The sequence below is a fragment of the Mauremys mutica genome, chromosome 9 (assembly GCF_020497125.1).
Source record: "Mauremys mutica isolate MM-2020 ecotype Southern chromosome 9, ASM2049712v1, whole genome shotgun sequence".
In the NCBI taxonomy this organism is placed as follows: Eukaryota; Metazoa; Chordata; order Testudines; family Geoemydidae; genus Mauremys; species Mauremys mutica.
Genome location: NC_059080.1, coordinates 44,530,041 through 44,672,681, shown reverse-complemented (window position 1 = coordinate 44,672,681; position 142,641 = coordinate 44,530,041). Strand labels below are relative to the sequence as shown.

Below are 142,641 nucleotides of genomic sequence, written 5' to 3'. Positions count from 1 at the left end.
ACTAGCAGCGAGGTTCCCCCACTGAGAGCTCAGCTGAAATCACTGAAATCTGTGTGGAACCTCAAGAGACCAACTCACAGAGGTCACAATCGCAGGTGACAGCAGAAGGTGATGGTAAAGAGCCATTGGCAGCAGAGCAATGTTGTGAATGGTGGCACAACGAACAGCAGTGAGCAGAGCAAACAGTGAGCAGCTGGAGGAATGAGCAAGGTGCCTTCTTGCCCCCCACCTGGGAGGTGTACTCACATGAAAGCACCTCTGAACTCTGAGTCTCCACTGACCAAGGACAACACCGGTGAGTGGGAGGGAAAAGTGAGGGGCACGTTAAATAAACATGTGTTTGTTGGACTATATTTTAGTGACTTTGCTCTAGAATGCTAGATTTATGACTAGGAATGGAAACTTATATAAATATGTTTCCTAGTAGGCCAAGATTTTTAAAATGCATTTGCCAAGGTTGCTATCTCACATCGTTGCTATCTTGAGAGGTCATTATGTTGGGGAGTTTCTGTACTAAACATTTGTATTATTATAATTAATTTTTACATAAGAATGGTCATACTGGGTCAGACCAATGGTCCATATAGCCCAGAATCCTGTCTTCCAACAGTGGTCAAGGCCAGGTGCTTCAGAGGAAATGAACAGAACAGATAATCATCAAGTGATCCATCCCCTGTTGCCCATTCCCAGCTTCTGGCAAACAGGCTAGGGACACTCAGAGCATGGTGTTGCATCCCTCCCCATCCTGGCTAATAGTCACTGATGGACCTATTCTCCAGGAATGTATCTAGTTCTTTTTTTAATCCTGTTATAGTTTTGGTCTTCACAGCATCCCCTGGCAAAGAGTTCCACGGGGGTTGACTTTATGTTGCGTGAAGAAGTACTTCCTTTTGTTTTTTTAAATGCTGCTGCCTATTAATTTCATTGGGTGACTGCTAGTTCTTGTGTTATGTGAAGGACTGAATAACATTTCCTTATTCACTTTCTTCACACCAGTCAAGATTTTATAGACCTCTATCATATCCCCCCCTTAGTCGTCTCTTTTCTAAGCTGAAAATTCCCAGTCATTTTAATCTCTCCTCCTGTTTCATACCCCTAATCATTTTAGTTGCCCATCTCTGTACCTTTTCCAATTCCAATATATCTTTTTTGGGATGGGGTGACCAGATCTGCACACAGTATTCAAGGTGTGCACGTACCATAGATTTATATAGAGGCAATATGATATTTTCTGTCTTATTATCTATCCCTTTCTTAATGAGTCCCAACATTCTGTTTGCTTTTTTGACTGCCGCTGCACATTGTGTGGATGTTTTCAGAGAACTGTCCACAATGACTCCAAGATCTCTTGCTTGAGTGTTAACAGCTAATTCAGACACCATCATTTTGTATGTATAGTTGAGATTGTTTTCCAGTGTGCATTACTTTGCATTTATCAACATTGAATTTCATCTGCCATTTTGTTGCCCAGTCACCCAGTTTTGAGAGATCCCTTTGTAACTTTTCACAGTCTGCCTGGGACTTAACTATCTTGAATAGTTTTGTATCATCTGCAAATTTTGCTACCTCACTGTTTATCCATTTTTCCAGATCATTTATGAATATGTTGAACAGAAATGGTCCCAGTACCGACCCCTCAGGGATACCACTATTCATCTTTCTCCATTCTGAAAACTGATAATTTATTCCTACCATTTGTTTCCCATGTTTTAAGGGTTACTGATCCATGAGAGGACTTCCCTCTTATCCCATGATGGCTTACTTTTCAAAAGTCAATATAAATTAAATACATTTTTTTTAAATTATATTTTTTTAGAAATCTAGACCTGTTATGTGTTTTGGTGTAACTAGCACTATCCGTATGTTAAATTTGCATTATCCTAACAAAACATTTACTTTATTCATATCTCTTTTATATGTTGCAGGTCAAAGTGAAAATGAAAAGACAAAAAACAATACAACAATTTTTCTGCTCAAAGGCCTCAAAAACTAACTACGGTGAAGAACACATCAAGAACCAAGAATATATCAACATGTCATCTGAAGGTTCAAGTGGTATATCTACATCCGACCAGACTGAAGCACAAATACAGCTATCTACTGAAGAAACAGTGTCTCCACAACCTAAAGGCATTTCCCGATGTTTGTCGGTCAAAGTGTTCCCATTTACTGAAGTTACAAAAGATGGCTACTGGTGCACCTCTTGCAAAAAAGCTTACGAAGAAGGAAAGCTTCCCAATGCTATAATTGGTAAAAGTGGAGCTTGGTTTGTCAAACCGATCAGCAAAGCCAATGCTGACAAACTACGTGAAAAGGCTGCAAAACACCAGGCCTCTGGAGTGCATCAACATGCAGAAAGCCTTATAAGCCCACTTTCAAAGCCAATTTTAGAAGTACTTAATGAGGCTGTTAAGAATGCTGGAGACACAACACAGTTTATGCGAACAAACATGGCTGTGGCATCCTACTTTCTATTTAACACACTACAAACTGGAGGCCAATGTTAAGTGCATTGTCACTTGTTCATCCTGAAGTTGAACACTGGTGCCGAACAAGACCAGCAAATGCTCACTGTCTTTCTGCAAGAAACTCAAATGAGTGGCTAGAAGCATGCGGTGCAACAGTGAAAGACTCAACAGTTGAAAAAATGAAGAAATCTCTCACCACATTCAAAAAATTGCATACATGGCTGATGAATGCATCGATGCAAATGGGCATCAAGTATTAAGTCATTGTGTGTGTTATCTTGATGTCAGGGGTAGGCCAGTAGATGCATTTCTAGATGTTCAAGTTATAGAAAACACATTGGCTGTATCTGTGACAACCCACATCTTAGAAGAGTTAAATGCTTGTCAATTGGACCCCAAACAGATGGCTGCTTGTGCATTTAATGGAACTGCAAACTTCTCTGGAAGACATGGTGGAGTACAAGCTTTGCTCAGAGAAAAGTGTAACCCTAATCTCTCCTATACACACTGCAGAGGCCATCTACTCCAACTAGCACTAGTACAAGCTGCAGAATCTTCAAAAGACATTTAAAAAGCTATACATTTAATATATACATGTCTTCATTATATTTTTTTCAGCGAGAGTCCAAAAAGACTGAATATCTTGGAAAATATAGAAGATACACTGGGACTGAAGTTCAAATTAGTCCAACCTGGGAAAACCCGCTGGCTTTCTCAGGAGCGATCCTTGGATGTTGTCTTAAAATTACTCCAGCCGTTATTACTGGCTTTGGAAAGTATCTACCAAGATGGGATGGATCTAAGTAGTGAGGCTGGTGGATTACTTTTGCTACTATATTCAGAGAAGACTATTGCCATTCCCTCTCTCATAAATCTACTGTTGAAACCACTTCAATCTACTGTTGAAACAATGCCATCCAGGCATCTGCTACAACATTAGTAGATCTTTGTCCAGCAATAGAAGCTACATTTGGATCAATCAGAGAGCTATCCATTGAAAAAGTACTGGAAGAAGCAAAGACTTCAGTCCAGAAGTTGACTAATGAAGGCATTTATATTGAATTCTTAAGTGAAGACAAGAAGTGTTTGTTAAGATAACTGAAAAAGTACACAGACTTGATTCTTAAAAATCTACAGCAGCGACTTCTAGATTCTACTCAACCTCTACGTAGCTTTTACAGATGCCTGTCCTATAAAACACCAACAGTTGAGTGGAGTGAGGCACTACCAGCAATGGGGCTGCCATGTGCTCAGGATAAAATAGAGAATTTGAACACAGAGTGGACGAATGAATGAAGATTTGACTTCAACTTCTTTTTTATCATCGCTAGTGGCTCGACCCGATCTTTGTGTTCTGTTTCCTGGGATGAAAGAAGTAGGAATTCATCTCTTGCTACTCCCAGTCACAACAGCTACAGATGAGCATTCTTGTTCATCATTGAATAGAATTTTGTGTTCTGAAAGAAGTCACCTTCTTCCTGATCATGTGAATGAACTAATGAGCATATCATCTCATAGATTCATAGACTCATAGACTTTAAGGTCAGAAGGGACCATTATGATCATCTAGTCTGACCTCCTGCACAATGCAGGCCATACAATCTCACCCATCCACTTCTATAACAAACCCCTAACCTATGTCTGAGTTATTGAAGTCCTCAAATTGTGGTTTGAAGACCTCAAGCTGCAGAGAATCCTCCAGCAAGTGACCTGTGCTCCATGCTGCAGAGGAAGGTGAAAAACCTCCAGGGCCTCTGCCAATCTGCCCTGGAGGAAAATTCCTTCCCGACCCCAAATATGGCGATCAGTTAAACCCTGAGCACGTGGGCAAGACTCACCAGCCAGCACCCAGGAAAGAATTCTCTGTAGTAACTCAGATCCCACCCCATCTAACATCCCATCCCAGACTGAAGGAATGGAAGTACCGGACACACAAGAAGCCACCAAAGATGAACGTGTTGCTTTCAAGAAGTTCATTAACACAGTTGTACAAAATTATAACAAGAAACCAAGAAGGATGTAGACATAGTGCTTCATAGAAGGCTTGAGTACCCATCTTTAATTTGTGTGATGATTTAAAAACATGAGTTAATCTAATAAAATGGTCATGAAACATTTTTCAGTTTTTACTATGGTGCCATATAGCCCACCTTCACCCTCACAGTCTCACCTCTCATTGGCCCTGACACACACACACACTAATTTCAATTCCTGGGGAAACCACTGATGGCTGCTATGACTCTACAAGGACATGTGGCCAGGCCACATAACTCTGGACTACATTTTGGATGCCTGTATTTTTCCACAAACTGGGCTGGGAACTGGTTTTGGAACAAAGGGTTCCTGCTATATGGAAAAGCTATATAAAGCAGGGAGTGACGTCATATATTGTTCTTCACTCCCCCACAACTCAACACCTGAGAGAAGCTCAGAAAGAAAAGAATATAGAACAGGGGTGGGGATCCCAAGCTGCAAAGCAAGCCCAAGCCTTAAGAATCTGCAAGCCTGCCTGTATCATCAGTCAGGGTGAGAAATTGCTGATTCAACTACCTTTTTGTAGTTAATAAACTTGGCTGTTGCCTCTCTATTGTTGGTTCATGCAGTGGTTGGTCAGCTGGCATGTATCTGCAGCTGGGTGTGTCCCTGCCTGTGTGAATGCTGGTGGTAGGACCGGGAGTGGGTCTGCAGCTTGTCACAGCAGCACAGTGCTGAGAAGGAGCCCAGGCTGGTGGGTCAGAGGGCTCAGTGATACCCCAGTTCCAGGTGGCTCTCTGAGGGGAACCCGTCATAGGCTACTTCTGTGGAGATGGGATGGGGGATGAGGGGCAGTGCAAAGAGCTAGAAAAGGGGGTGAGGAGCTGAAGTCACCACAGGAGGTGGCTGGGGTCCCAGACCGGGCCCGGGGTCTGATGAAGTGGGCACTTGGGCAGCTCTCTGCATGCAGCCTGGGGCCCTGCCGGCAGTGTTAGCACCGCCTTCCCTCACCCACCCGGTCTCTCGTTCTCTGCTCCAGAGTTTCACAAGTTCCACCTAAAACTGTCCTCTGCAAGCTGTGCCAAGGCGCTGCTCCCCCGCACATCCCCAGTAGCTCCCTGGCAGACCAAGCCCATGCCATGCCATACACTTCCCCAGGCACCATTTCTGCTCTCTTAGGCCTGGTCTACACTAGGGTGGGGGGTTGAACTAAGGTATGCGACTTCAGCTACGCGAATAGCATAGCTGAAGTCGAACTACCTTAGTTCGAAGTACTCACCCGTCCAGACGCCGCGGGATCGAAGTCCGCGGCTCCCCCGTCGACTCCGCCACCGCCGTTCGCAGTGGTGGAGTTCCGGAGTCGACGGGAGCGCATTCGGAGTTCGAACTATCGCGTCTAGATTAGACGCGATAATTCGAACTCCGAGAAGTCGAACGCTACACGTCGACCCGGCAGGTAAGTATAGACCTGCCCTTAGAGCCGGCCTGTCCTTTGTTCTGCCAGTGCCCCCTGGCTGCCCAGCATAACAAGACTGTACTTTGGCAGCTACCCAGGCCTGTGCCTGTGCTTCCAGGCTGCCCTTGTGCCAAGCAGCTCCACACCTAACCATCCTGCTCCTGCCAGTCCCAGTTGGGGGCAGCCCTGGAGCCAGCAGTCTGGGGAGAATCCTGAGGAGAATCCAGTGGGGGGATGGGGTGTTCCCCAGCCTCCTATCATGGGGCAGGAGGGAGTGTTGACACGGTCAGACTGTAACTCCTGGCACTGGCTCTGGTGCTTCCTACTAACCACCTGCAGCCACTCTGAGCAATGGGCTACCTGCCTCCTCAACGCCACCTGGCCAGGGACGCAGCAGGACTAGGCACAGCTTGGCCTGGGGTACCCTGCGGACTACTCTACCCAGTGTTGTGCAAGGACTATGTATCCCCATGTACCATGTGCCATCTCAGTCCAAGTTGCTTGGCAGTCTCCATGGACCGGTCTGCAGACTAACACTGTCTATATGGTTGCCAGTACAGTCCTCAGCTGGGCCAGGGATGGGCCCCGCTACTCTCAAGAGGTTAAAAGGGCTAGATGATGGTGGGTGACATCAGCCCAGCTGGTAGTGGCATGCCATGATTACATGCATAGCTGGCTGTGAAACACCTCCCATGGCTGGGAGCCCAGTCCCATCCAGGAACAGTTAGTGAGCCCCTCACAATAGGCCACCAGACACTCAGCCCCCAGAGCACCAGGCAGATGGGATTAGTTAGCTGACACTGTACTGGGTAGGGGGGCTATGAGACTGCTTAGATCATCTGACACCACGGCCCACTGCTCCTCCAGCAAGTGCCTGTGCAATACAGTAACTCCTCACTTTAAGTCATCCCGGTTAACGTTGTTTCATTGTTATGTTGCTGATCAGTTAGGGAACATGCTTATTTAAAGTTGTGCAATGCTCCACTCTTGCGTCGTTTGGCTGCCTGCTTTCTCCACAGCTGGCAGCCTCCCTATGCTCCCCCTCCCCACAGCGCCTCCCGCCCACCGGCAGACCCCGCGGATCAGCGCCTTCCCCCTCCTCCCCTGCCTCCTGCCCGCAACAATCAGCTGGCTTGCGGCATTTTGGGGCAGAAGGGAGCGGGGAGGAGCAAGGACTCGGCATGCAGGCTCCTCCTCCCTCCCCTGCCTCCCGAACGCAGCAAGCCAGCTGATTGCCCCAGGCAGGAGGGAGGGGAGAGGAACGAGGACTCCGCCTGCAGGATCCCCCTCCCTTCCCTGCCTCCTGCCCAGGGCAATCAGCTGGCTTGTGAGCATTTAGAAGGGGGAGGGGAGCAGCGAGGACGCAGCGTGGGAAGTAAAGGGGGAGGAGGTGGGAGGGAAGAAGAGGCAGGTCAAAGATGGGGGCTTGGGGGAAGGGGGGAGTGGGTGGGCTGAGGGTTGAGCCACCAGCCCCTGGTGCTTGAAGAGTAGGGGAAGCTCCTGCTGCTGTGCAACGTGCTTCTCCTAGCCTACAGCACCTTCAGGCTCCTTGCCTGCATCATCTCCAGTGCCAGTGGGCTGTGCAGGGCCGCCCAGAGGGAGGGACAAGTGGGGCAATTTGCCCCAGGCCCCGGGCCCTCCAGGGGCCCCCACGAGAATAGCTGAGGCTCGCCCCCGCCATCCCCCCTGCGCCTCAGCGCTTCCTGGGCAGCGCTGCAGCCGCATGGCTCCGGCGGGCCTGAGCTCCTCCCCGCTCAGAGCTGCGTGGTAAGGGGGCAGGGCTGCAAGCTCCGGGCCGATCTGCTCCTCCCCTTACCACACGGCTCTGAGCGGGGAGGAGCTCAGGCCCCTCCTCCGGAGCCATGTGGCTGCAGCGCTGCCCAGGGCGGCTCCTGGACGTGCGCGCTGAAGCGCCGGGAGGCAGGGGTAAGCGGCCGGGGAGGTTGGATAAGGGGAAGGGAGTCCCAGGGACAGTCAGGAGACAGGGAAGGGGGCTGTGGTTTTCAATTTGTTGTTACCCCTCTACCCCGCCTCCTTTCTCTCCCTCTTTACCTTTTTCTCTCCCCGCCCCCAGAGGGAAAAGGAGGCGAGGAGAAGGAAAGCCCAAGAGAGGAAAAGCTCAATGAAAACCATTTTTAAAGACTTTAATTTAAGTGGAAAACAAAAGTTGAATGAAACATTTTTCTATACATGTTTTCTTAAATGTTGTTTTGATTGAACAAAAAAATCACCCAGCTTTAGTTGTAACCTCACAGGCTTCTGTATGCTCCTTATGCCTAGCCTGAATGGCCCACTGGCCTGAGTTCAGTCTCATAGGGGGCACCTGCTAAATATAGCTTGCTTACCTTAACCCTCAGCTTCTCACCCAGCCTCTGTCCCAGTGCCTAGATATCTGGCTGAAACTGTTACTTCTGCTGGATGGCATGAGCACATTCCTCCTTCTGACCTATCACTGAGTCGCTCCTTGGGCAAAGAAGAAAAATAGTGTATTTCTGCTCTTCAGATTAACCACAAGATGTTTCTACATTATTTTAGCCAAGTATGTGCTTGGCCTGCCTTCTATGGCTCAGTCATGTGCAGGTGGGTGAAATAGTGGGTGAAAAACTGGTTGAAGGACAGTAATGAAGGAATGGTTATCAATGATACACTTTCAAACTGGGGAAATGTGTCCAGCAGGTCCCACAGGGATCCAGTACTATTCAATATTTTCATAAATCAATTGGATAATGGAGTCAAAAGTTCACTTATGCAATTTGCAGATGACACCAGGCTGGGAGGGGTTGAAAGCACTTTGGAGGACAGGATTAGAATTTGAAATGCCTTTAATAAATTGGAGGATTGGTCTGAAATCAGCAGATGAAATTCAATAAAAACAAGTTCAAAGTACTACACTTAGGAATGAAAAATCAAATGCATAACTACAAAATGGGGAATAGTACTGCTGGAAAGGATCTGGGGATTATAGTGAATCACAAAGCGAATGTGTCAACAATATGATGCAGCTACAAAAGAGACTAATATCATACTAGGTTGTTATGACATATGTTGCGAGATACTTGTGCAGTATCTCTGGGGATACATACTGTATTAAGCTTATGAATGGTTTATGTATCACTATGGGCCAGGGACTGTATGCAACTTGGGGCAGTGGAGGAGAGTGAGGGGGAATGATACCACAGCTCCTCCAGGAACTAAAAGAAGTGGATGGTGATTTAAGGTGAATCACTCAGGTTGTAAAGACCTCCAGAGAGGTCCCTGGGGACGCTTGCATAAACAGGTTCAAACTAGGTTTTCCAGAGACCAACGGATTAAGAAAGGATGTTTGGCATAAAAAGTTTGCATTTAAACTGACTCGGCCTTCTTTTGATTCAGCAAGCAGACAAGTCCTTCTGACCAAAGCGGCAACCCTTCCAGAAGGACTGGAAGGACTTTGGCTTACTAGGGCCCCCATCAGATTGAGCGGTGACATCTGATAAGCTTTTAGAGTGTGTCATAAACATACAGTTAAGGGTTAATTCCTCTTTTACCTGTAAACGGTTAAGAAGCTCAAATAACCTAGCTGACACCTGACCAACAGGACCAATAAGGAGACAAGATACTTTCAAATCTGGGAGGGAGGAAAGTCTTTGTCTGTCTGTTGTTGTGTGTGCTTTTTTTTTGGAGAAGATCAAGGAGGCAAGCCATCTAACTCCATTCAAATGCAAAAGTTTGGGATTATTTTTAAGCAGAATTTTTTTATTGTTTCTTTAAACAATCAAACACAGCAAGCAGCAAATATTTGGCCACACACTTCTGAAACCCCAAATCATGTTCAGGTTTTGGCAGACTTATTTCAGCTTTTCAGTTTAAAAAAACACAACAAATTTTGAAGGAAAGCAGACATTGTCCGTGATTTTTTCTGCTTTTTAAAAACCCCTAGTTTTCGATCCAAAAAAAGTTTTGACAGAAAATATTTGTCCAAACCTTTTAATGAGCTTTAGTGCCTTATAGCAGGGGTCCCCAACCTTTTCAGGACCAGGGACCAGTCGGGAGCGCTCGTCCTGCGGCTCAGCTGGACCACCCGCAGGCGTGCCTGCGGGAGGTCCACCGGTTCTGGTTGAGCTGCCGCAGGCATGACTGCGGATGGTTCGCTGGTCGCGCGGCTCAGCTGGACCGCCCGCAGGCACGCCTGCGGCAGCTCAACCAGAGCCGGTGGACCTCCCGCAGGCGTGCCTGCGGGCGGTCCAGCTGAGCCGCGACCAGCGAACCGTGGCATGCCTGCGGGAGGTCCACCGGAGCCCCGGGAGCAGCGGACCTCCCGCAGGCATGACTGCGGAGGGAGCGCTCGTCCCGCGGCTCGGGTAGACCTCCCGCAGGCACGCCTGCGGGAGGTCCACTGGGTCGGTTCGCGGCCCAGTTTCTAAGAGGCCGCGGCCCGGTACCGGGCCGCGGACCGGGGGTTGGGGACCCCTGCCTTATAGCACTAGCTGATGCTGAGAACCAGTAATACCTTGTAAAGGTGACTTGAAAAGAAATTTTCTCAAAACTGGGTTTGTGCTGAGATGCAGAAGGTTTTTAAATGTTTATTTTTCCCAGGGCCGCCCGGAGGGGGTGGGGGGCAAGTGGGGCAATTTTCCCCAGGCCCCACAGAGGCCCCCACGAGAATACAGTATTCTATAGTGTTGCAACTTTTTTTTATGGAAGGGGCCCCCAAAATTGCTTTGCCCCAGGCCCCCTGAATCCTCTGGGCAGCCCTGCCACCAGCTCCCAGCCGCAGCGCTCCGCTTCCCGTCGCTGGTGAGAGCTGGGGGCAGTCCTTTCCCCAACCTGAGAGATATGGCTGGGCCAGGGCAAGGGAAGCGGAGCGGGCTGGGGCCGCGTCTCTCTGCTTCCCGCCACCAGTGAGTGCCGGGGGCAATCCTTTCCCTGCACTCACCGGCGGCAGGAAGCGGAGTGCCGTGGCTGGGAGCTGGCGGAGTAGAGCAGGCTGCTCCGGGTTGCTCTGCTTCCTGCAGCTGCCGGTGAGTGCGGGATCGCTGGGGGAAGAGGAGAAATGCGGGCAGGGCGGGCCAGGGGTGGAGCAGGGAAGAAGGGGAAGAGGCAGGGCGGAGGATGTCGCCTGGGGCCCCACATCCCCCTAGGGACGGTCTTGCCCCTTGCAGGGGGGGACCGGCCAAGGGATAGGACTGGTTGCTGGGGCTGCCGCGTATGCAGCACGCAGCTGCCTAGGCACCATGAAATTTGGGACAATTTGGTGCCCCAAATTTCATGGTGCCCTACGCAGCTGCGTATGCCTAAGGAGGGCCCTGGCTGGCAAGACTGTAGTACCCGTGGCTGTATCATGCTGCCCAGCCTCAGCAGAGTATGTCCAGCCCAAGGCAGAGTTCGCTCTTTTCTCAGAGGAGGGAAGGTTCAGCAGCTTCAGAGAGAGGTGGAGAAGCTGCCCCAGGCCACCCTTCCCTGGGCTCCCTGGAAGGTGGGGCTAGTTGGGATCCCCTCTGCACTCCCCCCCACCCCATGGCTGGCCCACAAGCCATAGTCAGTGCCCCTTCTCCCAGCTAGGCCAGGCCACCCAGAGCTGCAGCATCAACAGGGCTCCGGTTAGAGGCCGGTCGGGACCCATCCACATGGAGATGCCAGAGTGGGCCCTGCTCTGAGCGAGACCGACACACAGCATGGTGCCCCTAACTCTGCCCCTGGGCGGGGGTGTTGTGGTGTGCCTGGATGACTGTCCGTGCTGGGCATGGTTGTTTTATGGGGCCTGTTCTATGGGTACTGCCTGGTATGCAGTACATGTGTGTGCTGTGTATGGGCTCATCAGCAAGTATTTCAATGTGATGTGTGTGTCTGTAGTGTGTGTGGTACACATTGTGTCTAACACGTGTGTCTGTGGTGTGCATGGTGTGCATTGTGTCTAACTCGTATGTGGATGTGTCTGCGGTTCACATTGTGGCTGGTTGGGGTGTGTGGATGTGTGGATGTGAAGTGTGTGGTATGCATTGTTTCTAACTCGTGTGGACATGTGTCTGTGGTATGTGTGGTGCATGTTGTGGCTGGCTTGGCTGGCATGTGGATGTGTGCATGTGAGGTGTGTAGCAGCTGGTGAATGCACTGTGGGTGTGGGTTTCCTTCCCAGACCTGCAGCCAGGGGGTCCGTTCCCCAGGCCCCATGCAGTGGGGAGGGGTATTTCCCATGACTCCTACAGCCCGGCTGCAGCCACACACATGGGGTTCTAACCCCTGCACCTGCTGCACAGCCCCTGCCACCACTCATAGAGCTTCTGGTCAAAAAGTCCCAGGTATGTGGGGTGGCAGCAGCAGGACCAGTTGAACTGTTTGAGCTTGTTCAGAATGGCTCCACCCTGCCCATGATCCAGATTAGGCAGAGCTGGGTTTTAGTGTTGCTGCTGCGATCTGCTCTGTTCCAAACCTCTGTGCAGCATCCAGGAGCCAGCCTGGGCCCAGGTGGGATGAGGGGCTGAGCATGCCCCCTGAGCTACAGCTCTTGAGTGCAGATAAGGCCCCAGGTGTGTGTGGGCCACTCCTGGTCTGACCTGCTTGTGTCTGGCCCCCATGTGGCCCTCCCTCACCTCCTTTGGCCTCCAGCTCTGTAGGTGGCTGGCTGATCCCAGCTTACAGGGCTCAGGAAAGTGCCTGGATGGGCCTGATAGCATGAGGGGCTTTATTGGATTCCCAGTCCCACTCGACCACAGGGGATGTGCAGCGGGTAGAAGGGGCTGCACATCTCAGTGCCAACCACCCAGCCATTATTCTGCCTCCTCTGCAGCTATTGACTCTTATCTCAAAAGCCAGCATCAATGGGGAGTTTACAAACAACCCCAGGTGAGCAACGGCAGCACCTGACTGCAGCTAATCACTGCTTTACCCTAATTGCCTCAGCTGTGAACACAGCTCCCAGCAAACCTCACAGGTTCTTCCTGCTCTGGACCTGCCCTGACCTCTTTCTCCACGAGCTTAGGTGCCTTCCTGGGGCAAACACCAAACCACCCACAGCACTGTGGCAAGAGCTCTCAGCTCCCTCTGAACTCCCCGGGTGGGGGGTAGAGGGGAAGAGGGAGTGCTCAGCACCTTCCGGGGCACTTCAGATTTCCCAGGATCAGGCACATGTTGGATTCTGTGGCTCATGGACCATTATCAGGCCTCTACACACACTTGCTGTGTCCCTGGCTGGCTAGGCTGGGGAGAGAAATCCCACCCTAGATGGAAAAGCCCTCTAGGCCACTGGTGGAGATGGAATCCAGCCACAACAGCGAGACCCAACCTCATGTCCCAGCTTGGAACCCCCCTAAACTCAGATGCAGGGTTTGGTTCAGCTCCACCCTGGTCACTTCTCATTAACCCACTCTGCCTCCTCTGGCCCAGCTGTAGACATCTGCAGCCACTTTGGAGAGGCTGGAAGGCTCAGAGGGTGGGCTCTGTCCAACAAGTGCACAGTATCAAAGTGGAGGGAAAGAAGAGCCCCTATCAGTCTGTGATGCTCTCGCACAGAGTCCAAATCCCTTCATGCCAGCTCTGGATTGGACTGTGTTTGGCGGCAGCAGCAGCAGGTGTGCTGGGGCAGCTCACAGAGACCCCTTAGGGTCCTGTATTATACTCGGAGCAGCTAGCCCTTCCCAGCAGTCCCATGGCAGCAGCTGCACTTCTGTTTTTGGTGCTCTACCTTGATCCCAACTAACATGGGTGTGTCTCATCAGCTCAAAAGTAGGGACATACCCTAAATGTGCAAAACATCAGCAGCAAGTCTTGATTGCAGGAAGGGAGGGGGTGCATGGCAGGGACCCAGCCACAAGCCTGTGTTCTTGGACAGAATTCCCTCTGAATAGAGCTGGTTGAAAACTGGAGCCTTCAATGGGCTGGAAATGACCATATTTCAACACTTGTTTCCATCACAAATCAGGGAGAAAAGCTGAAATAGCCATTTTTTTTCACCCAACAAAAATATCCTAAAAACGTTAACTCAGGAATGTTGAAATGGTTCATTTGGGTCAGTTTGACATTAACATGTGCCCCTGAGCTGCTGCTCATGGGCATTGCAGTTGTGGTACCTTATGCCCCCACTCTTCTCTGTGGGCTGAATTCCCTCACAGAACTACATCTCCCATGATGCACTGCATAGCCCTATCACTCCCTTCCCCCTAGATGAACCACTGTGGTGCATCATAGGAGAGTCATGATCACTGCATCATGAGAGATGTGGTCCAGCCAGGGATTCTGTCCCATACAGGGGAGAATAGCCATGAGGTTGTGACGAAGTGGGAATGTTCTTGATGTGTTATGTGAATGCTGAGTGGGGAGTATTAACCTGGGAAGGTTGCAGGGGAGTTTGAGACTGCCTGTATTGGGGAAGGGAGCATACCTGAGTATGTAACCTGAGAACCCAGGAGGGGGGTTGGAGGCCAGGTAACACCTCTGCCCGGGAAACTGGAAAAAGGACAAAGGCTGGGGGAGGAACTGGAGGGAGGCTGAGTGAGAGGCTGGAGGGAGTTTCAGTTTGGAGCTGGCTGGGAAATGGAGAGAGGTGCCCTGACGGGGCTTGGGCTTCCCAACGGGGCTGTGGCCTCCCTGGGGGCCCCAGATGGACCTAACTAAAGGAGGTCCTGTTGTCTGTACCAGCAAGTCCTGTTTTGGACTGTGTTCCTGTCGATTAAATAAACCTTCTGTTTTCCTGGTGTCTGAGAGTCATGGTGAATCGCAGGAAGCTGGGGATGCCGGGCCTAGTCTCCCCATACACTCCGTGACAGAGGTAACAGAGCTACCACTCCCATGAAGCACTGCAACAGCTCAGGCAGAGGTCGATTAACATTAGATGGACCCATAATTAAATATTTTATTTGAATTTTCCTGAGGCAAAATGGAAAAAAATTAGCAAAATTGGAATTTTTCCATGGCAAATTTTGAATGAACAGAAACTGCATTTTCTGTCAGAAATAGTTAGATGGGGGAAAATTCCCTCCTAGCTGTTCCCCAGCATCCTCATGCCCTGAGCAGCGGTGGCTCCAGGCACCAGCACTCCAAGCGCGTACCTGGGACAGCAAGCTGCGGGGGGCGCCCTGCCAGTTCCTTTGAGGGTGGCAGTCAGGCAGCCTTCGGCGGCACACCTGCGGGAGGTCCGCCAGTCCCGTGGATTCAGCGGCAATTCAGCGGCGGGTACACTGAAGCCGCGGGACAGGCGGACCTCCCACAGGTACGTCGCCGAAGGCAGCCTGACTGCCGTGCTTGGGGCAGCAAAAAAGCTGGAGCCGCCCCTGGCCCTGAGTCCCAGCTGACTCATGTGGCTGACTTGAAATGTAGGCATCTTCCCTCTCCTTTGCAGACCCCTCCATCTTCCTGGTGTTAATTGTAGAGCTTCCTTCATCAGCATTGGTAAGACCAACAGGAAAGCCCTGGACTGACTGGAAGAGATACTGGGTGCAGCTGTTGGGCTTCCTTGAAGATGAGGGATGCTGACAACCAACATCTTGAAGAAGCCTTGAGCAGGAAGGATGGGGTCACTGGGCCTGGGAGATTTTCACTGTGGTGACTTTCACAAGCAAATGACATGAGGACAACAGAGATCCTGGCACAGGTTGCAGATTTCACCTCGTGTTTTTTTATGGGCATCAGCTAAGCAGTAGCTATTGGCTAAGAGTGGGTATTGGCTAAGCAGTGGCTATTCACTATGAAGCTACATTTAGCTTCTCACAGCCTGTCCTCAGATGCATCCCAGAAGCTTTGCTTCTCTTTTCCTGGATCTTAATGGAAATTGGTGTCATGGTCCCAGGGGCATTCTTGGCTTCAAAGGAGGCCCTGGAGACAGGAGGAATGGGAATGTGGCTGTGATTAGAATGGAATGGGATTTTTTGACCAAAACTTTTTTCATGCTAAATTCGCCAAATCGTTTCAGTTAAAAAAATGCGGTTTGATGTTTTATTTGAAATGACTTGGTTTTGAAATGTCCAGCATTGCATTATTTTTAAAATTTAAAAACCACCTTTAAAAAGCTCAAAATCAAAACAAAATGCTTAATCCATCCTGAAACTGATTTTTTCTGGAACTGCCAGCGACCCAAGAAGCCAGTTTTTGGCCCAGCTCTAAGCCTGTTCCGCCCACCATGGCCCATGACTGCCCAGCTGGCATTGGGTACAGAGCGGGCATCAGGAGCCAAGCTCTGCTCCTGTGCAGAAGCTAGACATGATTAGGCAGCAGGAGATTGGAGAGATGGCTCAGAATAGCCTGGCTGTAATGCTAATTAATCCAGATATCAGCTCCTCGGTCAGCACAGAACATCCCTCAGGACTGGAGGTTCTCAGAGGCAAGCACATCCATGCCTGTGTGATGAGACAGGCTGAGAGGAGTGGGCAAGACAGGGCTGGGGAAAACTGGCTCCAACCTGCTCCGCAGTATCGCCTGACCTCAGCAGTAGTCAATCAGTACACAGGTGTCCAAAGTCTATCATCTATCTATCTATCTATCTAATCTCACATCACTATGGTGTATCAGGACCCCTGGAGGAATGGGCTGTTCTAGTGGGATTATTTTCTCCCCTCCGCCGCCCCCCCCCCTCAATTGTGTGCACATGCCCTGGGAGTGGGGTAAGGTGAGGTGGGGTTACTGCTTATAGCATCTCCTGGGCAATGAGGGTGACATATCCTCCCCTCAGCTTCCCAGGGCACGTCTCTCGCCCTCCTGAGATGGCGCCCTTGTACCTAGCCACGCTCCTCACTTGCCCTGCAGGGAGAAAATAGCCATGCCACCATGCTGCGGTTTTTCACCATTGCTTGTTCGTGTCACCATGTCACACTGCAATAGTGTCTTGTATGATGCAGCAGCCTCACACAGCCACCCCCAGATGCAGCCAGGGTCCTGCAGAGAGGCCTGCAGAGGATACCTGGATGGCCCATGTTCTGCATGGGGGAGGCAGGATGTATGTGGCTGCAGCAGCAGAGCAGCAATGGTGAGGCACTAACCCCCTCCTGGGCAGGACCCCCCCCACCTTTGTGCCATCAGACGCCTATGGCAGTTGCCATGTTGGCAGGGAGGGGGAGACATGAGAACAGCTTAGGACTTGCAGGGAAGGGCTTAGCGAAGCAGGGAGTTGAATACTGCAGGGGTGAGGAGCAGAGGTGCTGGGGAAAGCCAGCAACCTGGTTCACTGGGGAGTAGATGGAGTAGTAATAACAGCCAGGAAGTCAGCAAGGGGCAGGGTGCCCAGCCAGCCTGGACTGGGCTAGGGACTGGCGTGGCCTGGGTCGGTGATCTACTTCTGCCTGGCTCTGAGTCGCTCCAAGAGGGGCAGATCCTTGTTAAACCTGTGGGCATAATCACTGCTGGACAAATTGCTGCTGCAGCACACCCTCCCTTCCCCCTGCTGCCGCAATCCATGCCAGATTGCTGAGCCAGCCGTTTGTGCTTGTGTATGCTCAGTGTGTACAGGGGGAGTCAGGACTCCTGGGCCTCGTTCCCAGCTCTGCCAGTAGCTCAAGCCAGTCGCTTGGCCTCAGCTTACCCCAGTGTGCAATGGAGCTAAGGATAGCTGCCTGCCCCTTGGGTAGAGGCTGCGGAGGTCAACGAATATCAGGATAGTGCTTTGAGATCCTTGGATCTTCTAATCTAACCCTATCAACCCCACTAAGGATGTGCTCATCGCCATGGCATTGTTGTGGGTGCCAGGATGAAAAGCACAGAGCTCTATATAAGTCCAAAGGCTTAGTTTTATAGCTGACGCACCCGCCACAGCAGCAGGCCTGCTCCGTGTCAAGAATGCGTTTCCACTGCCGCCTCCCCAGGGGAGCAGGGTTTAAAATAAAATTATGATCACAATGACAGGGAATCGAGTGAAGTCACCTGAAATATAAGTGCTAGTGTAGGACACTGCCTCGCTGCCATGGGGCTCAGCCCCTCTCTGCTCCCAGTGATCCGTCCCAGGCAGCACATTCCATGGTGAGGATGGGGGCCCTGGCAGGCAGGACTCCTCCATCTGCTGTCCAGAGTGCTGGTGAGCTGTTGGCTGGCCTGTTTCGCCCAGCCCCGATTACAAGCATGCGCTTGCCCCGTCATTCCATCCAGCCCCTGTGGACTGGTCCTTGGCGTCAGCCTTCTCTGGCCCTTCCACCCATGGGCCACACAGAGCTTTGCCAGTGTTACTCAGTGAAGCCTCACAAGCCTGGGAGGAAACTGCTATGCAGAGAGGGAAACTGAGGCACAGGGATTCCTATCAGGGCTGGCGCTCTGATACCACAGTGGTGAGCACGGCATAGGCGACCAGATAGTGTGAGTTCCTCTGTTGGCTCCCTCTCAGCCTCTGTTGGTGCTCCTCAGCCTAATGCTCACCCTCAAATCCCGTCCAGCTCTGCCCCAGCCCATGCTCAAATCCCATTTCACATGACTTCCCTCTCCTCCTCTCCACAACCACAAGGACACCCTGGTGCAGACAGCATCCCCAGCCCAGCCTGCAAAGTGCCCCCCTTCTCACACAGCACCCCTTGCACCCCAAGGTTCAGGGTTCTCTGTTAACAGTGCGAGCGCCCTTGCTGGGTCATAGCCATGACTGAATGGAAGGTTGGCAGGGCAGGAGGCACAGCTCTGGGTTGGTAAGTGTATAGTGCCCAGCCCACTTGACAACAAAGCACAGTAATGGGTGGACAACAGATGGACAGATATATGCCTAAGGGACCAATGATTTTGGGTGCTCAAACTGAGACCTCTTAAAGGGCCCACATTTTCCAGGGGCGAATGCTCAGCCTGGCTGAAAACCAGGACCCTGGCAGGTGTTGCAAGCTGGGAATCACTCGTTACTCTGCAAAACCGTGGGCAGACTGCAGGCTGGCTGGCTGGCTGGTGGACATCCTGGGGTGACTGGCCCCGCTCCCTGCCAGTTGGGGTTAAGTGAAGGCACTGAGGGGGAAAACAGGTGAGAGCTGCCTAGGGGGGAAAGACAAGACCAGAGAGAGACAAGAAGTAGCAGGGAAGAGGGACCCGAGACAAGGGGAGCAACAGAGCTGGCAAGAGAACAGGACGAGAGCTATGCGAGACAGGACAAGAGAGTGAACAATGTGAAGGGCTGGGATGCGGAGCTGCTGGGAAGAAGGGGTGCTGAAGAAGGCTGCTGGGGAGTGCTGGCCAGTGCTAGAGAACTTGGCCCTGCTGCAGGACGACTTGTGCAGAAGCCCCTCGGCAAAGCCCTAGGTCAGGGGAAGCTGATCCTGGAGCCAAGAAGGCAGATGCTGAAGGGTGGGTTCAGGAGCAGGGGGGAGGCTCCCAGGTCTGGGCAGAGGCACTGTGGGAGCAATTTTGGCTGTGGGAGGGGAGAGAAGAGACTCAGGTACCTCTCAGGTGGGTGGCCTGGAGTGCAGGGCCCTGGAATAGGGGCAAGAATGTGGGAGCAGACCGAGGGCTGACTCTCATGAGGGTGACCAGGGAACGATGGCATGGGAAAGTGCCATGATTGTATCTGTGGTGTTCTGGGATTTGGAAGCAAAGTTTTAACATGAGGGCTCCCCAGACGTGTCCCAGAGATGGTCCTTCAAATTGGACACACAGAGATCCCCTGGCCAGACATAGGGGAGCTGAGGCAGGTGCATCTGTCCTACCACAGCCTGTCACAGGAGGGGGCTGGAGGCAGGGGCTGTCCTGCAGGTGGCTGGCTGGCTGGCTGTGTGCGGCTTCATGGATTAGCCAGAAGGGACCATGTGATCATGGAGTCTGACCCTTGCATAGCACAGGCCCAAGAATGTTATCCTAACTAGAGCAGAGCTTCCAGAGAGGTATCCAGGATTCATGTGATGACATCACATGCTGGACAACCCACTGCTTCCCTCAGCTGTTTGTTCCAATGGTGAACAGCCCTCCCTGGGTTTCTCATAGTGCTGGAGGGAGGGTCTGGGAACTGGGTGCAGCCTGATGCAGAGGGAGGCTCCAGATGTGTAGTCTGGGTGTGCTTGGGCCTGGGGAGTTGGGCCAGGCATATCTCTGGCCTGATGTCACCCTGTTGCCCTCCCGTGCTTCCCAATGAATAACGCAAAGGCCAGGGAGACCTGTGACGTTTCTTGGGCAGGGTGGAGGAACCCACGAGGCACATGGGCAGCAGCACTGTCTTAGTGTGACAGCCACTGGCTAATCGTGAGTCTGTACGGCTGGGTTTGCCCAGGTCCTAGCAAGGTGGGGTCCAGGACTGGTGGGTGCTATGGTAACACCACTGAATAATAAAACAGGCCCGATACCCATCCCCGACCACTGCTCTGAAAACAGGCCCCTGACAGCCCCATTGTGTTACCTTGGGGCCAGTGTCTCCAAAGCTGCCAGTTTCCTGCCACAAGTTCCTGGGCCACAGGGCAGCTTGGGCCGTCCAGCAATGGGTGGGATCTCCTGCTGAGCCACCTGGCGCTGGCCTGGCCTGGCCTAGCTTATCCCTTTTCACACCACTGTGAACTGTTGGTGGGAGAGGGAACCTGCCCAGGCCAGTCCTATGGAACCTGGTGCCATTGCCAGCTCCATAGTTTTGTGTAGTCCCAGCAGCAGGAAAGCCCTCCCGTGCCATTTTCCCTCAGTCCCTTCTCCACTTGGAGACCAGGGTGCATGGGGGGCAGGGGGGGAACTCCTCATCTGTGTTGTGTTTGTGGTTGCTAAGTATATGGTGCAGGGCTGCAGTGGGTGGACAAATATGGCACACTGTGTCCTGCTGGCCCTACTGACTCCAGTGCTGCCTGGAAACCAGCCATCAGCTCTCATTAGCGAAACACCTTCCCCTGCCATGGAGGGTCCTTCATCAGTGCCTTAGGTGTGTGTGTATATACACCCCCCCGACAGAACTCTATCGCTGCATGGTCAGTGTAAACAAAAGAGAGTCTAGAAATTAATGACCACGTTTAATGGCCAGAATTAATTCACCAGGTTCATCCTTGTCAAGCAATTAATGCCAGAGGGGAGACGCCGTGGAAACCAGGTGGGAACACTCAGAAAGTCACGGTTGGGTATTAATGGCCCTGCTCCAACAAAGCACATGACAGGCAGTTGTTGGGATTCCCCACATAGGAGTCAGGGGAGGGGTTTCATCGCTGCAGTTGTGTTTATTCTCTCTGTCCATAACCATTCATGAGCCAGTGTGACAGTGCTGCCCGTGGGAGCCAGCTGAGGTCACTCAATCAGGGTGAACTGCAAACCAAACGGGGCAGATAAACCCCAAATGCTGGTGGTTATTTCAATACTTAGATTTACCAACCAGCACAAAACAGCTTCTACAGTACCTCACTGGTCACTTAGAAGTCCAAACCACGCAGTTCCCTTAAAGTGCCCAGCCTCAGGCCTCCGTCCAGACACACCTGTCAGATATGATGATGATTTCTGAGAATCTTACTTCATCATATAAAAGAAAAGGTTCTTCCAATCCCAAAGGATCAGCCACATACCCAGGTTCAATTATAACTTAGATCTTACCCAAAATACACGCTATAGCCAATTCTTATTAACTAAGCTAAAATTTATTAACAAAGAAAAGAGAGAGTGTGTTGGTTAAAAGATTAATCTACAGAGAGACTTGAATTCAATTCTTGAGGTTCAGATACACAGCAGAGAAGAGCTTGTAGTTGCCAAAAGTTCTTTTAGAAATAGTCCATAGGTTATAGTCCAATTTTCATATTCAGGGTGGCTCCAGTCAATGACTGGGGATCTCAATCCTTATGGCTTAAGGTTTCCCCCTCTTGAAACCCAAAGCAGATCTGAGATGAAGAAGGAATCGTGTCCCAGGGTTCTTATACATTTCAAACAATAGGTTTAACTCCTTCTCCCAAATGTCCTGGCCATTAGCACAGAGTAATTTATTCATTAAACAGTTCAGATACAGGTTAGCATAACCTTCAAAGAGACACATAGACAATAATACTATTTTACTTAAGTATCATCATAAATGTTACTATTCCTTTTTTGATCTTTGAATTAAAACTATAGCAATAGACAAGACTTGTTTGCTGACATCACAAGACCTGAGCAAACATCTCCCCTTCTACCTCTAACAATGCAGACTTGCATTTCAAAGCTCTAGTCATTTACATATCTTCCTAACCCGTCCTCAAGGTTCACCCATGGGTCAGGTCAGTCTATGAGTTAATTAACTCTTTCTGGCGCTGTCACCTTTCAATGAGATATTATATCACAGTCATAACGTCACAGCCAGCATTAAAATAATTAGTTCCTGGGCCCAGATCCCCAAAGAGGTTTGGGATCCCAGTTCCCAGCAGGAGTCACATCATTCCCCAAGCAGGGCTAGGCTCCAAAATGCCTCTGAGGATCTGGGCTCTGAGACAGTGGTGGTGCGTGCACTGGCAATGCCGATGGATGGATGTATTAGACCAGGTGCCCATTGACTTCAGCAGGAGTTGGCTGGGGCAGTGATCTCATACTGGGCTCTAATTCACACACAGCAAGGCTTTGTCAGCAGTGACACGGACACAAAAGTGCTTTTCCCAGCATGATGACAAACCTGCGAGAGTCTCTTGCTCTACAAGACAAGGCACGTGAGCTTTACTGCAAGGTGGCTGGGTAAGGGCAGGGCTCTACCTTCTTCTCATTTACGTTGTAGTAAACCAAATCTCATCTCCACTCTCTTTTTACAGCTGGAGAGCTCCTGCAGCCTCGTGATCCCACACCTTCGCTGGCAGACTAAACCAGATCCACTCTCAGGCCCCAGCTTCTCAGCTGTGGGGGTACGTGGAGGGGAGTTGCAATGACTCAGCAGAGTCTGTGAAGTCCCACTGATGCGCCCTCATTTCTGGAGGGGTTTGGGCCCCCCCAGCCCTTTATCCCCCAGTACATCACAAAGCTATTTCCCTGTTCACTTGGCTGGCTGTTGGAGGCCCTGTACAGTAACTCCTCACTTAACGTTGTAGTTATGTTCCTGAAAAATGCAACTTTAAGTGAAACAATGTTAAGCGAATCCAATTTCCCCATAAGAATTAATGTAAATAACAGGGATTAGGTTCCAGGGGAAAAAAAATTTGCCAGACAAAAGGCATTATATACATTTTAAACAAGCAATTTAATACAGGTACTGTACTATAGTTGGGAGGTGCCCCTGCCTCACCCTACACAGGCACAGCACCAGGGCCGCCCAGAGGATTCAGGGGGCCTGGGGCAAAGAAATTTTGGGGGCCCCCTTCCATAAAAAAAAGTTGCAATACTATAGAATACTGTATTCCCGTGGGGGCCCAGGGAAAATTGCCCCCCTTGTCCCCCACCCCCACCGGACAGCCCTGGGAAAAATAAACATTTAAAAACCTTCTGCATCTCAGCACAAACCCAGTTTTGAGAAAATTTCTTTTCAAGTCACCTTTACTGGTTCTCAGCATCAGCTAGTGCTAAAAGGCACTAAAGCTCATTAAAAGGGTTGGACAAATATTTTCCGTCAAACCTTTTTTTGGATCGAAAACTAGGGGTTTTTAAAAAGCAGAAAAAATCACGGACAATGTCTGCTTTCCTTCAAAATTTGTTGTGTTTTTTTTAATTGAAAAGCTGAAATAAGTCTGCCAAAACCTGAGCATGATTTGGGGTTTCAGAAGTGTGTGGCCAAATATTTGCTGCTTGGTGTGTTTGATTGTTTAAAGAAACAATAAAAAAATTCTGCTTAAAAATAATCTCAAACTTTTGCATTTGAATGGAGTTAGATGGCTTGCCTCCTTGATCTTCTCCAAAAAAAAGCACACACAACAACAGACAGACAAAGACTTTCCTCCCTCCCAGATTTGAAAGTATCTTGTCTCCTTATTGGTCCTGTTGGTCAGGTGTCAGCTAGGTTATGTGAGCTTCTTAACCGTTTACAGGTAAAAGAGGAATTAACCCTTAACTGTATGTTTATGACACACTCTAAAAGCTTATCAGATGTCATCGCTCAATCTGATGGGGGCCCTAGTAAGCCAAAGTCCTTCCAGTCCTTCTGGAAGGGTTGCCGCTTTGGTCAGAAGGACTTGTCTGCTTGCTGAATCAAAAGAAGGCCGAGTCAGTTTAAATGCAAACTTTTTATGCCAAACATCCTTTCTTAGTCCGTTGGTCTCTGGAAAACCTAGTTTGAACCTGTTTATGCAAGCGTCCCCAGTACCTCTCTGGAGGTCTTTACAACCTGAGTGATTCACCTTAAATCACCATCCACTTCTTTTAGTTCCTGGAGGAGCTGTGGTATCATTCCCCCTCACTCTCCTCCACTGCCCCAAGTTGCATACAGTCCCTGGCCCATAGTGATACATAAACCATTCATAAGCTTAATACAGTATGTATCCCCAGAGATATTGCACAAGTATCTCGCAACATATGTCATAACAACCTAGTATGATATTAGTCTCTTTTGTAGCTGCATCATATTGTTGAGACATTCGCTTTGTGATTCACTATAATCCCCAGATCCTTTCCAGCAGTACTATTCCCCATTTTGTAGTTATGCATTTGATTTTTCATTCCTAAGTGTAGCACTTTGCACTTGTTATTACTGAATTTCATCTGCTGATTTCAGACCAATCCTTCAATTTATCAAGGGCATTTCAAATTCTAATCCTGTCCTCCAAAGTGCTTTCAACCCCTCCCAGCCTGGTGTCATCTGCAAATTGCATAAGTGAACTTTTGACTCCATTATCCAATTGATTTATGAAAATATTGAATAGTGCTGGACCCCTGTGGGACCTGCTGGACACATTTCCCCATTTTGAAAGTGTATCATTGATAACCATTCCTTCATTACTGTCCTTCAACCAGTTTTTCACCCACTATTTCACCTACCTGCACATGACTGAGCCATAGAAGGCAGGCCAAGCACATACTTGGCTAAAATAATGTAGAAATATCTTGTGGTTAATCTGAAGAGCAGAAATACACCATTTTTCTTCTTTGCCCAAGGAGTGACTCAGTTATAGGTCAGAAGGAGGAATGTCCTCATGCCATCCAGCAGAAGTAACAGTTTCAGCCAGATATCTAGGCACTGGGACAGAGGCTGGGTGAGAAGCTGAGAGTTAAGGTAAGCAAGCTATATTTAGCAGGTGCAGTTGTTGTTGGGTGTCTGTGACCATTGTTAGGGGCAGTTCTTTTCTGCCCCCGGGATGAGGGGATCTCCTAAACACAATCAAAATCAGGAACCATTTCCAAGTTCAAATCTATCCCATTCCCTCCCCAGCAGAGGATCATGGTTGTGATGTCCAAACTACTTGCAGATCCTCTTTGAAATTTTACTGTTTAAAAAAAAAACACAAAAACATGGTGGAAAGATGTATCATGATGATTAGGGTTTATTTTGGGCAAAGCAATTTTGCTAAAGCAACTAAAGATTCACAGGGAAAGCAAATAGCCCCCATAGACAAAACCACAAAGGGATCGGAGGGAAAAACTGAATATTCAGGGAAATTATTGTGCCTCCTCTGAAAGAAATAGTAGTTTTCATTCCAATCCACCCTCTTTATATATTGATTTAAACACCTGAAATGTCCTTAGGACATCGGGTGTGTTATATCCTTGGGGCAGCCGGTGTAGGAAGCAATCACTTGAGGCCAGAGAGCAGGCAGCTAACCAAAACCTCCATTTTATTTACAGATATACAGAGAGCTCACTCAGCTGGTTGAAACCGGCTGAGCTAACCCATAATAATCTAACTCAGTTGCCATAGCAACAAAAACCATGACAACCAAATACACAACAGGGTGCAATTTCAGATCTCTTTTTGTTTTGTCCTGCCTGCAGAGTGCAGAGGCTGAAATTGACAAAACTTTCTCTAAATATCTTGTATATTTCATGAAGGCTATTCCAGTTGTCCTTCATTCACCTCTGACTTCCCCTCCCCCCGCTCCCTCCCTGGCTGGCTGGCTGTGGTTTTTGCCTTGGTTACTTACTCCTTGGCAGACCCAGCCCAGCGGCACCTGCTGGCTCTCTGCAGGCAGCAGCCCACAGGGACCAGTTGCTGGGGTCGCTGCTGGTCGGTGGCAGGCTGCAGCTGCATTGTTTGTGACACATTCATACACATACACATACATACAGTCGGAGGTGAGAGTAAGCCGGTCCGACATCGACTTCCACGGCGGGTATTGAAAAGGCTCTGGGCTGCCCGCAGCTGCGGGCAGCCCTGAGCCCTTTAAATCCCGGCTGCGGCTCAGGCGGCGGGGCTGGGATTTAAAGGGCTCAAAGCTCCACCCGGCTGCAGGCAGCCCAGAGCCCTTTGAATCCCAGCCACGGCTCTGGCGGCCGGGCTGGGGCCAGGATTTAAAGGGCTCCGGGCTTCCCTCAGCGGCAGGAGCTCTGGGCCCTTTAAATCCCTGCCCCAGCCCCGCAAAGCTCAGGGTTCCCCCTGGCGGCCAGAGCCCCGGGCCCTTTAATTTGCCCCTGAGCCCCAGGGGGCTCCCAGCCACCTCAGCAGCTGGGAGCCCCTGGTTGATTTAAAGGCTCTGGGTCTCCCAGCCACAGCTGGTTCCCCAGGGCCTTTAAACCTTGAGAGGCCCCGCCTCTTCCGGGTGAGGCCATGCCCCCTCAGGACTCCAGCAGTACCGGTAAGTCCTGTAAGTTACTTTCACCCCTGCCCCCACAGCTCCTGACTCCCAGACCCTGTAGGGGGAGGCCTGGGGCCCCACACAGCCCCCGTGGGGGGGCTGCATAGGGCACCCAAATGGCTAGGGATGTCCCTGCTGCCAGCCTCGGCCACGGAGCAGCGCTCAGTCACTGCCAGCTGGGCTGGTATCCATCACCATAGCTCTGAATGTGCAGCGCACTGGAGTGCTGAGCCCGGGGCCACCTCTGAGTGTTGGTCACTTGTTGGCTCATTTCCACTAAGGACTCAGCAAACACCAAACTGCCTGTAAAAGTTCCACGCACAGGGTACTGCACTGTTGGCACAGAGTGAAAACGAGCCAGTTGGGTGGAAACAATATGTGTCCTTTACTCCAATATCCCTTGCTGGCTTGAGCCATCCTTGGCAGAGACAAGGTGTAACTCACTTCTGGCGAACCTGCCCCCAATCCTGCTCACATCCAGTGAGATCAGCCGCAGGATGAGAAACATAGCCTTGGAGAACCTCTCATGCTAATCAGCCATTGGGAGTAATTGCCATCATTTGTCAGCCCCTAGAATAGACCTGATTATCTTTCAGTCTGATAATTCCCTAATAATCTGTCCATCAGAACCAGCATCTGCCAGTGGGGAAGGAATTTCTCTGGCTATAAAGCCAAATCCTACATTAACATTGCTTCCCTCTTCCTTAAAAAGTTATAGGCTGCAGAACAACAGAGCTGGAGGGATCATGACTGAACCGAGAGGATCTTGGCAGTCTGAAAACAGGACACTTTCTGCCCAGCTTCTAATGTCAGGGCTCCAGGCATGTGATGGATACCGGGGCATGACACTCTACAGCAGAGTAATCTTTGTACGTCTATTGCTCCTTTCATCCAGGGATCGATCAACCAATCTATCTATCTATCAATCTATCTCACCCATTTCTGCTGAAACTAAGCTCTCTAGCACCTATCGTACTATAAGGCAGGGCATAAAAATTCCACTTACCCACTCCCCCGGGGTATATGAGAGGATCTACTGAGGGAGGGGAGAGAGACAGCCAATTTCTGTCAAAGAGATTTTCATTTTTTCAATGAAGGGCATTCCTAGCCCTTCGGGTTGCGGTTTCCATTTGTAACCTTAATGTGACCAGAGCAGCAGCATCTTCCAGAGCCTGCAGCAGGCAGCTAACCTGGCCCTGCTTCTGCTCAGCCCTTTGTCAAGAATGCTCAGCAGGCTGAAATTAACAAGCTACTTGCTAGTTTCTTCTTTATAATCAGAAGTGGGGGGCAGCATGAAACTGACAAGAACTGGGTCAGTTTTATGCTGCTGCTAAATTGGGGGAGCTCTGAAGGGCCAGGAGGAGTTAGTCACAGAGAAGGAGGACCTAAAAAAGGATGAGTGGGAATGGGCCAACCAGAAGAGAGCCGCAATCCTCACAGTAGCCAGGAAGTTCTGGAAAGGGAACAAGAGACAGAAAGCTCGTTCTCTTTTCCCCTTCTAAGAGGGTGTGAAGGGAAGCCCTGTCCAGGGTGACACGCCATTCCTAGCAGGGGCAGCTCTAGGCATTTTGCCGCCCCAAGCACGGCAGGCAGGCTGCCTTCGGCGGCTTGCCTGCGGTAGGTCCCCAGTCCCGCGAATTCGGCAGCAGCCTGCGGGAGGTCTGCCGAAGCTGCGGGACCAGCGGACCCTCCGCAGGCATGCCGCTGAAGGCAACCTGCCTGCCGCCCTTGCGGTGACCGGCAGAGCGCCCCCCATGGCTTGCCGCCCCAGGTACGTGCTTGGCGTGCTGATGCCTGGAGCCGCCCCTGATTCCTAGGAAGGAAGCCTGGGCTTCCCCAGGGAGCTGCCCTTGGGCCAGGCTGGTGGGAACCCACCTTCGCCTTTCTGATGAAGTTAGTTTGCTGCCTGGCAGGTGTCCCCTGGAGTCTCCATGCCCTTTGCCCAGCAGTCAGTGAAGCCCAGGCAGGGAGATGGCTGTGCAGCTAGACTTGCCTGTGGCTCATTCATAGGGAGACTGTATCCTGTGTTCTCTTCAGCAAGGGCCCGGGGAGATGATGGGCAGAAGGGAGCATGATTCAATACAGCCACCATGGAGCCAGCTCAGTGAGCAGATCTGGAGATGCCGGGGGCAGGCAGAGCTCATGGAGTGGCCCAGCTCAAATGTAAACAACAGAGGGAATTGCTTAGAGCCAATACCCCGGCATGAGTGTCAGACCATGTAAGCCTGCCCCACTGCCAAAAGCCCAGGAGTGCTGTGCAGCCAGGCTGCCCCCATGGCATTGTTCAGCAGGGAGCAGAGGAACAGGGCCAGAGCTTTCGGAGAGGGGAGAAGGGCACTTGGAAAATTCTGTCCATGCCCTTTCAGAGGTATTTTTCCTCTACCAGACCCTGTGTTTTTCCAGTTCATCCCTTGAAAACACCAGTCCAGAGCCCACGTCCACTATGTACAGCAGGATGCAATTGACAGGCTTTTAGAGGATTTCTGGCTGCAGGCACGGCATCCTGGGAAACTCAGTCATGCTGGAGGCCCCAGAAAGCATCAGTGCAGCCCAGCACATGAATGGCCATGTCCAGCCTCACCAGGCAAGCATCACATGATTGGTGCAAAAAGAGATCCCTGGGTCTGTGAGACCACTGGGACTGTGAGACCCCTGGGGCTGTGGTGTATCTCATTAGCCAGGAGTGCAGCCTGTATCAGCTACACAGCTGACAGCCTGCAAAGGGGGCAGCCTCTTTCCTGGGGTCATAGAGGTTAAGGCCGGAAGAACCCCCAGATCATCTCCGGAGGGCTCTTGACACAGCCCCATGTGAGATTCTCACACAAACGCAAGGGACGCGTGGTCTAGGTGAAATTATTGTAAGATGGGCTGCACACCTGGTTGAAAGACCAGCCTCAGGGAGTTCTCAATGGTTCACTGTCAAACTGGGAAGATGTCTCTAGTGGGGTCCTACAGGGTTGGTCCTGGGACTGGGACTGGTCACTTTTTCATGAATGACTTGTATCGTGGAGTGGAGAGAACACTTAGGGTACATCCATACTACCCGCCCGGGTCGGCGGGTAGCGATCGACTTCTCGGAGTTCAATATATCGCGTCTCATCTAGACGCGATATATCGAACTCCGAACGCGCTCCCGTCGACTCCAGAACTCCACCACCGCGAACGGCGGTGGCGGAGTCGACGGGGGAGCCGCGGACTTCGATCCCGCACCGTCAGGACGGGTAAGTAGTTCGAACTAAGGTAGTTCGAGTTCAGCTACGCTATTCGCGTAGCTGAACTTGCGTACCTTAGTTCGAACCCCCCCACCCTAGTGTAGACCAGGCCTTAGACATTTATCAGAGGACACCAAACTGGGTGGGGTTGGAGCCACTTTGGAGAACAGGATTAGAATTCAAAATGACCGTAACAAGTTGGAGAATTGGTTTGAAATGAATACGATGAAATTCAATAAAGATGTGCAAAGTACTTCACTTAGTGAGGAAAAATCAGGGGCACAAATACAAAACAGGGAATAACTGGCTAGGTGGTAGTTCTGCTGAAAAGAATCTGGGGATTGTAGTGGATCCTAAACTGAACATGGTTCAACAAGTTGATGCAGTTGCAAAAAAGGCCAATATCATTCTGGGGTGGACATGGAGGTAACTGTTGCTCTACTTGGCACTGGGAAGGCCTCAGCTGGAGTGTCCAGTTCTGGGCGCTGCACGTTAGGAAAGATGTGGACAAATTGGAGAGAGTCCAAAGATGATGAAAGGTTCAGAAAACCTGACCTACAAGGGAAGGCTAAAAAATTGGGCCTGTTTAGTCTGGAGAAAAGAAGACTAAGCGGGGACCTGGTCACAGACTTAAAATCTCTTAAGGGCTGTTATGTATATGACAGTGATCAATTGTTCTCCATGTCTGTTGAAGGTAGGACAAGCAGCAATGGGCTTAATCTGCAGCAAGGGAGATTTAGGTTAGATACTAGGAAAACACTCAAGGTAGTTAAGCTCTGGAACAGGCTTCCAATGGAGGCTGTGGGATCCCCATCACTGAAGGTTTTTAAGAGTAGGTTAGACAAACACTGCCTGGTCTAGGTTCCCTTTGTCCTGCCCCAGTGCTGGGGGCTGGACTCAAAGACTTCTCAGGGTCCCTTTCAGCCCTACTATGGTTCTATGATCCAGTCATATCTCCTAGATATCACAGGCCACCAGTATCACCCAGCACCCACACACTAAACCCAACAGCCACAATTAAGCCTCTCAGTTCTCATCACTGGGATGACCAGGACCAGGCAGTAATGAATAGAAAGGGGGTTATTTACTGAGGCTGCTGGACACAGACCCTGTGGTTTCTGCTGGCTCGAGCTCCCAGCCTGTGCTAGTCACTACCCAGGGCAGCTGAAGTGTTGGGTCAAACAGCTGCAGAAGAGACAGCTGTTCACAGTGCCAGAGAACCACAGCAAACATCAAACCCCTGTGTCAGAGCACTGACAATGCTGCTGTCCCACCGAGCAGTAGCCAGGCCAATGCAGTGCAGTCCCAATGCAGTGCAGTCCTGGAGCAGCAAGGAGCTCTGGGGAGCAGGGTCACTCTGTGTTTGCCCTAGCGTTCCTGGGGATGGAAAGGAGGGCCTGGCAGGCCTCAGTCAGAACTTTGCCCAGCCAAATCCCCTCCATTTGCACCTGGAGTGTGGTAGGGGGAAGCTGATGTCAGAGGGGCTTTGATATGCCAGTTCGCTCTGCAACCACATCTCATGGGCACAGCGGTCTGGCACCGGCGGGCTGCCTGCCTAGTGTGTTCAAAGGCGACTCTGGCTCAGATCACAGCATGGCAGCAGCTTGTTTTTGTCTCACAGGGTGGGATAGTCCCTCGGTACTCCAGCCCCTGCTGCGATCTGTTCTGAGCAGGCAATCCTCAGCCTTCCAGAGCAGCAGGACGGCCAGCAGGGCTCCTCCAGGGGGGATCGGGCCACGGGCTTACATAAAAAGGCAGGTTCTGCCCTGTGTGGGGGGAGCAGGGAGTCCTGAAGTGCCACGCTCCTTCCAGCACAGAGCATGAGAACAACAAGGCAGTGAGCTGGGCAGTCCTGCATCGCTGGAGCCATCCAAGAAATTGGTTTAATTGGGAACCTCCTAGGGAGGAAACGGCTGCTGGCTGGAAGGAACTCTGAGCTGCCAGACTTTATAAATGCATGCAGAAGGATGAGAGAGAGGCCCTGGGAAACAGCAACCCAGGGGAAGGCTCTGCTCTCAGCTCCCATCCCTGGGTAGACCAGGGCAGCTTCCAGCATGGACTGGGATGGCTTTGCACACAGGGATCCCACCCCAGAGGCAGCCTAGGGTAGTCACAGGGTGCGGGCCTCTGAGTCCACCCCAGCCTAGTGTGCCTAACTGTGGGGAGCGGATGGAGGAGCAGCACAGCAGGAGCCACAGCATGTCTGTGCTGGCTCTGAGGAGGGCAGCAGCAGCAGCCAGGTCTATGGGGGTCAGCGGCCCAGCCCGCTGTGCTGTGGGAGTGCAGGAGAAATCCACGGCTGGCATGGGGTGGGTGGTTCTGGCTCTGTGCACAGGGGGAACTTTCACCTGTAGTGATGCAGGGACCCATTTTCTAGCGATGGAGGATTCAGCGGGAGCACCACAAGCACTTCCCACCACGCCAGCTTCTGGCATTGTACGGTGCCCGTGTCAAATTGTCGCCAGCCAGGGTCAGGGCTAGTCAGTGGTGGGGACAGGAGGAAGGATGGATGTGAATGTTTGGCTCCAGCGTCCCTTGCCGTTTGCCTTAGTGAAACAGCTGGTGACGTGAAAGCCCCAACCTCCAAGCACAGGTGCACTGGCACGAGGGCTCTAAGGTCCAGAGGTCTCGTCTGCTGGAGAGTGAACAAACAAGAGCTGGCAAAGGTCCACCCAAATTTCCCCCTCTGCTGTACTGATATATCGATCCTGTCCCACCCTCCACATGCCACCCCCCCAGGGCTGGCAGGCAACTCACTGGGAATTTTCCCATGGCACTGACTGACCTGCGCAGCCAGGGGCAAAAACTGCGTCACACTCAAGCTAATATTTGATACAGAACATTCCTTTGGGATGTTATTAGTGACGAGGGGGCAAGGGCAAGTCCCTCCCCATCATGAGGTGGCACTCCCCACTTTACAACCAGTGTCAGTCCTGGGCACCCACTTCCCGCTATTCCCCGCTGGAGGTGTCGCTTTCAGACCAGATAGAAAGCAGCTCCCCACACACACACACATGCCTGGGATCCTGGGGAGCTTTTCATGAGCAAATTCCACGGTGGCTAGCAACATTTGGACTCCCCGGGTAACTGGGTTCCGCTGAAGAAACGACTCCTTGTAAAATTTATCAGGCCAAATCCACCCTGGGTGTAACTCCAGGATTATGGAGCAGCAGGAGCCTCTGTACAGTGAAGGTTGAACCCCCACGGCTCCGAAAAGAGACGGATCCCCTGAGCCATCATACCCCAAAGCTCAGCCCAGGGTGGAATTTTTTTGGGAAGTTTGGAAAAAAATAAAAAAGCAGCGCCTGAAAGTTATGGCGTTAAAACGCTTCCCCGGGCAGGGCTGGCTGTTTGGAAAGGTCATTAGTGTCCGTAGTGTTTGCTAGTCCTTGGCCAGCCCTCTCTAGATGAGTTTTGTCTTGTGCAGAGGGGACTGTGTGGGAATGGAGATCAATGGAGGAATTAAGGCTATTTCTTATGAAGAGCTTAGGGTGGGGGTGGGGGGCTATCCTCTATAAAGTGAACAGGTAGAGGGCGTCTCTCTCTCTTTCTCTCGGCCCAGTGAAGAAACCACATCAGCATGTCGCTGTTCATGCTCCCTCTGCACTGGTGTGAGTGGCTGCTCAGGTGCAGGGGAAGGAAGGAAGAATTGGGCCCGTTATGTCACTGCCTGTAGGGTTTTCCATGTGAACAAAGCTTCCCCCTCTCCAATCCCCTCCTTTGACGTCCCGACCATGTCAGCTCCCAGCCACCTTCCTGGGGTGGACGTGCTCAGGTCCGTAGAAGGGGAGGCCTGCTCCCATGGGCTTCATAAGCTCTGGGAAAGCCATTTTCCATACATGCCAAGCCTGCTTACACTCTCTGGGCACCCTTCTAACAGCTGGGAAATCCCCAAAGAAAAACTGTGTGAAGAATAAACTAAGGCTGCAAGTTGTCAATGGAGTCCAGCCAGCCACCAACCCCTTTGCTACCCCTAAAATGACACCATCTTTATCTGTGCGTTGAACCATGCACATCTGAAAACACAGATGTAAAGGAGTGATCAACCCATCACCCCCCCTTGACTCCTGGCATTGTCCAGCCTTAACTCTGACCCCTCACGTTTGAAAACATACATATAAAGATCAAAGCAACCAATGGTGGGTTATGAAACCCATCTCCAAGCTGTGATGGGGTGGAGCAGGTTAAATTAGTTCAATTAACCTCAGCTGCTGCACCTGGGGGAGAGCCAGGGCGCTATACATCCTGGTGGAAGATGAGGTTCAGATGGGAAGGGGCAGTGGGGCTGGGGTTCAGGGGGGAAGCTGAGACCAGTGCAGGCTGTAGGGAAGTAGGCTGCAGTCACTCCCTGGGAGAAGGGAGGGGTGTCAGGACACCAGAGTCAGACAAGAAGTCACAGAAGGGAAGTGGTCTATAGTTACTCCCTGGAGGAGGGAGTTTGGGCTGGTGAACCTGGGGTCTGAGCCAGCAGACAGATAAGGGGAGTAGGAAGGAGTCCAGGGAAATAGCTACAGGATCTGGGAGTAAGTGTAACACCAACAGACCCTGGTTGTCGGTGGGCAGGATAGAATCTGGGACCTCAGTGCATGAGCCTCTACAGCAGGGGTGGCCAACCTGAGCCTCAGAAAGAGCCAGAATTTACCAATGTACATTGTCAAAGAGCCACAGTAATATGTCAGCAGCCCCCCATCAGCTCCCGCCTCCCACCTGCCAGCAGCCCTGCCAGTCAGCACCTCCCGCCTGCCGCAATCAGTTATTTCTCATGTGCAGGAAGCTCTGGGGGGGAGGGGAAGGAGCGAGGGCATGGCAGGCTCGGGGGAAGGGGCAGAGGCCTTAGAGGAAGGGGTGGAGTGGGGACAGGGCCTGGGGCAGAGCAGGGGGTTGAGCAGTGAGCACCCCCGGCACATTGAAAAGTTAGCATCTGTTGCTCCAGCCCCAGAGTCAGCGCCTATGCAAGGAGGCGGAACCGCATATTAACCTCTGAAGAGCTGCATGCGGCTCTGGAGCCACAGGTTGGCCACCCCTGCTCTACAGCATGAATTAAAAGTCAGCTGGCTGTTAGTTAAGGCTGCAGAGCAGACTCATTTAACTCTCTCTCTAAGGGCTTGGCTACACTTACAAATTTGCAGCGCTGCAGCAGGGTGTGAAAACACACCCTCTGCAGCGCTGCAAATTGCGGCGCTACAAAGCGCCAGTGTAGTCAAAGCCCCAGTCAAACCCTCTGTCCGTTATTCCCCACAGGGAGGTGGAGTATGGACAGCGCTGGGAGAGTTTTCTCCCAGCGCTGGCGCTTTGACTACACTTAGCGCTTCAAAGCGCTGCCGCGGCAGCGCTTTGAAGTGTAAGTGTAGCCAAAGCCTAAGTCAGGAGTGGGCAAACTACGGCCTGGGGGCCGCATCCAGTGCTTCAGATGTTTTAATCTGGCCCTCGAGCTTCTGCCAAGGAGTGGGGTCCGGGGATGGCCTCGCTCCACACATGCTGTGGCTCTGCGCAGCTCCCAGAAGCAGCAACATGCCCCCCCCGGCTCCTACACATAGGGGCAGCCAGGGGTCTCTGCACCAGGGGTGGCTCTAGGGATTTTGCCACCCCAAGCACGGCAGGCAGGCTGCCTCTGGCGGTTTGCCTGCAGAGGGTCCGCTGGTCCCGCGGCTTCAGCGGACCTCCGCAGGCACGCCTGCAGGAGGTCCGCCAAAGCTGCGGGACCAGCAGACCCTCCGCAGGCAAGCCGCTGAAGGCAGCCTGCGTGCCACCCTCGCGGCACCGGCAGAGCACCCCCCGCGGCTTGCCGCCCCAAGCACGCGCTTGGCGTGCTGGGGCCTGGAGCCACCCCTGCTCTGCACAGTTCCCCCACCCCAAGTGTCATCCCCACAGCTCCCATTGGCCAGCAACCACGGCCAATGGGAACTGCAGGGGTGGTGCCTGCGGACAGGGCAGCATGCAGAGCTGCCTGGCCGCGCCTCCGCGTAGAAGTCAGAGGTGAGACATGCCGCTGCTTCTGGTAGCTGCTTGAGGTAAGCGCCACCTGGAGCCTGAACCCCTGACCCCCTCCAGCGCCCCAACCCCCTGCCCCAGCCCTGATCCTCCTCCCACACCCTGAACTCCTAATTTCTGGCCCCACCCCAGAGCCTGCACCCCCAGCCAGAGCCCTCACCTCCTTCTGCATCTCAACCCCCAATTTCATGAGCGTTCATGGCCCGCCATACAATTTCCATACCCATATGTGGCCCTCAGGCCAACAAGTTTGCCCACTCCTGCTCTAAGTGGTCTCGGTGCCACTAGATGGGACAGAACACCACACCCAGGAGGTGTCTGGGTTACACAAGCAGACTGTCACTGCTGGACATAAGGTCCTTGGGCTGGAACCCGGAGTAGTAGGCAGGCCCGGTTCCCTATCAGCTGCTGAGCAAGTGGCACAGGACCTGGCCTGGGAGTGGAAGGCTCTCTGGAGCAGCATGCGGAAAGCAGATCAATTTGGACTTGGATACCCTGGCAGGGGACAACCCCATAGTGACCTAGCTGGAGCGCTGAGTCGCAAAGAGGGAGCACTGTGAGTCACAGATAGCAAGCTGGGACGTGGTGTGAGAAACCGTCCGGAGAGGGGCGTCAGACCTGAATGGAGCTAATCCCTAGATGTGGTCACAAGAAGGCGCCCCAATGGTGACTGCACCCCATTACGCTAGTCAATGGCTCCCTTTGCAATAGGACTACAACAGTTTACCGCAGGACTCACTACAAAACATTCACGGGTTTGTTGCTACACAATATTGTTAATAGACTTCAAAATACACATGTGCCAGGTGTCCACACACATACCCAAGTCTACCCCTCAGTGCGTACCATACAATCCATCACAACAAACAGATCCACCTTTCCAATGGTAGACCTGAAACTGTTCTGCTCCACCGAGACATCACACAAGGAGAAAAGGTGTAGTGCTAACCTGTCCCAGGGAGCAGGTTCCTTACCAAATCTTTGCTGCATGTTTCATAAACAAGCTACGACAGCAACAGAGCACATCTCCATTCAGAACAGAGCAGGGGTTCCAGTGGTGGTGAGTTATATGGACCCGTGGTGCCCATGCTCCACCAATATTTAGGAACATGGGCCTGGGCTTGCCATGCTTTGGGGGGCCCTGCGCTTGAAGGGGGTGTGGGATCCAGGGTGGCCTGGGGGGTGAGCAGGGGGCCTGGCACCAGCAGCAGCGAGCAACTCGGCCTCAGCCCGCCCCTGATCCGCCCCTTCCCCGCTCCCATTCCACCCCTTCCCCCAAGCCCCCGCCCCGCCTCTTTCCAGCTTCCACCCCCTCTCCCAAGCCACGCCGGGAGCCAGTGGGGCAGAGCGGAACGGGGTGGGCTGGGCCCAGGTCGCTCGCTGCTGCTGGTGCCAGGTCCCCTGCTAACCCCCAAGACCGCCCTGGACCCTGCGTCCCCCTGAAGCTCTGCTTGGACCTGTTCTAAGCACCACCAAAAATTATACAAACCCGGCACCCTAGTGATGAGGAATTCTATAGAACAGGCTGGATTGGCGGAGGGCATGTTAACCCTCTAGTACCAGGATTTAGATGAGAACATCATGGGGAATCAGAATATCAGGGTTGGAAGGGACCTCAGGAGGTCATCTAGTCCAACCCCCTGCTCAAAACAGGACCAATTCCCATTTTGTGCTCTAGATCCCTAAATGGCCCTGTTGAGGATTGAGCTCACAACCCTCGGTTTAGTAGGCCAATGCTCAAACCACTGACTTATTCCTTTCCCATATGGATCATCCCACAGTTGCCTAGTGTTGGGTTCTCACACCACCCTCTGCAGCACATGCTGGGGGCCCTGCTGGAGACAGAATCCAGGGCTGGACAGCCCCAGGTCTGATCCAGTCTGGCAGTGCATCTCTCCTTATGTTGCTAACCACTGGCTCTTTGGTGGGGAGTGACATTTTCGTCTCTGGACATTAGCTGGACTCATAACACATTTTCCATCCTAACCCTTTCTGGACCCTGGTTTGTTGGGGCAGTCTTGCACTGCTGTGGACTGTCTCTTGTTAAATACCCACTGTGTCCACCTCAGGAGTGGGTGCCCCTGTTGAGGAGCAAGGTGAGTGATAGCTTTGGGTGGCCAGGCTTGGTTCCGACTGTTCTGACTGTTCATGCTGCAGCACTGCTGCTTTCCTCCCACTCGGGATTCCCAGCTGCTCCCCTCTCAGCTCCCAGGCTGGGCAGGGGGCCAGCAAACGACAGCCACCTGTGACTTGCCTTGAGCTGCTGGCCCATGACACTAACCACACCTGCTTCCAGTCATGTGACACTGTCCATACAAACCTGCTGCTAAAGGCCCTGCCGCAGCAAGTGTGGAAGGTGTGGGGGTGATACCTGTCCTACCTTCCCAGGAGCCTGCTGTGAGCTGCCTGGGCCACGCAGACAGCTCTGTAGCAGTGCTGGCTCTCTGGTTGTGGCCATCCTCTCACCAAGGGTGGCTGGCTTTCAGAGCCCAGTGGTCTGAGCTCCAGAACCTGTGCAACTCCTCGGGAGAACAGGAGAGGCCGGGACACCAGAGAGCATGACTGTGGGCTGTAATATTACCAGGCATGGTGGGTGCCCCAGGAGGCTGGCTCCTTTATCAGGAACAGGCCTTGTTCATTTGCAACTAATTAGCTGCCTCCCAATGAGGGAGTCCCTGGCTGTTCTCTAGAGCCAGGCAGTAGTTGGGAAGGGAGAGGAGCTGGAGGCAGCCTGGGGAGCTGAGGGAGTTCAGGCACTCATGGGAGAGGGAAGGCTCAGGGGATCGACCCTGGAGCCAACTATTGTGCCCAAGGCCAGGATTCCGGGGAAGAGCCCAGAGTGGGCTAGGGGGATAAGCCAAGAGGGTGTACCCTGAGTGCAGGTATTTTGAATTAGCTCCGGGGTGGGTGACTACCATCTGCTTGGCTTCTTCATCAGGGGCCGTTAAGTCCTATGAAGGGCCATTGGGCAGCCTCAGGCACTCCACTCTGCAGAATGAGGAGGGTAGACACAGAGGCTGGGCTGGCAGACAAGGACAGGGAAGGGAGACTATGACACTGGACTCTAAGGAGGGGGCAGGGGAGCTTGAAGCCTGAATATGAATACATGAGCCTGCAGCAAGGGTGGGTTGGCCTACACAGCCACTGGTGGGGTGGTCTGAGGGACTTCCGAGGGGGTGAGCCGAGGTCGGCTGCTGGTGGGGCTTGTTCCTGGCACTAGGTAGTGCCCCAGGCAGGCAGGCAGGCACCATGCAGAGGGACAGGCAGTTCCTGGGATGTCTCTGAGTTCCATCCTAGTCTGTGTCTGGTATATGATCAGATGGTTCTGGGCAACTGTCAGTTGGGAAAATCCCAGAATGGAGCAGTGTGGGTGGGGGGTCAGGATAACAGGGCATCTGCAGAGTTGGATCTGGGGAGCTCAGGGCTGGGATAGCAGGGGCTGTGGGTCAGGATTAAGGAGTGTTAGCAAAATTGGTGGAGAGGGCAAATGGCCAAACTGTGCCTGACACACACCTGCCTGGCACCTGGCATCATCATTTCCACTGTGCCCAGAAATGCAGGAAGTTCTCATCCTGGGTCATGACATTTTACTGTCACTATGCTCAGGTGTAGATGACAGCCCAGGGTGCTGGCCAGGCTCTTAGCCCTTCCCTTGACAAGAGCTGACCCCACCTGCACACAGCCAGCAGTGAGGTGGCTGTGCTGGGTTTGTGTGTGGTAACAGCCCCAACTGACTGCTCACCTTTCAGGTGACACAGCAGTGGCCCAATGTCCTCAGGCCAGCCCTGGCCAGCCAGCACACACATGGTGAGTTGCACACCATGCTCTCTCGTGGCCAGGCCTCCACTGTCTGCAGTGCATGCTGGGAAATCACGGCCCCATTCCGGTGGGTTTCCCCAGCTTGCATTGAGCAATCCCCAGTCGTTCTGTGACCCTGGGTTTCGCTTGGAGCCAGAGCTTCCGGGATGTCATGTCCCCGTTTGCACAGCCCGTTTGTAATTGCTAAAGTCCAGTAGATGGATCTCCTCCTGCCCCTAGACATGGGCCGTGTTGCTCAGTATGGGTGCTCCAGGCAGGGCAGCTTAGGGAGCCTGTACTATGCTGCCTGTGTTGTCCCTGCCCTGAGGTGAGTTGAGACCTCCAGTCCCCAGAGCTGTCAGGCCAGGCCTGATTGCCCTGAATTGTCAGTCCCTGCGATCCTGCCCTGCACTCCCAGGTGTCTCCACACCCAGCGGGGCTCTGGGTACGCGACCGGCTCCCCCAGCAGAAGGACTCAGAGCCAGTGATCGGAGCCAGTCCAAAGGTCCCAGCCCTGTGCTGTGGGAGGCCAGATAACGAAGGTAAATAATCAGAGCTGGCAAAGCTGCAGCCACAATTCCCCTCTTCCCCATGTGCCCCTGCTCTGTGCTGCTGGTCACCCACAATTGGCGACCGGCCAGTGATTGACACATTACATCCCCTCTGCTGGGGAGAGCTAACAGGACTGAGTAACCCCTGTCCCCACAGACTGATGAGCCATGCCCCAGGGTCGCATCTGAAATACACCAAAGCAGCTGAAAGACACAGCATGGGTGGGAAAACACTGAGGTCCTAGCTAGTCCCATGAACACACACACCCTTCCTTGGCTGCCCAGTCCCCTGCCTCACTAGTGTCAGCATGCGGAGCCCTGCTTCATGGGGAGAGGCTGTTCTGAGTCTAATTAGACCTGAGCAGGAAGGGAAAGTGAGTCACAGGGGGATGGGACTTGTCCAAGGGTGGTCAGCAGGCATCGGCAGAGCTGGGCCTAGAGCCGAGGGGTGTCCTAGGGTCCACCATAGCCCCTAGCAGCTGGGCCAGGCTGCCCCTCTCAGTGATAGCTGCTCCATTGCTGGGTCCTTCATAACGAGGCTGTGCAAAGCTTTCAGGACCCTTCCCCCACCACTGAGGACAGTGGGAAGCTCGGATCCTGCTGCTAACGGGTGGGGCACTCAGAACTAGACTGGAGGGGCACAGCTCTTGCCCATCCCTAATCACTGTGATCTACACAAGGCAATTCACTGCAGATAACTATCCCACCTGACTCCAAGGAACAGCCTCTCCCAGCCTCCTTAGGAGCAGTGCCAGCCAGTGCAGCTGCCTGGGCTCTCGGACGAGGATAAAGGTCACCTGCCAGTCTGGGGCTGCTGCTTGTTCCAGAGTCAGCCTTCAAGCGTCTCCCATTCCCGGCCCAGGGAGTCCCCAGAGGCCTCTCCCTGCATCCTGAAGCATCCCCTGCCATGAGGAGCCCAGCACCCCAGGGCGCTGCAGCATGTGGAGAGTGCTTGCCTGCTCACTGACACAGGTTACTGGGACCCTTCATTCCCCACACCCACATTGAGCACACGGGCCCACTCAGGAGCACTCCTCTGGTTTGCACTGTCCCCAGCTCCCTGAGAGACACCCTCCTTCCACCAGCATGGCCCCTGGGAAATGACTGAGGCTGTGGACAAACAAGGGGAGAGGCATATCCGCAGGAGATGGGCCTTCCCCAGTGGCCGGACCCTGGGCCTGGAGTGCCGCGCTAAAGGCAGAACCCGTCTCTTTGGTGTGGCTCTCCCTGCTGCCCCCAAACACATACCAATAGCGCCACCACCTCCACACAGCCCCGGGTGCGCAGGGCCAGGGGGAGGGGCGGGGAGCAAGCAGGGTGCGTGCTTGTTGTGGAAGCCACTCAGACACTATGTGCTGGGCAGCTTCATCAGAACCTGGGCAGACAGAGCAGGCCGGGCGTGTCCTCCTGGTGCCCGGGTTTCACTCCTTGTATAGCAATCGGTCTGCACTGAAATGTGGCCCTGAGCTTCACCCAACCCTAGCCACACCTACATAAACAAACACAGCTGGCAGGAATGCAGATAATGCGTTAGCTGGGCACCATGACAGCCTTCCCGGGCCAAATACACAGAGCCAGGTCGGCCCCATCATGGGACTGTGTCGCCTGATCTCACAGCAGGGCAAGGAGCTTCCGTCAGTGCACCGGCTTGGCATGGAGATTTGGTGGAAGCTCTCCAAGGTCTGCTGAGCATGTCTACCTGAGCGTGTCTGTCACTATAGGCTGCAAAGTATCATGGGATAATTAAATACTAGAGGTGGAAAACAATACGTGGAAATTAGCGTGGGAAACCCTCATAGATGCTGTCTCCACAGTGCTATACCCATATGTAGGCCCCACCGCTAGCATGCCTGGCTCCACCCAAGTCATGATGCAGTCAGAGCTTTCTCAGGGGCTGGTCTGAGACTGTGAAATGAACTGCCCCAGGAGCTACTGGCCATCACCTGCCTCCCCAACTTCCACATGCAACGCAAGGCGTAACTTTACCGTGCCGCCTCTAATATAGACACGGGAATATAGGGGCTACAGAAAAGCCCAAACAAAGCACTTCTCCCCCGGGGAGAGGCTAAGAGAACAAGCCTGTGGCCAATGCTAGTCACAACAAGATGCTCGGCTGCAGGAGGGATCAGCGTGGTACAAAAACCTCTGCAGAACAAACTCTCCCTCAGATGATGCCATGGCTGCGTCAGAGGGGTGAGTCAGGCACCACTTCAGAGCAGGGATCTCTAGTGGCATCGCAATGCTGATAATAAATAGTACAGACAAAAGGCAAGAGCAAACATGTGCTGCCCCATCTGGGAAACACCTCCTCCAGGCCAGGGGAATTTTCCAATCCCCAGGTGAAATTCGATGGGCATTTCCATCCAAAATTCAGACAGGCACTAGGCAGCTGCCCAAAGGGGCCATTTCCCAGGGCCTATGTACAGCAGCATCTAACAGAAGGTTCTTCTTAATGTCAAGGCTGTAATGCCCAGTCCAAATTCCTCTCTGGCATAATCGCGCCAGTGCCCCTTGCACCTTGAATTGTATGTTGGGTTTCCATAGTTTGCAGAATCATCTTTGTTTATTGCCCTTCAGCTGCGAAGAGCACGTCAAATCCTGGAAGGTACATGGTGGGGGAGGTGTAATATGCCTTCCTCATGGCTCAGTCTTCTCACAAAGTCATAAAGAGTCCCAAGGCCAGCTGGAGCTGCTCCAGGGGCCAAGGCTGTTATGTTTGCATAAGGGAAGTTTCCTTCTGATTTGTCTTGAATCTTGATCGCTGGTTAGGTAACATGCTCTCTGTTAATTATCGATTGCTTCTCAGGAAGACTGCAGTTCATGTTTGGTATTGTGAGGAATGGGGTGTGAATTCTGGGAACTGAGCTTGGGAAATTGTTACGGGCGGCGTTTGGAGGAGCTAGCTGTGATGTCATTCCAAAGAAGAGGGGAGGGCAGGGCTGTGAGCCCCAGAACATTCATAAGGCAAAGCCGGGGACGGAGGGTCTTGGGAGTAAGGCACCAGACTGGATCTGGGTCCATTGCCCAGCTCAGGAGGCTGTTAGAAAAGCTCTAACATGTGCCTGTGCTGCAGAACACCTGGGACTTTGTAGCGCCCCTGAGGGCTCTTGGGAGTGGAGAGACAAAGATGTGAACAATTCCTAGGGCAACCTGCCACATCACCCAGGCAGCCAGCTCCCAGCAGTTCAGCACAGGAAAATAGGAATTGCCAGGCTGGATCAGACCCAAGGTCCATCCAGTCCAGTCCCCAGTCTCTGCCAGGGCCCAGCACCAAATGCTTCAGAGGAAGGTATAAGAACCCTGCTTTCGCAAGTGTGGGTCACCTGCCCCTCCCCTCCCCCGATCTCACCCAGGTAGTCTGAGACTGGATTAAACCCTGAAATACAAGGGTCATTCTCCCCTTCCGACATTTCTGTTGTCATCAATGTGGGTATTTCTGGGTGTTTTTGTCCATAGAAATGGCCAATCCTCTTTTGAATCTTGTACGTTTTTGATCTCAGCAATGTCCTGTGGCAGTGAGTTCCACAGTTTAATCACACAGTGTGTGGAAATGTACTTCCTCTGATCAGCTGTGTATTTCCCCCCTTGTAATTTAATTGAATGTCTCCTTGTTCTAGTGTTGGAAGCCGGGGAGAACCAATGCTTCCCACCGCCCTTCTCTAGCCCAGTCATTATTTATATACTTTCATCATGTCTCCTTGTCACGGAGTCCCCTGGCGATGCTTTGGAACTGCTCCCCACCAAGCCAGTCAGAACTTTGGGGAGCCTCCTCTCCCTTGGAGCAGACTGTCCCCAGGGCAAGAAGCTCACACGGCCATCTTGCCATCCAGTCTCTGCCCCTCCGTGCGCTTCCCACAGCGAATCCACCCAGGTGGGGTCCTGGGGAAGCCACCGGGTCCTGCACCTCCACTTCGCAGTCAGACATGACTCTCAGCCAGCCAGTAAAACAGAGGTTTATTTGATGACAGGAACACGGTCTAAAACAGAGCTTGTAGGTACAGCGAACGGGACCCTTCAGCCAGGTCCATTTTGTGGGGCAGTGAGCCAGACACCCGCGTCTGCACTTCACTCCTCGTCCCCAGCCAGCTCCAAACTGAAAACCCCTCCAGCCCCTCCTTTCTGGCCTTTGTCTCTTTCCCGGGCCAGCAGGCCACCTGATCTCTTTGTCTCCAACACCTTCAGTTGGCACCTTGCAGGGGAGGGGCCCAGGCCATCAGTTGCTAGGAGACAGAGTGTCAGGCATTTATGTACACTGGCCCTTTGCTCTGCAGCAACCATACACCCTTATCCCAGCATCTAGATACTTAAGAACTGCATAGGGGACACTGAGGCACCAACACAGTATTCAGAGAAAACATTAAAAACATTCCCAGTTCGTCACACTCCTCTTATCCATCTCCTCTCTAAGGTAACAACTGCAGTCTGTTCAATCTCTCATCATGTGAGAGTTTTTCCAGGCCCTTATTCATCACCCTTCTCTGACTCTCATCCAGTTCTGCACTATCCTGCTTAAGATTGGGTGACCCATCCCTGCACCACTGATTCATATAAAACATTATAATATTTCCTGTATTATTCTCCACCCCATTCCTCATGCATCCTAACATCTTGTTTGCCTTTTAACCCGCAGTTGGGCATACAGCAGAGGTCTCCATTGAGCTGTTTACAGTGATGCCCAGCCGGGTCCCTTTCTTGAGTCAATACAGTTCATTTAGAACCCTGATGGGTGAGTAGTTTATTTTTTCCCCTCCAATGTGCATTACTTTGCATTTGTCAACATTGAACTTCATCTGCCAGCATGTTGCACATTCCCCAGGCATGTTTGAGTCTCTCTGAAGTTCTTCACAGCCCTCTCCAGTTCTGAGTAACCTAAATCACTTTATGTCATCTGCAAATTTTGCTGCTTCACTTCTCGCCACCTTTCCAGTTCATTAATAAATATATAAAACACACAGGAACTCATATGGAACCTTGAGGCAAACCATTTAATCGTGCTCTCTGCTTCCTGTCTCCAAGCCAGGTTTTGACTTATGACAATACTTTGCCCCACACCCCATGACAACTTAGCTTTTTTAGTAGCCTTTTGTTCCAGACTTTGAGCCTAAATAAATTACATTGCCTGGTTCTCTTTTATCCACACTTTACTGACACACAGAATCATAGCATATCAGGGTTGGAAGGGACCTCAGGAGGTCATCTAGTCCAACCCTCTGCTCAAAGCAGGACCAATCCCCAACTAAATCATCCCAGCCAGGGCTTTGACAAGCCTGACCTTAAAAACCTCTAAAGAAGGAGAGTCCACCACCTCCCTAGGTAACCCATTCCAGTGCTTCACCACCCTCCTAGTGAAAAAGGTTTTCCTAATATCCAACCTAAATCTTTCCAACTGCAACTTGAGACCATTACTCCTTGTTCTGTCATCTGCCACCACTGAAAACAGCTGAAAACAGCATCCACCTCTTTGGAACCCCCTTTCAGGTAGTTGAAAGCAGGTATCAAATCCCCCCTCATCCTTCTCTTCTGCAGACTAAACAATCCCAGTTCCCTCAGCCTCTCTCCTCATAAGTCATGTGCTCCAGCCCCCTAATCATTTTTGTTGCCCTCTGCTGGACTCTTTCCAATCTTTCCACATCCTTCTTCTAGTGTGGGGCCCAAAACTGGACACAGTACTCCAGTTGAGGCCTCACCAATGTTGAATAGAGGGGAATGATCAAGTCCCTCGATCTGCTGGCAATGCCCCTACTTATACAGCCCAAAATGCCGTTGGCCTTCTTGGCAACAAGGGCACACTGTCGACTCATATCCAGTTTCTCGTCCACTGTAACCCCTAGGTCCTTTTCTGTAGAACTGCTGCCTAGCCATTCGGTCCCTAGTCTGTAGCAGTGCATGGGATTCTTCCGTCCTAAGTGCAGGACTCTGCACTTGTCCTTGTTGAACCTCATCTGATTTCTTTTGGCCCAATCCTCTAATTTGTCTAGGTCCCTCTGTATGCTATCCCTACCCTCTAGCATATCTACCACTGTCACGGAATCCCTGGGCAATGCTCTGGAACCGCTCCCCACAAAGCCAGTCACGACTTTGGGGAGCCTCCTCTCCCTTGGAGCAGACTGTCTTCATGGCAAGAAGCTCACACGGCTTCACCTTCCTGGGTCTGACCGTGGAGCATTCAGCATATGCCCCTCCATGCGCTTCCCAAAGCAAGTCCGCCCAGGTGGGGTCCTGGGGAAGCCACAGGGTCCTGCATGCACCCCCACTTCGAGTGTCAGACATGACTCTTAGCCAGCCAGTAAAACAGAGGTTTATTAGATGACAGGAACATGGTCTAAAACAGAGCTTGTAGGTACAGAGAACGTGACCCCTCAGCCGGGTCCATTCTGGGGCCCAGAGTGCCAGACAACCCCGTCTACCCTCACTTCCCATCCCCAGCCAGCTCCCAACTGAAACCCCTTCCAGCCCCTCCTCCTCTGCTGAGTTCCTTTCCCGGGCCAGGAGGTCACCTGACCTCTTTGTTCTCCCACACCTTTAGCATCCCCTTGCAGGGGGAAGGGCCCGGGCCATTAGTTGCCAGGAGACAGAATGTTGGCCAGAAACTGAGGCACCCACACAGTATTCAATGGAAACATTAAGAACAGTCCCACTTCGTCACAACCACTCCTCCCAGTTTAGTGTCATCTGCAAAAGATTCAAACATTCAAAAGATTCTAGAAGATCAGTGAGAAATGTTTCCTTTGCAGAAAGCCTAGGAGATCATTATCTTCCAGGTACTTTATTATTGTTTTTAATGCTTGATTTAGCCATTTTTCCAGGTACAGATATAAGGCTTACAGATAACCCCTAGAGCCTTTTTAAAGCATTTGCTAACCTTCAATCCTCCTAGAAGAGCGACTGTTTTTAGTGATGGCATATTGTTGCTAGCAGCTCAGCTGTCCATCCATAAGCTCCTTCGCAACCTTTGGATGTAGCCCCTCTGAATGTGGTGGTGATTTATGCTTTTTAAATAATCAGTTTGCTCCAGCATCTCTTCTTCTGCTACCTCAGGCTCAGAGAGAACCTCTTCATTACCAGGAAAGAGCAGACCCAGGGTAGGGAGCTTTCCAACAGCGATGTCTTTGCATCAGTCTTCCCAACGGTGAAGACTGACGCAAAGAAATCATTTATCATCCCAGCAATATCCATATCCTTAGCTGGGTCCTTTAGTCCCTGCTCATCCCACAGACTCACCAATTCTTTCCCAGGCTTCCTGCTTCCGAAAGACTGAAAGAATCTCTTCTTTGTTTTTACAGCTTTATCTATTTGCTCTTCAGACTCTATTTGGCCCTTTTGATTTCCATTTTACATATCAGCCGCTGTTGTGTATGGCTATTTGTTGGCTTCACTGGGGTCAGATATCCATTTATGGAAGGGTTTCTCTTTGGTTCCCAAAGCTTCTGCCATCCACTACTTAGCCAGAATGATTCCCTCCCTTTCCTCCTCGTTCCTTTTTGTTCAGCAGTACACGTGTCTTCAGGGACTCAAGTGTTTCTCTTAGAACTGTCCAAAGATTTTACTTCCTCTGCTTTTAATATCAGGGCCTTTTTGACCCACTTCCTCATCGCATTGAAATCTCCCTTCCTAAAGTTCAGTGTCACCATGGCCCATGTCCTCAAAGGGGTTAGGCACCATGGGAGTTAGGTGCCTGAATACCAAAGGAGTTAGGCACCTGAATACCTTTTAGTTAGTTCCTATGTGTTACTTAAGACTGAGTCCCAAGATGTCTCTCCTCTGGGCTGCTTGAGAGTGTCGGGGACTCGAACCCCAACAGCGAAGTTCGTTGTCTGACCGCAGAGAGACCAGGCAACACCAGCAAGGTCCGATCAAAAGTTCTTTATTGATAAGTGCACGTATCAGTAAAGAACAGCTCGTATCCGAAAAGAACCAGCCCCCACCTTTACAGCTTAGTATTAGCTTATATAGACAGTTTTATTACGTCATAAATTATTCACTTCACACAACCCATATCCCACCCCCCTTTGGTTAGTAACAAACCCTAATAACAAAGCACATCTGTCTTTCTTTATAATGTAAGCAAGTTGTGATGCCCCAGCAACTTTCTTATCAGCATAGTTGCCAAGCACCAGACACTGGAAGACAGGAGTTAACGCAGCTGGTAACTTGAGGAATGCACCTCCCTTTCGTATCTCACTTTTTCCCAGGGCTTTATGAAACATGCTGACTTCAGTCAGATTGACATAACTGGTTTTTGTGCTACATCTTTATTCAGGCCTAACAATCCCCCCTTTGTCCCTAGAGGACCAACGGGACTCTTGGGACAACAAATGATCGCTTGGCAGGGCACAACCGGGTTACGGTTTCTTCAGTTGCAGACGAAGCTACAAATCGCCTTCAGGGGTAACAGTTCATTGGTCTGGGGCACTGACTATAAATCAGGTAGGTATACCAAGGGGTCTAATGTCCCAGATGTCTCGGTAAATAATTCAGTCCCACACGCCTCCTCCCCATGGACCCGGCAGGATCTGGTATGTGGGAGCCCACACCCACCCTAACCGGTCCAAATGCTTGGAAGGAGCACTGTGAATGTCCACACTTCCATCCAGAAAGTGTCCAAGTATGTCTTCATGACCACAGATCAGATGGTACTCCTGTGTGTCTGTAAGGGCAGTGGGCCAAGTCCAGTGCTCAGGATCAATTTAAACATATTAGATCCCACTGCAATGCCTTTCCAGCCTCAGTGATATTTAGTACCATCTCTGTCAGTAACTTCTGGGTCACAGAACTAAGGGTGGAAATGACATGTAACTCACCAACTCCAGCTTGTACTTAAGATAGCTGAGCATCAAAAATAAGTCTAGTGGCCTTTTCTAGTTGGCCCAAGTTCTCATGATTTTCTTGGCCTTTAAGAATATTCCAAATGGCAGTGCACCATTGGCCCCTAGACCACAGGGATTTGGTCAATTCTCTTTCTTTCCAGAGGAAATAACCCAGGCCCTCTGTTGTGCTAATCTAATGGCAGCCCCTTGTGAGCAATCTGGGTATGTAAAAGCGATCTGAAAACTGGATAAGGACAATGCTATTCAAAATGCAATGAGGGAGGGCAATACATGCTGAAGGAGTTATCCAAAACACAGGGCACAGCCTGTAGAATAAACCCCAAAATCCAATTAATACCACAGTTCCAAACATAAGTCCCACAAATTTCTTCCTGCCAGTGTGTAATTGTTTGTTTCTTCACCAGGGTCAGTTCTTAATGTTCTTTTTGGTCAGGAATTCCTGGACTTTGGCAATGTCAGTGGAGTGAGTGTTTTTTTTTCTTCTTTCCCAAAACAGATGTAGTTTAGCATTCTACAGGGAAGAGATGATGAGTACATCACCCTGTAATGGTTTTGCTTCTTTTAGAAAAATTCAAAGGCACAATAGATTTGTCCGTGGACAAGGGAGAGGTTCAACCAGCACGTTACCTTGTCCTTTTGCCATGCTGTTCAGAAGCACAATAGAACTAGAAAAAAAAATAGGCTTATCATCAGTAGGAGAATTCTTCTGAGGTGGAGGGGTCTTTTTGCAGAGAGAATCCTGGGTCCAAACAGTCAGTCTTTGGCACTTCACAGCGGTGTTGGTAGTCAGCAGGACTCAATACGGGCCTTTCCAGCATGGAGCCAAGGCAGTCTTTCGTTGAAGGATCTTTATGTAGACCCAGTCTCCTGGTTCCAAGGGGTGAGAGGGCTGCTAGGATCTTTGGGTTGTTTCTTCTTTACCTGTGAGAAAAGAAACCTAACACATTGCATTAGTGTCTTTGCAGAGTTTACAAATTTTATAGCTGCATGGGCAAATTTAAGTCCCCCCCTTGTTCCTTTTGAGGGTTAGCCAAGTCTTAGCTGTGAGGAGTGTCCTTGAACAAAGTCAGTGTCTCAGCTTTAAACTGAGCATGTTATCTATTTTTTTTTTCAGTCAACTTGTTTTTTTTTTTTTTTCGCTTCCCTTCTCAGCTTTTTTTTTTTTTTTTTAACCTACAAAAAAAACTTTCATGTTTTACGTATACACCTGGTGTTAACAATGAACACATACACATTGCTGTTATACAGTACATTAGTCTTATCTAATATATGCCACATATACCCTTTAACTAAAATAACCTTATTAGAGAGCTTTAAAACAACAAACCAGGACAAGCACACCCACTTTGATGAGTTCATTCAATACAAACTCTAGTCCAATAGCTTTCCACCATCCCCAGCCCTCTGGCTAGAAGTCTGAGGTAGCCAGAAGGATCCCATGTACAATATGGGGAGTGGGTTAACTTTCCATGCCCTTGCTTTCAAAGACTGTTAATATGCAAATTTCAATAACAATTGTCAATTAAAAGTTTTGGCCAATGTAGTATCTTTCTCTTACTTAAGAAAATGTATAAGACTTTAGTATATCACATTTTTCTGATGTATCCAAACACTTTGTATTCTAAGTTGAACAAAACAAATATCTGCATTTTAATCCAACACTGCTGCTTGATTTTAAATCAGACCATCCCATAAAAATATTAAACCCATCAATTTTGGCCACAAGACAACACCACAAGACAGAACATAGAACACAAAACACAATTTTTACTGTGCCAGCAAATCATGGTACGTTGAATGCTGTTCAGCCGGCATCAGTGTTCTCTGATTATCTGAAAGACAAAACAGAAGTCTACCTCTTCTGGGCAGGCAATCATTACTAAAAATATACAAATACTCTTGTTGATTTTAGGCAAAACAAGGGAATTACCCCATATTAATTAGATAATTTGCATTAATACAGATGCTTGCTGGCTCACTTTTTACTTGTAACTCCTGCTTGTAAACACTGAAAGAAAACATCATCACTCACAGTGCTCTTAGAGCCTAATACAATTTTAATTACATAGCACTGGATACATTCTTCAGCTAATTTAACAAAATTGTTCATAGCCAAATGATTGCAATCTAATAATTTCTTTGCCTGAATTTATTTACAAACATTTCAAAGACACCAAGAACTTTTTACTTTAGTACATTTACAAAATTCAACTGCTGTTCCCTCCAGCAACTATAGAGTTAACTTTTCACTGTGCCTTAAATCACTTGCTTGTCCTTTCAACAACCACTTACCAACTCAGATCACCATTCCAAATATTCTTCTGAGTATTTGAACCCACATGCGTATACTTACTTACCCTGTTCTTGTTTTTTTTTTTCACTACACCCTAAAAGTTTCCAACCTGTTCTCCAAGCTCTCTGTCTGTTGCCTGGCCGCCTGGGCCCGATCCTTTTTTTTTTTTTTTTTTTCTGAACCGTTTCTTTCCATGGGTACCAACGTATTGCACTACCAATTAGCTAGGAGGGTGGGCTTTTTAAGTAGCCCCCACCCTTCTGGTCCTTTCCCTAAAACATTTCTACTCACAAAACTACTCGAGTCCTCCCCTGTGAGACTTGCCACCTGGGCAAAACACATGGCCCACTGGCGTTGAACTATTTAATTTCCTCTTGTAGCAAACACACTGCTGTTACAACATATGCTGAGCACAAATGGTTAAATTTTAACAAGTCCCTGAAGGACTGGTACTTGCTTAGCCAGGGCTTCCTTTTCTAACTGGAAATCCTGTCTCAAGGCCTGCAACTTGCCCTGGCGCAGGTTTGAGTTGCCGCCTGGTTCATGTTCCATGCTCTTAATTGCTCAATTCTAGTTATCAAGTACACATCTCGTCCCTTTTCTCCAACTACTCTATTGCCCAGTCCTGCTACGACTGGGGGTAGATCCACCTGCCACCCTTCCGGTCAACCAGGGTGGAGAGAAAAATGCTAAACCCCTCTCCAGTTCTCAGACTTACTGCAGCTGAGAGTAGGCTCACCTTTAATCATGCAATCCTCAACATATAACACCAAAAGTACCAAACAAAAGAAACACAAAACAAGGGTAAAACAGATAGATGGTGTAAATTCTATAGGGCTCCCCTATTCTCAATTGCTCACCAAACTGTGACAAATTTGTTACCAATTCATCTACTGCAGGACGTTGGGGGAACACACCATATAATCAAATTTTAAAGCTTAATTAAAAATAATAAAACAACAATGAAGAGTGTTGGGAACGCTCCCACATTACGCAGGAAGACCATGAATACTTTAACCCTTAAGCCACTTTAATACTCACACATGTCCAAACTGGCCACATCTGTATAACGTTCAGAGAAGGGGAATAGGCAGACGGGAGATTATCCTGTATACAGCTTGTCCAGAATTTCCAACATGCTTCTGCTCTTGGGAGAGCTGTTTTTTTACACCCTGGAATCTCCTGCAGTGTCTCTTTTAGAGAGTTCAGTTCAGATTCCAGCCCGTGGCTTCTCCAGTTTCACCAAGGCAAGCTGAATTTCAAATTAACCCGTTCCTAGACAAATTGCTCACACTGTGTCAGAGGCTTTACTTTGGTGATTAAAAGCTCCTTTGAGATATATGATCTTATCTAGATTGAAGGTACCTTCTAATGGGCATTGTTTAGATAGATTTTCACGCGTGTAAAGATTCCAATTCTTTAAATACCTGCAGGTTTTAAGACCATAATGTACGTTCATGTAACATGCTGGGGTACCCTTAGGGGGTGAGGTGGAATATTTAGACTGTCCCTCCCCCATTTTCCACACACACACACACACACCAAGGCCATTATTTCCTATTACCACGATGCATCATATCTTGCTGCACAGTCAATAAATTCAGATGGCGTGAGCCCAAGAGAGACAGACGTCCCCACAGACAGTCTTCCTCCCAGTGTGGCTCTGGGGCATATGCTGGGGGATTTTTACAAGAGCTCTCCATACAGCTTTAAACATACAGCTCCAAAAGCTACCTGGTTCCAGAAATCTTCTTTCAATCTTTAAGTATTAGAGACAATGGGGCGTCCCCCAGACACTTACTGCCAACTTGTTCCATTTTGTAAGGGGACTCTAACCCCTCTTCCCCGCGTCAAGGTAAAGGGACTCTAACCCCCACCTCCCGCGTCGAGCGCTCACTTACCTCTCCAGGGGACTCGAACACCTGGACTGGGACTCAAACCCAGGCTGGGACTCTAACCCAGACTACTTGGATCCTGTGCAAACCTGGACTGGGACTCTAACCCAGACCTGGACTGGGACTCTAACCCAGACCTAAGTTGTCAGGGACTCTAACCCCGACAATCTGCACTGGGACTCTAACCCAGGCAACCTTAACCCTACTCAACGGGTAGGTGGATGTTGCTGGATTTCTACGAGCTTCAGCTGGTTCACAGAACTCGCCTTATCGCCGACGCAGAGATCAGATTACCAGGCAAGGCTCCTCTAAATCAGAGGATGCGCGCTGCGTTGCCTCAGAGTCTGATCCCCCGCCGGAGAGTCAGACAGAGTCCCGGCGGAGTCGCCAAAGATGTCAGGGACTCGAACCCCAACAGCGAAGTTCGTTGTCTGACCGCAGAGAGACCAGGCAACACCAGCAAGGTCCGATCAAAAGTTCTTTATTGATAAGTGCACGTATCAGTAAAGAACAGCTCGTATCCGAAAAGAACCAGCCCCCACCTTTACAGCTTAGTATTAGCTTATATAGACAGTTTTATTACGTCATAAATTATTCACTTCACACAACCCATATCCCACCCCCCTTTGGTTAGTAACAAACCCTAATAACAAAGCACATCTGTCTTTCTTTATAATGTAAGCAAGTTGTGATGCCCCAGCAACTTTCTTATCAGCATAGTTGCCAAGCACCAGACACTGGAAGACAGGAGTTAACGCAGCTGGTAACTTGAGGAATGCACCTCCCTTTCGTATCTCACTTTTTCCCAGGGCTTTATGAAACATGCTGACTTCAGTCAGATTGACATAACTGGTTTTTGTGCTACATCTTTATTCAGGCCTAACAAGAGCGAGTGGTCCCCAGGAGCACTCACGGACCATATCGAGACTGTGCATCTCTCGCCATTGTCCCATTGGATCTGTTTATATGTGGGGAGTTGAAGTCCCCCAACTTTACCAACCTGAATCAGTTAACCCTCACAGCCCCATCCCGCACTGCAAGGAAGGTGTTATTGGCCTGCACCTAGAGGGGTCATGCCTGGGCACAATGGCTGCATTTGTTATCCAGACTTCTCTAGTGTGGATTGGGGGGGGGGGGCAAGGGTATGATTTTCTGAGTCCTGTACCACGCAGAGCCCCCTGACAGTGCTGATAGGTGTTCCAGCACAGGGGATGTGGCATGATTTCAATATCCATGTGTCCTTGTCACAACGTGTGTGTGGAACTCTGTGCTTGAAAGGAAGTACTGGCTAGTGGCTACAGCAGGGGGCTGGGAGCCTGGACTCCTGGGTTCTATTCCTGGCTCTGGGAGGGAGTGTGGGTTAGTGATTAGAGCAGTAGGCAGGGTGCCAGGACTCCTGGATGCTACTCCCAGCTCTGCTATTGACCTGTGACCTTGACCCCCCACCATGTACAAATGGGGGACAGTAGCACCTCCCAGCGAGCTGTGCATAGAACTGATTTAAAAATTTCCAAGAGGAGAGTTTTCCAGTGGAAAATGCTGATGCAACAAAACTAAATCAGTTGGCAGGAATATAGCCATTTAGTCAAGTCCCCAGTGGGAAGCTGGGAAAACAAAACCTTCCCAGGAGGTCACAGCAAATATTTTATTTTGCAAAGACTTCTGAGATTTCATCTTTTCATCCTGATTCAGTATGAAACTGGATTCCCAAATCTCAGAATTTCCACCAGGCCGGCAACCCCCTCTCCTGCCCCGCACGGCACTGCTGAGTTCCACCCCAGCTTCTGCACCGCACAGCACGGCACGGCTGAGTTCCACCCCAGCTCCTGCCCCACTCGCATGGCGAGACTCAGTTCCACCCCTTCTCCTGCCCTGCTCACAAGGCGTGGCTCAGGTCCTTAACGTCCTGGTGGGGAAGAGGTTCTGAAGGTGCAATGTAAAGAGTGTTATTAAACAGTGTTGCTGAAGAAGCAGCTGCTCCAGGGTAGGACTATGCAGGGCTCAACCGAGTTCTCCCTACCTGGAGTATGTTCTGGGATGCTGGGCAAGGCCAGGACTTGCTGGCAGATCTGACAAGGCCCCTGCCAGAGGCTGGCACTGCATGGGAGCTGCCTCGGGCCGGCAGCAGGGAACACTGGTGAGTCACAGTGGTGTTGAAAGGGGCTGAGCTGGCTGCAGATAGCTTGTAACTGGGCCATTTCTGAGAGCAGCCATCCTGCCAGGGCATGGAGATCTGAACTGGAACAAATGACTCTGCACAAGAGCTGCAAACCCTGCTCTGAGCTGCAAAGTAACAGGGGCCATTCCTGGAGTCTGGACAGCATAGAAGGGACTGGGACCCTGAGAATCCCATTTGCTCCCAACCATGCCCCACTCAGCATGGGTCACTACAGGGTAACCTGAGGCAGTGCCCCTGACAGGCCTCATCAGCCCCTCTAGCCCAATGGAGCAGGAGCCTGGGACAAGGAGTCCCACGCTTTCCCCGCACGCAGAACCGAGGCTGAGTTCTGGCCAGGTTGGGAAGCCCTTTGCCCAGCCGCTGTAGCTCAGGTGCCAAGGTGACAGTGCCCCTTGGCTCCCAAGCCACACAGCGGCCCAGGGGATGACAGGACCTGAGGATCTGCACCCACCAGTCCAAACAGCTGAGGGCCAACTCAGCGCTATGCAGCTCAGCCCTGACTCAGGACCTGGCCCTGGCCCAGTGCCCCCTCTGGGAACGGCATCCATCAGCAATGCCTTCCACAGAGCAGCACCCGGCTGCAGCCCCAGGTCGATGGGAGCGCAGGGCCTTGCTGCCAGAGGGCTGAAGGGGGGTTGTGTGAAGGAGCCCCATCCCCAAGGGCAACGCAAGGGGTCAAGTCCCCCTTCCCCTCGCTCCCCAAACACTCCCACAATGCCCATCCCTGCTGGCTGATCCCTTATCTCCATGCAGGCTTCAGCCCAGCCCCAGGAAATGTCCCGATCACCACACCCAGGGCTCCCACACTCCTTGTCCTTTGCTGCCTGCTCGCCCAGCTCTCCCCCTGTGTGGGGGGCCCAGGGTCCCCCCTCCCCTGATAATGGAAAGAATGTGGACAACCAGCCATGCCTGTCCTGGGTTAAACCACAGCCCCACACCCGTCGGATCCCCCCTACCTGGGCTCCTCTCATGAAGTCTATCCAGGCTCTCCCCAGCTAGCCTGGCCAGTAGGCTCTGGAGCTGTTCCCTTGAGCCCTATCCCCTTTCTCAGCACCACTTCTCTGCTTCCCTCGCCAGGGAGCCCTCAGTCCTCCCTGGGCAACTCCCACAGCTCGCTTCTGTTTCGGCCTCCACCTGGGCTCCCCAGCTGCTCCAGCCAAGCCTCTGCTCCAGGCAGCACCCCTCTCTGAGCCAGAGGCCCCTTGCCCTTGGAAATCCCCAGCTGGGCCCCAAGGGAGCTGGGCTGGCCCCAGCTGGGACCAGGGAGCTGACCAGTGCCTAGTTGGAGGTCACCAGTTAGCCCCATTCCCTCGTAAAGGTGCCAGTCAGGCCCACAGAAGGGCTCTCCCCTGCCCCTCGAGCCATGCCCCAGGTGTTCTGCTGCATCCTGACACTGCCCAGGGAACAGACCCGGGGTGCTCCCGCCTGGCATTCTGGGCTGGCAGCTCACGCTGCTCCTGGCACAAGGGAGGGGCACTGGGGAAGGAGGCTGGGGCGGGAGGGAAGGGGGCTTGTCCCTGTTCTGTCTCCTGGGTATCACTCCTGCAATTCCAGTGATCCCTGCCTGGGTGCTATTGTTCCCAGCAGGGCTGAGTGACTGGGGTCTCCCCGTGCTGGGAGCGCTGTCCCTCCAGTGAGGCTCAGGCTGCAGGGCCAACAGGGCTCTTGCCCTGGCACCAAGGAGCCTCAGGCCCTCCCGGCCCTGCTCTGCGCAGCTCTGCTCTGACGCCGGCTTCCTGTCTTCCGGCAAGGAACAGCACAAACTTCCTGCTCCCTCCAAACCTCAGCCTGGGGCCAGCTTCCAGAGCCAGGGGGAACATGGGCTCAGACAAACACTGCCCTGGCAGTGCTGTGATCACATACAGCACACAGTACTTGGGCTGGCACACAGGCAGCGCCACTGCCTGGCCCCTGACTCATATGGGCACCTCGCAGCTGGCTGACATGCACAAGGTCTACAAAGGTCCCTTTGCTTCAATGCCTCCTCCTATAGAGGCAGGTTCCCCTTCCCAAGATATAGTCAGGGATAGCCCGGCCTGGCACAGGGCACCAGCGCAGGGATGGGCTCGGCCTGGCACAGGGCACCAGAGCCGGGATGGGCCTGGACACCAGAGGAGGGATGGGCCCATCCTGGCACAGGGCATCAGAGCAGGGATGGCCTGGCCTTGCACAGGGCACCAGAGTAGGCCTGGGCCCGGCCTGGCACACTTGGGATGAGAACAAGCCCCAGAGTTCATCGCAGACCCAGACAGGCCAGAGTCTGAGTGCTCAGATCTGGGTTGGGCTCAGCCTCGTATGGATCCAGGAGCCTGCTGTGAACTTCTGGCCCAGATTTGGGTCCAAACATCACTGCCCTGCTGGGGGTTGGCTTTGGGGCTCGGATTTGACCCATCACACATTCCTTATGTGTGAACCAGGTGGCCCCCAGTTCCCCCACACCCTCCCCCACTCCTCATTCCCCAGGCACCCCCAGGGCTTGGCCTACTGAGCACAGGGTGCCAGCCTGGGATCTGGGAACCCGACAGAGGTGGGTGGGAGGGCAGGCTGGGGTCATTCAGCCTGGACCAGTGATGTAGGCACCTGCCTCTTATCTGTTTACTAATCACTGGGCAAAACAAAGTCCTGCCAGACACATACAGGAAAAAACACTCATCCGGCCGGCGTCTAACCCAGCCCTGGGCCCAAACCCAGCCCTGCCAGAGCCTGGAGCTGAGACTCGGAGGGACCTGGAGACAAAGGACAATGCACGCCCTGCCCCATGGCTCTGAATGCTCCCGTTCCCCTGGTGGGTTCAGCAGCTCCTGCTGGCTTGTGCCAGGCTCCCAGCCAGCAACCGTTCGCCCTGCAGCCGGATGCTGACCTATTTGTTTGCTTGCTTTGGAACCAGGGAAATCAACTGTGGTGTTATTAAACAAAGGGAGTAGGAGGTGGGGCATAACAGGGGTGGAGATGACACAACAGGCTCCACCCCTTGCAGGCCCACCTCCATGGGGCTCTGATAGCCAGCAGGACACCAGCAATGGGGCCCATGGACAATTCTCAGGGGGAGGAAGCTTCTGTCTTGGAATGAAGGACATCCCTGGGTGTGTGTGAGGGTAGGGGGGTCACAGAGACCTTACACACACACACACACCCCTGCACATATACACACAGCATCAGGCCAGCAGGGGGCCAGCGACTAGGGGGAGAGAGCTGGGCTCCCTGTGCCTGAGAGTGATGATTCTGCAGCTGGAGCACAGAGATTCTCCCAGGGCCTGGCCCCACTGGTCTGTGGACCAGCCTGGGCCAAAATCCCAAAGATTTGTTTGCCAAACTTGGCAGCAGTTTTTGTTGTTATTTTGGCAGCCACCACCAATAACGCCGGGATCCCACTCGCTCCTGGACGTGTGTGATTATCCTCCCTCATGTGGGGGCCCCAAATGCAAACTGGGCCCCCATGAAGAATCTCTCTCCATGTGCATCCCTCGCAGGGGCAGATGAATGCAGTGTGAGGCAGGGCCGTCTGCACAGAGGCATGCAGCCCACTGGGTTGTTTTGGCAGACCTCTACCTGCTCTGGGACACGGTGGAGAGCAAGAAATAAAGAGAGTTTTAATGAAGAGAAGGAGAAAGAGAGATGCAGACTGAGAGGGTCGATGGAGGTTCCTGAGGCTGTGATTGAACAATCACTTCCGCCCCTAAGCAGCTCAGGACTTATATTCCTGCAGTTAACGGTAGCATTGTCAGGAAACCTCCACTGAACTACAGTGCTGGAATCCCAGCCATCTTCTCTCTGTCCCCTGGCAGGATTATTCATCAGACCAGCTAGACACAGTCTGTACATCCCAAGTTGCGGGGCTGAGACTGGCATGTACTCGGCAAAGCCTCTTGCAGCGAGGTAACCGCTTAGCCCAGAGGGGCTTCTAGGCTGCGTGTGGGCTGTGCCCAGCTGGCTGTGCTCGGACTGGATTGGAGAGATCCACAGTCGTCAGTCGGAGCCAGCGTGGGCTGTAATGAAATCCTGAATCTGGCCAGGAGCTCCCAGCATCTTCCAAGAGGTCTGGAGACCTTTGTGTCCTCCTCACCCTGGACAAGTCCACAGACTAGGCAAGAGATGTGGAACCGTCATGATAACACCTCTTGCCCCCTTGATCACATGCTGTTAGTTGCAGCCCTTCTCTCGGCTGCACAGTGCAAGCCCTTTGGTGTGTTTACACTGGGATGTGTAGTGCCCAGTACCCATCTGGGACTGTAGCAAGGAAATAACAATCCCACACCTCAGCGGAAGGGACTTGGCACAAAGGTTCAGATCCTCAAAGGGTATTTAGGGGCTAACTCCCAATGAAATCAGCCAGAGTTAGGCCCCCAAGTCCCATTAAGGATCTGGGCTAAAGACCAACACCAGAGATCAGCCCAGGGCCCAGCAGGAGAAAGTGGAGCAGAGAGAGGGAGTTCCTAAGGAGAGAAAGAGAGGGCTGCATTTAACACAGGGGTAGCGCTCTCCAACCTCAGGCACTTACAAAGATAGGTCAGTAGCATCAGCATCATGGTTCAGATGGAGAAACAGTGTTTTGGGTTTTTTTCACTTCCTGAGGGAGGCAGACTCTGCGGCCTGGGTGTGAGGCACTGTGACGTTATTGATATAAATTGGGACCATATAGAACATGGGTTGCAACCAAGGTCCTGTAGTGGCACCAAATCTTAAGTAAAGGGGGTCATATAAGGTGTCTAAGACCAGGTTATGGGTTGCTGGTTATGATTATGCTGTCTGTATGTCTGTGTATCATTTTGTAGTTGAAATTATAAGTATTGGCTCTGTACTGTCTGTATTTTGTATTATGCTCTGCTTCTGGGAAATACCCCAGACAAGCTGGTGTTAGCCCTGCCTAGCTGGCTTGATGGCCCATTAAGGACCATCAGCTACACAATTGACCCATGGAGAGAAGGCAGACACGCCTTGTGACTCAGCAAAGTATGCAGAGACTTGTCCATGTGACTGCAGACTCCATTTTGCTGTAATTTTCCACAGTGAGGACAAAGAGATTCTTACACCTGGAAAAGTCTATATAAGGCTGATGCATCATCTCCATCTTGTCTTCAATCCTGCTTCTGACCTCTGGAGGGACTTTGGTACAAACTGAAGCTCTACACAAGGGACTGAATGACCCATCCCAGCGGGGAATGTATTCCAGAGACTTAATTTGAACCTGCAGTTTACTCCATCACTGCTGCAAGCCTGAACTAAGAACTTTGCCATTACTGTATGTGATTGATTCCATTTAACCAATTCTACCTCTCATCTCTACCTTTTTCCCTTTGTAAATAAACCTTTAGATTTTAGATTCTAAAGGATTGGCAACAGCGTGATTTGTGGGTAAGATCTGATGTGTATATTGACCTGGGTCTGGGGCTTGGTCCTTTGGGATCGAGAGAACCTTTTCCTTTTATTGGGGTGTTGGTTTTCATAACCATTCATCCCCAGGACGAGTGCACTGGTGGTGATACTGGGAAACTGGAGTGTCTAAGGAAATTGCTTGTGTAACTTGTGGTTAGCCAGTGGGGTGAGACCAAAGTCCTTTTTGTCTGGCTGGTTTGGTTTGCCTTAGAGGTGGAAAAACCCCAGCCTAGGGCTGTGACTGCCCTGTTCAAGCAATTGGTCCTGATTTGGCACTCTCAGTTGGGTCCCGCCAGAATCGCTCCGTCACAGTATCCTGCCGACTACGCCACTGTGACGGAGCGATTCTGGCGGGACCCAACTGAGAGTGCCAAATCAGGACCAATTGCTTGAACAGGGCAGTCACAGCCCTAGGCTGGGGTTTTTCCACCTCTAAGGCAAACCAAACCAGCCAGACAAAAAGGACTTTGGTCTCACCCCACTGGCTAACCACAAGTTACACAAGCAATTTCCTTAGACGCTCCAGTTTCCCAGGCCCCCTGCCAGGTATTGATCCCGCAGGCATGTCCCAGGTATAATTGTCCCCTGCCATGTATTGATCCTAGGGGCGTGTCCCAGGTGTAACTGCCCCCAGCCATGTAGTGATCTTGGGGGTATGTCCCAGGTGTAACCGCCCCCTGCCATGTATTGATCCCAGGGGCGTGTGTGACGGGTTCAGTCACAGAGACCCCCTTGGGACTGTTACCTGATGTGCTGAGACTACCTCTGAGCCTGTTTTCTCTGCCAGTTTGGGCCTCCAGAACTCTGTCTTGTTGAGCCAGACATGCTAATCTGCTGCAACTCAGACCCAGGGTCTGACCCACACCCCCAAAGCTGCAGACTTAACTGAAAATGGCTTAGCAAGTGCTCCTGTCTCTCACACCCAGACACCAAGCTCCCAATGGGATCCAAACCCCAAATAAATCCATTTTACTCTGTATAAAGCTTATACAGCATAAACTCATAAATTGTCCGCCCTCTATAACACTGATAGAGAGATATGCACAGCTGTTTGCTCCCCCACATATTAATTACTTACTCTGGGTTAATTAATAAGCAAAAAGTGATTTTATTAAGTATAAAAAGTAGGATTTAAGTGGTTCCAAGTAATAACGGACAGAACAAAGTAAGTTACCAAGCAAAATAAAACAAAACACGCAAGTCTAAGCCTAATACAGTAAGAAACTGAATACAGATAAATCTCACCCTCAGAGATGTTCCAATAAACTTCTTTCACAGACTAGACTCTTTCCTAGTCTGGGCCCAATCCTTTTCAGACCAACATTATGATTTATGGCCTGGGTCCAGCAATCACTCACACCCCCACATAGTTACAGTCCTTTGTCTTGGTTTCTTTCAAGCATCTCTTTGGGGTGGAGAGGCCATCTCTTGAGCCAGCTGAAGACAAAATGGAGAGGCTTCCAGGGCCTTTTATATTCTCTGTCTTGTGGGCGGAAACCCCTTTGTTCTTCTGTGCAAAGTCACAGCAACAAGATGGAGTTTGTAGCCACCTGAGCAAGTCACATGTCCATGAATGATTCAGCTTTTTGCAAGCCGACACCATTGTTTACATATTAATTTGAACGTTCCCAGGAAAGTTCAGATGTGGACTGGCGTCTTCCAAAGTCCACTGTCATTTAAGTGTTTCTTGACTGGGCAATTACTGAGAATAGTCCTTTCTCAAGAAGCTAACTAAATGCTTCACTGATGCTACTTAGAATTAAACACATTGAGATACAAGTACATTGCCAATATTCATAACTTCAAATACAAATATGATACACACACACAGACAGCATAATCATAACCAGCAAATTACAACCTTTCTATAGACACCTTACTTGACCGCCTTTGTACAAGATTTGGTGCAACTATAGGACCTTGGTTGCAACAATGATCTATATGGTCACAGTTGATGTCAATAACGTCACAGCGTGTCCCAGGTGTAACTGCCCGCCATGCAGTGTGTTGATCTCAGGGGAGTGTCCCAGGTATAACCGTTCCCTGCCATGTATTGATCCCATTGGGCCAGGCTGCAATGCCCTGAGCGAACCCTGCCGGTGTATCTATGGGGCTGCATCCAGGCCCAGTCCAGGGCCGGCTCCAGGCCCCAGCATGCCAAGCGCGTGCTTGGGGCGGCATGCCGCGGGGGGCGCTCTGCCGGTGCCGCGAGGGTGGCAGGCGGCTCCGGTGGACCTCCCGCAGGCATGCCTGCGGAGGGTCCGCTGGTCCCGCGGCTCCGGTGGACCTCCCACAGGCATGCCGCGGGACCAGCGGACCCTCCGCAGGCACATCTGCAGGAGGTCCACCGAAGCCGCGGGACCGGCGACCGCCAGAGCGCCCCCCGCAGTGTGCCGCCGTGCTTGGGGTGGCGAAATTGCTAGAGCCACCCCTGGCCCAGTCCAGGTGATGCTCAGTGCAGCAGAGACTGGAGCAGAAACAGCTGCTGCCCCTAGGAGCACCTGTCTCAGATCCACTGAGCAGCTGCGATGTCAGACCAAGGCCTGGGAGCAGAGATGGGGAGTAGGGGGGTGTGTGTCTCCATTAGCCTATCCCCCAGCCCTGGCAGTGGTGCCTCCCGTTCCATTGGCATGCCGGGATATGTGCACTCAGCGGGCGCGTCAGGTGAGCACTGGGCCAGTCAGCTGCCTCCCATGCGTGCCCACAGCTATGAGGGGAGATGGGGGCTGGTCCTGTGGGTCGGAACCCCTGGACAGCAGGAGATTCGGCTTTTCTCTCTAATGCCCTGAGCCAGCCCCCAGCTCTGGCTCCGGGCATGTTTGTGTCTGGGCTGGGTCCTGTCTCGGGAGTGGAGCCGGACCGGTGTCATTCTAGATGCTGGCGTGTTGCCCCACCCTGTTAAATATCACAGTGTGCCAGGGGCAGGTTCAGGCTGAGTGGCTCCCTGCTCCTGCCACTGGCTGCTGCTGAACCTGCCCCTGGCCCTGGGGATGTTCTGTGGGCTGCTGGACCTCACAGCCTGGGGTACCCCGGTGGGGGAGGGGCTATATCCAGAGCCCTGGGATGGGCAGAACCCCTAGCATGTCCCAGGCGCCTCCCTGCTGTTCTCCTGCCCACGTGGCATGATAGGGTCTGTAGCTGCTAGCCTGGCTGGGGTCCTGCTCTGGCTGCTCTGTTCATGCCCCCTGGGCTCTCTCGCAGCATTCCTTGGGTCACAGCCAAGTCCTGCTCAGAGCCAAGACCACCCCCAGCTCTGCCCGTGCCCATCCATCCCAATCCACAGCTTCATAGAATCATAGAATCTCAGGGTTGGAAGGGACCTCAGGAGGTCATCTAGTCCAACCCCCTGCTCAAAGCAGGACCAAACCCAACTAAATCATCCCAGCCAGGAAGGAGATTCCACTACCTCCCTAGGTAACCCATTCCAGTTCTTCACCACCCTACTAGTGAAAAAGTTTTTCCTAATATCCAGACTAAACCTCCCCCTCTGCAACTTGAGACCATTACTCCTTGTTCTGTCATCTTCTACCACTGAGAACAGTCTAGATCCATCCTCTTTGGAACCCCCTTTCAGGTAGTTGAAAGTGTTAGGCCTGAATAAAGATGTAGCACAAAACCAGTTGTGCCAACCTGACTGGAGTCAAGCATCTAGAGGTTTCTGGGTAATCTCAGAGTGGAAAATACCGAGAAGCAGCATTGTCTCACAAAGCCCTGGGAAACAGTGAGATCAGTGAAGGGGCTGGGACCAGCTGTGTTATATTGAGAAACAAACTGTCTGAGGAACTGATAAGACATACAAGCATCTCACAGTTCTGACTCTAACTCCTTGGTTTAGTGTTCGGTGTGTTTTAACTCCCTTGCATTCCTAACCTTTGGCGCTTGTTGAGATATTAACAATTCAATATTGTAGAGACTAGGCATGCGTATATATTAAAAGGTGTCTAATTTCTAGTTGTTAGACAAAGGGGGTGGATTGTTCTAGTGAATGATCTATGACGTAATAAAACTGTCTATATAAGCTAATACTAAGCTGTAAAGAGGCGGCTGGTTCTCTTCGGATACGAGCTGTTCTTTTACTGACACGTGCACTTGTCAATAAAGAACTTTTGATCGGACCTTGCTGGTGTTGCCTGTCTCTCTGCGGTCAGACAACGAACTTCGCTGTTGGGGTTCGAGTCCCCGACAAAAGCAGCTATCAAATCCCCCCTCATTCTTCTCTTCTGCAGACTAAACAATCCCAGTTCCCTCTGCCTCTCCTCATAAGTCATGTGCTCCAGCCCCCTAATCATTTTTGTTGCCCTCCGCTGGACTCTCTCCAATTTATCCACATCCTTCTTGTAGTGTGGGGCCCAAAACTGGACACAGTACTCCAAATGAGGCCTCACCAGTGCTGAGTAGAGGGGAATGATCACATCCCTCGATCTGCTGGAAATGCCCCTACTTACACAACCCAAAATGCCATTAGCCTTCTTGACAACAAGGGCACACTGTTGACTCATATTCAGCTTTTCGTCCACCGTAACCCCTAGGTCCTTTTCTGCAGAACTGCTGCCTAGCCATTCGGTCCCCAGTCTGTAGCAGTACATGGGATTCTTCCATCCTAAGTGCAGGACTCTGAACTTGTCCTTGTTGAACCTCATCAGATTTCTTTTGGCCCAATCCTCTAATTTGTCTAGGTCCCTCTGTATCCTAGCCCTACCCTCCAGCGTATCAACCACTCCTCCCAGTTTAGTGTCATCTGCAAACTTGCTAAGGGTGCAGTCCACACCATCCTCCAGATCATTAATGAAGATATTGAATAAAACCGGCCCCAGCACCGACCCTTAGGGCACTCCACTTGATACCGGCTGCCAACTAGACATGGAACCATTGATCACTACCCGTTGAGCCCGACCATCTAGCCAGTTTTCTATCCACCTTAATGTCCATTCATCCAGCCCATACTTCTTTAACTTGCTGGCAAGAATACTGTGGGAGACTGTATCAAAAGCTTTGCTAAAGTCCAGAAATAGTACATCCACTGCTTTCCCCTCATCCACAGAGCCGGTTATCTCGTCATAGAAGGCAATTAGGTTAGTCAGGCATGACTTGCCCTTGGTGAATCCATGCTGACTGTTCCTGATCACTTTCCCTTCCTTGAAGTGGTTCAGGATTGATTCCTTGAGGACCTGTTCCATGATTTTTCCAGGGACTGAGGTGAGACTGACTGGCCTGTAGTTCCCTGGATCTTCCTTCTTCCCTTTTTTAAAGATGGGCTCTACATTAGCTTTTTTCCAGTCATCCAGGACCTCCTCCGATCGCCATGATTTTTCAAAGATAATGGCCAATGGCTCTGCAATCTCATCGGCCAACTCCTTTAGCACCCTCAGATGCAGCGCATCCGGCCCCATGGACTTGTGCTCGTCCAGCTTTCCTAAATAGCCCCGAACTACTTCTTTCTCCACAGAGAGCTGGTCACCTCCTCCCCATACCGTGCTGCAGAGTGCAGCTGTCTGGGAGCTGACCTTGTCTGTGAAGACAGAGGCAAAAAAAGCATTGAGTACACTAGCTTTCTCCACATCCTCTGTCACTAGGTTCCCTCCCTCATTCAGCAAGGGGCCCACACTTTCCTTGACTTTCTTCCTGTTGCTAACATACCTAAAGAAACCCTTCTTGTTACTCCTAACATCTCTGGCTAGCTGCAACTCCAAGTGTGATTTGGCCTTCCTGATTTCACTCCTGCATGCCTGAACAATACTTTTATACTCCTCCCTGGTTATTTGTCCAATCTTCCACTTCTTGTAAGCTGTTCTTTTGTGTTTAAGACGAGCAAGGATTTCACTGTTAAGCCAAGCTGGTCGCCTGCCATATTTACTTTTCTTCCTACACATCGGGATGGTTTGTTCCTGCAACCTCAATAAGGTTTCTTTGAAATACAGCCAGCTTTCCTCGACTCCTTTCCCCGTCATGTTATTCTCCCAGGGGACCTTGCCCATCAGTTCCCTGAGGGAGTCGAAGTCTGCTTTTCTGAAGTCCAGGGTCTCTGTTCTACTGCTTTCCCTTTTTCCTTGTTTCAGGATCCTGAACTCGACCATCTCATGGTCACTGCCTCCCAGGTTCCCATCCACTATTGCTTCCTCTACTATTTCTTCCCTGTATGTGAGCAGCAGGTCAAGAAGAGCTTTTCCCCTAGTTGGTTCCTCCAGCACTTGCACCAGGAAATTGTCCCCTACACTTTCCAGAAACTTCCTAGATTGTCTGTGCACTGCTGTATTGCTCTCCCAGCAGATATCAGGGTGATTAAAGTCACCCATGAGAACCAGGGCCTGTGATCTAGCAACTTCTGTTAGTTGCTGGAAGAAAGCCTCGTCCACCTCATCCCCCTGGTCCGGTGGTCTGTAGCAGACTCCCACCACGACATTACCCTTGTTGTTCATACTTCTAAATTTAATCCAGAGACACTCAGGTTTTTCTGCAGTTTCATACTGGAGCTCTGAGCAGTCATACTGCTCTCTTACGTACAACGCAACTCCCCCACCTTTTCTGCCCTGCCTGTCCTTCCTGAACAGTTTATATCCATCCATGACAGTACTCCAATCATGTGAGTTATCCCACCAAGTCTCTGTTATTCCAATTACATCATAATTCCCTGACTGTGCCAGGACTTCTAGTTCTCCCTGCTTGTTCCCCAGGCTTCTTGCATTTGTGGATAGGCACTTAAGATAACTCGCTGATTGTCCCGCTTTCTCGGTCTGAGACAGGAGTCCTCCCCTCTTGCAGTCTCCTGCTTGTGCTTCCTCCCGGTGCTTGTGCTTCCTTCCGGTATCCCACTTCCCCACTTACCTCTGGGCTTTGGTCTCCTTCCCCCGGTGAACCTAGTTTAAAGCCCTCCTCACTAGGTTAGCCAGCCTGCTTGCAAAGATGCTCTTCCCTCTCTTCGTGAGGTGGAGCCCGTCTCTGCATAGCAATCCTTCTTCTTGGAAGGATTCACTGCTATTCTAGCCCTGGGCTCCCCCAGCTCTGCCCCTTGCTCCTGACCCACAGCCCCACCCCTCCCCCTACACTAGCACTTGCCCTCCCAAAGTGCCCGAGCACTGGCCCAGGCCCCTGCCCTGGCTCCGGCTGCGGGGGTGGGGTGGGTGAGGGGCTGAGCTTGCCTGCTGCCCTGGAAGAGCTCTCAGGGCATCTGTCTCTTCCAGGAGCTCTCCTCCTGTTGAGGCTGAGGGCAGTGGAACAGGCCCCTTCCCATCATGGAGCCACCCCTAAGCCAGAATCCCCAGAGCAGGGGCAGAGCTGGGTTTGGCTGGAAGCACAGCTCTTCAAGGAAGCTATCTGGAGAGCAGGCATGGAGCTTGTGCCAGCATTCCACCCTGAATGTGCCAACTGCATGCCAGGCGTTCCTGCTCATAGCACTCCCCTAGAGGTGGCTGCATTTCACTGGTGGGAGAGGAGATGCCCTATACAAAAAGGGGCCTAATCCCCACTTGTCTTGACCCTTGCCCTACCCGTGCAAAGTGGGTGTGACATGCTGGCCCTGGGATGAGCGGGGAATGCTGGCATCGGGGCCTTGGGGGAGCACCTGCAGGGAGAGCCCAGCACTTGGTGCATTATAAAGTGGCCAGACAGGGATGGGGGATGTCTGCGCATGCAGGGACTGGTGGTGGGGGGAGGTGTCCCAGCTAAAAACCCAGCCTAGCTCCTTCCAGCTCTCTCACCCATGCCCTGAGCCAGGCACTTAGCATGACTTGGAATTGAAAACACCCTCAGTGGCCCGCCCCTGGGGCTGAGCCACGCGGGCGGCACCCTCATGGGGGGACATGTGCAGCCAGCAGGGAGGGTGGTTGATGTGCCAGGCACCACGCCTGGCACCATGTTACATCATGCCTGGAAAATCTCACGCCAATGCTGTGGGTACTTCTCGTTTCCACAAACAAGTCACATCAGATGCAGCCCTGAGGGCCTGGACATAGCCAAGACACTGAGCAAGGGCTGGGCCCCTGGCAGGAGCTGTGCAGCGGGGACGGGAGCGCAGCGTCAGGCTGCACGGGGTTAGGCATCTGATTTAGTTTCATTTGGCTGTCTCTGAGCTCCCTCATTTCCTGCTGTCAGCCTTGGTGGTGCTCCTGGGGCTGAGCCGGCCCAGCTGCCAGCTCTAGGCTACACACAGGCAGCACCCTCATGGGGGGACACGTGCAGCCAGCAGGAGGGTCACGGGATTGCTGCGCCACAAGCCATTGGCTGGTACCAAGTCACGCCACGCCTGGAAAATAGCAAGCTGCAAGTACATGTGTTCTCACAAACAAGCCATTTCTGAGAAACCAGATACGGCAGATTAACCCTTCGGGGTCTGGACGCTGCCTGGGTACTGGGAGGAACACAGGGACAGCCACTAACCCTACCTAGCCCATCACGCTAGGACAGCTCGGTCCCTTGGTAACAGGGCAGATGTCGTTTTTTGGGGCTGCATAGACAGATGTCTCCAATGGGTCTGTGAATGGGGGCAAAGTCCCTGAAACATGTAGGCAGTCCTGGCCCCCTGCAGGCTGGGAAGGCTGATGCCCAGAGCACGAGCTGGAAGCTGGGCAGAGCTGGAGAACATTTCCCAGGCTCTGGGGACAGCAGGTGGGGGTTGGACTAGATGACCTCCTGAGGTCCCTTCCAACCCTGAGATTCTATGATTCTATGAGGTGTTCGCATGGGGCTACTGTTGGGAGGAGATGTAGGCTGCGCTGGGAGCGGCCCTGCCCTGCTGGATGGGCTGGCAGTGGCCAAGGGATGGGGCCAGAGTTGCTTTGGGGGCGGCAGCCCGCCCCCCCCAGCACATCCCCTCAGAGTCTCAGCTAGTAGCTAGGCCCCATCTGCGTGCGTCCCTGAAGCCCAGGGCTCCCTCGCTGGGGCAGGTGGCCTGTCCTGCTAGCCTGTGAGGCTGGCTCCGGCAGAGCCCTGGGCCAGACGCCTCAGAGGAAGAGGTTAACCTTCCCCCAAGGCAGCCCTAGCCAGCTGACTGCACTGGGGCTATAGGAGAGCTGGGAGTTGCTAGCATGACCCACCCGAAGAACATTCACCCAGCTAGCCAGGCCTCCTGGGAGAAGCCCACTGCCCCAGCTCTAGGGGTGTGGGCTAGCGCTCCATCTGTGGTGGGCAGGGCTGAGCTAGGGCCCAGATCAGATCAGTGCTGCTGCCTCTGAGAGCCTGGCAGCCGCTTACCCACCTCCTGCCATGCAGTGAAGCAGCAGCTGCATTGCTGGGGCTGACCCAGGAGCGCTGTGCGGCCGGAGCTGGGCAGAGCCACCAGCCACATGGGGGGACACGCGCAGGCAGAAGCAAGGTGGGGTCAGGCAGCGTCAGGCCAGGCAGCTGGCTGGGCTCACCTGGAAATACCAGTGAGAGCGTTCCTGGGGCTGTCCTGTCCTGCCAGCACCTGCCTGGTGATGCTGCTGCCCTGGGAACACCCAGCAGGGATGGGGCTCAGGACCCGCAGTCAGCTAGTGCAGAGGGCATGGGAGGTGGGGGGGCACACAGGGCGCAGGTAGCAGCCGGATAAAGAAGTGAGTGCTGGCAGATGGAGAGAAATGTGATGGGGTGAGTGTGATGACTGAAATGATCCCCCACAACCACATGGCTTCACTGGGGGGAGGAGGGGGGAGAGGTGTATGTGTGTGGATGGACAGACAGACAGCAAGGGCGAGGGGGTGAGCAATGGACAGTCGGACAGTGGAGGAGGAGTGTGGCTGGACAGACAGACACTGTGTGTGTGTGTGTGTGTGTGTGTGTGTGTGTGTGTGTGTGTGAGAGAGAGAGAGAGAGAGAGAGAGAGAGAGAGAGAGAGAGAACAGACAGTGGGGATTTGTATGGCTGGACAGACAGTGGGTGTATGTGTAGGTGGACAAATGGACAGTGTGGGGATGGATGGACAGACGGACAATGGGGCAGGTGTGCCTGGACAGACGACAAGCTCAGGCTCATGGAGACACGAGTGGAGGCCGGTTATAGTCTCAGGCTGGGAGGGCACCATAGTCCCTTCAGAACGTGTCATGTTCCCCAACCGGCCAGGCTGGCCAAGTGAGCAGCATGACTCCAGGATGCAGATCCCAGCCCTGAGCCCCAGCCCCAGCTCCTGTTGGTTCAGGGGCTTTCCACAGCCCCCCTCAAAGCAATGCACCCACAGCTTAGCACCCCTCTGTGTGCACAGTGCGTGTACCATGCGTGTGCTGGCATCAGTGGCGGCGGGGATGCACCAGCCCGGGGGCAGCAGGCGAGAGGCTGCATTGGCATGTGGCGCCTGGGCACTGCAGAACTGTGAGCAGCGGCATGTGGAGAATGTCCCCTCCAAAGCTGCATCAAGCGCAGCTCCCCTTCCCCCATGCCCGCGGCTGGGCCTGAGTTTGTCTGTTTACCCGGCGTTGCCCAGGGAACTGATGTTCTTGGAGCTCTGTGGCTCTTCTGCCACTTCCCCTTCTGGCGTCACTAACTCTCCAGGGCTGACTCTGAAACCTCCCCTGGGCCCAGCTGTGCTGGATGCGGCATCAGAGCCCAACAGCAACAGGAGAGAGGCTGCCAGGTGCCATCAGGAGCCCAGCCACCTACCAGCGCCCCCAAGCCTGGGCACTGCCAGCCCCACAGGTGAATCCCCAGCCAGCCTCGGAAACGTGGCCTTAAATAATGGATGTAAATCTAATTCCTAGTGCCCATCCAGCCCTGGGTACCCCCCAGCTCTGCCGATGCCCCTCAACCCCTCTGCTATCCCTGCACTGGGCTCCACACACAGTTCTAGCCTCTCAGTCCTGGCCCACAGCCCACCCCTAGTCTAGTCCTGGACCTTGCCCAAGCTATGACTGACACCTCCCGCCCCACATTGTGCTGCATTTTCGCATTAGACACTATCTGCAAGGGACTCTCTGGGCCCACGTGCCCCTATGCTGTATTGCACTCAGCCCTCAGGCAGTGCCCAGTGCGCACAATTGGCTTTCATGGGCCAGGGGCTCTACGGTTCCCTGCCATTGGACTCCTCACCTTTGGGGCATCTGTAAATTGCCTGACCAAGGGCTGGGCTGTCAGCCTCCTGCCTGAGCAGGGGTGTGCTAGCTCCTGTATGCTGGGATGGGGTGGCGGGTGACAGCGCTCAGGCATGAACAGGCAAAGGGGAACATGGGATTGGCTGGAAGGAAAAGACACCTATGTCCTGCAGCGTGAGTGGGGTGAAGCCCCTGCCTGTGCAGGGGAAGGGGAGCCTGCCCAGACGTGCAGGGCTGGCTGCTCACACGATGACCAGATAGCAAGTGTGAAAAATCGGAACAGGAGGTAGGGGGTAATAGGACCTTATATAAGACAAAACCCCAAATATCAGGACTGTCCCTATAAAATCAGGACATCTGGTCACCCTAGCTGCTCACCAGCTGCTTGGGGAGCAGCATCCCCACTGTGCTGGGTTCCCCATTTGCAGCTGCATTGTCCAGCACCTCCTGCCAGGTGCAGGGCTGAGCATGTGCTGCCTCCCAGCGCCACACCCTTCGAGGGGCTGCAGGCCTGGAGCCAGGGGGCTGGGAAGCTGTGAGCCAGGGGAGTTTAGCTTGGGGGGGGGGGCTCAGCCTCGCTACAGGTCCTTGTGCCAGAGCCAGCTGGAGCTGGGGACGCTCTGAGCCATGGGAGCTGGCATGGCCTGACCCCCTCTGCTGGAGCACCTGCAAACCCATCTCCAGCAGACACAGCCTGTCTTGCCCATGTGCTGAACCCAAGGGCAGGAGGAATCAAAAGCCACATGCCTGCAACTCTTCATCAGCCATTCAGTAGGGTGAACACAACCAGGGTTCAAGCCTTGTGGGGCATTTCAGGGGCTGTTCCCATGGGGCTGTGACTCCCACCTGCGTTACCCCTCCCCCCATTACAGTCACTCTGTCGTGGAGGGGACATCAGACTCAGGCAAAATCATGGCAAAGCTGATACAGGATTCAATCAAAAAAGCCTTAAGGCTGGACCGGGGTTTTGCGGTGACTTGTCAAACCGACCTGCTGTCCACCTGGGATGCATTCGGACCATGTAGCTGGACTAGACTTTTGTAACATGTTTGATTTAGTACATCACAATGGTTGGCTTACAAAACTAGCACTGCAGGTTCGCACTAAACCCATGTGAGGTAGTGATTGAGAACTGGGGACCCGACAGCTCTCACCATGTAATTCTCACTGCAGAACCATCACCAACTGCAGTGTTGAAGTGGGGCACATAGGGCTCCGTTCTGTGTTCAGTGTGTTCAGCGCCAACATGGACCATTTGCAGCTGACATGAAGCTGGGCAGCATGGTAACGAGCACTGAGTCGTATAGCAGGTGCAGGATCACTGGGGAGCTGGGCCCAGTCAAACAAAATGCAATGCCAGGTCATGCACCGAGGAGCGCAGGTTGCACCCTCAGGCTGGGGGCAAGGAAAGCAGTGACTGGGAAGGATTTAGGGGGCCTAGTGGACAAGCACCTGCACACAAGCTCCTAATGCGACGCCGTGGCAGGAAAAGGGCTCATGGGCCCATTGGCTGAGGGCCCAGGGGAGTAGTGCGTAGGTGTCGGGAGGTGACCTCCTGGGGAGCAGCAGAGCACCCCCTTTTTCTCTCTGCTTGCCATTCCCTGGGGAGCTCACCCCTTACCCCAGCCCAGCCTCACCACCCCACACTTTGCCTCTTTCCATGACCCATCGCTTCAGGTGTCCCCGCAGCCCAGCCCCACTGAGCACAGAGGATGCCATGCCTGCATTTGTTACCCAAGAGCCGCTCTCCCAAATGTGCTCAAAGCATTGCCTCCAGCCATGTGGAGGACGGCTGCCACCGACCACACAGACAGCTGCATCCTCTGGGCACCATATGCGGCTGCAGCCTGGCAGGTCCCCGTGTGCATGGCGTAGGGAGCTTGGCTCAGCATGGGAGGGGGTAAAGTGCAGACAGGGGCAACTGGGTGACAGCCTGACAGGATGCTGCAGCCCAGTCCTGCCCTGGAGTGATGCCAGTGGGGAGTCTCAGGCCCCTAAGCAGGAGTGAGAGTAGGTGGGGATGGGATCGAACAGACCTGGCTAGGCAGAGCCGTCTTGCGCCCTGAAGCTGAGAGCAGCTGTGAGGGAAGGTGGTTGGGGCTGGACAGCCCCTTTCTGGGCAGCTCCCTGGGCAGCGTGGTAGGTTCCAGCTGGGCATGGGCTGGGAAGCTGGGCAGTGGGTGGAGGAGGAGGCGTGGGCACCACACTGCTAAGCCAGCCTGCTGCAGGACCTGGGACACTGTTGCCCCAGAAAGGTCAGAGGCTGCACTGGAGGCTGGGATGCTGGGAACAGAGACAGAGAGTGCCCTTCCCTCACTGCCAGGTGCCCTTCCCCCACTGGGGACCGACAGGAAGGGGTGCTTTGCCCGTTGGGGGGTTGGCTCTGGAAATGGCAAAGCTCTGGCTGCTCATTTGCCCCCCAGGGGCCAGGACAGGGTTGTTCCCTTGAGGATGGGATCCCTTAGAGCTCACCCCAGGGGGCACCTCCCAATCAGCTTCAGTCTCATTGCATCCTGATCCCTCCACCCCCCGGCACCCCGATTGCTGCCTTCCCTGGGGTCCTAGCTCCAGTGCAGGGATGGTCCAGCCCTTTCCAACCTGCACACAACGGTCTTTTTGCTTTCTTCCCAGCGGGGCCCATCCTGGTGTGGCTCCCCCACGTTCTTCCAAGCGGCATCCGCTGACACGGCTAGAGAGGAGCATCGGTGAGGGATGATCTTGGGATGTTCTTCACCCCAGGAGCTGTGACCCTCTCATTGTGCCCTCATACAGCACTCCTCTCCTCTCACTGATGCCAGCTCCATGCAGCACCCACAGCCTAGCGCAGCAGCTTGGGACAGGGCCGCTGCTTGTCTGGCATGTGACTGCACCGTCCAAAAGATCTTCCTCCAGGGGCACCAGTCCCCTTCTGTGGGCTCAAAAATCCCCCTCAGACTGGATTTGAGCTATTTGGGAGCCCAGGCCTGGGACAACAGGGGGCTGCGGGTCAGGACTGAGGGGGCACCAGCAGAGCTATGAATGAGGACTCCCATGTACCTGTGCATGTCTCTCACTTTCAGTCTCTTTCCAGGCCCTCACGTCTCCCTTTTTTAACAGCCCAGCACCCAATGCCACTGCACACCTGCCCCCCTCCCCCACCGACACACACTCCAGGCCCCCTCGGCTTGAGCAGTTGTACTACCTGCCCTGGTGGTGCCAGCGCTCACCCCTGCTCTCATCTTACAGGCTGCAGTGGGGATGGGGCCCCCCGCAAGGCTCCAAACCTCAGCCCACTAGGCTGAAATGCAGAGGGGGCTGGGATCACTGACTCCTCCATTCACACACCCTTCAGGGGCTTCAAATTGGAAGTCAGCAGCATCCAGCACTAAAGGGAGCTTCCAGAGTGACCGGTTGAAGGCATTTGCATCCCATGCTGCATCCCTGCACGGCATGCTGCATCCCACTGGAGAGCAGCCCAGGAATGTGTGGGTGTGGGCAGGGGGAGCTCCCTGACAGAACCACACCACAGATGACACCAGTTGGCCTGTCTCTGGTCACTGCACACAGGGGCTGCGGAGTCCCTCCCTGCGCAGCCTGAACCTCAGCCCACATCCCACCAAAGCTTTTGGAGTTTGCCCCCTCCACCCACAAGCACCTATCCTCTCCCCGCCCCCCAGCCCCTCTCCCCACCACCTACAGGCACTGATCCTCTCCCATCAACACCATCCCATCCCCACTTTTCCCAACACCCAGCCCCTCCCCCCAGCACTGCCCCCTCTCACCCCTCCCCCATTACAAAGACACACCTCTCTGCATCTATATCAAAAGTAGAGTTTATTGCCATTTCTAGCTAGATTCACGCAGTCACATTAATGCTCTGACAGTCCAATGTCAAAAGCGATGCCCCGGCCGCTCCACGAGAGGGGGGGACGCTCACGGAGCAAATAACCTCCGCTCTCACCCCCCTGAGGGGCCGTGCCACCCCGTCCACGGCAGGCGGGTCTCATTGGCATGTTTCATTATAAAATCTCTGCTGTGGGTATCCTGTGGCCCTGCGCTGGGCAGGCCAGAGGGAGAATCTCCCTCCCGAGGGGGTCTGTACACAGACTGAGCTATGTATAAAAATCTATCCCACAGCGAGACAGCTCCAGTCACCCATTTCCAAACAGCATCCAAGCGTTCCGCCTCCACGCTCGGCTGGAATCCCCAGCCGGCCCCAGGCATACAGCTATGGGCAGCAGCATCCATAGAGCCCCCCAAGAGCCCCAGGCTTCGGTAGCCATCCCCAGTGCTGGTTGCGTGTATACATTCCTTAGATGTGGCTAAGGATATAAAGATCCCTGCACTAACGAAACAAAGCTTTCCTTGTAATCCCCAACCTGTGGTGTGCACAAGCCATGCACTGTCCAAAGCCACCAACACAAAGGTGCTGACAGGGTCAGTTTTTGGTTCCTGCCCCAGGCCCATTCCAGGGTGGCAGTAGGGGCAGATTTGTATCTCTCTTCACCAACTGGCTTCCTCCAAGGATCAGTCTTTGCCAAATGCAGCAGGAGCCCAGCTGAACGGTGCAGCGAGGGCACATGACCGGTTGTGCAGCCCCTGCACTCTCAAGGACATGCAAAGAGGCCCCTGTTGGGGGTCGTCTGATTGTGCAGTGTCCTAACATGACACCTCGCTCCTTCAGAGCCAGTCAGTGTCCCAGCAGCTGGGGCAGCGCCCCTGGCACATCTCATAGCTCTCGCTAGCTTGGGAAGTTCTCCACATGAGATGAGGGAGGAAACAACTTTTAAGGAGATTAAGTAGAAAGAGTTCAGTGGCTCTGCCCACTCCAAGGACAGAGCCACCTTACACTGCAGAGCCCCTGGTGTGCTGGGCCGGGGCAGCCGCCCCGCCCTGCTCCTCTGCAGATAGCACCTCTGCAGGCAGCCGGGACTGGAATTTCTCCAGCTGCTCAGGGCTGGCCAGGGTTTTCAAGAGGCTGTTCTCTCGCTCCAGCTGGGAGTTCTTCTCCACCAGTTCTTTGATCTGCTCTTTGAGGATCTCCACCTCCTCCCGCACAGCATACATCAGGTGGTTTTTCACTAGATCCTAGGAGAGATGAACCAAAGGCACACTGTTACCAAACCATTCTGCCACAACTCCGTCTCAGCTATGGACTCTGGCTGCAGCCCAGGACCAGCTGGGCTCTGTGCCGCTGTCATCAATGCTCAGAGCTAGCCTGAGCTCCCAGCTAAGCCGGCTGAATCCAGATGTCTGGCTGGAGCAGGGTCAGTGGTTATGGGGCTCTGGCTAAAGGGCTCTCATGTGCAAGAAGCAGGGGATGCTATTAGCACAGTTTAGCAAGGGGCACATCTGCCAGGGACACTGCAAACCATTCACCATGCAGAGCCCATACTGTACAGCAGATTTGTAACAACTCCCTGGCACCATTCTGCAGGTCTCTGAGTCCAGCTCTGTGCCCTTCCCAGTAGGGCTCAGCAACCATACTGGGGCTCCGATCTGCTACCAAGCACCCTTGCTCTAGCCCAGGGCAAGATCACTACACTCTTTCCCCCACAAGAGGAAAAACAATTTTGGAGTTTAATGTGCCACAGCCCTTGGCATGGCTGGAGTGAAGCCGTGAAGCCACGCTGGAAGAAGAATCTTCCAGGGCCCCTGCCAGCTCCCAAGCGAGGGGTGCGGGTCCCAGGCACTCTAGGGGCAAGGGGGTGTGTGTGCTGGTCCTGCCTCTCTGGCTGCAGGGCGCCGGCTTGGGGCCCCGGGCAACGGGACGCCCCGGGGGTCCCGCCTGCGCTTTGGGATCCCCCGACCCGCCCGGCGCGCTGCAGCAGTCAGTGAGCTTCGCCAGCGGAAGACAAAGACGGCGGGCGCCCCGCACCGATCCCGGTGAAGGGGGCAGGCGCAAGCCCTATTGCATCAGCCCGGGGGGACCCTACCCGCGAAGTGACCCCGCCCGTGCTCACCATCGCCTGCTCGATCTTGTTGTCGATAGCCACCACGCTGGCTCCGGAGGCGCTGAAAGACACAAGAAGGCGACGGCCGGTTAGCAGAGAGCCCGATCCGCAGCGAGCCCCGCTCCGCCCGGCTCCCCCCCAGCCCGGCGCCCCCCGCGCGGAGCCCCCCAGCCCGGCCCGGGCGCTACCTGTTGTCCAGCTTGACGGAGACCACGTCCCCGCCAAGCAGCGAGGAGAAAAAGGAGATGGAGAAGTTGTGCAGTTGGTACACGGCCACCTCCATGGCGGACTGGTAGAGATCGGTGCTCATGGCCAGGGCCGCGGCGCGCAGGGCTAGCGGGCTCTCGTCGCTCGGGATCGGCAGGGCGCGCAGGGGGCTGACGGAGCCGACCATGGGCCGGGCGCGGGACGCAGGGCAGGTGGGCGGCCAGGGACCGGACGAGCACACAACAATCGCGAGCCGGGCTCTAGCCACCAGTGGGGGCTGTCCGAGCGCCGCCGCCTTATCTAGGAGGCTCCTGCTGGCGTCACATGGTGTCAGGCTGCGGCTGGGTGGGGCGAGGCTGCGGCTCTGCCATGTCCCCGCCCTGAACCCTGGGGCGAGCGCAGGGAGCTCAGCGCTTTCCGTGCCTCCGCCCCCGCCCCCCCCTTGCCAACAGTGTGTCGAGAGGATACGGGGGTGGGGGTTAAGTCCGTGGTGCAGAATTTTCCCTACACACAAGCCCCGGAGAGCTCCGACCCCCCGCTGCAAGGGCTTTGCTAGCAGCCTAGTTCTCTGCTGGAAGCTGGTGTGTGTAGACCCCCGGCGCTACTAACCACTCCCAATACACAATGTCTACACGAATGGTGAGGATCGTTTTGCATGTTGCAAAAACATTGCTTAATTGAACATGCAAGTGTCCGGCATCCCAATACCACCCCACCCCTCCCCCAGATTTCTGCAGCTTGCAATATTTGAGTCAGACCCGGTTCAAGGGGCGAGATGCAAAGCAAACGAACCCGGCCCCGCCCTGTCCTCTTGTTGATCGGGAAAATAAAACAGCTTTTAGCCTTTTCCCCTAGGCTTGCAAGCGCTCCGAACCCGGCTGCCAAAGCGAGTGTAAAAATGTGCATGCGAAACAAAACAATTCTAATAACGCCCAAATAATGGCAGGCTCGAGGCTGCGCCCAGGAGCTGCTGCACCCCAGAAGTAGGTCGCTTCTTACATAAGCTTCCACCAAAACATGTTTTGACGTTCGACTCGAACAACTTCCAACGGCGCCTGCTGGTGGTTCCCTCCCTTCCTCGCAGGCGCAGGGCGCCCCCTGGCGGCTGGTAGCTGCATGTGCAAGCCGAAAGTGCCTAAGAGGAAGGGCCTTAGGAAGATGCTGCTCCCCCAAGGGGATGCAACAAGGGTTATTGCCCCTGTGGGCAGCAGCTTTTGTGCCAGACTGCTCTGGGCAGTACAAACCTGCCCCGCAGGCTCTGGGCTGCATAACTGGACCACAGCCTTGGTGGCCACCGTGTGCTCTCGGCACAGGTGTGTTTTCCCCAGGAGTCCCTGAACTGCACACGCTAGAGGGCTGGGTGGGTACTATGACCAGATGGGTACCATGAGTGCCAGGGGCGAGATGAGGTCCCTCCTTCTGCAAAATGGGCATTTGCATCATGGCGGTGAATCGTGGGCTCCATGTGTATATTGAACACGGGTGCAGGACTACTGAGCCTCAAGCCCCTCCGTCTGCAGTGCTTGAGTGGGGGGCCCACAGGGTAGCGTGCTCTGTGCAGGTATAGTGTGTAATGTCCTGGCTTTGTGGGTCTGTGTCTGAGAGTGCAATGCTGCCATTTGGTGGGCTGGGACCACACTCAGGATAAGAGGCCTACTACTGCTACTACCACCTGTGTGTCAGCTGGCATGGCTGTTGAGTGGGAGAAGCAGGGTTATGGCTCAGCGGTGTGCGTGTGCATGACATTTACACAGTCTGTCAGCAGCACCAGGGCTCCTTGCACTGTAGGCCCCAATCGGAGCTCTCACTGGAGACGGGGATGTTTATAATGCACACTACATCCCAGTGTCCTTGCGGGCCCCTGCCCCCACCAATGCTGAGCAAGGTGCTGACTGGGCTCAGAGACGCCAAGCAAGGCGTGGTCCCTGCCCCAAGGTACTCGACCTCTCATCAGACAGACAGCAATTCTCTGTGAGGTCCCTCAAGCTGGGCCTTCCGGCTGTTCTCAGCCCAGCTTTCGCTGGGAGAGAGGGCCACTTTTGGCTCAGACATTTGCATACTTGGATGTGTTTGCTCATGCACTCCATAGTGCTGTGTTAGCTCCCTTCTCTCCGCTCTCTGGCACCCAGCGGCACCCAGTGACCGAGGAGCAATATACAAATGCAACAGCCCATCCTCTTGGGAACGTGAGCTCTGCTCCTGGGTCTCTACCCTCCTGGCGCCCAGGGACACTCCTCTACTTTCCCTGTTCCACACCATGCCCAGCCAACAGGAACCAGCCTCCTCAGGTACTCCGGCAAGGCATCTGCATGCTAGCACATGGGTGGGTTTTCCTAGAGAGGTTCTGAGTGGCTGACGTCAGCCTTTGGCCCCTGCTGGGGTATCTGCAGTTCAGAGGAGGGCTGTGCCTCTATCCCCATGTCTGTGGGATCCCCCTAATAGCTCAGAGCAGGCCCCATGGTGCCAGGCGCTGCACAGACACCCAGGGAGCCAGGACCAGCCTTCTACTAATAAACTAGAGCTGCCAGCCAGCCTGAGGTGCTCAGGGTCCTGTCCCCACCATAGCCACCAGAGGATCTCCCCCCAGCAGGTCACTAGGAGCGGGAAAGGCAGTGGAACCTGGACCACATCTTGTGGTTTCAGTAAAGCACTGCACACCCCAGCAGCAGTGCAGCACAGCCCCCACCCCGGTTCACACTCATGTGGGCAGAGGTGAGTGCTGCTGGCTCCCCGGGGAGATAAGCGTCCACATGGGCAGTGCATGGAGAACCCGGGCGCTATCTCCCTCTCATGGAGGGGCAGCCCTGCGGCTCCTGGACATGGGGACTCCTTATCTGGGTGGCTCAGCTGGTGAGCACTGCCTGCTTGGCCAGCGTGGGTGCTGGCCGCTGTTTGGATTGCAGAGGGTGGGGCAGTTATTGGGGCGAAGACAGCAGGTACAGACGCTGATCTAGGGCCCTGCTTGGAGTGGGTCAGAGAGACCAGGTTGTGATTGGGGGCATGGTGCCCTCAGCACCATGTGGGGTTTGGCAGCCACCCTCTGCAGAACTGGGGCAAAAAACAGCTGGCTCTGGCAAAGCCTGGAGACCAGGCCTGATAGTGCCACCCCCGCATCACTAATCTCTGCTGCCCCCCCCAGCTCCCCCACAGCCCAGAGAGCAGGCCCCAGGCTGCCCCATGGCGCTCCCCCAAGGAGAACCTGACATTGCCTGGTCACTCCTCTGCTCCGCCATGGCCTAGAGAGCAGGCTCCAGGCCACCACAAGGAGAACCTGGCATTCCCCTTTCACTCATGCAGTTCCGCCATGGCCCAGAGAGCCGTCCCCTAGCGCTGCCCCCTACCAGCTGACACACAGCCAGAGCACCAGCGATTGGGATGCTCAGAGGGCCCTTGACTCTGCTCTCTGTGCAGCTGGGGCCCTTGACTCTGCTCTCTGTGCAGCTGCCCTCCAGGCCAGAGCCCTGTGTAAGCTGGGGAGGTACCTCTGAGCATCCCAATCGCTGGTGCTCTGGCTGTGTGTCAGCTGGTGGGGGGCAGCGCTAGGGGACAGCTCTCTGGGCCATGGCGGAACTGCATGAGTGAAAGGGGAATGCCAGGTTCTCCTTGTGGTGGCCTGGAGCCTGCTCTCTAGGCCATGGCAGAGCAGAGGAGTGACCAGGCAATGTCAGGAACCCAGGCGCTATCTCCCCCTCATGGAGGGGCAGCCCTGCGGCTCCTGGACATGGGGACTCCTTATCTGGGTGGCTCAACCCTCTGCAGAACTGGGGCAAAAAACAGCTGGCTCTGGCAAAGCCTGGAGACCAGGCCTGATAGTGCCACCCCCTCATCACTAACCCCCACTGCCCCCCCAGCTCCCCCACAGCCCAGAGAGCAGGCCCCAGGCTGCCCCATGGCGCTCCCCCAAGGAGGACCTGACATTGCCTGGTCACTCCTCTGCTCTGCCATGGCCTAGAGAGCAGGCTCCAGGCCACCGCCCAGAGAGCCTTCCTCTAGCGCTGCCCCCACCAGCTGACTATTCCCAGCTTCTGTGCTGTGCCTCCCTCCCCAGGCCAGCACCTGCCACTGGAGCCTCCAGACCCAGCGCTTGGTCACAGTCATTCCCAGATGAACTTGCATGCTGCAAAGGCAGCCAGGGAAGAGCAGCAAGGCCCCAGGAGCCCACGTCTCTGCCTCTGAATGAGCTGAGCCAAGGGCACCCAGTGGCTGGTCATGGTGCATTCAAGATGCAGCCTTTCTGGAGGGCAGTCTGGGATGCAGCAGGCTCCAGGATCTGTCTCGCTGATCCCTTCTCCTCCTTGGGGAGCTGTGCACTGACACGGGATGGAATAATCACTCGAACGCCTTCCACCCAAGGGTCACACTACACCTTACAAAGTGGAACTGGGATCATAATCCCTACATTATAAATGGGGAAACTGAGGCACAGAGCAGGGGCGTGAGCCGGCAGAAAAGCTGAGAATAAAGCCTGAGTGCCCTGCTCTAAGCAGTGGCAAACACTGCCTCCCAGGACAGGGAATAGAAGCCAGGTTACATAGGTCAACCCTTTCTCTCATCACCCAACCACATACCCCTCCTAGAGCTAGGAAAAGAACCCAGGAGTCCTGACTCACAGCACCCTGCTCTAACCATTAGATCCAAGTCAATTCCCAGAGTTAAGAATGGAACCCAGGCCACCTAGACCCCTGCTCTTACCACTAGACCACTCTGTCCCTCTCAGATGGACTCCTGTATGCTAATGCATTACCAGGCCATTCAGACAACTGTGGGCACTAATTCTGTCCCTATCTACTAACCCCCAATGGTCACTCTGAACCTGGGGCTGCCTGGATCTAGCCATTGGACCCCAGCCCCAGGAACATCCCTGCCATGAGAGAGTGGAAGGGATCAGCTGGCCTCCCTGTCACACATCCCTCCACCACCCTGACGGCACACGTGGGGTCCCATGGCTTTGCTCAGTCTGCACCTGTAAAAGCTCTTGACCCTTGCCAGGTGACCCTGACCCACATCAGGGGCCTGGGGCCAGGAGATCAAGCTCAGTCCCTTCCCAGCATTCCTGGGTCTCAGCCCCTCGTTACTGAATCTCTGGTCCCCCTGGAAGGGATCCTGCCAAGGAAAGGCAGCTGTAAGCTTGGACGTCCCTGGAAGCCAGTGGCACTGCAAAGAAACCGAAGGAGGTGGTGTTCTCTGCGCTGGGGCCAGCCAGTGGCAGGGGCATCCAAAGAACTCACTAAAATGCCCCAAGACAAGAAGAAAAGGCTGGCTTTGGGTCTGCTGGGAGCAGCTTCTGGAATCTGTGCATGGGCAGAAATGGCTCAAGGTAGAAACAAACTGGTCCTGGGGCCAGCAACCCTCCGAGGGGGGTCAGGGCCAAGCTGCCCCCACGGATCCTGGGGTAACAGATTGGCCCAGAAGAAACCTGCCACCTACACACAGGCTGCCTGAGCTCAGTAAGGAGGGACCCCTGGAAGAAGCGGCCTCTGAGGAGAAGCGGTTGGCAGGGGCCACCCTGGAGTGAGAGTGGTCCCAGGAGTAGGCCAAGGAAAGGAACTAGGAGGCTCCCAAGAGAAGGAACATGTGACAGGACTGGGAATATCCTGAAAGGAGGAACCAGAGGCTGTTCTTCAGGGGAAGGGAGCGGAGCAGCCTAGGGGTCCTGGCCCCCGACTTGGGGCTTGGCCTGGAGTGCCAATGGCTGAAGCACCATGTGGTATTGGACTGCCCCTGAGATGGGCCTGAACACAGTCTGCCTTTGGCTTATGTTAATCTTGTCATCAATACGTGAGGTCCTGAAGGGTGCTTTAATGCTCAGGTGGGCTGGTTTGCACCTGACTATACCTGGGTGAGGGGAAACAAGGCAGGGCTTGCGCACAGTGTCAGGCCTAAACACTAGATGGCAGGGAGGTGGAGCCAGTGCAACCCACAAGACCCTAAACCTTGACACTGGGACACAGAAACCGTTGTGCAAAACTCAGGCAATGCTCATTGCACCATGTGAAATACTGGCCCGTCAAGGAGCTTCTCATGGTGACATGCTTCACGTGCACCTAGAAACGCTGGCTTGGCTCAAGTGCAATCCATTCCCCAAGCTAAATATGACACAGTCAAAGAAGAAACACAAAATGCTCCACCCTACCAACAGCTCAAGAGAGGAATTCTGGATGGACCAGGATGGTCAGCCGAAGAAACCCAGACACCTGGATCTTCCTAGGACTATCCAGCGGAAATTACTGTACATGACAGGGTTCTGCACAGAGATCACTGTGTCAGACTAGCACACAAAATGCCGATCAGAGTCCACAACGTTTAATTGGGAAGTGGAAGAACAGACCCAAAATGTCCTATGCTGGCCCGGCATGAATGCCGCTATTGAAGATAAAGTATCCAAGTGTGAAATCTGTACTCAAGGCAGGAACCCAAATGCAAAGGAACCAGTGAATATCGTATTGCCCTTATATAAATCCATGGTATGCCCACATCTTGAATACTTCATACAGATGTGGTTGCCTCATCTCAAAAAAGATATACTGGCACTAGAAAAGGTTCAGAGAAGGGCAACTAAAACGATTAGGGGTTTGGAATGGGTCCCATATGAGGAGAGATTAAAGAGGCTAGGACTTTTCAGCTTGGAAAAGAGGAGACTCAGGGGGATATGATAGAGGTATATAAAATCATGAGTGGTGTGGAGAAAGTGAATAAGGAAAAGTTATTAACTTGTTCCCATAATATAAGAACTAGGAGCCACCAAATGAAATTAATGGGCAGCAGATTTAAAACAAATAAAAGGAAGTTCTTCACACAGCACACAGTCAACCTGTGGAACTCCTTGCCTGAGAAGGTTGTGAAGGCTAGGACTATAACAGGGTTTAAAAAAGAACTAGATAAATTCATGGAGGTTAAGTCCATTAATGGCTATTAGCCAGGACAGGTAAGGAATGGTGTCCCTAGCCTCTGTTTGTCAGAGGGTGGAGATGGATGGTAGGAGAGAGATCACTTGATCATTACCTGTTAGGTTCACTCCTTCTGGGGCATCTGGCATTGGCCACTGTCGGTAGACAGGATACTGGGCTGGATGGACCTTTGGTCTGACCCAGTATGACCGTTCTTATGTTCTTACTGCATACAATTCCTGATCACCCTTGGTGCCGAGCTGACGCAGATCGATGCACATTAAACAGGAATCAAGTATCAGAGGGGTAGCCATGTTAGTCTGGATCTGTAAAAAGTGACAAAGAGTCCTGTGGCACCTTTCGTGAGCTTTCGTGGGTGAATATCCACTTCGTCAGACGCATCAATGAAAGCTTATGCTCCAATACTTCTGTTAGTCTATAAGGTGCCACAGGACTCTTTGTCATTAAACAGGAATGATTGCCACTTCTCTGCAGGGATATTTTCATCAACTAGCACCATAAATGGTAAATTGTAACAGATAATGGCTCTCAATCACAGCATATCTTTTTGCTATATCAGTTCAAGCTCCCTCTCGTCCCTCCCCGCCCCCCATCAAGCCCTAACCATGCACAGTCAAATGGGTTAGCCAAAAAGGCATGACCAACGTTAACAAAATAGCCGTAGGACTTACCCACCCTCAAGTGACCCACCCTTAGCACGGTCAGGGGATCACAGCACCCTCCCCGGGCTGGAATGGCTTTGCCAGCTGTTCAGAGATGTATGGGCAGAGGAGCACAAATTCAATGTCCATATTGCACATGCTCCTTGAATCAAAGACTGGCAGCAGCTACCGCAGAGCTTTAGGACAAGAAACCAGCAGAGAAGAAATCCCAAGACAAGAATGCCAGGAAGGAGCGCTGGATTCCAGATACAGGAATGGGCCACCTGCCCATGCACCAGAAAGACTGTCTGCCCCAGGGTCACCTCAATTCTAGGGTCAGGTGGGACCACTGTGATCACTAACTGAGCTCCCATATAGCACAGGTCAGAGGACATGCCATAAGCACCCGAGGACCAGCCCTGCAGCAGGAACAGAGATAGCTAACCCAAGCCAAGCAGGGCTGTGGCTCTCCTTGAGATGCCCAGGGTGTTCTTGGTAGCATCCCTGTGCTGGCAGAAATAACCCAGTGATGAGCAGCAAAGAGGCTTCAGGCAGCCGATCCCCCTCTACAGGAGATGGTCAGGGACTAGAGGGGGCCATGGGACCAGAGGCCACTGGGGTTCAGAGATGGGAATTGCTGCCAGATGCCCAGAATCCCCCTCTAATCAGTGGGGAGCAGCTCATCTCCCCTGCCTTCCACCCTCGTCGGCCCTACTGTGGCATGTTAATAATTGGCTCCATTAGCTCCTGGCAGGCGGGCTGGGTAGGGTTGCCAACTTCCTAGTCACACAAAACTGAACACCCTGGCCCCAGCCCTTCCCTGAGGCCCCACCCCCCACTCACTACCTTCCCCCTCCCTCAGTGGCTTGCTCTCCACAATCCTCACTCACTTTCACTGGGCTTGGGCAGGGGGCTCAGGTGCAGGAGGGGGTGAGGGCTCGGGGCTGGGGATGCTGGCTCTGGGGTGGAGCCAGAAATGAGGGGTTCAGGGTATGGGAGGGGGCTCCGGGCTGAGGCAGGGAGTTGGAGTGTGGGAGGAGATGAGGGCTCCGGCTGGAGGTGCAGGCTCTGAGCTGGGGCTGGGAATGAGGGGTTTAGGGTGCAGGAGGGGCTCCAGGCTGGGAGGTGGGGCTGAGCAATTCAGAGTGCGGGGGGGGGGCTGCATGTTGAGGCAGGGGATTGGGGTGCAGGAGGGGGTACAAGCTCTGGACTGGGGGTGAGGGCTCTGGGATGGAGTCAGGGATGAGGGGTTTGGGGTGCAGGAGGGTGCTCTGGGTTTGAGGGGGCTCAGGGCTGGGGCAGGGGCTTGGCGCTTGGGGTAGGGGCGTGGGCTTACCTCGGGCGGCTCTCGGTCAGTGGCACAGCAGGGGATCTAAGGGAGGCTGCCTGCCTGTCCTGCACACCCCGGAAGCCACCAGCAGGTCTGGGTCCTAGGTGTGGGGCCCAGGAGGCTCCATGTGCCACTCTCATCCACAGGCACCCCCCCCACACACACACACCAGCTCGGAGCCGGTGCTCGGGGAGGGGGCAGCATGTGGAGCTCCATGGCTAGCAGTTGGACCTGCTGGCTGCTTCCGGGGCGCAGCACTGTGCCAGCCAGAACAGGTAGGGACTAGCCTGCCTTAGCACCGCCGACTGGACTTTTAACAGCCCGGTTGGCATTGCTGACCAGAGCCACCAAGGTCCCTTTTCAACATGGTGTCCGAAAACCAGACACCTGGTCACCCTAGTTCAGGCTTATGTTCTGGTTTGGTTGCATGTGATCTGAAAACAGAAGGGAAGAGGTAATGCTTCTGTAGTCTGTGGATTGCCCCTGCCCCTCGCAGGGAACTGACCTCTGAAACCCCGGTCTGCACTGTCTCCTCCAGTATTCCATCCTGGGGGCCAGGCCTCTTCTACAATCCCTCCTTAGCCTTGCCTTGGAGTGGGGGCAGGGCCCACTGCAGCAGCTGGGGGATGAGGCAGGGAGAATGCATGTCTACACTGCAGTGTGAGCCCCGCGTTAGTAGAACTCAAGTTGACAGCCCGTGGGTTTGGTAACCTAGAGTTTGAGCGTCTACACTCATTTGTAACCCCAGTATCAGAGGGGTAGCCGTGTTAGTCTGGATCTGTAAAAGCAGCAAAGAATCCTGTGGCACCTTATAGACAGACGTTTTTGGAGCATGAGCTTTCGTGGGTGCATCCGACGAAGTGGGTATTCACCCACGAAAGCTCATACTCCAAAAATGTCTGTTAGTCTATAAGGTGCCACAGGATTCTTTGCTGCTTGTAACCCCCGGTTAGGGATTGTTGGACCCTGGGTACCAACAGCATCTGCACTGCATTATATGGGTCTGAGTGGCCCCCACCCCTCCCCCGCCGCCACACACAAATCCCAGACTGCCTAGCAGCCTCCCAAAATATGGCCACTCTAGCCATCTGTCTGTGGGGGAGCAGGCTGAGTTTGGGGGAGCTCAGAGCTGCTGTGGGGGACAGGCTGGGTTCAGGGGGAGCAGGATGAGTTTGGGGGAGCCCCTGTAAGTATGGCTGACATTCTTTGTTCCCAGACATACACATGTACATTTAGCCCTATTAAAATGTGGACTGTTTGCTGGTGCCCAGTTTACCAAGCTGTCATGCACCAGCTACGTTTCTTGGCTTTTCCCTGTCACAAGATCATTTGGCACCCAAGAAAAAGAAAAACATTCCCAGCATGAAAGAAAGCAGCCAGGAAACCCAGCAAAAGCAGCTTTGCCAGCGGGAGGACATGGCACGGGTGTCACCTCTGACATACGCTGGCGCAACTCCACTGCCACTGCCCTATCATTCTGGGCCATGCAGCCCTCTGCCATCACATCCCCACTTCCTGTGCAGTAAGCCACCTGCCAAGCAGGGCCAGCACCAAAACCACAGGCTGCCTCCACTCTGGCTCAGGGAGAAGACGGTCTCTGTCTGCAGCAGCCCGCTGTAGTGACCAGGCCTAGGTACCACAGGAAGGGAGGGTCTTACACGCTGCCTCAGAGCCTTTAACACCCCCGCCCCCGCACAAGAATATTTGATTCTTTTCTGCTCCTGGCTTCCACGTTCCGTGGACAACCTAAGCTGGCTTCTGTGTCAGCCGACCGACATCAGCAGTGGAGGATAGGCTGGCCTCTCGGGTTCCGTTAACACCCCAGGGGTTAGGGACGCTGCAGCCAGCCAGTCAGAAGCAATCCCGGGGCAAAGCTAAGGAGCACAGGGTTCTGGGTGGCGGAAAAGCCAGCCCCAACCCCAGATCAGAGTCACATCCGTCATGATGCCCTCCCAGAACTAAGCACCCCATCCACCCCCCTACCCTTTTTGTCCCCAGCATTGGAGTCACCATCCTGCTGCCTTTCACCTCGGTATCCAGACGTTACACGCAGTGCAATGTTCCCTGATAGGCACCGTCGTCGATGTACCATCACCAGCTCCGCTAGCCCACCCCCACAGTGGCAAACAGCAAGTACCTCATGGACACATCCTTCTGGGGTCTGCACCCCACCCTTCCCCGGTGGCACACCCTGATCCTGGCATTGGCCATGACTGAGAAGAATCCAATCAACGTCTATTTCAGGAGCCCACTTCAGCCTATGCTCTGAGGTCAGGAGGGGTCTGTTTCACAGCTTTCTCTGCTACAGGTCCCTGGGCCTCATGCTCTTGGACAAAGCGGACTGCCCTGCTCTTGGGAGAACCGCAGGCTCAGAAAGCTGCTGCTGCACTTGCCCCATTGGTTTTATGCAGAAGGCTCAGGCCAGAGAACCAGCCACTCCAGGCAGGAGGCCAAAGTGTCCCAGGCCCGGTCCGCACACAGAGCTTACCTAACAGTGAGACCAATTTAACAAAACCAGAGCAAAGCCCTGTGTGGCTGCTCCGATGTTGGGTTAAACCTGGCTCATAGCAGTTCAGCTTGTGTGGGCGAGTGTATGTTAACTGGAACCATCCCTTTAGTTAAACAGAGCACCCCTGGGTGCCATGGGGGGGGGAAACCCGGCACTGCTACGTTCGCTGGGTGTTTCAATCTGCTTTCCCCATCCCCAGGTTGGAGCCTCCCCCCAGCTCGGGGTTCGGTTCGTGCTCGTGATGGGGAAAGCTCATGAGATCTGGTTAGAGACGTGCTCCCCATCTGGCTTCTCTAGCTGAGAATAAGTTCTCAGGGGGTTTCCTGACCTTCTGCTCCTGCTCCAGCCAGATGCCTCGGAGGACACTGGTGGCCTCTGGCCATCACAGCCCTGCTGCAGGAACATGCAGTTCAGGCTCATGTCTAGGGCATGGGTTTGGGTGGGGTGATGCCCAGCCCCAACTGCTGGCCAGGCTTCTCGCTGGACCATCAGCTCTTCCATGAGCAACACTAAGGGCACAGCTGCCTCACTGGGTTCAAGGGCAGCTCCAGGCACCAGCACGCCAAGTGCGTGCCTGGGGTGGCAAGCCACGTGGGGCGCTCTGCCAGTCGCCACGAGGGCGGCAGGCAAGTTGCCTTCGGCGGCATGCCTGCAGAGGGTCCACTGGTCCCGTGGCTTCAGCGGACCTCCCACAGGCGTGCCGCCGAATCCGCGGGACCGGGGACCTCCCACAGGCAAGCCGCCAAAGGCAGCCTGCCTGCCATGCTTGGGGCGGCAAAATATCTAGAGCTGCCCGACTGGGTTCACCCCAGAGCGCTGCTTGCAGCTCGCTTTCCCTGGCACAGCACATGTGGGCAGCTGGGGGACAAGGAGGTCAGTGCTGCCTGGAACCCAGAGCTCAGGCTCACTACGGCCCCGCATTTATTCTGGGATTGGCCATCTGGCATGGCCAGCCTCCCTCTGCTTTAGTCTGCATGAGGGCATAATCCCTCCTGGGCTGCTTGAAAACGGTGTAAACCTGAAACACTCTGACAGCAGAGGGAGCAGGAGGGTCCAGACAATAATGTCCTGATGCAACAGTGCCTAGGAAGAGCCAGATGGTGGCCCCAGCCCATCATCAGGCCCTGTGCGCACAGTAGCAGGGAGGGGGTCACTGCTCCTGGAGCAGGGGGAGGGGGAAAGATTTCCAGCAATTTAAAGTGATTTTCCCTGTAATTTACTTTATACATTAACAAACCTCTGCACTGGATCAGGATTTTCTCCTCCATTCCTTCCCAGCTCTGCCGCTCAGCCATGCACTCAGGAGTGTCTAGACTTCAGGCCATGAGCCCTTAGATGGCATTGCTCTATGAGACAGAGGTGGGCAGGGTTGGTGCAGCTGATAGAGCACTGGGCTGGCAGATGAGCTTTGTTCCTGACGCTGGCTCTCTGTGCCTCAGTTTCCCCACTGATACCTTGGGGTAATGAGACCCACCTTTGTAAAGCACTCAGGGACCAATATCAAGGGCTCTTCTCTCCCTTTCTTTATTATTCCTCATGTCTCTGTTTCTAAGCCCCCTTGTTCAATCAACAAAGGAAACAGGGCTCCTATTAATTAAACTTACAACTGTGCTGCCAGTCCTAGCAGAGAGGTCCAGGGCTGAATAGGCTCTAGGGACCCAATTCCCTTCCCACCATATGGGCAGGGGGCAGTGCTGGGTGGGGGGTACTGCACAAAGCAAAGGGCTCTAGCAGGCTCAGGAGAGGTTACCTGATGCCCCCTCTGCTGAGGAGTTTCCTCTTCTGCTGTGGAGTTTCCTGCTCTGCTGTGATATGGCCTGTTTCCAGCAAACTACTCGAAAGCCCAGAGAGCGTGACTGCTTCTGCCTGAGACAAACCACCAGCATTAGCTCTGCCCCTGAGCACCCCTCACCGTCCAGATGGGGTCTGCCGGGCGTGCTTCGTCCAGACGAGCAGCGCAGCTGGCGACGGACGCCGCTGGACTCATGAGCGGTGCTGCTGTGACAGGCCGTGACAGGCTGGGCTGGCAGCCCAAAGACAGTAACAAGTAAGACGTGCGCTAAGGACGGACGACACCGCTTGGCCACAGCAAGAACAGACCAGAACCTTTGCTTCCTGATAGTGCACTCGGCACTGCTGGGAACTAGATTCTAGTCCTGATTCCGCCACAGACCTTAGCCAAGTCCCTTCCTTTCTGTGTGTCCCACCGTTCCCACCTGTAACGTGGGGGATAGCGATCCTGAGCTACCTTCTAAAGCAGGTGGGGATCGGGGGCGGGAAGGGAGGGGGAGTTGCAGAGGTTACTCAGTCTCCCGTAGACAAGCCATGTGACTTTTCCTACCCTGAGCACCTCCCGTGCAGGTCTCCCCGGCTCTGGGATTCGGGCCATGCCACACGTCTGGTGGCTTGTTTGCTTGGCCATGTGGCAGAGAACATGAACGAGCTGCCTGTGTAAGCAGGGAGATGAGCGGCCTGTCATTTCCGACGCAGCCTGCGCAGACAGGGCAGAGCAGGGAGGCTGGTGTGAAACGCAGATGAGCTCTGCCCCCTCAAACGCTTTTCCCAGCAGACTGGAGCTTTGTGACAACAGTTCAGTAAATAGATCCCAGCAGCCCTCCTGTTCCCCAGGTGCCCGGGCTCTCTGCCCAGGCCTGGGCTGCTCCGGAGGCCATGGTGTGTGCTGGGAGCTGGGCTTCCAGTCCAGCCTCATGGGGCCATGCTAGCGAAAATGTCAATAACATTTGTTTTCATTTAAAACAAGCTTTATTGGGCCTTTGGCTGGGGTGGCCCCGCAGGCTAGTGGTATGATCCTCGGTCTGTCGGCTGGGCTGTCCAGCCAAACATAGCATGGTGGCCAGGTTTGGCGCCAATACACCCAGCCGCTAGCGCCAGGAGGATTCCACAGGCGCCAGGACAAGTACCACCCTGCTGGGGCAGGGGGACATGCCCTGCACTGCTTGGTGGCTGGGGGAAGACAGAGCTGCCAAAGGGCAGGGGAAGGGGGTGTTCTTTCACCCACTAGATGGGGCGGAACTCCCGGCCTACAGCCTGCACTGATGTATGCAACAGGCTGCTATGTGTGCACAAGGACATCAGGGTCACTATTCATGGAGGCGGGGGTACCCGGGGGCGGGGTGTCACTGCTCCTGTCTACATGTGTGTCTGGGGCTGTTGCTATTTGGAGCAGTGGAAAGGGTTGTGCTTTGTATGCAAATGGTTACAAATGCAAATCCCATCTACTCTATTAAAGGCAGTGCGACCTAGTGGCTAGAGCACCAGATGGGGCGTCCGGAGACCTGGGTTCTACTCCCGGCCCTGCTACTGGCCTGTTGGGTGACCTTGGTCCAGTTGAAGCCCCTTGCTGTGCCTCGGTTTCCCCATCTGGAACATGGAGATTATGATCCTGAGATCCCCACCTGAGCTTTCCTCACATGATCTAAAGGGAGCTACAATCCATCTATCTACAGCCTGTCCCCCCCAACCCCTGGACAATGTAAACACCAGCCCATCATGCCGGTGGTCCAACCCAAATGGGAGCTGGAGAATCCTACCCCTTTACCTGTGGAGCCTCCCAATGGATCCAGCCTGGGGCAGCTGCTGACTGTGCGCCCCACACCTGGCCATCACAGAGGGGCAGGACCTGCAAGCCAGACTGGGAGCCCCTTTGTGTCTGAGTATGGGGCAGTGCCAATGGGCTCAAGGGAACTCACAAAGGGACCCTGGAGAAATGGAGAGGACCCTTCAGGGAGGTTCTGCTTGCTCTGCCCTGGCCCACTCCTGGAGCTCAGGGGTGGGGGATTCAGCAGCAAATGTTTTAAACTGCCCATTCCTCCTGCGTGCTAATTAACAGGAAGAATCTCATGTGGCCCCACTCCATGGGGTATAACTAAATAGCTGCTCAGCTGCTGCTGTCCACAGCCCGGGCGCCCTGGGAAGGAGCATGTGATGCTGGTTATTCATGGCTGGATAACACAGCCTGTGGCCTGCGCTGTTTTCCTATGCTGTGATCAGGGCAGAGAACAAGAGAGGAGCCCAACATAGCAGTTTCCTAACACAGGAAGCTCCAGGGTGGGAGCAAGCGCCACTGCCAGCCATGGACACCCTGCCTGCCACGGTGGGACCAGAGCAAGCAATGGGAGTCAGTGTCACCTCCCTAGACAGACCAGAGCAAGCAATGGGAGTCAATGTCACCTCCCCAGACAGACCCCCTCACCCAGACCCACCCACGGTGCCCGCAGGGACACTGTACCTGTATCCGTCAGCCCTGGCATCAGGATATCTCAACACACTTTACAAAGGAGGCCAGGATCATTATCCCCATGTGACAGATGGGGAAACTGAGGCACCATCCAAGCCCCTGGGTGAGGCGAAGTGACTCACTCCAAGCAGCAGAGCTGAAATAGAATCCACGTCTCCTGGGTCCCACTGCGGTATCCACTAGGCCCTGCTGCTCAGGGGACTGAAACAGCATGGCAGCTGAGAAGCAGTCTGGGATATGAACACTGAAACTTGGGGCTCAGGGGGCCCCAGCCCTGAGATGTTGTTACCAAGCCCAGGGGCTCAGCCAGTCCCACATTTCTTTCCATCCTGGCTGCTGCCCTGAGAATGAGCCGCATGCTCCACTGGCCCATGAAATCCGACTGTTTCAGGCCTGCCCCAGTCTCAGCCCTCTCTCATCTCCAAATCCCAGCCCTCTCCAAGGGTTTGATTAAGAGACCTCCCCAACCTGCCACTTCAACCAAGGGTCCCTCCTCCTTCCTCTAGCTCCTAGGAGCGACCATCTCTCCCCCTCACCCCACACAAGCCAAGACCCCACTCCCAGGCTGTGCAGGAAACGCAGGCCAGCAATTCCTGCAGAGGACTGCAGCGGTCTCACTGCTACGTAGGCACCAGGAGTCACAGAAGCCCAGCCTGGCCACTGCTGGGTATGGTCTCCCCTGTCCTATGCCCCCAGCTCCGGCAGGAGCTGACACCAGCAGGCTGGTCACCCAGCCAGCTGCATTCCCCTCTTATTTGCCCTGCTCCTGTTGTGTGTAAAGGCGTCACTGTCAGGGACAGTGTCAGTGTAAACACCTCGATATCAATGCCAATCACTCTAGTGAAATGAATCACTGTTAATGAGCACCAGTTGCCATCTGGGAGCACGGCCACCCCGGACCAGCTATTCATCAAGTCCTGACACAGGCAGGGGGCTATGACTGATGAGCCAACGAGGGAGTGATCACTGCACAGAAGCCTGCCCCTTCCCCCCCGCCCCCGCGCACCAGGCAAACCCTGGGCACCACCTGCCCTGCAAATAGTGCTGGTGGAGGAGAGAGGTATCCCCCGCACCAGCAGTTGCAGGAAAGGAGCCCTGCGCTGCAGAAGGTGAGATTGGCCCTGGGGAGAGGGATCAGGCAGAAAAAGCCTCTGTTACTAATGGGGGTGCAGCTCTGAATAGAGAGCCGGCAACTCCGAGGATCCACTGCTGCCCACAGGGGTCACCAGATGAGATTAATAGGCAGCCGGCTTCCAACAAGTGAGAGGAAGTGCTTCATCCCACGCACAGTCACCACGTGCAACTCAATGCCAGGGGATGTTGTGATGCCAAAACTATAACTGGGTTAAAAAAAACAACTTAGATAAGTTCCTGGAGGATAGGGCTGTCACAGAGTGTGGGGGAGACAAGGCCCTGCACCCCCGGCTTCCTGCAATTTGCCATGACTCTCAGCCAGCCAGCAAAACAGAAGGTTTATTTAGACGACAGGAACACAGTCCAAGACAAGTCTTGCAGGTACAGACAACAGGATCCTTCAGTTAAGTCCCTCTTGGGGGGCCCCAGGGAGGCCAGAGCCCTGTCTGGGCTCCCCTCCATTTCCCAGCCAGCTCCAAACTGAAACTCCCTCCAGCTGTCTCACTCAGCCTCCCCCCGACTCCTCCCCCACCCTTTGTCCAATTTCCCAGGCAGAGGTGTCACCTGTCCTCCAACCCCCTTCCTGGGTTCTCATGTTAGGTGCTTAGGTATCCTCCTTCAAGGAAAGTCTCCCATCCCCCAGTGCAGACAGTCCCAGCAATACTCCCCACCCAGTATTCAAAGAACACATTAAGAACATTCCCAGTTCGTCACATCGGCCAGCAATGGCTATTAGCCAGGATGGGCAGGGATGCAGCCCCTTGCGTTGGGCATCCCTAGCCTCTGACTGCCAGAAGCTGGGATCACTTGATTGCCTGTTCTATTCATTTGCTCTGAAGCACCTGGAACTGGCTGCTGTAGGACGACAGGCTAGATCAGTGGCTCTCAAACTTTTTTACTGGCGACCCCTTTCACATTGCAAGCCTCTGAGTGCAACCCCCCCTAATAAATTAAACACACTGTTTAATATATTTAACACCATTATAAATGCTGGAGGCAAGCGGGGTTTGGGGTGGAGGTTGACAGCTCTTGATCCCACATGTAATGACCTTGCGACCCCCTGAGGGGTCCCAACCCCCAGTTTGGGAACCCCTGGGCTAGAAAGATCTTTGGTCTCACCCAGTACGGTCATTCTTGTGTTCAGGGATGGACAGTAACAAGAGGGTCTGGCTTTGGCTTGGGCTAGTGGGAGCATGGCATTCTGGGATAATACCAGCCAGGGCAGGTGTCCATCCCCCACAGCACCCCCACACGTCTAAGCCACATTCATCAAGTGCCACACATGGGAGATTCTGCCTCTGCCAGCTGCAGCCCCTCCTCTGCGGATTGCGTGGCCAGCACTGCTGCTGGGCCAGAGCCACCATCGCAGGGAATGCAGCACTCCTGGTTACACAACCCCAAGATGCAGCTGCTTGGAGCACATCTGAGCCCTCAGCCATGAACATCCTGGAGATTACATAAGGTGCCCTCAGGGGGCCACCAGCTTCACCGCCACGCCCCGTGACCTCGCCCTCGACTGGGCTGCCCTGCTTTCTGTGAACACCTCTCCGCAGGGATCTCAATGGGGCTGGCTTGATGCCTGGGGCAGGGAGCAACTCTTGGACTGTGGAGAGATCTCTCGGATTCCCCACTTGGGGACCCTGGACTCCTGGAGCCACTGGCAGCAGCTCTTAGCACCCAGTCACCCAGCACACCAGGACAGAGTGTTAGGTTCCCTGGCACCTCCCAACATGACCCCCGGCTTTCAGCGGCTTGTAGCTTTGCCAGCAGTTGGCGGGGCAGGCAAATCAATGGCTGGCTGGTTCCCCCAGGCAGGGTCTTATATGGGGCACATCCCGGGAACGCGGGGAGTCGATGTCCTGTGTCTAGCTAGGCTGCAATCAGACAGTAACCCCTGACCATATTGGCAGGAATGACACTATACGTTGTATTTGATTCACTCTCTGGCAGCTGCAGCATAGAATCACAGAACTGTAGGGGACCTTGATCATCTAGTCCAGTCCCCTGCACTGAGACAGGGCTAAGTATTATCTAGACCATCCCTCATGGGTGTTTGTCTAACCTGCTCTTAACAACCTCCAGTGACAGAAATTCACAACTTCCCTAGGCAATTTGTTCTAGTGCTTAATCACCCTGACAGTTTTATCTAATGTCCAACCTAAACCTCCCTCCCTGCAATTTAAGCCCATTGCTTCTTGTCCGGTCCTCAGAGGTTAAGGAGAACAATTTATCCTCCTCCTCTCTATAATAACCTTTAACTCACTTGAAGACAATGTTATGTCCCCCCTCAGTCTTCTATTCTCCAGACTAAACAAACCCAGTTTTTGCAAGCTTTCCTCAGAGGCCATGTTTTCTAGATCTTTCATCATTTCTCCAATTTGTTCACATCTTTCCTGAAGTGCGGTGCCCAGAGCTGGACACAATACTCTATTTGAGGCCTAACCTTCGTGGAGTAGAGCGGAAGAATTACTTCTCCTGTCTTGCTTACAGTTACAACACTCCTACTAATATAGAATGGTTTCCTTTTTTTGCAAGTGTTGCACTGTTGACTCATATTTAGTTTGTGATCCACTCTGACCCTCAGAACCCTTTCCACAGTACTCCTACGCAGTCATTTCCCATGTTATAAGTGTGCAACTGATTATTCATAGAATCATAGAATATCAGGGTTGGAAGGGACCTCAGGAGGTCATCTAGTCCAACCCCCTGCTCAAAGCAGGACCAATCCCCAGACAGATTTTTACCCCAGCTCCCTAAATGGCCCCCTCAAGGATTGAGTTTACAACCCTGGGTTTAGCAGACCAATGCTCAAACCACTGAGCTATCCCTCCCTCCTCCTTCCTACGTGGGGTACTTTGCATTTGTCCTTATTGGTGAATATGAATCTTCCATAGGACAGAGAAATCTTTGAAGCAGGGGTGTCTTAGAGGGATGATAAAGGCCCCTCACCCCACCCCCTCCTCTCTTACCCCGTCACATTATTGATTTGAACTGGGACCGTACAGAACATGGTTGCAACCAAAGTCCTGTAGTGGCACTAAATCTTGTATAAAGGGGGTCAAATGAGGTGTCTAAGACCAGGTTATGGGTTGCTGGTTATGATTATGCTGTCTGTATGCATGTGTCATTTTTATAGTTGAAGTTATGAATATTGGCTCTATACTGTCTGTATTTCAAACTTACGCTATGCTTCTGGGTGACATCCCAGACAAGTTGGTATTAGCTCTACTTAGCCTGCTTGATGGCCTATTAAGGACCATCAGCTATACAATTGACCCATTGAGAGAAGGCAGATATGCCTTATAACTCAGCAAAGTATGCAGGAACTTGCCCATGTGACTCCAGACTCCATTTTGCTGTAATTTTCCACAGTAAGAACAAAGAGGTTTTCTTACACCTGGAAAAGCCTATAAAAGGCTGATGCCTCATCACCATCTTGTCTTCAATCCTGCTTCTTATCTCTGGAGGAACTTTGCTACAAATGGAAGCTCTACACAAAGGACTGAATGACCCATCCCAGCTGTGGATGTACTCCAGAGACTTAATTTGAACCTGCAAGCCTGAACCAAGAACTTTGCCATTACTGTATGTAATTGAGTCCATTTAACCAATTCTATCTCTCATCTATATCTTTTTCTTTTTATGAATAAACCATTAGATTTTAGATTCTAAAGGATTGGCAACAGCGTGATTTGTGGGTAAGATCTGATTTGTATATTGACCTGGGTCTGGGGCTTGGTCCTTTGGGATCAGGAGAACCATTTTTTCTTTTACAGGGGTATTGGTTTTCATAACCATTCGTCCCCATAACAAGTGGCACTGGTGGTAATACGGGAAACTGGAGTGTCTAAGGGAATTGCTTGTGTGACTTGTGGTTAGCCAGTGGGGTGAGACCAAAGTCCTCTTTGGCTGGTTTGGTTTGCCTTAGAGGTGGAAAATCCCCAGCCTTGGGCTGTAACTGCCCTGTTTTAAGCAATTTGTCCTGAATTGGCACTCTCAGTTGGGTCCCGCCAGAACCAGCATCGTTACACCCCCCGACCTCTCCCAGCCCCAGAAGCCTTGTGGGGTAGCCAATGGGGAGGTTTTCCCAGCCCAGCTCCCCTCTCATGGAGCCCCCGGGGTGATACCTGGGGGGGTGGGGGTGGGATATGTCTGAGAACTGACAAATGCAGTGTGCTCACAAGCTTTGCTGGGACAGACTGGCCCATGACCCATGCAGGGCAGCGATGGCATGGGGAGAGGTTACAGAACAGCACCTATCAGGCTGTGTTTGTGCAGCAGGGTACGAGTAGAGAGAGAGAGGCCGGTATGACAAAGTGGGAATGTTCTTAATGTTTTCTTTGAATACTGAGTGGGGAGTATTGACCTGGGAAGCTTGCAGGGGAGTTTTGCTGGGACTGGCTGCATTGGGGATGGGAGACTTTCCTTGAGGGAGGATACCTAAGCACCTAACCTGAGAACCTAGGAGGGGGGTTGGAGGCCAGGTGACACCTTTGCCCGGGAAATTGGACAAAGGCGGGGGAGGAGCCGGGGTAAGGCTGAGTGAGGCAGCTGGAGGGAGTTTCAGTTTGGAGCTGGTTGGGGAAATGGAGGGGAGCCCAGATGTGCCTCTGGCTTCCCAACGGGGCTCTGGCCTCCCTGCCTCCTCCCCGCCCCCCAGATGGGCCTAACTGAGGTGGGTCCTGTTGTCTGTGCCTGCAAGACCTGTCTTGGACTGTGTTCCAGTCATCTAAATAAACCTTCTGTTTTACTGGCTGGCTGAGAGTCATGGTGAATCACGGGAAGCCAGGGGTGCAGCGCCTTGTCTCCCCCACACTCCGTGACAGCAGGTGAGGTCAGCTGCTCCCTGACACATTATGCTGAGACCCTTCCTGGCAATGGGCACAGCATCTGCTGCTGCCAGGCGGGACTGTGCAGTCCCAGGGAGAGGGGCCAGATTTCACTAGCTAGGAGCTGGCTTAGCTAGCCCCAGCCCGACTGTGCTGGCTGCTTCAGAAGAGGGTGTGCAACTCCCAGAAACCCTCAACAGTGACTGGGCAGGAGTCACACATAAGGAAGCCCTTCCTGGCCCCCAGCTCCGGCCTTGGAGCAAGAGGACAGTCGCCTTCTCTCTTGCTTTCCAACCGCTTCTTCCCAGTGTTCCTAGCCTGGGGCCCTGCAATCAGAGAGAAAGGAACCAGGGCTTGGATCAGTGCTGAGGCACTTCTGGGTCCTCGTGCCCAGGGGGAGGTGTGGCCCTGGGCGGGTAGCCCTGATGCCACGAGAGCTCCCATCCCAGCATGGCAGCTGATGCCTCGAGAGGGCAGACACAGGAGAAGGAGAGAAAAGAGGCTGGGGGCCCTTCCTCACCCCCCTTGTGAGTCTCTGCTCTGCACCCTGGAAGCACCCTCCTCCCAGGACACGGCTGGGATCAAACCCTGCTGCTCCTAAGACAGCCAGAGGCTGGTCCCCGCTCTCCTCTAGCCTTCTCCTGTCAGCTTCTCAGAGGCCAGTTGACACCATATCCTGCACAGCGCCGGGGCATTGGTAAAAGAGAAGAGCAAAGGTAAGCTAGGGCTGGAGGTTGCTCTCCAAACACGGCCTCCTGAGTGCTGGAGGAGCTGCACGGGGCCCTTCAGAGCCTCTGTTCACTGGTGACCAAGCCTGGCTCAGCCCTGGTGGCCCTCTGCCTAGGGCTGGAGCCAGGCTCAGCATACAGCATTGGGCACTCGCTGGATGCACCATGAGAGTGCTCAGCCCCTGGGGAGAAGGGCCCCTCCGTGGCTAGGCTCGGAGCAGGAGCGCTGCTCCTGAGGGCATCCCACCCCAGGATGTGGAGAGGGGAGTTTCCATTGGGGACCAGAAAAGGAAACATCCAGTGCGGCTCAAGTGGAGGGGGAGGGGGCCACTTCCCAAGCGCCTTGTGGGCTGCTCAAACATCGTGCTCCTCTCTCATCACTCCAACCCCCCCACAGGCACCTCGCCAGCTCCCCTTTGCTTAGAGCAACTCTGATCCAGCCCCCCATCTTTCCCACCCACAGCTCTGCTTGCTGCACCCCACCGCTGCTCACACCCCCACATGCTGCCCAGCAGACAGGCACACAGGGCCAGTACCGTCACCCCACTCTGTGCTCTAGCACACCTGCCCTTCCTCCGGCCTGCTGGGCTTATTAGCACACAGCAGCATGGTTGCTTTAAAGGACACACACATCTTGGCTTCAGCCCATCATTCGCTGCTCCTGGAACGGTCCCCACTCCTAGGCCTCTCTCCTCCTGACCTGCTGCTCTGGAGGCCTCCTGCCCAGATCCTCTGGCCAACACCACACGTTGCCTGGCCCCTGGCTGCCGTCTCACCTCTTTGGGCCAGCCGAGCAGTCGGCGCTTCCATCTCCAGCACCAGGAGTCAGCCCATGGACATCCCAGGTGTATCGTCCTGAGAAAAGTACCATCTCTCAGCATGGAGGGGCTCAGGCTACATATGCTCAGATGCAAAAGTTTCCAGCACAGGCAAATATCTGAGACAGAGACAGCGCTGTGATGTGCCTCTGATCTCAGCCAGAGGGAATCAGAATGGTTTGAGTGTGTGTCATAGCACCTGTACTGCTGAGCGCTAATAGAGATTTTCCTTTAGCTCCAGGGCAAGCAGGCCATGCTGTGGGAGCAGCAGTGCCTGAGCTGTGCCTTGGCTACAGATGTGACATTTTGGGTGGGGAGCCATGCCGTGCCTAAGCAGTCACTCATTTGTTAGGAAAAGTCCCATGGACATCTAGCTGTAGTTACACACTACGATATATGGTGAGTCTGATGTGCTGGTGCTGTATGGCTCTGTGCAAAGTGGCCCCTGTGGGAAATACACCCAGTGCAAAGTCCTTGCCTTGAGGCACAGATGTCTCCTTCCTGCCACAGACAAGGGGACAGCTGGCCATGCATGCCCCATGTTGCCCACTGTGCCTGGGAATCTGTCCCCCTCTCTTCCCCCACAGGACAGCAGCTTTCCCAGCAAAGACCTCATGCTCCTGTGGTACAACAATCGCTGTCCCTCTGCACAGGTTATGGGGACCCCTTGCTTTCCTCTCCCTAAAAAGCGAGTGGCTGTGGAATTGGTTCTGTCTGGTGAGCAGCAGGTTGCCGGCGCATCTCCCACAGAGTGCACCCAGCCTGTGTTATCAGCGCCGTGGTGCCATGGTGACAGATTAGATGAGGCAGGACAGACAGACGAGCTAGAAGTCACTTTGCAAACACTTTGGGAAGCTAACACAAATTCACACCCATGTCTGCAGTGTCAAACCTGACTGGATTTGTCAGCCGAGGCCCGTTCACACTCATTTGGGGCACTTTGCAGTTATTCTGGGAACAATAACACCAGCTGAGATGGAATAGAACGAAAGCCTGACGCTGATTGTCATTCTCGCCAGAACAGAAAAGGCCTCTCTAATGAGCCAGATCTGAGAGGCAGCTGCAGAGACCACGCGTTTCACTTGTAAGAGAAAATAATACAGATAAACCCCAAATCTCAGGCTGAGTTAGCTGTACACAGACATACACACGCACGCACGCCTCTAATGCAGCAAGTGCAGGAGCACTTCTCTGCCCTCCATGGAAAAGGCCAAGGGCTCCGTGCCCTTGCCCTGCAACTCCCCCAAGATCTATGGATATCTTGGGGGATCTGTCGGGAGACATGGTAACTTTCCATAGAGCGAAGGATGCACTAAGCAGGCATCCTCACTGCCTTGAGGCCCTTTTAAGCACTTCATGGTAGCAGCTCTGGTTTGTTCCTCTCCTAGGGCTCGGTTCAATGGCAGGAAGGTCCTCCGGAGGAGCCAAGGCATGAGAAATGTTTATTGCATTTCCTCTGAGCCATTGGAGAGCAATAAAGGAAAGAATTTAAGCCAAGCAAATGCTGGCTGCTCAGCAAGGCAAAATCTCTGGCTTAAAAGGGTCACAGAGGAGGGGAGTGGAAAGTCACCAAAGAAAACTTCCCCTTTAACAGCCTGAAATGGTGCAGTCTGGAGCCTGGCTGGTCAGAGCAGGCTGGAGAGCTCAGGGCAGGCAAAGAACGAGATGGCAGTGGAGGGTGGGACCTGGTGTCATGGAGTCCCCGGGCGATGCTTTGGAACTGCTCCCCACAAAGCCAATCAGGGCTTTGGGGAGCCTCCTCTCCCTCGGAGCAGACTGTCTTCAGGGCAAGAAGCTCACACGGCTTCACCTTCCTGGGTTTGACCTTGGAGCATTCAGCATATGCCCCTCCATGCGCTTCCCACAGCGAGTCCGCCCAGGCAGGGTCCTGGGGAAGCCAGAGGGTACTGCACCCCCACTTCGCAGTTAGCCAGCCAGTAAATCAGAGCTTTATTAGATGACAGGAACACAGTCTAAAACAGAGCTTGTAGGTACAGAGAACATGACCCCTCAGACGGGTCCATCCTGGGGGCAGCAAACCAGACACCCACATCTGCACTCACTCCACAACCCCAGCCAGCTCCAAATTGAAACCCTCTCCAGCCCCTCCTTTCTGGCCTTTGTCTCTTTCCCGGGCTAGGATCTGATCTCTTCGTTCACCTTTAGCCATCCTCTTGCAGGGGGGAAGGGCCCTGCCCATTAGTTGCCAGGAGACAGAGTGTCAGCCAGAAACTGAGGCACCCACACAGTATTCAGAGGAAACATTAAGAACAGTCCCACTTTGTCACACCTGGGCACTGGGTTCAGGCCCTCCATCTGGTGCAGATTTCCTTTTTGGCCCTGGAGAAGTCACTTGAGCTCGCTGGACTCTAAAACAGGGCCAATAAACCTTCCTCCATCTCATTATTAGATTGGAAGCTCCCTGGGCAGAGTGTCTCATTCCCCAGACCTATGCAGCACCCAGCATGATGCCCCTCGCCTTAGGGGCTGTGGGCAACTGTAACAGACCCTGTAAGTGGGCCTGCTGCCAGCAAGTCACTGGAGCACGACCTGCTCAGCCCAGCAGCGATCCACCCCCAGGAGTCACGGAGGGGACAAGGTGGTATTATTAGCTAGTAATGAATGAAGATTGCAGCAGAAGCAGCCAGAATGTGCTGGGTACACACTGGGTACGCGCCAAGCCCAGAGGAGGCTGCAGTCCCCACACGCATGGGGGCAGTGCCACAAGTGCTGTAGGAAAGCAGGCGAGCCAGTGGTGGCTGGAATTCAGTGCTGACAAAGGGAAAACTCAGCTCTTGGCCCTGCAGGGCTGGGGGGAAGCCCAAGGAGGGCTGTTCAGAGCTATCTGTGGGGATGGAACTAGCAGCAATGGGATAAGACAGAGCTAAGGAACATTGCTGCTGAATCCTAGAAAGCGTGTAGGAGTGGACTGGAGTGCATCCACCCATTGGCCTCCCTTCTCTGGTCCCTGGTCCCAGCACAGGCTGTACCAGCAGCAAGGAGGTGAAAATCACCACAAATGCACACAGAACCCTGACCCAGCCGTGACTAGCCTATGCCATGCACCGGGGAAGGGCCTGCCTTACCATGGATAAAACACCTGACTGGTCATGCCATTATCCCATCCCCCGGGCATCAAGGGGAACATCAGCAGTGTGGGGCAGAGCCCTGGGGAATGCACTGCAGGGAAGGATCCCCCCATGTGTTAGGGCAGTCTGCCTCTGGGGCCTGTCCAGGCTGCACGGGCCATGCTGCACTCCTCTGCTCTCTTTGCAGGGTGCTATGACCTGCAGCAATGCAACCAAGATGGGGAGCAAATTGAAAGAGTGGAATTTCAGATGATCATTGATGCCCCCCTGGGGACACCCACGAGAGGCAGAGGGGATGGGGGAGTGGAGGCATGCAGGCTGCCTGAGGAAATCTAACAGAGCCCAGGGGAGATGACGTTGCCAAGGTTCCCGAGTGCAGCTGACCCCTTCTGCCAGCTGCTTTCGCTGCTTCACTGTCCCCTTCAGCCCCCCATGCAAACGTCACACCCTCTGCCTCCCTCGCACTTAGACCCATGTACAGGCACCGCTGACCTGGGCTGAATTCATGACTCGCCCAAGACTCCACACTGCAGCAGAGCATGAAATGGAACCCAGGAGTCCTGACTCCCAGCCTCCTGTTATAACCACTAGACAATTCTTCCATCCCCACCTCAAGGGTGTCCCGAGAGAGCTGGTCAGTGGATGGGGCTGAGCAGGGCCAAGCCAGCAGGAGCTCCCCTGGGCAAGGCTGGGCAGAGCAGCTCCCAGGGTGCGTGATCTGGAAGGGCAAGGATTCCAAACGGCGGATCAGCTCATCATTCCGAGGCCGCGATGTCCCACCCAGATACAAGCCCCCTGTCCCAAAGCTTCCCAAACATCTGACTCTCACAGGCCCAAACTGCAAGGGGGAGCCTCCCCTCCCAGCAGTACCACTACTCCCACACCCTGCACCAGGCTGGGCCGCCATCAGCAGCCAGCAGGACAGGGCCCAGGTTTGATGCCAGTGTGAAGGAGAGCGAGGTGCCAAGCTCACCCCAAGTACAACAGCAGCCTGGTTTCCCCTGCAGTGCAGGCGTGCGCTGTGCACGCTCAGTGTCCAGGCCCGAGCAGAGGAGTGTGGTGCATGGCCTGATGGCGCTGGATACTGGGAGAACACCGGGATGCCAGATAGCTGTCTGTCGTTTCCTCATATGAAGGGCTGGTGTATCCTGGAGGGGCTGTTCCCTAGGATTTGGCACTGCTTGGTGCTCAGCCTGCTGTGACTGGTGCTCAGCCTGCTGTGACTGCTTCCCAGCAGGTATCAGAGGGGCTGGTGCAGGAGCCAAGCCAGGCCTGGTACCTCCACTCACCAGCCATGTGTTACCCACAGCCAATGGGTCTCAGGGCTCCCCAGCCACAGCTGCAAGCACCAACCTGAGGCTGGCTCCTGTCCACCTGCTCGCAGTGGGGCCACAACAGGAAGGATTTCAGCAACAAGAACCTGGGGAGGGATCAAATTGTCCTGCTTCAAGACAGACAGACCCATACCCACAGGGGGCCAGAGGGAACTTGGCCTGGGGCAACTTCTCCCACAACTGCGGGCATCAGGTACCTTCCTCTGAAGCAGCTGGAGATGGGCACTGTCAAAGCAGGACACTAGGCTAGAGATCCAGCTGACAATTCCCGTGTGAGACTGAGGGCTCATCTACCCTTAAAATGTTACAGCGGCCACAGTGCTTCAGTGTAGACACTACCTGTGCGACAGGAGGGGTCTTCCCAGCACTGTTGATATTCCACCTCTCCGAGAGGCGGTACCCGGGTTGATGGAAGAATTATTCCATTGCCCTAACGCTGTGGGTACAGGCTGTTTCTCAAGGTGCGTGGGTGGATTTTTCACTCCCCTGAGAGACGTAGCTACACTGATGTAAATTCCTAGTGTAGACCATGGCTGAGTCCCTCACATCTCTGCCAAATTCAGGGCCTGATCCTGATCCTCCCGCAACTCCAGCCAGGAGCTGAATTCCAGAGGTGTTCCTATCCCTGCAGCGGGGCGGAGCCCGACCCTGTCCAAACCCCACTTCCAGCCCAGAGCCCCCACAAATGAAAACCTCTGGCAGTGTTGCAGCTGGACCTGCGGCTCTGTGCTAATACCTGAGAGTGGGGAAGTGAAACTCCCTAAACACACAGGCCTGGCGGGGCACAGCATCCACGCAGGGCGCGACTTCCATGCAGAACCCAGTGCTGTTAACACAAGGCACTTAGGGCCACACTTCTAAAGGGATCTAAGCACCTGAAGCTGCAGATAGGCCTGGGCCAGATAGATATGGGATTTTCAAAAATGCCTCCAGCCCTGTGTATCCACACAACCCCTGGTACTGGCAGCGACCCTGGAGCCCACAGCAGCCTGGTGAGACGCGAGGGGGCACTTTGCATTTGCCACAGGCCCGCAGCACCCCATCTGCCCTGGTGACTGGAAGACTCCGGGCTGAGACTTGTGACAGCTGTGTGTCCAAGTCTCGCCAGACCCTGGAAACTCTGCTCAGTCTTCCCCATGGCTGTGCTGCACAGCTACCTCCAGCTGTGGGAGATGGCAGGAGCTCAGTGGGAATATAGGCAAAGGGACAGGGCTGGGGACTCTGAGCCCCTGACCCTCCAGCACTCCTGCTGAGAGTTGCAGTGGGGCCAGGAACCTCTCCAACCCAGAGCAGCCCTGGGGAGAGCTAGTGCCCATAACCCAGGTTGTGATGCTTTCTTGTCCTCCAGGGATTCGAGAAACAAATTGAAATTAATTAACTAATTACCCAACATCTCTTACAGCTGTGATGAAGCAGCTGTGGCAAACACAAACCAGCAAACTCAACCAGCTAAGGAGCTCTCAGTAGCAATTTGTACAGGCTTGGGGGAGAGGAAATGACACTGCCCCCAACCCGTGCAATGGCTGAAGCAACAGACACTGCTGAAGGCAAGGGGTCTAGCAACTCCCCAGAGAGCATCCGTGCACCTTGGGAGGCTGCCCAAGGGCCCCCACCCCTTCAGCGGAACACAGGCAGCTCTGTGGCTGGCAGGGCTGGCGGGGGCTGCTAGTCTGGCAGCCTCACTCTCACTAACGGCCTCAGCAGATCGCAAGGGGCTGGCACCAACCGCAGACCCGGGGCTTCTCCAACCTGTTGTGTTTGAAAGGCTGTGGGAGGGGGAGCGAGACAGCTGGCAGGCTCCCCTCTCCAGCTGTTGGGCAGGCTGCTTCCTTTGATAAAGCACTTGGCAGTACTCCCAGTTCTGTGTTTTCTGGCATGTGCGTGCAGAACAGGCCTGCACAGAGCTGTGGCTTTGCTCTCGCTTTCCACTTTCCCAGCAGCCCCCCTGCCCTCCTCCCATGCACACGCTGCCCCCTGCTGGGCAGGGGGGTCCCTGTTGCCCCAATGGCTGGGAGAGGTGGCAGGTTCCGGGGGTAGGTCTCCAGAGGGCATGGGTGGGTGGCTATGCCAGCCACAGCCCTCCACCACAGCACCCCCTCTCCCCTGCCAAGCTCTTTCTTGGTGCTGTAACTAGGAAGCCCCCCATACCTCAGCCCCCCTCTCCCCCCGGACACTGTGTCCTGGTGGGGACGGAAGGGCCTGCTGTGCGTGTTAATGGCCCTGCTAGCACACAGCCGTTTCACGCCCGCCTGCCAGCCTGAGCCTGCATCTACTGGACTCCCAAGGCAACTGGATCCCGTCCTGCTATGTGAGAGCCGGGCCTAGGATCAGGGATCCCACATGGGGGGAGGCTGCTGAGTCCCATGGCAGAGGGTTAGTCCTGGGCATACACCCCAGGGTGAGGGGTGTGGCATCTAGGCCCAGATCCTCCAAGGCCCATTGACACCTAGGCCCCTGACTCCTACTAAGGCCCTAGCAACAGGCCAAGTGGCCCAGCCAGGAGATGAGCCTGCAGCAGAGTGCCAGACCCCAGCCCATGGGGTGGTTCATATCCGGGTCACAACTTGATACCAAAATCTCTATACTGGGCCATACTGGTACCCCAGACCAGAATGCCACGAACCCCACAAACCCCTGGGGCTCTGATCAGAGCCGACCTGACCCTCTGCCCAAACTCAGACAGAATCGGAACCTCCTCCCAGGGCTTCAAGAAAGATCCTGGCAGGGCTAAGTGGGACAGAGCCAGGAGCTCTGGGAAAGGGTCCCTACTGCTGGGGCCTCTCTGGAGCCTGGCCAGAGCCCTGCGGACTAAGGCAGGCAATGGGCGAGGGGATCAGGGGTCAGACACACATTCTGCCAGTGAGCCCTACTCAGCAGGTCCCCAGTGTCTCATGCACGCAGCGCCCCTCCAGGCACTGCAGCTCTGGCTAATGGTCCCAGAGCACGATGGGGCATGTCCCCCTGAACCACAGTCAGCAGTGGGGCTCCCAGCCCTGCTGGCAGCATGGCCACAGCCCATGGGATCCCAGGGCCAAGACTGTTCAGCCAGGCACCCCCAGCATGCCCTGCCGCCGCCCTCCCCCGCTGCCAGCCACAATGCCCAGCTGCCTGTCGGACCACAGCGAGCCCTAGATTCCTGGAATCACCCTGCCCAGAACCCTCCTCGCCACTCTGGGCATCTCACTCATGGCACAGAACGAACCGGCTGCATTCGAAGGTCATTGCCCTGGAGAGCGGTGCACTGGACCCGGGTCATCTCATGTAACGAGAACAGGGAAGGTCAGGGCTGCTCCACACAAGAGCGTCATGCACCAACATGGGGCCTTTCCCTAGCCCTCTCTGCCTCCTACACTCCAAGTTCCAGGTTCGGTCCCTACTGGCCACGACCCATCAGGGGCAGGACCTTATGCAAATAACAGCTGGGCAGCAACATGGGGAGGAAATTAAATTAAGCTAAGCCTGGGTTAAAGAGCTTGGCGGGTCTTCTCCCGAGGACGTCCCAGGCCTGAGCTCCCTGCAGCCCAAGGGGGCCATGGAAAATCACTTTCCTAGGATCCAAGGTATTTGCTTGTTCCCAGTGGGATGCTGGGGCACAAATGGAAGCAGATGCTCAGTGAGTGACTCACCCCACTGGCAGGGCCCTGCTCCCAGAGCACTGAGCAGAGGTTCTCAGTTGGGGCAGTGGCAGGGGAGCTGTAGTGGAGGGCTGGTCTGACCCGCCTTCCCCCAGCATGGTCAGATCCAGGGAGGCAGCCACATGTTAGGAGAGGGTTGGATAAGGAACAAACGCTGTCCCCTGCCATTAACTAGATCAAATCCCAAACGCCCAGCACTGTCCATGCTGCTCATGCCCTGGGCACCAGGCCCAGTGATTCCCAGGTAGGTCTCTGCCCCGCTCGGTGATGGTGAAACACCCGTGTTGCCCCCAGGCTAGGCCAGAGCAAACACCAGCCAAGCAGCCTGAGGCCCTTTGGCTGAGGCGAGGGCCAGTTCTCAGCTGTTTGGTTTGCCCCAGAGGAAGCCATTCCCCAGGCAGGACTCTTGGTGCCCCAGGAAGGAACAACCAGGCAATTTGCACTAGGAAGCCGAAGGCTCAGAGCCACGCTTAGCACTGGCAGCCACTACTCTGCAGTGTGCGGGGAGCAGCCGTGCCGTTAATTGAAGGGTAGCATGTTATATAATGAGAGAGAGGCCAGGAAGCTGCCAGTGTGGGGAGAGAACAGGGAACTGAAACCCACTGATCAAAGCCAGGTTGCTGCGTTCCCAGCCCATGCCAGCCAGCTTTCAAGCAAATCCTTGAATTCCATCTCTTTTCTTTTCTCTGTCAACGCTTCAAAGGTTATGGCCAAGCACAAAGCACCAGCTTCGTGCAGCTCTGGGGTTCTTCGTGCTTAGTCAGTCTGGCAAAGATTGGTGCCTGTGAGACAGGGGCAGCAGTGCCAGACTGTACAAGGAAAGGGACGGAAAAGCAAACAGCTCTGCCGGTGCCCCTCAATCCCGATCCACAGTCCCTGCTCCTCCAGCCCTAGGCTCCCCCACTGTTCTGCTGACACCTCTCAATCCTAACCTACAGCCCCCACCCCTTACTATTCCAGCCTTGGGTGCCTCATACACACAGCTCTGTCACTGCCCCTGAACCCCACAGCTCCCTCTCCAGCCCCACTATTCCAGCCTTGGCTCCCCACACCCACTGACATCCCTGAATCCCAGCCTGGGCCTCTCATTTGGAAACTGCTCCCTGCTCTCCAGAACCAGCAGACAATCATTCGGACCAGGACGTTGGCCCAGTACCAGATGTGTTTCACTGGGGCCCTCACAGGCTGTACACCAAGCAGAGAGAGTGCTAATCGGGGTGCCCAAGAATGCCCTCCCTGCGCCCACTGCCATGCCCTCTGCTCTCATTGGCACAGTCCTGCTGGAAGAGACCCTCCCCCTGGGCGGCTGAGCACACTGATTCCGAATCCTGGAGGCTCTCCAAGCATCAAGTGGTGCGCCTTGGCACCTAGCAGCCAGCAGGATGGAAGGGCTCACGGCAGGTGCAAGGGCAGAGCATGCCGCTTCATGAGCAGTGTATTTCCAGTGGTGCGATGTTAACGAGTCTTTCCGTTGCATAACGTCTGGCTCACTGCTTCCTGGGCCACTGCCAGCATGGGGATGAGTCACCCAGCATGGCCTGCAATCCCCTCTGTGCAAGGAGAAGCGGGGACAAATAAGGAATGAAGCATGCAAGAGACTCAGCTCCGGCTCCCACCATGCAGCAGCGCATGCAGGACATGGCGACTCCACACTGGCTGGAGACAGTCTGATTCAATATGGCAGCCACCAGCCACTGGGCAGCATCAAAGCCTCACTTGTCGTCTGAAAGCCTGTTCCCAGGAACTCTCCAGCCCAGTCTGGGCCAGGCTGAGAGCACCTGAGGGCTATGCCAGGCTGAGCCTTTCGAGGCGCTTCCATGAGCTTGGCCAGAATTGGAGGTGGCACCGTGATTTGTCGACAGAGCCGCAGGCATTGTCCTGGCCCACTCAGCTGAGTCTTCTTGCAGGAGGTCAGCCAAGGACATGCACAAACTTCCCTTTTTCGTGCACCAGGGCTGAGCCGGCTATTAATATCCTGCTTGGCCTTTGCAAAGAATCCTGGGTATTTTGAAGCTGGGACATTGAGTTAAAACTCTTCCCTTGCTGACATTTAACAACACCACAACACAATAAGCCGTCCGCTGGGCTTGTACCTGCAGCCCCGCAGCGTCTGTTGGAAAGCCCCAAGCTTGGCAAAGAGCCATGGTCCAAGCCCACGCTAGCGCACACGGTGCGGGCTGCTGGCCCTCACTGCATTGCACTGTGTCCAGCCGTTCGGCATCATGTTCCCAGATGTCACCCAGCCGGGCGCATTTCTTCCCATAAATGGTCAATTGTATTGGACAAGGGTGTGTCAATGGGGCCAACAGGGTGTGTGCACCGCTACCCTCTGCTGGGTGCAATCAGTTCTGCACAACCGCGTGTCAGGCCCAGGCTGCAAACAGGGAGTCTCTCCTTGCTCAAGCTTCTGGAACGAGAGGATTGCAGCTCTGTTCCTGCTGCCCCATAAAGCTCTGGTCCCCAACCCAGGTAACGTCCTAAAAAGCTCTAAAGCATTCGCTGTCGGGTTATCACACTAACGGTTTTAACAAGCGTTGGCATTTCTAAGCCTCATGCCAGTGGTGAGCATCCAGCTGCCAAGTGACCTCTCGGTGTCCCAGTGTCCAAGCACCCCACGTACAGCTTCCCCTCCACTCACAGGGTCACCGGGAGAATGCTACACTTAACACAAACCACAGAGCATGACACTCAGGGCTGGCTCTAGGCACCAGCGTTCCAAGCATATGCTTGGGGCGGCCCTTTTCAAGGGGCAGCATTCCAGCCCTTTGCAGGTGGCACTTTTCACTTTTTTTTTTGTTTTTTTGGCGCTTTGGCAGCAGCACTCCTTCCCTCTTTTTTATTTTATTTTTTTGCTTGAGGCGGCAAAAAACCTGGAGCTGGCCCTGGCAACACGGATGCTCTCTCACGACAGCATGAACGCAGGAGGGAATCAGCTTTCCAGGCTTCCACCAGATAGCAAGACGGACTCTGGGCCTGCTTTGCAAGGGAGCATGGCGCTAGCATTGGCTGGGCCTTTGTGTAAAGGTCATGACTGCCAGTCGAAGGCGAGACAACTGGCCACTGCAGAGAGTGTTTTAAAAGGCTGGGGAACTCACAAACAAAGGGCAAATGCTGAATCTCTCCTCAGGTTCAAACACTCACTGAACGCAGTGCGAGTCTGCCCAGAGCAAAAAATTGAGTGAGGGGCTCAGCATGCGACCCCAGGATTTGTGCTGGTCACAGCTGCCTGTGGAGTCATTTCCCTTATCTGCCCCACCCTGGGTCTTCATCTGCTGGGGCAGCAAAATCCCCTGAAACATATTTATATAGAGAGAGAATGACAAACTTCTGTCCCGCTTCCAGCAACGTGCTACCCTGCACAAATATACCTCCTGCCGACCAGCTAGCTGTGGCCCAGGGACAGCGTGCAGCCTTTAAATAACTCTTGCGCATGTACACACACACACACACACAGTGTGTGTGTCCTGCGAGGCAGCGGCCCAGGAGGTATGCAGCTCTGGGCCATCCCACGGGCTCCAGGATGGGTGATGACCCAGACAGATCACAAGCTGTATAAAGGCAGGATTAAAGGGTAATCCTGCCAAAAGAGGACTTGCTACAGAACCCTGAGCCCCCGCCGCTCCAATGAAAGGCAATAAGATGTGCTAGCTAGCGCAGCAGCTTACGATGGAGGCACACAGGACAGGAAGGGATCAGCTTTTGGTTTTCTACCCATAGCTGCTCCTTGGGGCTGGATTTGTGAATGCGGAAAGTTGCTAGATTTGCAATTTTCCAAGCACCTGCTCTAACATGGAACAATGACTAATGAACATACACTGTGGAGGCTCCTCTGATCTCCAGAATAGAACACACTCATAAAGGAAGGTCTCATTTGTTCTCTAGACAGCTGCCTGTTCTCCTGGGCCTTTTATTACCTACTACGCCCCTCACAGAGAGCAACACTTCTGCATGAGCACCACCACAACTATACACACGTGCCCTGCACACCCGTCTCTGTCATACACTCCCACTCACTCCTGTGTGCACACACCTACCATTCACATGGCATGAACATAAACACACCCGCACCAGCACGACAACGACAATGACACACGCACACACCATGCACCCCGCATACAGGTATCTCTTACACTAGAGCCTGGAGCAGGCACCACAAAGCATCTGTGAATTGCCATGTGAGGAGCCCTGCCAAACCCTGGTGTTTATTCATTCACAAACATTCACATGAAGACAGTGAGGGTTCCCCAGAGCATGGCAGAGAAGTTTGCAGGCGACCCCATCAGAAGCCCTCACACACTAGGTTTATCAATGGGCTAGGAGCAGGTAGATCACAAAGAGAGACAGGGAGCTTCTTAGCCCACACCAGGGGCCCTAAGCAACAACCTATGGCCAGCCACGACCAGCAGCCTCATTACAAAATGCCACTGGCTGCAATTCCTCCACACAGCCTGTTCCTCTCCTAGCTGAGAAGAGAGGAGAAACTTATAAACCATGTGACCTGCTTACAGCTAACTCAGCAGAGCAAAGGGGTACCCGTCAACTGGTCACTGAGAACGGTTCCCCCAGCTCTGCCCTCCACAGACTCCACCTGCACATGTGAACACTAGCGAGTGCATGCATGCATACACCCACACACCCCCAAAAGTCAAAGGCTTTTTCCACAGCCCCGTGCTCAGAGCCCAGGCAGGAAAGCTGGTGCCCTAAGGCGCATTGCTACCATGGTCACAACAGGGGCTGGCATTTTCAGCAGCATTCATGAACATTATGGCGCTGCTCAGAGGAGGCACTGTACTGACTAGCACCCTGCTGCTGACTAGTCAGGGGGAACCCCAACAAACATGGAAGGATTTCTTATAGGCACATAGGGTTTGCCAATGTGTTCAGATCTCTGGTGCATCTAGGCCTGTGCCTTACCAGAGCAGCCTCCCGTGACCTGACGTGTCTGCTACCAGCTGGGTGGGAAAGCTCAGACAGCGGCGTGCCTACGTGTGACTGTGTCTCCAGGGCTGCGTGCACACACAGCGCATAGTGCACACACGTGTACTGCCACTGGCAGCAAGTGCTCCTTGAAAACGGGGAAGTGAGAGTCGCTCCCAGCCTGAACGCCCTGGACATGCGAGTCCTGGGCCTCCCGTGAAGGACCTGAGCAGGGGCAGGATTCGAGTCATTGGAGGACACTTGGTGCTCATGGGAGACATTCCCAGGCACCCAGCCCCGGGCACTGGAAGCCACGTTCTCCCCCTTGCACAGATGGGACTGAGGCCCAGAGCAACATAGGTAATGGGCTCAAGATCACACAGGGAGCCTGGGGGCAGAGCCAAGAATCAACCCCAAGTCTCCCGAGCGCCCAGCCAATGCCCTCCCCCCACCCTTCCCCTCCTGTGCCTGACAGGGTTCGCCCCGCCCACACTGCTCTCCAGAACACCCTGGACTCCCTGTCCAGGCCCTGACATTTGCCAGCCTGTCTCAGTTTCTCCATCTCCCTCCCCTACCTTGCTCCCACACTCAGTCCATAGCCCATGATATTCAAATGGTCCTTTGTTGTTCCCAGAGCTGAGCAGCTGCTCGCCCCTGCGCAGCGGGCCCCAGATCCAGGGAGTGCAGCCAGCTATCCTCCATGGCAACCAGGGTGCTCCCGGGGTGCATGTGCAGGGAGGGGATCCCCGGAGGGGAGAGGCAAAGAGATGCCATCTGGGACCTTACCTGCCCGTACCAGGTGGGAGTCAACACCAGGGCAGCCTGTGCCTATCTAGCAGTAACCCTCCACCCCCACACAGAAGAAACCAAGCCAATGCCGAGACCCAGAAGCGGCTCTGTACCCAATCCACACTCCAGCTCCACTGCGCAGGGCCTGCCTCCAACACAGGCCAAACCAAACAGTTGCAAAGTCCCCGGGAAGTCAGAGAGATGAGCTGTGCTCGGCACACCCAGCACCCGCAGTCTTCCTGGGCAAAGTCCTCTCCCCTTGCCAAGCGAGCCTGAGGCCTGGTTCTTTCACAGGATAACAGATGAGCGCCAGGGGCAGTGGCTGTCATGGGTGACGAGCAGCGCTAACACACAACCACTCATTTGTCAGCTAGCGCTCTCCACCTACATCCATCCCAAATGGAGCGGCACTTTCCCACTCCCCAGCACAATATGATCCATCTGTAGCCACATCCCCCATGCCACGGCTCGCTCGCTGCTTACGCTAGACCCTATTCATAGCCTCAGTGACAGTGCAATTCCTAATCCCCCGGATGCTGGCCTGCCCTGGGGGCTGCTGCTGAGGGGGCCCAGCTGTGCAGATGGGCAACATGTTGCGATTTCCAAGCTGCACCATAGGAGCAGCAGGGTGGTTCTTGCAGTATCACAATAAAAGCTTTCCAGGCATGGTCTATCAGTTAAAGCACAGGGCTGGTAGTCGGCATTACTGGGCTCTGTTCCTGGCTCCACCACTGACCCGTAACCTTCCATGTGTCCCTTTGCCCACCCCATGCCTCAGTTTCCCCCTCTGTAAGGGGCAGCGACCCATAGCAGACTCCCACCTATGGAGGGGATGTGCCGAGTGATGGTGTTATTATAGACCTGTCGGGGCTGAGGTGGAGCTGTGGGTTGGCACACCCTCCTAGGAAGCTCTCACAGCACCACCAGTCCCAGACATTGCAGGGCTGTTCCAACATGCAGCAGGCCCTGTTGGCAGGACACAGGACGACAGACCCAGGAGGAGTAGCAGCTCTCTGGGGAGCAGCATTGAAATCCTGCACTAATAGCAACACTTAGCACAATGGTAGCCTCTGCAAATGCTGACAAATGTCATCCCATTTGCCTGAGTTTACAACTGCTTGTTTGTCCACGCTTGAGCAGGGCAAGCAACCTCTGCTGAGGACTGGCATGGGCGGGGGGTGGGTGGGAACTGAGTCTGAGGGGCATCAGCAAAGCTCCATGGGGGAGCCCAGCACTGTAGTAGCAGGGGATGTAGAAGATCAGGATTGAGGGTTGTAAGCCAAGCTGTATGTGGAGAGCCAGGGCTGGACTAGTAGGAGGCGTGAGCTGCAAGTGAGGATTTAGGTGCATCAGCAGAGCTGGGGGGAGCAGCTCAGGGCTAGGATAGCATGGAAGCTGCAGGTCAGAGCTGGGGTGGGGGGCACCCAGCAGGGAGCATACCTGCCAAGTCCTGTGGTGTATTGCCGGGACTCAGAGATGCTGACATTACTGTGCCTGGCTCTAGCCCACCCACCCCTGACTTGCCAAGGGACTGCGTAAACAAAGTTTCAAGCAAAAGGGTCCCTGTACATAAAGTCCTTTCTGGTTGTGAACCTGATGCTGGGAGGCCTCAGCAGCTCCGCTTTCCTCTAGGATATTTTTGGTAGAGCTAAAACGAACTGGCCAGTGCTTGACTTTATACAAATGTCCCCCCAAAAATCACATGGGCTTGTCCTAAATCTGCACAATCCATGCAAATCTGAGGGAGGGGCAGATCTCCTTTTCCACCACTGTCACCTGGTGCAGAGGCTGTGCCATCTAGATTTGCATCCCAGAACCATTTCCTTCAAGCCCAACAAACCCTGTAAACTAGACAGAGAAAAGGCAAAGGAACAATGGGCTAGGGTGGGAATTTGGCTCTGCATGCTCTCTGGTTGACCTCTGCAGTGTCTGTGCCAGCACTTCATGTGTGTTTGTACAGCACCTAGCACATGGGGTCCCAATTCTGAGAGGGACCGCTGGACCCTACTGGAATGGAAAAGTGAAATACTAGTTCTTATTAATCTTCACTGAGGCTGAGATCCAGGGGTGCCTAGATGTATTGAACCGGATTCCCCAGTGCCCTGCACCATTGTAAAGCGGGTGTGAAGCCCTGTGGAGCATGGACACCCACTTGGCACTACACATGAGATGCAAGCAGTGGAGAATTAGGCCCATGATGTCTCCAGCACATACAGACAGACTGGGGGGCTCTTTCCTCCGACACACTCTGGGCACAGCTGAAGGGGACCTGTGCTCCCCTGGAGCTCAGTTCAGGACCTCTCATTCCTCAGGGGTGGGTTGGGGCAGCAGAGATGACTCCCCTCCTCTGCACACCCCTCCCTGCAGTTCCTTAGCATGCTGCTGTCTCTGGGCTCAAGTCCTGACAAAGCTTCGTTCCCCCTCTTCCATGCGTCCTTGCAGCTGTGGGGGGGGGCAGCCTGCAGAGACCATGGCAATGGGCAAACGAGAACAGCTTTGCTATGGGATTTCTGCTGCAGCTGTTAAGTAAACACAACTGTACGCCCCCATGCACACTGTAGTCATTTCCTCTCTGGGCCTCCATTTTCTTGTCTGAAACCTGAGCAGAATGATGTACCCCCCCACACACACCTGGGGCCTGTCCAGCCAGGGATTTCAAAGCACCTTTACCCTGGGGCACCCACAGCGCAGGGGCTGTAAATGACTCAGCCATGTCCTCACAGCAAGTGAGTGACAAAGAGAAGTGTTGGCCCGGGACCTCCAGACACCGAGTGTCAGCCACAGGTTGCCCACCCAGCGAGACAAGGTTCATTAGTGCAGGAAAAGTGCCTGGAGATGATATGACCAAAATCGATAACACCCCCCGCCCAGAACAGCTTAGCTTCATCACCCGGGGAAAGGACCCCACAAGCTCCTACAGAGCAGCATGAGCCTCTAGGCATTTCTGCGACCCCCATAGCTGTATGACCAAACTCTCCACAGACATCACTGACCAGCCTGCAGCACCCACCACCAGGGGAAGCAGCTTCTTCCCATGTCCGACACATGGGGCGCTGAGCACAGAGAGGGAAAGTGACTTGCCCAAGGTCACTGGGGAAGTCAGTGGCAGAGCCAGAATTGCACATGGGGCTCTTGAATGGCATCCCAGTGCTTTAGCCCCAAGGCCAGCCTTCTAGCTGCAGGGCATGGACACAGCAGGGCCCAAGTTTGCAGCCAGGTTGAGTCTGGTGCCAGGCTCTCCTTCCGCCTGTCACTAGGTTACCCATGCAATGTGGTGCAGGGAGAGGCTATTAGTTTAGCTCAATGTATTTCCTCCATGTGCTGGGCCCACACACTGGGTGTACTCATCCCTCCCCCCCAATACACATCTAAATACACAATGCCCAACCGCAAGCAAGGAACTCAGCATGGGAGGGGCAGGGTGGCCACCTGAGAACAAGGCTGTCCCTGTGGCTAAGGTGCTGTGAGATGATCATTCCTGGCTCCTTGGGCGACCTTGGGCAAGCTGCGTGGGTGGTGTAGTGATAAGTTAGTTAATGGCTGTGTGTGCTCAGATACAGTCTCGATAGGGGTGGTATAAATAGACAGGGTGACTTTAGCTGGCATGGCTTGCTCACAGCTCCTCCAGGTGATCTGAGCCAATAAAAGTTTTATAGCAGCCAGGGGTGGCTCCAGGCCTCAGCACGCCAAGCGCGTGCTTGGGGCGGCATGCTGCGGGGGGCGCTCTGCTGGTCGCCGGGAGGGCGGCAGGCGGCTCCGGTGGACCTCCCGCAGGCATGCCTGCAGAGGGTCCACTGGTCCCGCGGCTCCGGTGGAGCATCCACAGGCGTGCCTGCGGGAGGTCCACCGGAGCCGCGGGACTGGCGACCGGCAGAGCGCCCCCCGCGGCGTGCCACCGTGCTTGGGGCAGCAAAATTGCTAGAGCCGCCCCTGATAGCAGCTCCCTGACCCCCCTGGATTGTGTGCAGAGGTGATTTATTAGCTCACATGCGGAGGGGCACACAGCTCCATCGTTCCTCTCCCCCTAGGTGTCTGTGCCGTTCCACCTTCTGGCGGCATGCGCTGGGTCTCACCTCCGCAGGGGGATCCACAGTGGATACGGCTCTAGGTGCCTGCTATCATGCCAGGGTTGGTGTTGGGGGAGCTGTTGCATAGATCCCCAGGCCCCACACTCCCGGTGGTTGGGGTTACACTGGGAGGAGTGCAGCATTCTAACCAGCTGAATCCTGGCAGAAGAAAATGCCAGACTGTGGGGGGAAACAAATGGCCTTTGTAAGGTTTCCAGGTATAAAACAAATACAGTGCCAGCCCTCCCATCCTACTGGAACTTACAGGAACTTGGGTTATTCTGGGGAACTCCCCCTCATAGCACAGTGGGTTCAGTGCCCCAGAAAGGCACACAGACACGAGGTGTCAGGGGGCAAGTGGCTTTATTTGCCCTGGTAACATTAACACAACTAGAGGGGATGGGGCTGTGCGCACAGTGTGCCGTTAGCCTGCAGTTTAGGGGGTGTATCATGTGTTGTGTATTTGGTTGTCATGGGTTTTGTTACTATGGCAACTGAGTTAGACTATTAAGGGATAGCTCAGCCGGTTTCAACCGGCTGAGTGAGCTCTCTGTGTCTGTAAATAAAATGGAGGTTTTGGTTAGCTGTCTGCTCTCTGGCCTCAAGTGATTGCTTCCTACACCGGCTGCCCCTAGGACTTAACACTGGCGACGAGGATGGGATCCTGGTGCTGCTCCAGTAACAGAAGGAAGTAGAAGTCAAGGTAAAGACCAAACAAAGAAAAAAAAGCTGCTTGTTTGCACTGACTGTGAAAGTGAAACTAAAATCATGGCTACTCTGACCAGGCCCCTGGAGCCTTTTGATGAGAATACAGAGCAGTGGCATGTGTATACTGAGCGTTTTGAGCTTTTTGGTATTGCAAATGACATTACAGAAGCGAAGAAGGTGCCAATATTCTTAACTGTTGTAGGGGCTAAAACCTACTCTCTGCTATGCAGCTTACTACACCCTGTCAAGCCTGAGACTAAATCTTACAGTGACATTGTGGAAATCCTGGGGTCTCATTTCTCCCCAAAACCACTGGTAATTGCTGAAAGATATAGGTTCCACAAAAGAGACCAAAAGGAAGATGAAACAGTTGTACAATTTGTAGCCATTTTAAAAAAGCTAGCAGAACACTGTGAATTTAAAGAGATGTTAAATGATGCCCTGCGTGACAGGTTAGTGTGTGGCCTCTGCAGTGAAGCTATACGGAAGCACCTACTGACAGAGGCTCAGCTTACATTACAGAAGGCTGTTGATATTGCTGTCTCCATGGAACTGGCTACAAGGGAGGCACAATACATCGGTGCACCCCCTAGGGTGCAAAAAGTGTCACAAGAACCGACCCACAAAACTGCAGAGTCAAGAATGTTAGTGGTAAGCCAGGACACCAGGCATCAGAATGCTGGTGTAAGGACCTGGTGTGTCGACACTGTGGCAAAAAGGGACACATTGAGTGTGCCTGTAAACAAAAGAAAAAGAGGCCTGTGGTCTGGCCGACAAAAAGAGGAACCTTGCATACCCTAGAGCAGACCCAGGATGATCAAGGTGACACCGCCTCACAAGAGGAAGTGCCACTGCATGTTTTGTCTTTGGCAGCGGGCTCACATGAATACTGGGTAACCCCCTTATTGGAGGGCAAACCTATACGCATGGAACTAGACACCGGTGCAGCTGTCTCGCTGGTTCCCGAGACTGTGTATAAGGAAAAGCTACAGCATCTTCCGCTTAAGGCAACAAAAACTGTTCTGAAGACGTATACAGGTGAAGCTGTGCCCATGTTGGGCACTATTGATGTTAAGGTGGAGCTCAATGGACGGGCGGTTAAATTGCCACTGTTTGTGGTGAGAGGTAACTACCCAGCCTTAATGGGTAGGTCTTGGCTTGGGAAGATTCAGCTGAACTGGGCAGAAGTGCACCGGATGACTAAAGAAGAAACCAGTCTAACCCCTATACTAAGGAAACATGCTGCTGTTTTTGGAGATGATTTGGGAAGTATGAAGGGAATCACTGTGACATTGAACATTAAACCTGGCAGTCCACCAAAATATCTGAAAGCCCGAACTGTGCCATATGCCATCAGGCAAAAGTTGAAGCAGACCTGGAGCGCCTGGTCACCAATGGAGTCCTAATACCAGTTACCCATAGCTCATGGGCCACTCCTATCATTCCAATAGTGAAGAAAGATGGCTCTCTCCAGATTTGCGGTGATTTTAAAGTCACTGTCAACCCAGTGTTGTGTGCAGAGCAATACCCGCTTCCCCGCATCGATGACCTCTTCGCAGGCCTGGCTGGGGGACAAAAGTTCAGTAAGATTGATCTGAGTCAAGCATATTTACAGATGCACGTCGATGAAAAGTCCCAAGAGCTGTTAACTATTGTGACTCATAAGGGGCTTTATCGATACTGTCGCCTACCCTTCGGAATCACATCGGCTCCCGCCCTGTTCCAGAGGGCTATGGACCAGATCTTGTGTGGCTTGTCAGGAGTTCAGTGCTATCTGGATGATATCCTGGTCACTGGAAGAAATGAAGAGGATCACTTAAAGAATTTAGAGGCTACCCTACAAAGACTGGAAGAGTATGGCCTACGAGTTCGCAAAGACAAGTGTGAATTCTTCAAGTCCTCTGTTGAATATTTGGGACACATCATCGATTCTGCAGGTCTTCATAAGGCCCCTGCAAAAGTTAAAGCTATTGTGGAGCTCCCCCACCTCGAAATGTAAGCCAGCTGCGCTCATTTCTAGGACTACTGAACTATTATGGAAAGTTCATCTCACAGTTAGCCACACTGCTAAAACCACTTCATGAGCTCCTTGGGCAGAACAAGGCCTGGAAGTGGACTGAAGCCTGTGATGTTGCATTTAACAAAGCTAAGGATGCATTGTTAAATTCTGAAGTTCTAACGCACTTTGATCCATCCTTACCCCTGCAATTGGCCTGCGATGCTTCCCCTTATGGAGTGGGAGCGGTCGTGTCACACATTATGCCTTCGGGAGAAGAAAGACCTATTGCTTTTGCTTCACGCACTCTAAGCAAAGCAGAAACTAACTACGCCCAAATCGAACGTGAGGCATTAGGAATTGTTTTTGGAATTAGGAAGTTTCATCAGTACCTGTTTGGGCGAAAGTTTACTCTTCTTACAGACCATGGACCTCTGACATCAATTTTTGGACCCTACACAGGCATTCCCCCATTAGCTGCTAGTCGTATGCAACGTTGGGCATTGATACTTTCTGCACACACATATGAAATCAAATATCGGAAATCCACTCTGCACGGCAATGCAGATGGCCTCTCAAGGTTGCCTTTACCAGTCAAACATCAAGATAGTGCCCAAAAGGAAATTTTCTACTTTGAACAGGTAGAGAATACACCCATCACTGCTACTCAGATAAAGAAGGCAACCCGCGTTGACCCAGTATTATCCCAAGTTATGGACCTGGTGATGCATGGAAAATCTCGACAAACCTCTCCGGTCTCACCCGACCTTGTTCCCTACATGTCCAGGTGGACGGAGTTATCGGTCCAATCTGGTTGTTTGTTGTGGGGGAGGCGTGTCATTATTCCACCACCCCTGAGATCACAGATGTTAGAACAGCTACATTCCGGTCACTGTGGAATAGTGTGCATGAAGGAAATTGCACGAAGCTATTTTTGGTGGCCTAGATTGGACAGTGCTATTGAAGAGAAGGCAAAAGCTTGTATGTCATGTCAGGGTGTAAGAAATGCACCCCAGTTGGCACCCCTACACCCATGGGACTGGCCTGAAAACCCGTGGCAACGTATTCACGTTGACTTTGCTGGCCCCCTTGAAGGAAGCATGTTCTTGGTGGCAGTAGATGCCCATTCTAAATGGCCAGAAGTCTCTATAATGCAGTCCACTACTGCAGAGAGTACTATTCAAAAACTACGAGGACTCTTTAGTCGTTTTGGTCTGCCAGAACAACTTGTGAGCGACAACGGACCGCAGTTCGTCTCTCAGGAGTTTCAAAATTTTATGAAGGCAAATGGGATACACCACATCACGTCAGCACCATATCATCCGTCCACCAACGGATTAGCTGAAAGATTTGTGCAGACAATGAAAAACGCTTTGAAATCAGCAAAGGGACAACACTCCATTCAAAAGCGTCTGGATACCTTCTTACTTTCCTATAGAAACACACCTCATGCTACGACCCAGGCTTCCCCAGCCTTTCTAATGATGGGACGACAGCTGCGCACTTGCTTTGATCTGCTGAAACCTTCTGAACCCAGACAAACTGTGCAACATCAGCAGCAATATCAAGTCATCAGACGGGCACCCAGAGCAAAAGACCGAACCTTTAGCCCAGGACAGCCAGTTTTGGCTCGGAATTATACTTCCAGAGCTAAATGGGTCCCGGCCACAGTCATCACTCAAACAGGACCTGTTTCCTATACAGTCCGGACTGCAGAGAATCTTACCTGGCGGCGACATGTAGATCAGCTGTTGCCAGGTCATGCCAGTCTTCAGGACGCATCTGCAGTTGAGGGGTCTGACTTCACCCCTCCTGGTGAGACACCGAATCATGAGTCACCTGTTCCTGACTGTTCTCCTCCATTACCGCCGGCAGCTGAGATACCCCTTTGCCCAGCATGAGCTGATACCACCTCCTCACCTATTCGTGCTGCGGACCCTGAGCCCCTAGTACTTTCGGGTGCAACACCACCAGAAGTTCACCGTAATCCACCTAGAGACAGAAGGCCTCCTCATCGGCTGGATCTTTAGTTAGGGCGAACCCACGGTTATGGGGCAAAATAATCCCCAGGGTTTAGCCGGGAATGGAGGCAGTCTACCCTCCTTCTCTAGTTTAGTGTGTGTTTTATTTTGGGGATGTTCTTATTAGGGGGGGAGGAATATGTTGTGTATTTGGTTGTCATGGGTTTTGTTACTATGGCAACTGAGTTAGACTATTAAGGGATAGCTCAGCCGGTTTCAATAAAATGGAGGTTTTGGTTAGCTGTCTGCTCTCTGGCCTCAAGTGATTGCTTCCTACACCGGCTGCCCCTAGGACTTAACATCATGTATTGTTAGAACTATCTAAGCAAGGGGCCAGGGAGTCCTCTGACTATAATGGGCCAAACCAGAACCCGGATCTAGGGAACCGCCATGCCCAGTGCACACCCCTAGCTAACCAAGATCAGCTCTTCACTGTTACCCAGGGGCCTGGCTCTTAGTCCCAACTCTGCCGGCCCGGCTATGAGAGGCATCTCCAGCCAGAGAGCGCTGGCCAGGAAAATGGAACTATGGAGCAAAGCACTACGTGCGCCCTGCAGGAGTCTGGGCAATTTAAAGGGCAAGCAGCAGATTCCTTAGCCAGGTGTGTCTCACATTTCCTCCCCCGCCGTCCCTCCCCCCGTGCCTTGGGCCATTATTGCTATAGTGTGCATTGTGACAGGGTGTTCGCCCCATGCAAGGCCTGGAGGGGCTAAGATGGCTACGGGGGCCAATTAATGCCCAGGCTGCACATGGGGAAGGAGCCAGGGAGCAGGGATTGAAGAACAGGCTCAGCTGGGCGGGAATAGGCAGCAAGCTGGCAACAGAAGGGGCTGGAGGGAAGGAATCTCCAGTCACTCCCTGGGAGAAGGGAGGGGTGCCAGGCAGGGGTGAGCTGGAGCCGGTTCGCACCGGTTCGCACGAACCCGTTGTTAAATTTAGAAGCGGTTTTAGAACCGCTTGTTAACTAGCTTCCCTGCGAGGGAAGCTTTGATGGGCTCTGCATGGGAAGCCTGTAATTCCTCCTCCCGGCCGCCGGGGGGCGCTGCGCTGTGCTGCAAGAGCCATGTGAGCTGCCTCCTGGCCCTGTTGCTGCTCCTGCTCTTTGGACCTCTGGCCCTGGGGCTCCTGCTGCTGCTGCCTGGTGAGTCCCCGGCTGCGTCCTGCTGCTCTCAGCCGCTCCCCCCGTGTGAGTATCTGCGCCCCTACCCCGCCTTGCCTGCCCGCAGCCAGCCCCTGCCCCCAGCCAGCCCCTGCCCCCCCCTGCCCCCAGCCACCCACAGCCATCCCCTGCCCCCAGCCGCCCTCTGCCCACAGCCACCCACAGCCAGCCCCTGCCCCCAGCCGCCCACAGCCAGCCCCTGCCCCCAGCCGCCCACAGCCAGCCCCTGCCCCCAGCCGCCCTCTGCCCCCAGCCAGCCCCTGCCCCCAGCCAGCCACAGCCACCCCCTGCCCACAGCCACCCGCAGCCCGCCCGTCTGCATCACCTGCCCACAGCCAGCCCGTGTCACTCCCTGCCTCCAGCTAGCCCTGCCCCACGCCCCTATCTGCAGCCAGCCCCACATCCACTGGTGCCCTGCAGTTCCCAGGGCAGTAACCCTGCACACCTGCTTTAATGAGGGGGGGCAGGGAGCAGCTGGGACCCACACATGTGCACACCCTAGAGTGACCAGACAGCAAGTGTGAAAAATCGGGACGGGGGTGAGGGGTAATAGGAGCCTATATAAGAAAAAGACCCAAAAATTGAGACTGTCCCTGATCACCACCCACACATGTGAAACGGAGCTCATTTCTAGTTCAGCCCCATCTTTTTAAAAAAGAACTTTAGGTAGGGTTAAAATACATCTGTATTTTCCTGGACATGTCAGGCTTTTCGGTTCTTAATCACCTCCTGGGAAAATATGGACGTATGGTAACCCTATTGGTACAAAAAATACATGCTGTCGCATATCCCTTAAATCAGAACTTTTTATAGGGAACCCGTTGTTAAGATTTTGGCAGCTCATCACTGGTGCCAGGGGCTAGAAGCAAGTAGCCTACGGTCCCTGGGAGGAGGGAGTGTGGCTTGGCGAGTCCAGAGAGGTAGGCAAGACTCAGGGGAAAAGCAGCAAGGTCTGGGGTAGCTCAAATCCTGGCTGCCACTGGGAGGGCCCTTGAGCCAGGACGGGCATAGAGGACGGGTCTGGGTCCCCCTACCAGTTGCTAACGAAGAAGCACTGATGGGGCAGTGAGCAGGTAGACTGCCTGAACCTGTTCATCAAGATACCCTGGAAGGAGGGAACACGTATGGTGACCCGGCTGGAGGGCCAAGTCACAAAGAGGAGGCTGCGGTTCTTGGAGCGAGAGGGGCTGCAGCACAAGAGGACGAGCCAGAGCCAGAGGAGGGCACAATGCCTGACCAGAGCTTGGCCAGCAAGAGGCGCCACCAGTGGTGAGCCCCATGAGATGCATGCATGTGGAATTGCTGCAATTACAGGGCTATTGGCTGCTAGTGGAATGCAGGCCTGGTTTTGGTCTGCTGTACAGAGTACGGGGTGTGTACTGAAATACCGGGTGTGTACAGGTGTGTCTCTATACCCATGTCCAGTGTCTCGTGTTGCATGGTGGGTGCAGAATATGGTATGTGTCGTTTTTACACTGTGCGGTGTGTTGTTTGGCATATCCTGAGTTGTGCCTGTAGCTGGGTGCAGTGCTTTATACTGTACAGTAAGTGGTCTGGTTTAGTGTGCACAGTGGATTGAGCTGGGTGTGCATTTGGGCACTGCATGTTGTGGCACACAGTGTAGCATAGACTGCAGTTTTGTGCAATGTGGCATGTGTAATGTATGTAGTGTGCAGTGTAGTATGTACTGTGCATGATGCTATATGATGTGTTGTGTGCACTGTGTTTGCACTGTGGTTTGTGTTATATGTGCCATGCATAATGTGCATGATATGCTGTTAATGTTCAGTGTGCTCTGCTGTGTGCAGCATGTGGAAGGGCGTGCACAGCATGCACAGTGTGCTGTCAGGCATGCAGTGCTGTAGAGGGGTCTGTATAGTGCAGAGCACAGAGTTGACATTCGCCCAGCACCAGCTGCCTGTCACAGGCCAGCCCCGCCCCTCAGCGCTCCCCTCTCCTCCCCCGCATGCTGTACACGTGCCGCCCTGCTCGGCCGGCATCCCGGCCTCCACCAATCAGCGCCCGGTCCCGGCAGGGACCGCCCTGTTGAATAAGCAGCCTCTGCGCCTGGCACCCCATGTGCCCGGAGCCCCGCCCCAGCAGCCCCAACCCCGGGAGCTGAGCTGAACCGGACAAGAGGCGGCGCCAGCACGAGCCGTGGGGAAGAGGCTGGCATCTCTTGGGTCGAACCGGCCCTGCCCGCGCTGCTGGGGGCTGCAGGGCTGGGCACTGCCCTAGCCGGACCCGTTCCCCGCCCCCCTGCGATCCCCTCCGCGCTGCTGCGGCCAGCGGGGGCGGGACTGGGTTTAGGGAGCAGGACAGGGAGGCGCAGGGTCCTTCCTGTGGTCACTTGGCAAGGCCAACCGAGACTCCTGGAGTGCAGTAGCAAACAGGAACAACAGCCACTCACTGAACACAGCAGACTCCAGCTCGTCCCCACACACGTTCTCTCCCCCCACCCCCGCCCACACAGCCGACCCCCCCCCACTGTCTTACTGGAATGTGCTCTCTGTAGCTGTCCCAGTCCTAAGAGCTCTGTGCTGCCCTTTAAACGCTGCTACCCCTGCCCATCTCCTCCATATTTCCCTCAGTGGGACCCAAGCTGCAGAAAAGGGATGGGAGCAAGTGGTGCAGTGCACCCTGCAAAAGCTGGCCACCAAGTGAGCACATCAGGGGAGCACCTGACACCCCAACCCACTCACACCCCAGGTGCTGTTGCAGGAATGGACAGTTCGGCCGTTTGGAGACTGCGGACATGCACTGAATGCTCCCTAACCTAGCAACGGGCTGGGGGCTGGAAAACGCCTGTGATCTAAGGGCTAATGGCTCTACACACTGATTATATCTTAGCCGCAACCTAGGCTCAGAGATGTCAAAGTCCTGTTACATCTCACTCCTGCAGTCTATCATCCAGGCTCTGTTCAGGGCAGTTTGTATTATCTCCAGTGAGGAGGCCTCCATCCCTGATTTTGGGAGACAGTTCCACAATCTAACTCTGGTCTCAGCCTCAATTTCCTTTGCACAGTTTTATCCTCACCTCTCTGGAGACACTCACTCTCACTGGCTGATTTGACACATTTAGCTCTCTTCAGGTTTCTGCTCCAGTCTCTCTGTCCCCTGGATCATTCTTGTTGCTCATCTCTCAATTCCCTCACATTTCTCATCCTTTGGGTTCTATATCACCCAGAGCTGAACACACAATCCTGCTGGGATAGGCGTCTCTCCAAGGACCGTCCCCTCCCTGCACTGTGTGCGCAGCCCCCAAACTGGCATCCACTTACTTCTTGCTGCATTGCAACCTTTGTGCTCTCTCCCCTTAGCTCCTTACAAAAGGCCCAGGTGGCATTAATTACTCTAAGGAGCTGGAGTGAGAACAGGGTGTTGCAACAGCTCTGAGCAGATCCAGGACCCTCAGAGAGCCAAGCCCAGGGCCTGGCTCTGGGTTGGGAGCCAGAAGCCAGGACAGTGGAGCCAGCCACAGCATATCCAGGCCTCTGTGATATCCAGGGGAAGCCGATCAAGCGAGCCAGAGTCCCTGAGCCATAGAGGTGCAGAGCTGGTGGGGGCATACACTGGGCCAGAGGCAGTCTCAGGTCAGCTTGCCCGCCCCGGTAAAAAGGGCACAGCAGCCCAATGCTGTGTTGAGGGGCTGGGGGAAGAAGTGCTAAACACTAGCTTGGCTTGTAACAAGAGTATGTGTGGCTTAGGGCTGGCCTGGGGACCCAATTCCCAGCTCCATGCTGCCGCCCAGCTGCCTGGGCTCCAGCTTAAACCCTTCCCCCAAACCACCTGAAACAACTCAAAGAAAGCCAGTGGTCAGAGCTGGACTGAGACTCCACTGTCCACCACTAGTCATGTGGTCATAAGTGTCTCAAGGGGTGATGCTGCCCCTCAACCCCACCATGCTGCTGCCTGCACAGTCAGTCACACTCAGCTGGGTCTGGGATGAGTGATCCTGGGTGGAGCTGCACAAGCAGGGAGGCAACTGGCTGCTGAGCTCTTCTCCTGCACTCTCAGAGCCACAGGCCAGGGAACAGCCTCATGCCCTCACTGACACATCTGTGCACGAGTGTGAAACAAATCAGGGCTCCCTGCTTAGTCTCCAGGTTTTCACACCTGCTTGGCAGAGGTGTGAATGCCCACCATCCCCCCAGAGCAGCCACAGCAGCCAGGCTATGCAGCTGAGGAAGATGCGCACGTGCAGTAGGCTATGCAACACATAGGGAAGCATCGTGCCCAGGACAGAGCAATGAGGCCTGGCGAGCACTTCCCAGGCTGGTGGGCCCCGATGCTCAAAGAGATTTAATTGAGGCCCTAACTTCCACTGAAATCAATGCCGGAAAGAACTGGACTCCCTTTGAGAATCTGGGCTGAGGGGCCTGGGCAGAGCCATCCCAGTGCCAGGCTGGGAGTGCTGTACATAGGGGGCTCTCCTGAGCATGGATAGGAACAGACACTTAGAACTGAACTGCCCCACTCCAGACACGGTCACAGGAGCTCTCTCCATCCCAGGCAGATCCAGCTCCTCCCCCACGATCTGGATCCCAGCTCCACTGCTTGGGCCTCTCTACTCCACTTTGACTGACTCCTGTGCCCGCCTTGTCTCCTGCCTGAGTTTACCCAAGGGCAGGCGTCGTGTATCCATAAACCTTACTGATCATCCTGAATGTTCTGCTGCTGACAGGCCTTCCTGTCCCCTGCCGGGATGGGAATAAATCCTCATTACCAAAGGCCATAAACCCATCCAGTGCTTCTTGGGAGTGTAGCCAAAGGTGCCACAGGGGTGGCCCGCAACTCCAGTGTGTCCCTAGCAGTGCAGTTTATCGATCCGCCCTCGCCCAGCACCCACGAGGCAGCCCTGCCATGCAACTGGCTCTCAATTCTCTGGGCTCATTAGCCAGGAGGAGAAAGTTCAGGCTGAAGCAGAACAGCCACAAAGGTGTTGGGCCTCTGCACAGTGCTAGATGCCCAAGGGCACTGGGCCTCAACTCCATGCAGGCAGTTCCTGTCCTGTTCAAGCACAGACAGAGTGATCACCCCAGGTGCCCACAGAACAACGGGGTGGTGTGCAGCAGGGAGCCCTCTTGGCTCAAATGATGCGGGGGAATGTTAGTGGTAAAGACGGCCTGGTCAGAGAGGCAGTGCACTCTAGGAATGCTTTGTCCTGCCATTCACATGCTATACACAGGAACAAACTGAGCCTCACAGCCCTTTGGGAGAAGAGTCAAGATCATCGTCCCAGTGTTAGAGAAGAGGAAGCTGAGGTTTTGCGAGGATAAGAAACTGGGCCAAGGCTGCCGGTAAGTGAGCAGCAATGGAACCCAGGAGTCCTGCTCCTAGGCATGTCCTGTAGTAACCATCAACCATCCTCCCATCTAAACAGCAGTGAGTAGAAGCAATATTCAGTGTGATGCCGGGAGCTGCTGGCAATGCCCAGACCCTGCTCCTTACGTGGTGGGGCTACACTGAGCCACCAGGGGCACAGGCAGTGCTCTCTGGATTTGGTGTCTCATTTCCCTTCCCCGGCCAGGATGCCCATGGGTTTATGAGATGGCAGTTTCCCAGGGGAGAGAGAACTCACTCTTCTCCCTGCTGTTTTCCTCTTGATTGGTTTTGTGATGGAGGAGAGGCAGCTCCTGCCTCCTGCAGGCACGCTCATTAGGGCGTGGGCAGGAATGCCTCTTGCCTTGGCTCCCAGCCCAGCCCAGCTCCTGCCTTTGCCACCTGAGCACCAGCCCCTCTTATGTAAGCCCCAGGAAGAGGAACTCCACTAGGGTGGCTCTGAACAAGCAGCCTGCCTCAGTCTCTGACTGGCTGCCAACCCCGCCAACTCCACCAGGCAGCAGCAAGATGGCAACAGGCATGGGAAGCCACGTGCACAGTGGTTTGGGGTGGAAACATGCATATGTGCGTGCAGCTTTGCACATGGCTGCTTGCGTACGTTGTGCAGGTGTGTGTGCCACAATGTATTCATATGTACATTGACACGTGCAAGCATGTGCATATGAAGGTACAAGTTTACACGTGTTTGTGTAAGCGTGTAACCCTGAATGCACGTTTGTGCCAGGTTGAGTGTGTGTGTACCTGTAAGTGTACATGCAGGAAGGCATGTGCACACAGATGTAAGCAGGCATGAGGAGGAGGTTGCTGCAGAGGCAGTACCCAGATGCCGGTGTGCAGCACAGATGTGCATATCACCCAACTCTGACTTACCCACAGCAGGTTGCTGTGGGAGTGGAACATCCTCCAGACCCTATAGTGAACACAAAGCCAGGCCCCCATTAACTCAGCTGCTAGTGAGGGTGTGAGCAGGCTTGTAGGGTTCCAGGGGAAGCTGTAATGCTCCCCACACACCAACACGTCACACACTTGCACCACCAAGCACCACCAGTCCATCCCTAAACACCCCCTGGGGATGCAGCAAAGCAGACAGCTCAGCCCTGATTCCCCTTTCCTTCAGGTGAGATCCCAGGAATGTTACAGCAGCCTGGCCTAATGGAGCTTGGACAAATTCCGGCCCTACCTGTGCCTCAGACTGTATAAAGGAAACCAACTCCTTCACAGGAGGGTTAAAGAGCTAATGCTCCTCAAAGGAAGTGCTGAGTCAGGGCAGATGGCTCTGTGTGTGCAATTCCCACTGCCCCTGGCAGAGGCAGTTAGCAGGGAATGCCACCACTCCGCCTCCCCATGACAGACCACCTTCCCTACTGCTCCAGACACAGCCTGCAAAACAGCCACAGCTCCCTCGGGGGGCTGTCACATGTAACTCTCCTTATATCTCACCCCCCCACACCCAGGTATTTTCCCCTCTCTCTCTCGCCAGTCTCTGAGGATCATCCCCCAGTTCTCGGGTTCCCAGAGGAAACTCCTGGGGTTATGATCCAACTGCCCTGGTGGGGCAGTGATTCTGTTTGGCAGGGGGCGGAGGGGTGCAAGGCACCCACATGCATACAGAGAGGGGACTTGGTCAGCCCCATCTCTGCTCAGCCAAGGAGCCCTGATCACAGACCAACAGGCCGGTACCCCGGGAGCGCACAGACTGGCTGTAAAACACCTTTGCTCAGGGCTGACTTAATTACTACAGTTGGACCCACATCCGCTTGGGAATTCCCCTTTCAAACCCAGAAATATCACTCTGGCCAAGGCAGTTTGATCAGGGAGCACAGAGAAAACAAGGAGGAGTCCTTATGGCACCCTAAAGACTAACAAATGTATTTGGGCATAAGCTTTGGTGAGATATAACCCACTTCATCATAAAACAGAGAGAGCACACAGAGAGGTTGCAGGCGAGCTGCCAGAGCAGGTAGCGGATAGCCTGGACTCCTGGGTTTTCTCCCCAGCTCTGCCACTCACTCCTGCTGTGTCCCCGTGTGCCTTAGTTCCCCCTCCCCCAGCAGGTGGTGAGGCGCGGCACAGAGAAGATTTACAATAGGGCTAGCCGCGGTCACAGCCAGCGCCTTTATGGAGCGGCGGGTCCGAGAGCCGAGCCCAGCTCCGAGCAGCAGGGAGGGCCTGGCCGCATGATTGGAGGCAGGCGCTCCATGTCCCGGGAATCACACAGGTGTCCAGTGCGTAGGAGGGAGCCTGACAGTAACCTGATCCAGAGGCTCTGACAGCCGCCTGCATACACGCAATGCCCCAGAGCTTCCAGCCGACAGGCTGCCGGGCATCCATCCCAGGGATCCCCCGGGGCCGACTCACAACAATAACTCACGCCCCTGGGCCCAGATCGGCCACCCACAGTCCCCTCCCGGGCTCGCCAGAGCAGCGGCCTCCCCACTCCTGGGCGCTTCTCCCCCGCCGAAGTGATCTCCATAGTGCTAAGCCCAGGCTAGAGGGAGCAGGCAGGGGCGCTGGATCAGCTGCTGCCCCACCCCCCATCCGAGACAACTCAGCGGACACGGGCCACCGAGAGGCACTTTCGAAAAGGTCGGCAGGTACCTAACGAGGCAGACCGTGCAATGGAGATGTACCAAAGCCCCCGGTCCCCAAGCTCTGTGGGCCCAGGGCTTCCTTGGGCCACACCCCGGGAGGAGCTGTGCGCCCTGGCCAGCCAGAGAGGGGATCCCGGCTCGCCCCGCCCGGCGCAGGGAAGGGGACCCGCGGAGCGCCCCGCCCGGCCCCACCTGTGGAAGAAGAGCAGGATGGAGAGCAGAGTCTGGTCGATGTTGCTATTGCAGATGCCCTGGTTGAGCAGATAGCAGGGGTCCCGCACCACCGGCTCCAGCGAGTCCTGCCGCATGATGCTGCTCAGCTTGTCGGCGTTCAGGTTCTCGCACACTAGCTGCGCCCGCAGCTGCCGGAAGTTGCTCACCGTGGGGCTGCCCAGGTTGTTGTTCTCGCCCCCGGCCCCCTCCTCCAGGCCGCTGCGGTTGGCCAGGTCCAGGCAGCAGCTGCAGCAGTCCAGCCCCACGGGCGAGCGGCACTCCTCTGAGGCCATCGCGGGTACCCAGCCGGCCACGGCGCAGCGTCCCACCCACCGCCCGGAGCGGCTCCCTGGGCGCCCGAGCCCGCTGCGCTCCCCCAGCAGCTCCTCAGTGGCCGTGCACTCCCAGCGCCGCCCAGCTGCTGCCCCGAGAGCCACGGGAGGAAAATAGCAACAGCTGCTGATCAGCGCCCGGCTCCGGCTCAGCCCAGTGCACACGCCCAGCCCAGCCGCGGGAGCGGCTCCTCCGCCAGGGCAGCTGATTGGCGAAGGCGCCTCCAACCGGAGAGCCCCCCCCCCCGCGCCGGGAGTCCCGCTGGCTGGGCGCCCGGGAGCAGGGAAGGACAGCTCTCCCGGGGCACAGGGCAAGCCCTGCTCCGAGCCTCCCAGCACTACCCTGCTGGCGGAGCGGGGCAGCGCTCCCTAGGGGTGGGCAGGAGGCAGGGCGGTTCCGGGCTTCCTCGGCACACAGCATATTTATGGTGCTGAGCTCTGCCGTCTGCTCGCCTCTCCTCGGCCGGGACAGCCCCTCCCCCCGGGCAAACAACCCCCCTTGCCCTCCCGGCTCCGGTCTGGAGGAGGTAGGGCGGGTGGGCGAGCGAGCGGCCCCGGCTCCGCAGCCTCAGGCTGCGTGCTAGACATTCCGAGTGCTGCCGGAAGACACGGTTCCTCCTGCTCTGAATGGAGCCAGGCCGGCAGGTTGGCATGGCAGCAGGGAGGGGGCTCTGGGACCCTCCCCCATGCCTGGCACCGACAGGCTCCCAGCGGCGGCGAATGCCACCATGTTTTTCCCTGTGCAGGGAAGTGACTGGAACAGCGCTGAGCAGGGTCTCTTCACATACAAACAGGCACACCCTCCCGGCCTCCAGCCACTTCCCCGCCCCTCCCTGCCCGCTTGTAACCACCAGAGGAAAGAGAACTTGGCTGCAAGTGTGGAGTCACCACCACACAGCGAGGCAGCGACCGAGAATGGAGAACTGCAGGGCTTAGAGGGCAGCTACTTCTATCATACCACAAGGATGCCCAAGATGGGTCCTGGAACCCCCTAGGCAGACAGGCAATCCTTGGTAACTCGGTGTTAAGAAGAATGGACAGAGAATTCAGCAAGAGACATAAGGACAGCAGCAGGGTGTGCTGTTCCCTGGAGTAAAGACACAAGAGGTCACTGCAAGATTGTGTGGGTTTCTGCAAGTGGCTGGCAAGTCTCCACCAGGGTGATGGACATTGGAACCAGCAAGAGGGAACTCCACAGATATCAAAGACTTCAGGAATCTCAAAGGAGAGCTGAAGAAGAGGAAAGTCCAAGTGATATTTGTCATTCTTCTGATCCCAGGAGCAGAAGGCAGAACATGCTGGAGGTGAACCACTGGCCATGAGGCTAGTGTGAAGGTGAAAGTTCTGGTTTTGTGGAACCCTGCAGCATATTCCAGTGGGATGGGGCTGAACAAACAGGACTGCCTGCATCTCTGGGGGTGGGGGTAATCTGGCTGGAGACTAGCTGGAGAAACTAGGAGGATGTTAAACTAACAATGTAATAGGAGGAGGCTAAGGGGGCAAAAGCCGAACAAATGGAACTCAAACTCAGGGTGTTGTGAACATACTGAACATCATTTAATTGCTTATATACAGTGATAAGAGTCTAGGTAACAGGAAAGAATAATTAGAATTTATCATTGCTGAAGAAAAATGGCTATAATTGGCATTATTGAACAGCCAGGGTTGGAATGACCACTGAATCTAACTAAAGGACACAATGTATTGTTCCTTAAGCACCAATCTGTAATGTGTGGGCCGGAAATTTTGTTATCATGGATGACTCCAATCTGAGAGACATGCTGGAGGTCTCACGGCCAGTAGTAAAACATCATTGGAGTTTCTAAAAATTAGAGATGATTTTCTAATACCAAACTCATGGCACCCAGCATGGGGTAACTCCATAGGACCTCACTATGAGAGATAAGCATGAACTGATCACTGAGCTGAAAGTTGGTGGTTACTTAGGTACCATTGATCATGACATGATTAGATTTGTTATGTGAAAATAGAGGACAGTCCTAACCACTATAAGCACTTGGTGCTTATTAAGGACTAATTTCCCAATGCTGATGAAAATTTGGAGCAAAATTGATTGAGAGGAAATATTTAGACAGAAAAATATGAATGAAAATTGGGAGGGCAAATTGTTTAAGAGGGGCTTATTAGATGGCCAAAAAGCCATAATTTCATAATCACGAAAGAAGATGACCTTTTGTTTAAAAGCCTCTCCTGGTTATGGGGTGGAAATGAAGGCAGCAATTAGGAATATAAAACTATATACAACAACAACAAAAAGTAGATGGCAATCAATATAAGCTGAAAGTTATGCAGTCTAGAAAATTGATATGGGAAGCTACAAATATCAGGGAAAAATCCGTGGCTGTCAGGGTTAAGGACAATAAGAAGGATTTTCAAAAGAATATCAAGAACAAAAGAAACCCTAGAAATGGTATGGGCCAATTATGGTAAAATTGTTAACAATAATAATAAACAAATTATTTGTATTATCATAGTGGCTAGGAGCCCTGGTCATGGGTCAGGATGCCCTTGTGCTAGGGCCTGTACAAATGATGCAGAAAAGGCAGAAGTGTTCAATAAATATTTCTGTGCTGCATTTGGAAAGAAGGAGGACAATATACCCATATCACATGAGGATGAGGATGTACTTTCCAGTCCATTAGTAACTAAGGAGGATATTAAACAATATCTGCTAGGGATAAACAGTTCTTACAGGATTGCCTGAGGAGACCTCTGGCCCCCGGTGTTAATTTTTAATACAACTTGGAATACAGGGGAAATTCCAGACAACTGGGAAAGTGCTTACATTGTGTCAATATTTAAAAAGGAGCATGCAGGAGGACCCGGGTAACTATAGGACAGTTAGCCTGACATCAGCCCCAGGCAAAATAATGGCAGAGCTGATATGGGATCCAATCAATAAAGAATTAAAGGATGGGACTATAATTAATGCTACTTAGCATGGTTTCATGGAGAATACATCTTGTCAAACAAACCTGATTTCATTCTGTGATGCGATAACAAGTCTGGATGATAGAGGTAACCCAGTAGATGTAATGTACTTAGACTTTTGCAAGGCATTTGACTTAGTACTGCATAACATTTTGATTAAAAAACTAGCAATAAAACACATGTAAAATTCATTAAGAGCTGGCTAATGGACAGATCTCAAAAAGGAGCTATCAATGAGGAATCATCATCAAATGAGGGTGCTTCTAGGGGATTTGCAGGGAGAGGTATAGGCCCAAGACTATTCTGAAAGTAAATGTACAATCTCTGCTAATAACATTTGTGACTGACACAGAGAGTGGTTGAGTCATAGAATATCAGAGTTGGAAGGGACCTCATCTAGTCCAACCCCCTGCTCAAAGCAGGACCAATCCCCAGACAGATTTTTGTCCCAAATGGTCCCCTCAAGGATGGAACTTACAACACTGGGTTTAAGCAGGCTAATGCTCAAACCACTGAGCTATCCCTCTCCCTATGGAGCAGTGAATAATCATGAGGACATGACAGTTGCACAGAGCATTCTGGGCAGGGGCAGCTCCAGGCACCAGCACACCAAGCACATGCCTGGGGCGGCAAGCTGCGAAGGGGAAGGAGTGGTGCCTGCCGGTTGCTGTGAGGGGGTCAGTCAGGCCGCCTTCGGCGGCATGCCTGCGGGAGGTCCACTGGTCCCATGACTTCAGCGGCAATTCGGCGGTGGGTACGCCGAAGGCGCGGGACCGACAGACCTCCCAGAGGCATGCCACCAAACGCCTGACTGCTGTGCTTGGGGCGGCAGAATACATAGAATGCATCCGACGAAGTGGGTATTCACCCACGAAAGCTCATGCTCCAATACATCTGTTAGTCTATAAGGTGCCACAGGACTCTTTGCTGCTTTTACAGATCCAGGCTAACATGGCTACCCCTCTGATAATAGAATACATAGAGCCACCCCTGGTTCTGGGTAACTTGGGCCTATCCAAACATAATGTCTCTTAATACAGCCAAATGCAAGGTCAAACCTCCAAGACCAAAGAATGGAAACCATTCCTACAGGATGAGTTGCTGTGTGCTGGAAAGCAGTGACTCTGAAAAGGATTTAGGGGTCATACAGGACAAGCAACTGAACATGAGTTCCCAGCATGAAGCTGTGGCACAGAGTCCTAAAGTGATCTTGTTGTACAGACAAAACTACACAGGATCTTTTCAGGGGGCAAGACAAAGATGCCACATTTATTATGATAATCTGATTTATGACCAATAACTAATATCTTAATCCTTATACACACACATTATACCTATACACATTCACACACACGCACATCCATCAGATGTTCTGCAGCTGCTGCATAGTTACCAGTCCTGAAGATAGCTTAACTTCATGGCTTGATTTTGCAGCTTGGGTTCGTAGCTTGTGGCGGCTAACTGGCCAGGAAAGCCGGGAACAAGGACAAGCTGGATCTCTGTTGGGCATGCACCGATGTCCTTCCATGTTGGCAGCAGAATGTTACCCTCCAAAGTCTTCCATCTCACCCATCCTTTTTGTATCCGAAGAAGTGGGTATTCACCCACGAAAGCTCATGCTGCAAAACGTCTGTTAGTCTATACGGTGCCACAGGATTATTTGCTGCTTCTACAGAACCAGACTAACACGGCTACCCCTCTGATACTTGACATCCTTTTTGTAGGCTTTAGTTTGAATCCAGAGTCTATAGGTCTTGCTGTGTCACGCTGCCTCTGGGTTTGGTGACTGATCACCCGTCAATTGCAGGTGTGACTTTCAGCCTCGGACCTGGCTGATCTTTCTTCTGTTGTACCTTTTCTTTTTAGGGTGGACTCTTCTTACTTTGTTAGGGCTCTTGTCTGCATCTTCAGCCAGTGGGGTTTGAACTCTATTTCATCAGGACAGGCTAAGGCTGGAGGTTGATTCCATCATCCATAAATGCCTCATTCACACATCTAAACTAAACTAATAAGATTACAGCAGGGTTTGCAAAAATGAAGGTTGGAGGAAGCTTTTACAAAATGGAGTGAGCGTTTTAAAATGGGGTTTGAATTACAATATGGCAAACAGTGAACAGAAGTTACAATATAGACAAGTGTAGTGGATGGTGTGGCAAGGCACCTTCTCAGTCTCCCCAGCCTCTGCTGCTTTTAGCCCTGGTGAGACAGGCTTGGGTAATATGGTCCCCCTTGGGACACAGGGGAAGTCTGCTCCCCGTATCTCCACCAGTCCTGTTTAGAGTCTTTTTACTCCCTTGTGGGAGAGAGTACTGCCTCTCCTCCTGGTGAGGCTCGCTGTCTTGCTGCTCCAACAGTCCTGGCAGCAGGGCTCCTTCTCTCTCTGCTCTGCCCCCTCCTTCCTCCCAGGGAAGGGTTTAAAAAGGTCACAGGCAGCCCTAAGTTGGAATCAGCTGATCCTAATTAACCTCAGGTAGATCCCCTCAGCTGATTCTAAGTGCTACCTTGGTAACCCTTTCTCAGCTGAACCTGATTGACCTGTGGTTGCCTCCCACTTGATAAGGAGGAGGGCCTTTTAACCCTCTGGGACTGATTCCTACCCCTCCCTTGCAGCTGTCTGTCCTGAGTTTATCACATATCCCCCCCCGCTCAACACTACAGGGTTGGGCTACTTGGGTCAGCAAACAGTGTACCCTTGAAAGGCCATCCGCATTGCCATGCTTGATTCCGGACCTATGTTGTACTCTGAAGTGGAAGGGTTGTAGCGACGGGAACCACCTTGTCACTCTCACATTTTTTTCTTTGTTTTGGTGCATCCACTTCAGAGGGGCATGGTCCGTGACAAGGGTAAACCTCCGTCCGAGTAGGTAGTAGCGAAGGCTTTCTACGGTCCACTTTACGGCCAGGCATTCCTTCTCTACTACGGCATATTTATGTTCCCTGGGCAGGAGTTTCCTACTGAGGAACAGGACTGGGTGTTCTTCCGCTCCAACCATTTGTGAAAGAACCGCTCCCAACCCAACCTCAGAGGCATCCATTTGCAAGATAAACCCAGCAGAGGGCGGTCTGCAGATCTGCAAAAGCCTCCTCAGCTGCGCTAGACCATCTTACTATGTCCGGGCCACGGGCTTTCATTAGGTCTGTTAGTGGGCGTGCCCTGGTGGCGAAGTGCGGGATGAACCTCCTGTAGTACCCAACCAGCCCCAGGAATGCTCTGACCTGTTTCTTCCAGACTGGTCGGGGCCAATTCTGTATTGCCTCTAACTTGTTGAGTTGGGGCTTCACCACGCCTCTCCCCACTATATACCCAAGGTATTTGGCTTCTGCTAGCCCAATTGCGCATTTGGAGGGATTTGCAGTCAGCCCCGCCTTCCTCAAGGTGTCCAGGACTGCTTCCACCTTCCCCAAGTGTGTCTCCCAATCTGGACTATGTATAATGACGTCATCAAGATAGGCGGCTGCATACTTGTCATGTGGATGCAACAGTTTGTCCATGAGCCGTTGGAAAGTTGCAGGAGCCCCATGTAAACCAAAAGGGAGGACAGTGTATTGATACAGTCCCTCTGGTGTTGAAAAGGCCGTCTTCTCTTTGTCGGGCTTGGCCAAGGGAATTTGCCAATAACCCTTAGTCAGGTCAAGGGTGGACAAAAATCGTGCTTTCCCCAGTCAGTCAATTAACTCATCTATCCGGGGTATAGGGTACGCATCAAATTGGGACACCTCGTTCAGTTTCCGGAAGTCATTGCAAAACCTCATACTGCCATACTAGGACCACTGGGCTTGATCATTGGCTATGAGACTCTTCAATGACCCCTAACTTCAACATTTTCCTGACTTCTGTCTTGATCTCTTCTCTTTGTGCCTCCGGGATCCGGTATGGCTTGACATTCACCTTCAATCCAGGCTCTGTGAGGATGTGATGGTGAACCTCAGTAGTCCTGCCTGGCTTTTCTGAGAACACGTCCTGGTTGCATTTGATCATATTGATCACCTCAGTTCGTTGGTCAGGGGTCAATTCTGGGAATATTCCCACTTGGCCAGGTGGGTTGCTCTTGGGAGGAGGTAACCCTAGAGTGACCACATGAGCTTCTCTGTCTTGCCAAGGTTTCAACAGGTTTATGTGATAGATTTGTTTCAGCTTCTGGCGTCCAGGCTGTCAGACCTTGTAATCGACCTCTCCAATGGCTTCTATTATCTCGTATGGCCCCTGCCATCTGGCCAGGAGCTTGCTCTCCGCTGTGGGTACAAGCACCATTACCCGATCTCCCACCTGGAATTTTCGGATCGTCGCTTGGTGATTGTAGTATGTTTGTTGGGCCCCTTGCGCCCTCTCCATGTGTTCCCGCACTATGGGGGTGACTTGGGCCATCCTGTCTTTCATCTGCAGCACATGCTCGATGAGGTTTCTCCCTGGGTTCGGCTGTTCTTCCCAATTTTTTTTGGCAATGTCCAGTATGCCGTGGGGGTGGCGACCATATAACAGTTCGAATGGGGAAAACCCAGTTGAAGTCTGAGGCACCTCCCTTATCACAAACATTAGGTACGGTAGCAGGGTGTCCCAGTTCTTCCCATCCCGGCTCACCACCTTTTGTATCATGTTCTTCAATGTTCTATTAAAACGCTCGACGAGGCCATCGGTCTGCGGATGATAGACTGATGTCCTTAGGGTCCGTATGTGGTAGCATTGCACATAGATTCTTCATTAATTTAGACACAAAGGGGGTTCCTTGATCCGTCAGGATCTCTTTGGGTATTCCCATTCTAGCAAAAATTTGGATTAATTCTTTAGCTATGGTCTTGGACGTAGTGTTCCATAGAGGAATGGCCTCGGGGTATCGGGTGGCATAATCTAGCACCACCAGTATGTGCTGATGACCTCGGGCTGATTTTTCTAGCGGCCCTACTAGGTCCATAGCTATTCGCTCAAAGGGGACTTCAATAATCGGCAGAGGTACCAAAGGTGCCCTTAAGCGTGGTCGGGGCCCATGTAATTGGCATTCCGGACAGGAGGCACAATATCGTCGGACCGCCGCATATATTCTAGGCCAAAAAAACCTCTGCAGAATTCGATCCAGGGTTTTATCCATCCCTAGATGTCCCCCGAAAAGATGGCTGTGGGCTAGCTCCATCACGCCCCTCTGATGTTTCTGTGGTACTAGGAGCTGTTCCACGACTTGCTCTTGGATACGGACTACTCTGTATAGCAGATACTTCTTGATCATATAATACGGCCCTGGGCCCTTGGCTCTTCCTTCCACAGGGACCCCATTCACCTCAACTACTTCTTTGCGAATATTATTATATACTGGATCATTGGCCTGATCCTGTCCAAAATTCTCTAGTGAAGGTCCAATTTGCCCAAACTCAGGGGGTTCTATTTTCCCCTCCCCCTCGAGGGAGGTCCCTGGGGAACTGGGCCCGGCTGCTGGCTCACCGTCCTCCTGTCTAGTCCCCTTGTCAGTCGGGCCAACTCTTTCCCCTACAAGTATAGGCTTCTGGTTCTGGGTCAAGATTCTCATTCGTCTCCTCTTATCTGCCCTCCTTTCTCGCCAAGTCTTCCTGGTCTTCCCAGGGGGCAAGAATAAATCCTGGGCAAATTCATGGAAGGCCAGGGGGTTGCTAACTATCGAGGCCATCCCATTGCTCTCTGGGTTGTTATCTTCTTCTGACTCCCCTCCAGGGAGTAGACTGCCAAACCCTGGGAAGTCTCGTCCTATGAGGACTGGGTAGGGGAGTTTTGGGACCACCCCCACCGTCACCTTAGTGGGGTTTCCCAGGACCTCTATTTTTACTGGGATGGTTGGGTAGTAATTGACATCCCCATGGCAGGGCCGGCTCTAGACCCCAGCGCGCCAAGCACGCGCGTGGGGCGGCATTTTCCCAGGAGGGCGGCAGGCGGGTGCAGCGGACCTTCCGCAGCCATGCCTGCAGGAGGTCCACCGGAGCTGCCGGACCAGTGGACCTCCCGCAGGCATGACTGCGGAGGGTCTGCTGGTCCCGCGGCTCGGGTAGACCTCCCGCAGGCATGACTGCGGAGGGTCTGCTGGTCCCGCGGCTCGGGTGGACCTCCCGCAGGCATGCCTGCGGAAGCTCCACTGGAGCCGCGGGACCAGCGCACCCTCCGCTGGCACGTCCCCGGGAGCTGCGGGACCGGCGCCCGGCAGCGCGCCCCCTGAGGCATGCCGCCCTGCTTGGGGCGGCCGGATTACTAGAGCCGCCCCTGCCCCATGGACACAGGATATTCCTGTGCGCTTGGCCCGGGATAGTTGATCATACCCGACCAGCTTTCCCGAGACCAGCATGACTGCACTTTCTGAGTCTACTAACGCGGTGGTCTTTATACCATTCATTTTAACTCGCCTAGTATATCTATGAGGGACCATCGCTATCCCTACTAGATTTATCAGGTCACATGGCTCTTCTAGATTTCCCAGGTCACATTGCATGGACTCCTCTAGGTTTGAGCACTGAGCAGCTATATACCCTATCTCTCCACATGCATAACATCAGTACCCTGCTCGGGGCAGCCCCTTATTTTTCAGGCTGTGAGGCTGTCATGGTCTCACCCTCACTTGAAACTGGGGGGTTTCAAGTTGAGGACCAGCATGTATCCCCCCACCCTAAAATCCTAGGGTAGGTCCCCTTTTTGCCGCCACCACCCGGTCAATTTACGTGGGCTGGGACACCCCTGTTTTCCCCCCTCCT

General features: G+C 53.7%; 1 protein-coding gene across 2 annotated transcripts; it reads right to left on the bottom strand.

Moving 5' to 3' along the window:
• Window positions 1–75,294: 75,294 nt before the first annotated feature.
• TSC22D3 (TSC22 domain family member 3) lies at window positions 75,295–133,059 on the bottom strand. Of its 2 annotated transcripts, none has more exons than XM_045029923.1 (3): window positions 132,635–133,059; window positions 77,441–77,492; window positions 75,295–76,565 (listed from the first exon to the last, which is right to left on the bottom strand). In XM_045029923.1, exons 1-3 carry the CDS (start codon window positions 132,946–132,948, stop codon window positions 76,323–76,325), a joined length of 609 nt encoding a protein of 202 aa, XP_044885858.1. In that variant the 5' UTR covers window positions 132,949–133,059; the 3' UTR covers window positions 75,295–76,322. The 2 variants fall into 2 exon arrangements, with proteins under 2 accessions (XP_044885858.1, XP_044885859.1); XM_045029924.1 differs by lacking the exon at window positions 132,635–133,059 and adding an exon at window positions 77,620–77,924.
• Between the last annotated feature and the right edge of the window lie 9,582 nt (window positions 133,060–142,641).

What these genes read in the sequence shown, in the direction of transcription:
- TSC22D3 (XM_045029923.1), bottom strand. Translation starts at nt 132,948, where the DNA reads ATGGCCTCAGAGGAGTGCCGCTCGCCCGTGGGGCTGGACTGCTGCAGC. An exon ending in ATCCTGCTCTTCTTCCACAG is followed by an intron (nt 77,493 to 132,634) that starts GTGGGGCCGGGC and finishes TGTGTCTTTCAG; the next exon opens with CGCCTCCGGAGCCAGCGTGG. An exon ending in ACAAGATCGAGCAGGCGATG is followed by an intron (nt 76,566 to 77,440) that starts GTGAGCACGGGC and finishes CATCTCTCCTAG; the next exon opens with GATCTAGTGAAAAACCACCT.